The following is a 143709-nucleotide window of genomic DNA, read 5'->3' as shown; positions in this document are numbered from 1 at the left end:
GAGTTGGTTTGTATCAGCTGCAAATGTTGCCACCTCACTGTTTACCCCTTTTTCCAGATCACTTAGGAGTATGTTGAACAGAACGGTCCCAGTACAGACCCCAGGGGGACACCACTATTTACCTCTCTCCATTCTGAAAACTGACCACTTAGACCCTTTCTTTCTTGCCGTTGAACCAGTTACCTAGCCCAGAGAGGACCTTCCATCTTATCCCATTTTGCTTCAGAGCCTTTGGGGTGGGACCTTGTCAAAGGTTTTCTGAAAATCTAAGTATACTATATCCACGGGATCACCTTTATCCACATGCTTGTAGACTCCCTCAAAGAATTCTAGTAGATTTGTGAGGCATGATTTCCCTTTACTGAAACCACGTTCTCTCTTCCCCAACAGATTGTGTTTATCTCTGTGTCTAATAATTGTGCTCTTTATTATAATTTCACCCAATTTGCCTGGTACTGAAGTTAGCATTAGTGGCCTGTAATTGCGGGGAGCGTCTCTGGAGCGTTTTTTATGCATTGGTGTCATATTAGCTCTCCTCCAGGCATCTGGTATGGAAGCTGATTTAAAGGACAGGTTACATACCACAGTTAGTTAGTACGGCAATTTCACATTTGAGTCTCTTCAGAACTCTTGGGTGGATACTATCTAGTTCCGGTGACTTAGTGCTGTTTAATTTATCAATTTGTTCCAAAACCTCCTTATAGAGTAGTCAAGTCATGATCACTGGCCCCAGAGCAACCACGGCCATCCAGTCCAGTGATCAGTTCATCATTATCCACCACAAGGAGGCCCACAATAGAGTCACCCCTAGTTGGGTACAAAACTTTGTATTAGAAAAGTATCTATAATTTTTCAAAATCTCCAAGGACGATTTACTCCTGGCTACGTGAGACCTCCCCCGTCTGTCTCCCAATAGGAAGTCCCCCGGGCTAACCTAATTTCTTCCCACAAGTCACAGACAGGTGCAAAAGGAGAAACATTTCCTGCTCTCTGGTTTGGATTCAGTGAACTGTGCCAGCCCCCCACCGGTTCATGTGCTGGGCTGTGTTAGTTAGCAGATTGATCCCTGTCCATTCGAGGTCCTGGGGTTCTCAATAAAGTAAACCAGGTAATGATGTGTCTAATGCAGGGGTTCTCAAACTTCACTGCACTCCGACCCCCTTCTGACAACAAAAATTACTACACAAGCCCAGGAGGGGGGACCGAAGCCTGAGCCCTCTCGAACCCCAGGTGCGGGGGGAAAGCCAAAGCCCGAGTCCCCCCACCCTGCGTGGGGAGGCCAAAATCGAAGCCCAAGGGCTTCAGCCCCAGACAAGGGGCTTGCAACCTGAGCTTGACTGCCTAGGGCTGAGGCCCTCAGGCTTTGGCTTCGGCCTCAGTCAGTGGGGCTTGGGCTTTAACTTTGGCCCCAGGCCCCAGCAAGTCTAAGCCAGCCCCGGTGACCCCATTAAAATGGGGTCGCAACTCACTTTGGGGTCCTGACCCACAGCTTGAGAACCGCCTCCCTGCTCACCACTTTTTGTACCCTCTCTCCCCTACCTCAATGGGCTGTAACCAGCGACAGGAACATTCCAGTCATACGCATCGTCCCCCCGGGTTTCCCCATTTCCCCTCCCCAGGGAGAATTTCCAACTCCTCTTCCTTATTGCCCACATTCCGCTGCCAAGAGCAGTGTTGCTTCCTTTCACGAGTGATATCCTGCAGGGCACATACACCACAGCACAGCATTCCCCTGCGTCCACACTGGTGTTCCTGGCTTACAGAGAACCCATCCTGCAGTGAGAGACTCCATCTCCCGTGTCCCTTTCTTCCCTCCGTTGCAAGGTGCTGGGGGAGAAAGAGAACATGTCCCGAGGGCTGAGGCCCCATGGGATTGCGGGCGTTGCAGCATGCTCTCCAGGAACCCTCAAGCCTCTGCAGCATCAGAACAGCAGCGCCTGGATTGGAGCAAGGGAAAGGCCTGTTTTCCACAGAATCCTTCCCTCAGGCCTGGAGCATTTAGAGCAGAAATCCCTGGGGGAGTTAATGTTGCTCTAAAAAGAGCTGCCCAGGGGGGTGCAGCTTCTTGACACCACCACACAAAGGGATCTGTTTGTTGAGCTGCATAAAGCCCTGCACTGATTTTCGGAGAGGATTCCCCCGAGCAGTTGGGGGAGGCAGGACCTTATTCCTTACCTCTCGTGGCAGGGCCCTGGGAGAGCTTGTAGGAAGCCAGAGGCAGGTTTCTAGAGGGTTAATTCAGAAATTCCCTGTGGAGCCTAGGGGCTGCGGCCTACGGCAGGAAGGAGCCAGGTGGTGGTTGGAGAGACTCTAGGAGGAATGCTATGGGATGGCGCTCTGATCGCGTCTTCACTCGGCTTCTTCCCACCCCCACCTTTGGGGTAAGTGCATCACCTTCTCCTTCCTGCCTGTGGGCTGGAAACCAGAGATGGCAGGAGAGAGGTTGCCCACTCAGCCCATGCACAGGAGGATCCATTGCAGCTCACGTCCTCCTGCTTGTCCCAGCCCAGAGGAATGCCTGACACCGAGCCTGGACTCTGGGACTGCATTAGTCGCCAACAGGGGAGTGTGGTAGGAGAGGACACAACATGTCTACACAGAACTTTTTCTGGACTGCTGCGGTGCGGGGAGAGAGGCCAGATTCCATCTGGCTCTTTAGGACTCTGAGGAAGCTCTGGGATCTGGACAGAGGTCTCTGGAGCCTCGGAATGTGCAGGTTTGGAGACACGTGGCTCCTACCTAGTCCAGAGTAACCTGCCATGTTCCCCCACAAGAGCCATATGATCAGGCAACACTGCCTCTATTACCTTGGCCACATGTATTGTGTGCTTTTTCTGGTGGCTCGTCCAGAAAAGGAGGACAAGAGCTCACTACTGCTACCATCTGAGGGAGTTGCTGGGTTGAGATCAGCTGGTGGAAGGAGGCAATAGCCCAAGAATCTGGGACTTCAAGCCCCTAGAGTGACCTCTTACCTTTATAGACCCCCCCCCCCATCATACACAGCTATTTTAAAGTTTAGCGTGATAGTAAAGAGACCCCTTGTCAACCCTTCACCACCCAAGAGAAAGCCGGCAGCATTTGTCATTAACGATTTATTTCTCGTCTCCCGGCTCCCAAACTGCTTCTCCTCCCTACTGCCGCCAGCCACCTTCACGTTCTCCCTCTTCTCTCCCCGGCTCTGCTCACTTGATTGCAGCAGCTCAGCGAATGGTCCAGCTTTACTCTTTCACTTCCATTCTTCTTCACTTCTTTGGGTGGCTGCATTTGCCATTGAGCAGGCTGATGGAAATACCTGAGTGCTCTGTCTAGGCCAGGGGTCTGAAACACGCGGCCTGCGGGGCTATTTCTCTAGGGAAGCGGCTCCGGGCCAGAGCCCAATACCGTCCTGCACCCCAACCCCCTGCCACACCTCACACTCCCTCCTGCACCCCACCCCCCAACCCCCTGCCACACCTCACACTCCCTCCTGCACCCCACACCCCAACCCCCTGCCACACCTCGCACTCCCTCCTGCACCCCACCCCCCAACCTCCTGCCCTGAGCCTCCTGCCTGCACCTCAACCCCCTGCTGCACCCCAACTTCCTGCCCTCAGCCCCCTGCCGCATCCCACATCCTTCCTGCACCCCAACTTCCTATCCTGAGCCCCCTTCTGCACCCCAACGTCCTGCCCTCAGCCCCCTGCTGCATCCCACATCCTTCCTGCACCCCAACTCCCTGCCCTGAGCCCCCTGCTGCATCCCCCACCCCTTCTACACACTAACCTGCCCTGAGCCCCCTGTCTGAACCCCAACCCTCTGCCACACCTCACACTCCCTCCTGCACCCCAACTCCCTATCCTGAGCCCCCTGCTGCACCCCAACCCCCTGCCCAGAGCCCCCTACTGCACCCTGCACCCCGACCCCCTGCCTCACCTCTCCAACTCCCTGCCCTGAGCCCCCTGCACCTCAACTCCCGCCCTGAGCCCCCGCCACACCCCTCCTGCCCCCTCTGGGGGCAGGGCCGGGGACAGCGAGGGGGGGTGTCAGCGATGCGGCCCTCGGGCCAATGAACTAGTCCTCAGGTGGCCCTCATGGTCATTTGAGTTTGAGACCCCTGGTCTAGGCTCACAGGCCCAGCAGCTAAAGCCAAGCCCCACTGAGAGTGGGGAAGGAACCCTGACATGCGCTGACCTTAGAACCTAACCCCCGCGTAAGATGTGACTCCACTGGATTCATTTTTGATAGTTTAGCGATGCTCCAGGGGGAGGGGAGGTGCGAGGGGCTGGCCTCTCCAATTGCCTCTCAGTTAGGGCTCAGTCTAGAATCAGCTTGGCTAGGCCCCAGGCTGTGCAGCCCAGGGGAAAGCACCCTGTTACAGGCCTGCTCTGCCCACTCCGACTGTTCGTGGCCTGGGGTCCTTGCTCCCCATTTCAGACCTGGTTTCCAGAGGGACTGAGGACACACAGGCCCCACTGCCTGGAACTGGAGTTTGCTCGTTCTGGTGACTCTGACATTCAGAGGCTGACAGGTGTGGTGAGGGGGCTGGAGAAACCCCACTGCTGCGGGAAGTGGAGCTGGAGACCGGAGATGCCAGGTGATCAAGACTACCCGATGCTCTCTTCATGCCCCGGGGCTGGAGTCTCCTGCCAGAAATGCTCTCAGGAGTCCAGGTTCGAGGACGTCTCTGGAGAGCCCCTTCCTAGGAACAAAACTAGGGTGGTAGGATGATGGCGAAGGCTCTGTCCCAGAACTGGGAGCCAGGGACCGGGGAAGCTCCCAGACAGGCTATGCATCGGGGATGCCATTTCTCCCCCAAGAGACCCACACGCCCCAAGGAGTAAATGGCTCTTACCTCCATGAGGGACTGGGGTCTTCCATCTAAGCCTCTTTGAGAGCCAGCATTGCTTGCTTGGATGGGACGAGGTGACCTGTCTCCACTGCTCCCGGACGTGGCTCAGCTACAGGATGCGCCCGTCTGGGAGGCTGTGCCAGATCCCAGGGCCTGGAAGACAGCTGGGAAGGAGGCTCCTATTCCTGTCACACCTAGAGACCCCATAGAAGGGCCAAGGGGAGAATAAAGGGCAGGAGATGAAGCTAGCCCTGAGCCTCTGTCCCACCCCCACCTCCTCAAAAGTGGAGCTTTCCGAGTTCCAGTGGGGCTGTGGCCCTGACACAAGGGTCTTTCTGCACCACATGGGGCAGGGAGAGCTCTGCATGGGCACCGCGGGAATGGGAGGGGGGTAGACCAAGGAAAGGGGGGAGGGGAGTGGGTGCGTGGGAAAGAGGTCCTGCCCCATATGAAGGAATTTGGGGGGCAGAGGGAAGAACCCTGCTCCACAGAGAGGGGAGAGAGTTTCTGTGAGTGCCAGGGGGCTCCATTTCCCCTTCCACTAGCTCTCCTTCTCGCTCTCCCACTCAGAGGGAGGCCACTCCGGCTGGCCCAGTCTGGTCCGGACCAGAGTCTGCAGGGTAGCAGTGGGCCCACAATAGGGATGGGTGGTTTTGACGGGGTTGGGACTCACCACCATGGCGCCTCCCGCTGGTCACTCCGGGAATTAGCTCAGTCCATGGGGAACGCCCTCTGCTGGCAGCGTCCCATCTGTCTCTTGTCCTCCGTTGGCATCTGGACCCGCGTTGCTCACCGCTTGACTGTGTCCTTCAGGCCACTGCCCCTCCAGCAGTGCCCACTAGTCCATCCTCACCCCATTCCAGGGGGCAGGGGTTAGCAACAGTCCTTGCACCTGCCTCGGTGGCCAACCGCAACCCCCAAAGTCTAGCCCCTTGTCTCAAGGGCTGGTTACAATTTGTCTCGGCCATCGGATGGCCAGGTGCAGTACTGCCCACCCCGAGGTGCTGGTCTCCTGCTCTGGAGACAGCCCTTCCCCCATGAAGTTCTGGGACAGACTACCTGCTGCTCTCCTGGGCAGCCATTATATTGGCTCTCAGTAGGCCCTTCCCTGATTGGCTGCTGGCTTGCACAGCCATTCTGGCCTACTCTAGCCCCCTCTCACATGGGGGTGGAGCAGCCGCCCCACCTCAGCGATCAGCTGTCCCAACCAGGCTGCGGGGCCGGCTCCAGGCCCCAGCGGAGGAAGCACATGCCTGGGGCGGCATTCCGTCCATTCTTGGGGCAGCACAGGCCGGGCGACTTTTTTGTTTTTGGCACTTCGGCAATTCGGGCGGCGGCAGTCCGAGCGTTGTTGTCGTCGTTTTTTCTGCTTCGGCAGTTCGGGTGGCAGCAGTCCAAGTGGTTGGGGGTTTTTTGGTTTTCTTTTTGCTCGCTTTGGCAGTCCGAGCGTTGTTTTTTTGGGGTTTTTTTGCTTGGGGCGGCAAAAATGGTAGAGCCGCCGCTGCTGGGCTGAGGTCGCTCAAGTGGTCAGCCCCTCAACACAGTGTATCGGGGGTGGCTCAGGCCTGGGCGGGGCCCAAACACCCCACAAACAACCAAACTTCCAGGGCGGGCCCTGGCCTGGGTGGAACCCTGGCAGCCAGCAAACAGACAGACTTGATAGGGCTGGCTCTAGCCTGGGCGGGGCCCCGGTGGCCAGCCAACAAAGAGTTCCTGTCCTGGGCTACAGCCTCCTTGCACTGTGTAGGGGGTCAGCCACCCGGGGTGGGGTGGCAGGGGGACGCGGTCCCACCCTCCTCCCCCGCGTCCCAGCCCAAGGCGCTGGCAGGGGCAGGATTGGTTGCCCCTGCGTCGGCGGGGATCCAGCCGCAACACGCCGACTGAGTCGCGCCGGGCTCTGCAGCCAGCAGCTCCCGGGCTGCCCCTGGGCTACTTCCTGCCTCCCCGGGGTTTGGTACCTCTGGCCTCCAGGCCTCTTCCGGCTCCTTGGGGTAAACCGCAGTGGGTACTCCGGGCCAGTCCTCGTCCATGCCTGCGCTTAGGGTTAGGGTTAGGGGCCCCTGGAGAACAGGCCAAGTGTCCTCCTCTGTTGCAGGCTGTCCCCCAACTGTGGTGCAGGGCCGGCCTTTTATATTTCCGGCCCCACGCCCCGGTCCTTACGGCGAGGGGGGCGGGGCGCTATAGGCTCCGCCCTCCAAGGGGCGTGTAGGGGATCCCTCGCTCTCCTGCTCGGAGGGAGGCCACTCAGTCTCAAGGGAGTCCACCAGAGGCCCCGGTGGCCGGGAAACAAACAGTCCAACAGGCGAGGGAGGTGGGGCGATATAGTCTCCGCCCTCCAAGGGGCGTGTAGAGGTGCCCTCGCTCTCCTGCTCGGAGGGAGGCCACTCAGTCTCACTACACTCCCCGTTTAGAGGGAGCGGGAGTTGCTGGTGGCCTTGGAGGCAGAACTCCTGCAGCGCCTCCGGCACTTGGCGCAAGTGCCGGATGATGTAAAGTTGGTTCGTTATGTTGGCCGTGATGTCCTCCTGCTGCAAGGGAACGAGACTCAGAGACTGTCAGAGACTCAGAGGCCCCGCGGAATCAGGGGGAATTAAGGGCACCTGGGACCAGCAGCATTTCCACCCAGCACCCGCGCACCTCTGAGGGATGGAGTCCCCCTCCTGACCCCCAGAATGGAGTCTTTCTAGGGACCTCCAGTGCCAACCCCCCTCCTTGTAGGGGGAGCTCCTGACACCTCCCGCCCAGTGCCCCTGACATCTGTTCCACCGCCAATCCACAGCTCAAGTTCTCCGACCATTCTCCTCCACCCCCACCCAGGTTGGGCAGGGAGGGGGCTTTAGCGGGCGGGGGGGCAGAGGGATTCTGGCAGCAGTGAAGTGGGATGTTGGGAGCTTGAGACCTTTCCCCAAGTCATCCCAGCCACTGAGGCTGAAGCCACAGGATGGCAGCCCTGGTGAATGGGGCAGATTAGCAACCCCTGCTGACTGAATCCTCCCGTTCCCTCTAGAGCGAGTCCAGCCCTGCCGGCAGCAGGACGAGCTTCCCCCGCCCATGTGCCTCAGAACTGCCCGGTCAGTTGTCATCACCCCTCAGTCCTTGGCCTCCCAGGCTGCCAGTGACGGGAACAACTCTGGGTGGTGGCGCGGGTGACAGGAGAGGCTCGCAGAGGGCACGTAGAGGACTCTGCTGCCCTTCCCAAGAACAGAAGTCCGTGCTGAGGCAATGCTTGTCATTCATTAGCCTTGCTAAAGAGCTGGGCTGGAACTGCTCCGGGGACAAGCTGGTTCCCTCCTGCTCATGGAGGTGAATTCATCTCCCTTCCCAGGAGCAGCTGCTCTCACTCTCATTCCCCACCAGTCGCCTTGCTGCCAGGCCGGCGAATGGCCAGCGGATGGGAATGAGGCCTGGGCCCCGCCCCAATCTCCTGAGTCTAATGCAGCTGCTCACCTTGTTCCCCATCAGCTGCTGGGCTTGCCCCAGGAGGGAGTAAGTGAGGAGCAGCCCAGCCTGGCTGACACGCAGCAGGGGGTCGTGCATGGCCAGCACTGCTGTCTGCAGAAAGAATCTTCTCTGCCCCTCGCAGAAGAATTTGCCAAAGACCTGAAACCAAGCAGATGTGAGGCTTCAGCAGATTGCCCAGAACCAGGCTCCAAATCCTGGCCTAGAACGGCCACTCCGTCGCGTGGCTCCAGGAGGCAGCCACCTGCCCTGCAGAGCTGTGCCATGCCCTGGCAGAGTGTCCTTACCTCCCCGACCCTGGCTGTGTTCTTGTAGCCCAGGAGCCTGCTGTCCTGGTGCCAGTCCCAGCACCAAAGGTCTTCGACCTCATGGATGTTCAGGTCTGGGAAAGAGAGAGACACACACACCTTTGTCATTCTGCTTGCAGGGCTTGTGTCCTTCCAATCCCATTGGTGGCTGCACAGTGGGCAGAGCCCAACAGAACTGCGGGGGTGGTGGAGAACACAGAAAGAGATCGAGAGAGACTTATCCGCCAGCCGGGGTCACTCGGAGAGAAATTGGCTGGGGTCCCAGTCTCACTCGTCTAGCGGGTGCCAGTTCCCAGCCGGGTTCCTTACCCCTCTGGCGCAGCAGGAGCTGGTAGAGCCGGTAAACCCCCTCCCTGGCCTGCTGGCTGACGTCCTGGTCTGGGTCACTGATGGACAGAGCCAGCTGTGCCACGTGGTGGCCCATCTTGGGGAATTCGGCTGAGTTCTAATGGAAGGGAGAGGGAGAGGGGACTCCATCAGCATTTTCCTGTCAGCTCCCAGTCCCCGCCTGGGCCAGGACTCTCCTTCCCCTCAGCCCCTCTGCAGGAGATGCTAGAGGATAGGAGCTAGAGCTGGATCCTTAATTCTCTCTGCCCGCAAGGGAGCCCGGAGAACAGGGATGCGGGCAGGGCCCTCCATGAGGATTTGCTTCCCCAGCTGCTCCAGGATGACAAGAAGGCAAGAACCTGGAGCATGCTCCCCTTACAAGCGAGAGTTGCCACTTAACCAGGACAAGAAGAACTTGACTCAAGCCAGGCTCATTCTCTGCTCTGACTCTGCCTCCCCAAGAGGACCACTCCTAGCCCACAGCCCCTGCAGCAGCAGATCCTCCAGCCCGTTGGAGCCAGCCCCTCTACGCCTGGAGTCAGGAAGCTGGGCTCAGAGGCCACTTACGTCAAAGTCAGGGAGGGTGATGACGGACGTGAGCAGGGCCGCGCTGCTCCTGATGGCCCTGGCTCTCTCTTGTGGCACCCTGGACATGGTCCAGTAGTTAATGTGCTGTGGGGAAAGGAGGCAGCTCAGGATTGATGGGGGGGTGCATGTGTTGTGCTAATGGCCCCTCTCCATCCCCAGGGGGCTGAGACATTGCATGCGGTGGGGGTGGAATATCAGATTCATTGACCGCAGAGCTTTAGAAGGGGACTCTTGCCCCCAGGACGATGCTTGTATCCTGCAGGTCACAGCTTGTCATTGTCTCTCTAGATTGGGACAATGCTCGGTGTCGGGGCTGGTCCCATCCTCCCTGAACTCCTGATTCCTGAGCAGCTCCCCAGGAAGGAGACAGACCCCTCCCCCCTCCCTGGTTCTCAAGTCCTTGGCTGGGTGAAGGGACTGAGTGTGAGCACAATCCCCCCAGGAATCTCGGGGCCCGTCAGAGACAAGGGCTGATTCTCTGGGGCCCTCCTGTTTCTCTAGGAATGAGGCTGTGGCTCTTCTCTGAGGACCATCTTCTGGATCTCCCAAGCGGGGTTCAGACTCTCACTCCCCAAGCCAGCCAGCGGCCCTGTGCTTAGTGCTCGACACAACCAGGCAGAGCTCTGGGTGAAGTCCCACCTCCTTCCTCTGTCCTTCAAGGAGGAAGGGCCTGACCCTGCATTGCACTGACTGCCCTGACCAAGGACGGCCACTGGGGGCCCAGCTAGGAGGACAGACTGGAAAATGGATCTAAGAGTGAAGGTCAAATTGCCCCCACCCCTCTCATCGGGCTCACCTCCAAGATGTAGTGGAGCTTGTCAATGTCTGGGGTCTTTGCCAGCAGGTTCTCCAGCATGGCGTCCAGAAGGTCTGCTATGAGCCTATGCAGATCCTGCAAAGCAAGGGAGAACCATGGGTCAGACTTAGGGAAACTGGGGCTACACCTGCCACAGGATGGGAAGAGGGATCTCTGGGAAGCACTGGTGAGACCCCCAAACACATATCCTGGCCTCTCTCATTCACATCCCACTGCAGGCAATTAGCAAGGATTCAGGCAGGATGACAGCTGGTTCTTCAATCCATGATTTAGCTGATCTACCTGGACTTGGGTGGTGTCCTTCTCCATGCCCAGGGTGAAGACTGCGTGCAGGGTGGCTTGGAGGAGGTGGGTCTCCAGCTCCGGCTCCAGGGCAGGTGTCATGGTGCTGGCAAGAGAGAGGAGCCGGTATTAGACTGTGCAGTGCGGGGGTGGGACTGGCACCGACACGGACGTGAAACTGCAGGGAAATAGGCAGAGGCTGGCGAGAATGGAAACTGAGGCACTGAGCCAGGGAATGATAAGGCCAAGGTTTCCCAGACCGACAGTGGCAGGGCAGGAATAGCGCCTGTTCCCTGGACCCTGCTGCCCCTCCTGTATCTGATCCTGGGAGTCAGCCTCTCCCCAAAGCCATTGCAATGTTACTGGAGTGAAAAGAACAGAGCACCCAGGTGAGGGAGTGACCCTTCCCCGCACCTCTGCCAGAGGAGCCCCCCTGGCTTGGGAGGTGACCTGGGAGTGGGAGGGGCAGTGACTCCCAGCCATGGGCCTGAGCAGCACCGGGGTTAGGGGAACCGGGCAAGAGGGTCTCGGTACCTGAGGTTGGCCACAGCAAAGAGGGAGTTGGCCAGGACGGCGCCGGGTGGAGAGTCAGGAGGAAGCTCCTCAATGAGCTCCTGTGAGACCCAGAGGAGACAAAGGAGCATGTGAGATTTGGGCCTCACTGACACTTCCCAAGGAGGAGATTACACAGCCAGCAGGATCCCCCCAGCTGCCTCCCGCTCCTCCGATTCCTGCCCACTAGTTCTCCCGTCTCTTCTCCCCAATCTTCAGCCCCAGCAATCCCTTCCCTCAGCTGCCCTCCAGCACCAGCCATCCCCCAACCATCGACCCGGGGAGACCCCTGCCCCTCCCATGCCTCTGTCCTCCCTCCAGCTGCCGGGCGCCGTGTCTCACTCACCACAATCCTCTCCACCACAGCCGCCTTCGAGCAGTGTGGCTCCAATGTGTCCTCCCCTCTCTCCTGGGCAGCGAGGCACGCGGGGTAGATGGCGTGCAGGAACTCGAGCTGCTGCACCTCGTCCTGCGCCCACCAGGAGTGGGGTTAGGGGAGAGAGAGCCAGTTAGCCAGGGACCTCCCTGCCCCAGCCACACCAGCTGCAGGACTTAGGCCTGAATGGGGGATAGTGGGGACCCGCCTATTGTCCAAATCACCCACGACTCCTCCACAATCAGGGTCAGGAACTGGGACAGTGCCTGTGGGGGGAGGAGACCCCAGCTGGTGTGTGACAAACACCCCCATCTTGGGGGTCCCAGATCATGGAGGAGAAAGGTCCCCATTAGGGCCAAGACCTTCTGCAGGGGGTCGGGATGCTGGGAAGGAGCAGGACAATCTCAGTTCCAGCACAGCTGGGGAACGTTTGTACCTTTTCTCGGCCATGGAGCTGCTCTCGGATGTTCATGAGAGCAGCCTCCTCTGTTACCAAGTCTACCCCTTCTTCTTCCTCCTCCTCGTCCTCGGAGTCCCTGGCGGACGCTGCACCAGGGAGAGAAGGGGACAGGGTGATGCCTGCTGCCACTCGGGGGAAGGACAGGGGCATGGTGGGACAATGTGTCCCCTTCAAACCTCCGCGACATAGGGCAGATTGGGCCCCACACTCCCCCCTCTCAGTGATGTCGTCAGCCCCCAACTCCTTCAGGAGCCCATAGCAAAGAGACCCCCCCCCCACTGTCCTGGACTCCCTTGGAGGTGCCTCCCCCCCCCCCTGCAAAATGGAGCACCAAGGACCAAAGTGGCAGCATCTAGTGTCGGTGGGGTTCACATGGCTCAGGCCAGACACCTGGGCTGGAGACCCACCCCCATAGCACTGCTCGAGGGCCTGGGCCCAGGGTGTTCACAGCCCCCTCCTCACCCCTCCCTGAACCCAGCCTGGCTCCTCACCTGGAAGAAAGCAGAAGCGTCCATCGGCCAGGGTGCTGTCCGAGTCGCAGGCGCTGCTGCTGTCGGATGGGGAGCGGCCCGAGCTGCTGGGGCTGGCAGAGGGATCCTCCACCTCCTGCCCTGGGGAGGCTGGAAGGTCCTCACTGACCGAGCAGGGCGATGCCCCCTCTTGGAAGTTGGGGCTGGGCTCCTGGGGCCGCTGCTGCCCACACAACCACAAGCCCCAGAGCCACCCTGCCCGGTTCCGCCCCTGGGCTGGGTCCTGCCTGCCCAGCCGCAGCCTGGCCCAGCTCCATTTTGGCCTGGGAGGTGATGCTCCCACCTCGGCGCCTGCGCTGGGAGTGGGTTTCCTCCGCCAGAAGGCTGGGCACTTCCACCTCCTGGCGCGGCCGGGAGCTCCTTCCCCGCCAGCGGGGACGGAGGGGCCGCTCCGCTCCTGGGGAAGATGGTGGCTGCTTCCCTCAGGCTCTGGGGCCACCTGCAGAGCCTTCTTCCTGAACATCCTCAGGAGCCTGGCCATCCTGGAACCCAGCGGGGAGCAGGCGTGAGTCTGGGGTCAAGGCAGCCTCTCACTAACCAGCCTGTTTGCTCCCTCCCCATCCCTGCCCCAGCCAGAGCAGCTCCTGCTCCCCCACGGGGGTGCAGGGAGGGCAAGCTACACACACTGGCAGGAGTTCATTGCATGATCTGCTCCCCCTCAACGCTCCCCCTCATCATCCCTGGGGCTGCAAGAACCGGGGAGTCTCGTCCTTTTCGAGCACTGGGGTCAGTCACAAAGACCACTGGTCACTTTGACAAGCAGCTCCCTCCTGCCACCCCCGCCCAGGCTAGAGAAGGAACAGAACCCAGGCAGGGCCGGCTTTAGGCCGATTCGCCCGATTCCCCGGAATCGGGCCCCGCGCCTAAGAGGGCCCTGCGCACTCACCCCGGCGGCAGTCGTCTTCGGGGGCCCCGCGCCCCTGGCCAGAGCGCCGGCCGGAGCGCAGCAGCCCCGTAGCCCCGCAACCCAGGCTGGAGCATGGCAGCCCTGTGACCCCGTGACCCCGGCCGGAGCGCGGCAGCTCCGCAGCCCCACGACCCAGGCTGGACCGTGACAGCCCCGCGACCCCGGCCAGACCTCCAGACGGAGCGCGGCAAGCCCGGCGGGGCCCGCTCCCCCAGCCGGCAATCCAAAGTGCCTCCCCAGGAATCGGGCCCCGCACTTGCTAAAGCCAGCCCTGAACCCAGGAGTCCGGACTTCTTCCGGGAAACCATTCCCCACTTCAAAGTCCCTAGGCATAGCAAGGCCAGGGCCCCCTCAGTTCCCATTGATTTCCATGCTCAGCAGCTCACCGGGTCTGGCCCAGCTCAGAGACTCTCAGCCTGGGGAACAGTCTCCCACAAGGGAAGGGCTGGGAGCCCCATTGCTGGGACCTGGCCAAACACACTAGAGATGGCTCTGGAGAAGCCCCTCCCTGGTCTGAGTGCGAGGGGTTCCTGGGGGCTGTTTGCAAATCCAATCTCCTTTGGGAGAGATTCTCTCCCCCTCTTTCTGCCTCTCCCCGGACAGACAGGGGACGCCACCGAGGAACCCTAATGCCACTCACTTGCTCTGGTGATGGAGCGATGGATGGAGGATGTTCAGGGTCGTCCCTCGCCCTTCTCCTCACTCTCCAAGCCCAAGGCAGGCTGGAGAGGGGGGTGGTGACCTGAGGAGTTACCCTGCCCAGCAAGCAGGCAGGGTGATGGCACGGGGCGATCGGCTGGCTGGGAAAACAAGAGTCTGTCTTATTGCCAAGGGACAGAGAAACTCGGCCAGCAGCAGGGGGTGCCGGACACCGCCCTAGTGCGGGGGTGACAGCGCGTCCGGGATCCCGACATCCCAGCACTTTACACACCTTCCTGGAGCCTCCCAACCCGCCTGGGCTGTCGGGACTGCGACCCCAACCCCACTGATGAGAACCAGGCCTGGGGCGGGGAAGCTACTGGCTCAGGGTCACACCAAGTGTCAAAAGAATGGATGGGACCCAGCAGGCCTTCTTTCCAGGCCCCTTCGCTAACCACTGCTGCACACTCCCTCCCACAGCTGGCAATTACAAGCAGGCCCTCACGTCCGCTCCCCCTGCTTTGAGAGGGAGTGTGCTCCGCTGGAGTGACTGGACCAGGGGATTGGGAGTCAGGACTCCTGAGTTCCATTGCTGGGTTTCCTGTTGGTTCCACTGCTGGGTGTTTTCCTTTCCCTGTGGGACTTTGAGCAAATTGCTCCCCCCTCTCTGGCTCTGTCCCCAGCAGTCAAATGGGGATTTCATACTTTCCCACTATTGGAAAGTGCTGGGAGAAGCCCCCAGCAAAAGCTGCTCTGACAGCGCTAAGCAGCATCTGCCCATTGAAGGTGGGAGCGCACTGCCCAGGAGGAGGAGTGTTTGGCTCTGGGGTTTCACTTCAGCCCAGTCTATAGAGAGGGGCCCAGCCATGGAGTTTGGCTCAAGAAGACCAAGTCTCCAATTTGTTAAGGGCGTTTTGAATTCCAATCCTGTGCTCCAAAGTGCTTGGTGTCATTTGCAAATTGTAGAAGCATGCTCTCCACTCCATTTTCCAAATCCTTCAGGAAAATATTGAATACTACCGGCCCCCGGACTGATCCCTGCCGGACCCAGTAGGTACACCCTCTCCGTTGGACAGCCAGACATGGAGAAGGGCTCTTGGAGTCTGGGCTTTCAACCAGCTCTGCACTCCCATTCCACTGATTACATCTAGACCACATTTCCCTCGTTCGCTTGTGAGAATGTCCCATGGGACTGTGTCAAAAGCCTTAGAAACACCAAGAGAGATCACATCTACTGGTTACCCACCTCCACTAGGCCCGGAACCCTGCCAAAGAAGGAGCTAGGATTGGTTTGGAATGATTTGTTCTTGACAAGTCCATGCTCACTAGTCCTAAGAACCAAATTATCCTGTAGGTGCTGACAAAGGGATTGTTTAATGATGTATTCCAGTCTCTCTCCAGCTATGGAAGTGAGGCTGGCTAGTCTGTAAGTCCCAGGGTTCTCTTTGTTCCCCTTTTACAGATAGGTCCTGTCTTGTTAATGGATGGGAAGAGGTTCTTTTTCAGGGATCGCAGACGAGAACTGGGGCACAGCATCTGGTTTGTTAAGGCCACAAAAATGGAGGCAGGAACCTCTTCTCTCCTGCTGGCAAAGAACCCCAGGTACCTAAAAGACAGGGCCTCACATCCCTGAATGGGCTTTTAAAAAGACAATGCTTAAAACATTTGGCCCCGACCATTTCTTGTTTCCGCAGACTAGATATTTTAGCAAACTTTAGAATTCCTTGGTGCTAAACACTGAGAAATTCCCCTTTCTCCTTCACAGAGGGCTTTAACGCCCCTTATCTCACTTAGGCTCACGACCGCCCAGAGTTCGAGACTTGTCCCTGTTCGCATTGGACAGATGGGGAGGAGCCTGAGCTACAGAGAAGGGAAGGGACCTATCCAAGGGCCTAGACAGCAAGGCGGTGGCAGAGCCAGAAAGAGAAGCCACCAGTCCTGACTCCTGTTCTAATGGACAACAAACCCCCCAGAGGCACGGCAGAGGGGAAAGTAAGCCGGTCCGGTCTGGTACAGCGTACCGGCAAGAGCCAGTACGCCGTGCCGGACTGGACCGGCTTCTGCGGCGGTGATTTAAAGGGCCCAGGGCTCCAGCCGCTGCGGGGAGCCCCGGGCCCTTTAAAGCACCGCCGGAGCTCCGGCAGCCGGGCTCGGATGGGGATTTAAAGGGCCCGGAGCTTTGGCCGCTGCGGGGAGCCCCGGGCCCTTTAAAGCGCCGCCGGAGCTCCGGCAGCCGGGCTCGGACGGGGATTGAAATGGCCGGAGCTCCTGCTGTTGTGGGGCGCCCTGGGCCCTTTAAAGCGCCGCCGGAGCTCCGGCAGCCGGGCTCCCGCGGTTCTTTAAGGGGCCGGAGCTCCTGCTGCTGCGGGGAGCCCCGGGCCCTTTAAAGCGCCGCCGGAGCTCCGGCAGCCGGGCTTGGGCGGGGATTTAAAGGGTCCGGAGCTCCGGCAGCCGGGCTCCCGCGGTGATTTAAAGGGCCGGTGCTCCTGCCACTGCGGTGAACCCCGGGCCCTTTAAAGCGCTGCCGGAGCCCCGGGCCCTTTAATTCTCCCCTGAGCACCGGGGCTCCCAGCCGCCTCTGCAGCTGGTAGCTCCGGGGTGATTTAAAGGCCCTGGGGCTCCCAGCCGCAGCTGGAGCCCCAGGGCTTTTAAATCTTGAAAGGCCCCGCCTCTTCCGGTTGAGGCCACACCCCCGCCCAGGACTCCGGCGTAACAGTAAATCCTTTAAGTTCCTTTCACCCCTGGGCAGGGATAGAGCCCAGGAATCGAGATGGTGGGGAAATTTCATTGAAACCGTTTCTGTCAGAAAATCCCATTCAGACTAAACCAGTTTGTTTCTTGAATTCCTAACAAGTGGGATGAAAGTTCTTTGCAAAAATATTTTGTTGCAAAACAAAAGCATCTCCTGTTTGTCACAGTGTGTTAAATTGTCTCGTCGCACACCAAGAGGAGACACTTAGATCTCGAAAATGAGATAAGATGCCTCAGTCTGAGCTAAGTAGTTGCTGCTCTTATCAATTTCAAAATAAAAAAATACAACTAAAATAGACTATTTCAACTATTTCACAATCTGATCTGAGTAAACGTGCTAGGACACCTCATATTATGCACTCCTCCTAGTGACACTCTCCAATGGATCCCCATCCTCCACCCACTGTGAGGTAGGTAGGAGCGGATCATTATTATCCCTACTTGAAAGAGGGAGAAGCTAAGGCTGAGAAAGGAGAATTGACTTGTCTTAGGTCACACAGCCAGTCAGTGGCAGAGTTGGGACTAGGACCCAAGAGCCCTGATTTTCAAACTAACCATCGGATCTTGAATTTCATACATTGAATGACCTGAATAAAGGGCTCTCAGATGAGTTCCAGACCAACAACAGTGCTCAGTAATTATTCAGCAAGTATTTGAGGAGAACTGCAATGTTAGAGAGAATCATGAGCTGCTCAGAGACAATTAATGCAGAGAAGCAGCAAAATTCATCAAACCTAGAACTGCTTATGACTCATTTACTTGGTCTTAAAAGAGAACAAGGACCTGAGTCTCCTCCCTGTCAATAACCCCCTGCTCAGCCAGTCAGGGTAGAGGCTGAGGACGGGAGGCTGAGGGTTCTCACCAGAGAGCCCAAAGGATGGCCCAGGTCACTGGTGGGGATCAGTGGCATAGCCAGGTTCTAAGAGGAGGAGGAGCAAACATTAAAAAGGCGCCCCCCCTTGGCTCCTCCTCTGGCCACGCCCCCCTTGGCTACTCCTGCGGCCACTCCGCGCCCCCCCCCCTTGGCTGGCTCCTCCGGCCGTGCCGCGCCGCGCCCCCCCCCCATGGCTCCTCCGGCCGTGCCGTTCCGCCCCCGCGACCCCCATGACTCCTCCGGCTGTGCCGCCCCCCCCATGGCTCCTCCGGCCATGCCGTGCCACCCCCGCGGCCCCCCATCAGGGCCGGCTCCAGGCACCAGGCAACCAAGCACATGCTTGGGGCGGCACCTGGTAAGGGGCGGCCAACCTTGGGGTGGCGGGGGGCAGCGCGGCGTGGCACGGCATTCCGCGGGGGGGCGGGTGCGCTCCGGTGCCACGGTGCTCGGCGGGGGGGCGGCGCGGGGCGCGGCGCTCGGGGGGGGGGTTCGAGCGGTGCGGCGCTCGGCGGTGGGGGGCTCGGGGGCCGGCGCTTTTTTTTTGCTGCTTGGGGCAGCAAAAAAGTTAGAGCCGGCCCTGCCCCCCATGGCTCCTCCGGCCGTGCCATTCCGCCCCCGCGGCCCCCCCATGGCTCCTCCGGCCGTGCTGCCCCCCCCATGGCTCCTCCGGCCGTGCTGCCCCCCCTTTGCGTGCAGGAGGTCAGCGCCAGCCAGGCAGGCCAAGCTTCAGAGCGGAGTGTGGGCCCCTCCTGCTGGCGCCATGGTAACCCCTAACTAAGGCGCCGCTTTTGGAAAATGTGCTGAGGGGAAGTGGCTGCTTCCCGTGCACCCCCCCTAGCTACACTACTGGTGGGGATCACTGCCGGGTCACTACTTCAGCCCCACATTTTTGGGTGGACCTCCCACAGTGGGAGCTGCAGAGCACTCCCCCGCGACACACAAACACACACCCCCTGGTGTTGGGAGGGGAACAGGGAAAGGACAAAAGAAGCAAGAGAAGAAAAGAAAGGAGGGAGGGATGGAGGAAAAGGTGAAACCAAAAGGACAAACCCCAATGTCCCCAGTGATTCTAAGGGACAAAATCCCAGGTGCGGAATCAAATTCTGCCTCCTTAAGCTGGTGTTTTCCATGCCTAGAATTCAACTGTCAGCAGATGGATCAGACTGAAGAGGTTTCCAACCTGGAGGAGGCTCTTACCTTCTAAACAGGGACGTCTGCTTTCTAGTACAATCACGGAAAGGGAAGGAGAAAACTCGACAGAGGTTCCTCCTGCCGCTCACGTACGTGAACCCGAATATTCTCTCAGTCCTCAAAGAGAGACCTCGAGACAGAGACTTGCTGAAGCAAAGCCACAGGAGTCTCTGAGGTTTCCCGGGCCACTCGCCTCTGTCCTGCCTGGCTGATGTCAGCATCTCTCTGTGAGGTCACCACCTTTGACCAATAGTTTGAGGTCCTGCAAAAGGCCTTTGTGATGTCACTGCCACGCCCCTCCCTTGCTGTGCTAATATCCTGCCCCTGGCCAGGCACTTTGGAGGTTTGAGCTACTCCCTGTGGATCACCCCACTCAAGGAGTGTTCATTTTAGGAAGCAAGCCGACTAGACGGTAAAACCTCAGACGCTGCTCCCAATGCTACACTCAGTTTTTCAGAAATTAGTAGACTTGATGGCCACAAGAGACCATGAGAGCATCTAATCTGACCCCCTGCATGTCACAGGCCTCCTGTATGACACAATAGCTACTTTGGGGGCAAACACATTCCAGAAAGGCATCTAGTCTTCATGAAATGACAGCAAGAGATGGAGAATCCACCACTTTCCTTGGTAGCTTGTTCCTGTGGTGAATCATTCTCGCTGTTGAATATTTGTGCTTTATTTGTCATATGAATTTGTCTCTTTTCACTTTCCAGCCACTGGGTCTTGTTCTGCCTTTCTCTGCTCGATTAAAGAGCCCTTTAATACCCAATCTTTTCTCTCCATTAAGGCACTTCAACACTTCAATGAAGTCACCTTTCGATCTTCTTTTGATAAGCTAAAGAGGTTGAGCTCTTTCAATCGCTCACTAGAAGGCATTTTTCTCCAGCCCTCAGAACATTTGGTGGCTCTTTGCTGCCCCAGCTCCAATTTCACAACATCTTTTTCAAAGGTGGACACCAAAACTGGATGCAGTATTCCAATATCAGTCTCACTGATGCCGTGTCACCTCCTGTGATGCTATTGACATAATCTGTAACTGTATAGATCGCCGTTGCGACCACTGTTATATATTTGCAGCCAATATTGTATAAAGGTTGTCGTGGAAGGGGTCTATGGAGAGGTTCTGATTGGCTGATTATAATTATGCTATCTGTATATGTGTATCAGTTTTGTAGTTGACGTTATGAATATTGGCTCTATACTGTCTGTATTTCAAACTTGTGCTATGCTTCCGGGGAACACCCCAGACAAGTTGGTGTTAGTTCTGCCTAGCCTGCTTGATGGCCCACTAAGGACCATGAGCTATACAATTGACCCATTGAGAGAAGGTAGATACACCTTGTGACTCAGCAAGGCATGCAGGGACCTGCCTATGGACAGAACTCTAAGGTTTTTCTATGCCACATGCTGGATAGAGTGTCCTTGGGACAAAGAAAGCAAAGACCACACGGCAAGAGACTATAAAAGGCTGATGCCTTGTCTCCATCTTGTCTTCAATCCTGCTTCATACCTCTGGAGGGACTTTGCAAAAAAAGGAAGCTCTATACAAAGGACTGAATGACCCATCCCAGCTGTGGATGTACTCCAAAGACTTGATTTGAACCTGCAGTTTATTCTATCACTGCTACAAGCCTGGACCGAGAACTTTGCCATTACTGTATGCAGGGCTGGCTTTAGGAAGTGCGGGGCCCAATTTGAACATTTTAGGCGGGGTCCCGACAGGGATGACTAAAAAAAAAGATGTAAAAAACCCCCTTTCATTTCTTCCATGTATTATTTACTTTCCATAACTATATAAATAAAATCAAAATTATATATTACATATATTCCTTGCTGGAGGCAGGGCAGGGGCTGGTGGGGGCAGGGGGTGCGGGGCTGGCTGCAGGCAGGGGCTGATGCGGGCAGGGCAGGGGGTGCGGGGCTGGAGGCAGGGCAGGGGGTGCAGGCAGGGGCTGGCTGGAGACAGGGGCTGGTGGGGGCAGGGGGTGCGGGGCTGGCTGCAGGCAGGGGCTGGTGCGGGGCTGGAGGCAGGGCAGGAGGTTCGGGGCTGGCTGCAGGCAGGGGCTGGTGGGGGCAGGGGGTGAGGGGCTGGCTGCAGGCAGGGGCTGATACGGGCAGGGCAGGGGGTGCGGGGCTGGAGGCAGGGCAGGGGGTGCAGGCAGGGGCTGGCTGGAGACAGGGGCTGGTGGGAGCAGGGGGTGCGGGGCTGGAGGCAGGGCAGGGGGTGCAGCAGGGGCTGGCTCCAGGCAGGGCAGGGCAGGGCCCCCCCTGCTTCTACCACCCTGGCCCTTTAAATAGGTGCCGGAGCCCTGGGGAAGCTGCGGGGCTCTCGCGGCTATTTAGAGGACCGAGGCAGCAGAGGTAGCTGGAGCCCCGGCACTTTAAATAGCCCCCGGAGCCCCCTGCTACCCCAGGGCTCTGGGCCAACCACTAGACCCCCCGCATAAGCGCCATAGCTCTCCCCTCTCCTCCACTGGGTACATAAAACTACACGTCCCAGAATCCCTTGCCTCCCCGTCCCACCTCCTGAAGGGTCAGCCAATGGGCCGGAGCCGTTGGCTGATTGGCAGGTGCGCGCGCCAGTGGGGGCGAGCCCGTGCACGGCGCGTGGTGGCAGCAGGCGATGGCGGCGCCGGGCTGGGAGCGGGCGCTGCGGCTCTCTCTGTATGCGCTGCACGCGGAGAGCTCGCGGGAGCGGGACCCCGGGGACCGGGCCATGTGCGACCTGAGCCCCTCCGTCAGCTGCTCCAAGGTCTTCACCTCCAGGTGCGCGGGGGGGACTGGCCCCATTGCAACTCCCCTCCCCATGGCATGACTCCCTCTCCCCCCATTGCAACCACCGGCCCCATGGCATGACTCCCCCTCCCCCCTCTGCAACTCCCCCTGCTTCCCACTGCATGACTCCCCCTCCCCCCACTGCAACCCCTAGTCCCCACTGCAACCCCCCGCCCCATGGGATGACTCTTCCTCCCCCCATTGCAACTCCCCGCCCCATGGCATGACTCCCCCTCCCCCCATTGCATCCCCCTCCCCCATGGGATGACTCCCCCTCCCCCCATTGCAACCCCCCGCCCCATGGCATGACTCCCCCTCGCTCCTCTGCAACCACCTGCTTCCCATTGCAGGCCCCAGCCCCATTGCATGACTCCCCCTGCCCCCATTGCAACCCCCCGCCCCATGGCATGACTCCCCCTGCCCCCATTGCAACCCCCCGCCCCATGGCATGACTCCCCCTGCCCCCGTTGCAACCACCGGCCCCATGGCATGACTCCCCCTTCCCCACCACCGGCCCCATGGCATGACTCCCCCTCCCCCCTCTGCAACCCCCACTGCTTCCCACTGCATGAATCCCCCTCCACCCACTGCAACCCCTGGTCCCCACTGCAACCCCCGGCCCCATGGCATGACTCCCCTCCCCCCACTGCAGCCCCTGGCCCCATGGCATGACTTCCCCTCTTGCCCCACTGCAACCCCAGCTCCTTCAGCAACACCCTGCATGACCCGTGTTTCCTATTGCAGCCCCAGCCCCATTGCATGAACCTTCCCTGCTGCAACACCCCTGTGCTATAGCCCCCTTTCTTCAGCCTCCCTGCGCAGTGACATCCGTGCTCCTGTCCTCCCTGTGCACTATCCCCCAACTGCCCCAGCCCCCCGTGCAATAGCTCTGCTGCCCCAATCCCATGCGCTGTGTTCCACCCTGCTGCCCCCTGTGCTGTGCCCACCCCACTATGCCATGCTGCAGCCCTGTGTGCCTATCCCATGGGGCATACCCCAGCCTCCTAGGCCCTATGTGCTTTCCCACTCCATGGGAGAGCCCTGTGCTTGTGCACTCTCTGCTTAGTCCTTTCCTGCTGCCTCAGCCTTGCTGATGACCTGGCATCAGTGTTTCCAGGCTGTCCCCTTTGTGCTGTGTGTTGCCAGCTCCCCCAGTTTGTTTGGTAGATCCAGAGAGACCCTGAGATCATCTGGTCTGACCTGGAGAGCGCAGGCCAGTCAGTTTCACCCAGTTCCCTCTGTGTTGAGTGGGATCAGGCAGAGAACAGGCAAAACTGAGGGGGCCCCAAATGCCTGAGGCCCTCGCGGTGCCAGGGAACGGATTAGCTGAGATGTGCCCAGGTGATCCACGCTGCAGAGGGAGGTGAAGTCTGCCCCAGGGTCCCTGCCAATCTGAGCTGGGGGAATTCCTCTTCCCAAATCTGGCAACCCTCAGTGAACCGGACCCACCAGCCAAGTGGCTACAACGTGGTTTCGCAGGAGCTCAGAGCTCTTGCTCAGCTCTCAGAGGCAAGGTTTGTCGTCTTGGCCCTGGTTTGTACAGCGCCTGGCGCTGTGGGCTGTTGATCCTTCTTTAGTGCTTCTAGGAGCGACTGTAAAGATACCGAGACTGGGGAGTTTTTAAAAAATATAGGGAAATGTGGTTATAAAATGGCAAACATTTGGCAAAGGAATTGGGGGGGGGGCACTTACAACTACTTTTCAGTTGGAGGACAGCGGAGCACTTGAAACTACTTTTCATTTCATTTGGAGGCCCTTGAAACTTCTTTTAAAAATGTTTTTGAAGGGTCTGGAGTGAATTGCTGTCCTTTTTAGTAGAGGGGGGAAATGTTCCGAGGGGCGGAAGGAAAGAACCAGGGTTTAGTTTACTCAGTCTTCTGCACACAGCCAGATCGAACGCAGGGATGGGGCAGAGGTGACGGACGCTTTATCACTGGCAGAGAGAGGTGGAAGGGGAATGACCCTGGCCTGTCAACAGAACCATTGGGGACTGGGCCAAGTAGTGAGGCACTGGATTGGGCCCCAGGAGATCTTGGTTTTGTTCTCAGCTCCGCCTCAGATGCTGCATCTGGGCCTCAGTTTCCCCATCTATAAAATGGGGAGAACTCTCCTTTGTCTGTTTAGACTGTCAGCTCTGCGGGGCAGGGACTGTCTCTCACTGTGTGTCTGCCCAGCATCTGGAACAATGGCAGGCCCTAATCTTGGTCGGGGAGGGGGGGTCTGTGCAGCACCTGGAGCAGTGGGGGATCTGGGTTTGGCTGGGGGGGTCCATGCAGTGTCTGGCATGACGGGGGTCCCAGTCTCAGTCAGGGAAGGGCAGGTCGGGTCCATGCAGTACGGGGCACGCGGGCGGCACTGATTTCACTTGAGGAGGGCGGGGGAGGTTTGCCCAGCATGACGGGGGCCCTGATCTCGGTGAAAAACACACACGCGGGAATCTGGGGCGCGGGTGAAACACCAGTTCTGATACCGTCAGGACTCGTGTTTGGCTGTGGACGGACCCGATTGCGTGCACCTCAGACTCACACACGTTCATTCTGCCTGTGCTCCCCCCTCCCCTCGCAGTGGAAAACCCCCTGAAACATCTGGCAGCAGGATAAACAGCTGGCTTCCCTCCTGTGAGGGGGGGTGGGGAAGAGGGGAGCTTTTATCAATGAAAGCGTTTCCTAGGCTACCAGTCCCGCCTGCCGCGCTGTGATGGGCGGAGGCCGTTGTCAGTCATTGCCAGGGTGTTCTATTTCTGCCACCGTTGTAGCGGCTCCGTAGCGGCTGGCAATTGCTGGGCCCACGGGAGCTGCAATGTAACCCGGTTCTGGTCCCTATTAGGGCCCCAGGGGCTGTTCCACTCAGCTGAGCCAGCCCAGCGGGGGGGGGGGGGGGGGGCTGGGGCTGAGAGCCCAGACTCCTGGGTTCTATCCCTGGCCTTGGGAGGGGAGTGGTGGTTAGAGCAGCGGGGCCTGGGAGTCAGGACTTCTGGGTTCTATCTCCAGCCTTGGGAGGGGAGTGGGGTCTAGTGGTTAGAGCAGAGTCCACATTGTGGAAGACGAGAGCCACTGTCTGTACGCAGAAGCCAATTCTAGTTCTCATCTATATCTTTTTCTCTTTATGAATAAACCTTTAGATTTTAGTGTGGGGCAGGAGCGGTGACTGCGGGCGGGGGGGTGAAGGGCTGTGCTGGTGGAAGGTCCTGCCGAAAAAGGGAAGGGTCTGAAGGGGGCAGGCTCAGGCTCAGGGTGAAAGGGGGCACTAGGACCCTGAGGCGGCAGTTGATCCAGGTAGGCAGCATGGATCTGCACAGGAGAAGCAGAGACGCTCTGCTCCGGGGCCCCGGGGAGGTGCGTGGGAGCAGCAAGGGGAAGGCGCGTGGGGGCGGCAGGTGAGGCCGGGGGGGAGACCCGGCCCCAAATATTGGTGGAGCCGGGCCCCTGGGCTCCAGCAGGGAATATAACTCGCCGTCCCGCTCTCCTCATCAGCCGTTACCACTCGGCAGTATTTTGTCACCCGCCAATCTTAGCAGCAGTGATTCTACGTTATCTCCCAATTCACTGATCAAAACTATGTTTAAAAATGAGTCCTTGAGAGCGTCTTCAGACGCTTAGTCCCCAGGACCTGCTCCCCACAGCACAGGGAGAAAAGGCCGTCCAGCCCTGCTGGTACCCGGGAGAGAAGCACTGAAGGAAGCAGGATCTCTCCCTCAGCAACTACCTGAAGGTCCCTCGCCCCGAGGGAAGGGAGGACCTGCTCCTGTTGCACCAGAGTGTGGTGTTCTGTCCCAGCTAGTGGCGCTGAGACCACCTAGAGAGAGAATTAAAGGAGTCAGCTCCATAGCCTTAGCTAATAGCCAGTTGGCTTTTAGCTCCTGCTGGAGAGGCTCATGCACTAAGCCCCCAGGTTCGATCCTGCCCGCTGACGACCGGGGTCTCTCGGTGTTCTAAGTGAGGGGTTGTGACTTTATTGACATGAACTGTGACCGTATCGCTCCTTGCTGCAGCCAAGGTTCTAGAGTTGCACCAAATCTTGTACGAAGGAGGTCATGTGAGGTGTCTATGGAAAGGTTGTAATTTGCTGGGTATGATGATGCTGTCTGTACGTGTGTATCACTTTTGTATTTGAAGTTATGAGTATTGGCTATGCGCTTGTATCGCAATGTGTTTGGTTCTAAGTAGCATTCGTGAAACATTTGGTCAGTTTCTTGAGAAAGGAATTTTCTGATGAAGTGCCCAATCAAGAATCACTTAACTCACAATGGAGCTTGGGAGACTCCAATCCACCTATGAGAAGCCTTCCTGGGAACGTTCAAGGTAGCATGTGAGCAATGGCTGCTCTACCTGTAAAGAACGGACTCAGGCATGGACATGTGACTTGCCCATGTGACTCCAAACTCCACCTTGCTGCTGTGCTTTTCCACAGTAAGAACAAAGGGGTCCTTCCACACGGCAGAGGATAGAAAAGGCCCTGGAAACCCCTCCATTTGGGAGGAACTTTGCTACAAACTGAAGCTCTGACAATGGACTGAATGACCCATCCAAATCTCTAGATGTACTCCAGAGACTTGATTTGTGCCTGCAGTTTATTCCATCACTGCTACAAGCCTGAACCAAGAACTTTGCCATTTCTGTATGTAATTGATTCCTTTAACAATTTTAACTCTCCTCTATCTTTCTTTCTTTTTATGAATAAACCTTTAGATTTTAGATGCTAAAGGATTGGCAACAGTGTGATTTGTGGGTAAGATCTGACTTGTCTATTGACCTGGATGTGGGGCTTGGTCCTTTGGGGTCCTTTGAGAGAATCTTTTTTCTTTTACTGGGGTCTTGGTTTTCATAACCGTTCATCCCCATAAGGAGTGGTGCTGGTGGTGATACAAGGGAACTGGAATCTCTGAAGGAATTGCTTGCATGACGTCCGATTAGCCAGTGGGGTAAAACCAAAGTCCTCTCTGCATGGCTGGTGTGGCGTGCTTTAATAGTAAAGGACACCCAGCCTTGGGCTGTGACTGCCCTGCTCCAAGCAATTGGTCCGGAATTGATACTCTCGGTAGGGTCCCGCCAGAGGCCGCATCGTTACAGGGGTCGTCCGGGATTACAACTGGGAACTCAGGACGCGCTTCCTCAGCTAGGGGAAGTATGTAACCACACACCTTCTGGGTGTGGTGGTGTGTCCCAGCTAGTGGCACCAAGACCACTTAGAGGGAGAGATAAAACGAGGCTTCTCTACAGCCATAGCTAACAGCCAGGTGGCTTTTAGCTCATGCTGTAGAGGCTCATGCACATAATTGATTGGATCTCGATTTTAAAACGGTTCCCACATTTGCAGACGGAGAAATGTCACCTCATATGGAAGCTGTTCCATACCCCTAATCATTTTGGTTGCCCTTTTCTGTACCTTTTCCAATTCCAATTCCAATTCTTTTTGAGATGGGGGACCAGCTCCAGTATTCAAGCTGTGGGCATACCATGGATTTCTAGAGAGGCAATATTACATTTCTGTCTTGCTATCTATCCCTTTCCTAATGACTTCCCAACATTTTGTTCGCTTTTTTGACTGCCGATGCACATTGAGTGGACGTTTTCAGAGAACTATCCACAATGACTCCAAGATCTTTCTTAGGTTGTAAGAGCTCATTTAGACCCCATCATTTTAGATGTAGAGTTGGGATCATGTTTTCCAATGTGCATTACTTTGCATTTATCAACGTTGAATTTCATCTGCCTTTTTGTTGCCCAGTCACTCAGTTTGGTGAGATCCCTTTGTCACACTTTGCACTCTCTTTTGGACTTAACTAACTTGAGTTGGTTTGTATCAGCTGCAAATGTTGCCACCTCACTGTTTACCCCTTTTTCCAGATCACTTAGGAGTATGTTGAACAGAACGGTCCCAGTACAGACCCCAGGGGGACACCACTATTTACCTCTCTCCATTCTGAAAACTGACCACTTAGACCCTTTCTTTCTTGCCGTTGAACCAGTTACCTAGCCCAGAGAGGACCTTCCATCTTATCCCATTTTGCTTCAGAGCCTTTGGGGTGGGACCTTGTCAAAGGTTTTCTGAAAATCTAAGTATACTATATCCACGGGATCACCTTTATCCACATGCTTGTAGACTCCCTCAAAGAATTCTAGTAGATTTGTGAGGCATGATTTCCCTTTACTGAAACCACGTTCTCTCTTCCCCAACAGATTGTGTTTATCTCTGTGTCTAATAATTGTGCTCTTTATTATAATTTCACCCAATTTGCCTGGTACTGAAGTTAGCATTAGTGGCCTGTAATTGCGGGGAGCGTCTCTGGAGCGTTTTTTATGCATTGGTGTCATATTAGCTCTCCTCCAGGCATCTGGTATGGAAGCTGATTTAAAGGACAGGTTACATACCACAGTTAGTTAGTACGGCAATTTCACATTTGAGTCTCTTCAGAACTCTTGGGTGGATACTATCTAGTTCCGGTGACTTAGTGCTGTTTAATTTATCAATTTGTTCCAAAACCTCCTTATAGAGTAGTCAAGTCATGATCACTGGCCCCAGAGCAACCACGGCCATCCAGTCCAGTGATCAGTTCATCATTATCCACCACAAGGAGGCCCACAATAGAGTCACCCCTAGTTGGGTACAAAACTTTGTATTAGAAAAGTATCTATAAGTTTTCAAAATCTCCAAGGACGATTTACTCCTGGCTACGTGAGACCTCCCCCGTCTGTCTCCCAATAGGAAGTCCCCCGGGCTAACCTAATTTCTTCCCACAAGTCACAGACAGGTGCAAAAGGAGAAACATTTCCTGCTCTCTGGTTTGGATTCAGTGAACTGTGCCAGCCCCCCACCGGTTCATGTGCTGGGCTGTGTTAGTTAGCAGATTGATCCCTGTCCATTCGAGGTCCTGGGGTTCTCAATAAAGTAAACCAGGTAATGATGTGTCTAATGCAGGGGTTCTCAAACTTCACTGCACTCCGACCCCCTTCTGACAACAAAAATTACTACACAAGCCCAGGAGGGGGGACCGAAGCCTGAGCCCTCTCGAACCCCAGGTGCGGGGGGAAAGCCAAAGCCCGAGTCCCCCCACCCTGCGTGGGGAGGCCAAAATCGAAGCCCAAGGGCTTCAGCCCCAGACAAGGGGCTTGCAACCTGAGCTTGACTGCCTAGGGCTGAGGCCCTCAGGCTTTGGCTTCGGCCTCAGTCAGTGGGGCTTGGGCTTTAACTTTGGCCCCAGGCCCCAGCAAGTCTAAGCCAGCCCCGGTGACCCCATTAAAATGGGGTCGCAACTCACTTTGGGGTCCTGACCCACAGCTTGAGAACCGCCTCCCTGCTCACCACTTTTTGTACCCTCTCTCCCCTACCTCAATGGGCTGTAACCAGCGACAGGAACATTCCAGTCATACGCATCGTCCCCCCGGGTTTCCCCATTTCCCCTCCCCAGGGAGAATTTCCAACTCCTCTTCCTTATTGCCCACATTCCGCTGCCAAGAGCAGTGTTGCTTCCTTTCACGAGTGATATCCTGCAGGGCACATACACCACAGCACAGCATTCCCCTGCGTCCACACTGGTGTTCCTGGCTTACAGAGAACCCATCCTGCAGTGAGAGACTCCATCTCCCGTGTCCCTTTCTTCCCTCCGTTGCAAGGTGCTGGGGGAGAAAGAGAACATGTCCCGAGGGCTGAGGCCCCATGGGATTGCGGGCGTTGCAGCATGCTCTCCAGGAACCCTCAAGCCTCTGCAGCATCAGAACAGCAGCGCCTGGATTGGAGCAAGGGAAAGGCCTGTTTTCCACAGAATCCTTCCCTCAGGCCTGGAGCATTTAGAGCAGAAATCCCTGGGGGAGTTAATGTTGCTCTAAAAAGAGCTGCCCAGGGGGGTGCAGCTTCTTGACACCACCACACAAAGGGATCTGTTTGTTGAGCTGCATAAAGCCCTGCACTGATTTTCGGAGAGGATTCCCCCGAGCAGTTGGGGGAGGCAGGACCTTATTCCTTACCTCTCGTGGCAGGGCCCTGGGAGAGCTTGTAGGAAGCCAGAGGCAGGTTTCTAGAGGGTTAATTCAGAAATTCCCTGTGGAGCCTAGGGGCTGCGGCCTACGGCAGGAAGGAGCCAGGTGGTGGTTGGAGAGACTCTAGGAGGAATGCTATGGGATGGCGCTCTGATCGCGTCTTCACTCGGCTTCTTCCCACCCCCACCTTTGGGGTAAGTGCATCACCTTCTCCTTCCTGCCTGTGGGCTGGAAACCAGAGATGGCAGGAGAGAGGTTGCCCACTCAGCCCATGCACAGGAGGATCCATTGCAGCTCACGTCCTCCTGCTTGTCCCAGCCCAGAGGAATGCCTGACACCGAGCCTGGACTCTGGGACTGCATTAGTCGCCAACAGGGGAGTGTGGTAGGAGAGGACACAACATGTCTACACAGAACTTTTTCTGGACTGCTGCGGTGCGGGGAGAGAGGCCAGATTCCATCTGGCTCTTTAGGACTCTGAGGAAGCTCTGGGATCTGGACAGAGGTCTCTGGAGCCTCGGAATGTGCAGGTTTGGAGACACGTGGCTCCTACCTAGTCCAGAGTAACCTGCCATGTTCCCCCACAAGAGCCATATGATCAGGCAACACTGCCTCTATTACCTTGGCCACATGTATTGTGTGCTTTTTCTGGTGGCTCGTCCAGAAAAGGAGGACAAGAGCTCACTACTGCTACCATCTGAGGGAGTTGCTGGGTTGAGATCAGCTGGTGGAAGGAGGCAATAGCCCAAGAATCTGGGACTTCAAGCCCCTAGAGTGACCTCTTACCTTTATAGACCCCCCCCCCCCCATCATACACAGCTATTTTAAAGTTTAGCGTGATAGTAAAGAGACCCCTTGTCAACCCTTCACCACCCAAGAGAAAGCCGGCAGCATTTGTCATTAACGATTTATTTCTCGTCTCCCGGCTCCCAAACTGCTTCTCCTCCCTACTGCCGCCAGCCACCTTCACGTTCTCCCTCTTCTCTCCCCGGCTCTGCTCACTTGATTGCAGCAGCTCAGCGAATGGTCTAGCTTTACTCTTTCACTTCCATTCTTCTTCACTTCTTTGGGTGGCTGCATTTGCCATTGAGCAGGCTGATGGAAATACCTGAGTGCTCTGTCTAGGCCAGGGGTCTGAAACACGCGGCCTGCGGGGCTATTTCTCTAGGGAAGCGGCTCCGGGCCAGAGCCCAATACCGTCCTGCACCCCAACCCCCTGCCACACCTCACACTCCCTCCTGCACCCCACCCCCCAACCCCCTGCCACACCTCACACTCCCTCCTGCACCCCACACCCCAACCCCCTGCCACACCTCGCACTCCCTCCTGCACCCCACCCCCCAACCTCCTGCCCTGAGCCTCCTGCCTGCACCTCAACCCCCTGCTGCACCCCAACTTCCTGCCCTCAGCCCCCTGCCGCATCCCACATCCTTCCTGCACCCCAACTTCCTATCCTGAGCCCCCTTCTGCACCCCAACGTCCTGCCCTCAGCCCCCTGCTGCATCCCACATCCTTCCTGCACCCCAACTCCCTGCCCTGAGCCCCCTGCTGCATCCCCCACCCCTTCTACACACTAACCTGCCCTGAGCCCCCTGTCTGAACCCCAACCCTCTGCCACACCTCACACTCCCTCCTGCACCCTGCACCCCAACTCCCTATCCTGAGCCCCCTGCTGCACCCCAACCCCCTGCCCAGAGCCCCCTACTGCACCCTGCACCCCGACCCCCTGCCTCACCTCTCCAACTCCCTGCCCTGAGCCCCCTGCACCTCAACTCCCGCCCTGAGCCCCCGCCACACCCCTCCTGCCCCCTCTGGGGGCAGGGCCGGGGACAGCGAGGGGGGGTGTCAGCGATGCGGCCCTCGGGCCAATGAACTAGTCCTCAGGTGGCCCTCATGGTCATTTGAGTTTGAGACCCCTGGTCTAGGCTCACAGGCCCAGCAGCTAAAGCCAAGCCCCACTGAGAGTGGGGAAGGAACCCTGACATGCGCTGACCTTAGAACCTAACCCCCGCGTAAGATGTGACTCCACTGGATTCATTTTTGATAGTTTAGCGATGCTCCAGGGGGAGGGGAGGTGCGAGGGGCTGGCCTCTCCAATTGCCTCTCAGTTAGGGCTCAGTCTAGAATCAGCTTGGCTAGGCCCCAGGCTGTGCAGCCCAGGGGAAAGCACCCTGTTACAGGCCTGCTCTGCCCACTCCGACTGTTCGTGGCCTGGGGTCCTTGCTCCCCATTTCAGACCTGGTTTCCAGAGGGACTGAGGACACACAGGCCCCACTGCCTGGAACTGGAGTTTGCTCGTTCTGGTGACTCTGACATTCAGAGGCTGACAGGTGTGGTGAGGGGGCTGGAGAAACCCCACTGCTGCGGGAAGTGGAGCTGGAGACCGGAGATGCCAGGTGATCAAGACTACCCGATGCTCTCTTCATGCCCCGGGGCTGGAGTCTCCTGCCAGAAATGCTCTCAGGAGTCCAGGTTCGAGGACGTCTCTGGAGAGCCCCTTCCTAGGAACAAAACTAGGGTGGTAGGATGATGGCTAAGGCTCTGTCCCAGAACTGGGAGCCAGGGACCGGGGAAGCTCCCAGACAGGCTATGCATCGGGGATGCCATTTCTCCCCCAAGAGACCCACACGCCCCAAGGAGTAAATGGCTCTTACCTCCATGAGGGACTGGGGTCTTCCATCTAAGCCTCTTTGAGAGCCAGCATTGCTTGCTTGGATGGGACGAGGTGACCTGTCTCCACTGCTCCCGGACGTGGCTCAGCTACAGGATGCGCCCGTCTGGGAGGCTGTGCCAGATCCCAGGGCCTGGAAGACAGCTGGGAAGGAGGCTCCTATTCCTGTCACACCTAGAGACCCCATAGAAGGGCCAAGGGGAGAATAAAGGGCAGGAGATGAAGCTAGCCCTGAGCCTCTGTCCCACCCCCACCTCCTCAAAAGTGGAGCTTTCCGAGTTCCAGTGGGGCTGTGGCCCTGACACAAGGGTCTTTCTGCACCACATGGGGCAGGGAGAGCTCTGCATGGGCACCGCGGGAATGGGATGGGGGTAGACCAAGGAAAGGGGGGAGGGGAGTGGGTGCGTGGGAAAGAGGTCCTGCCCCATATGAAGGAATTTGGGGGGCAGAGGGAAGAACCCTGCTCCACAGAGAGGGGAGAGAGTTTCTGTGAGTGCCAGGGGGCTCCATTTCCCCTTCCACTAGCTCTCCTTCTCGCTCTCCCACTCAGAGGGAGGCCACTCCGGCTGGCCCAGTCTGGTCCGGACCAGAGTCTGCAGGGTAGCAGTGGGCCCACAATAGGGATGGGCGGTTTTGACGGGGTTGGGACTCACCACCATGGCGCCTCCCGCTGGTCACTCCGGGAATTAGCTCAGTCCATGGGGAACGCCCTCTGCTGGCAGCGTCCCATCTGTCTCTTGTCCTCCGTTGGCATCTGGACCCGCGTTGCTCACCGCTTGACTGTGTCCTTCAGGCCACTGCCCCTCCAGCAGTGCCCACTAGTCCATCCTCACCCCATTCCAGGGGGCGGGGGTTAGCAACAGTCCTTGCACCTGCCTCGGTGGCCAACCGCAACCCCCAAAGTCTAGCCCCTTGTCTCAAGGGCTGGTTACAATTTGTCTCGGCCATCGGATGGCCAGGTGCAGTACTGCCCACCCCGAGGTGCTGGTCTCCTGCTCTGGAGACAGCCCTTCCCCCATGAAGTTCTGGGACAGACTACCTGCTGCTCTCCTGGGCAGCCATTATATTGGCTCTCAGTAGGCCCTTCCCTGATTGGCTGCTGGCTTGCACAGCCATTCTGGCCTACTCTAGCCCCCTCTCACATGGGGGTGGAGCAGCCGCCCCACCTCAGCGATCAGCTGTCCCAACCAGGCTGCGGGGCCAGCTCCAGGCCCCAGCGGAGGAAGCACATGCCTGGGGCGGCATTCCGTCCATTCTTGGGGCAGCACAGGCCGGGCGACTTTTTTGTTTTTGGCACTTCGGCAATTCGGGCGGCGGCAGTCCGAGCGTTGTTGTCGTCGTTTTTTCTGCTTCGGCAGTTCGGGTGGCAGCAGTCCAAGTGGTTGGGGGGTTTTTGGTTTTCTTTTTGCTCGCTTTGGCAGTCCGAGCGTTGTTTTTTTGGGTTTTTTTTGCTTGGGGCGGCAAAAATGGTAGAGCCGCCGCTGCTGGGCTGAGGTCGCTCAAGTGGTCAGCCCCTCAACACAGTGTATCGGGGGTGGCTCAGGCCTGGGCGGGGCCCAAGCACCCCACAAACAACCAAACTTCCAGGGCGGGCCCTGGCCTGGGTGGAACCCTGGCAGCCAGCAAACAGACAGACTTGATAGGGCTGGCTCTAGCCTGGGCGGGGCCCCGGTGGCCAGCCAACAAAGAGTTCCTGTCCTGGGCTACAGCCTCCTTGCACTGTGTAGGGGGTCAGCCACCCGGGGTGGGGTGGCAGGGGGACGCGGTCCCACCCTCCTCCCCCGGGTCCCAGCCCAAGGCGCTGGCAGGGGCAGGATTGGTTGCCCCTGCGTCGGCGGGGATCCAGCCGCAACACGCCGACTGAGTCGCGCCGGGCTCTGCAGCCAGCAGCTCCCGGGCTGCCCCTGGGCTACTTCCTGCCTCCCCGGGGTTTGGTACCTCTGGCCTCCAGGCCTCTTCCGGCTCCTTGGGGTAAACCGCAGTGGGTACTCCGGGCCAGTCCTCGTCCATGCCTGCGCTTAGGGTTAGGGTTAGGGGCCCCTGGAGAACAGGCCAAGTGTCCTCCTCTGTTGCAGGCTGTCCCCCAACTGTGGTGCAGGGCCGGCCTTTTATATTTCCGGCCCCACGCCCCGGTCCTTACGGCGAGGGGGGCGGGGCGCTATAGGCTCCGCCCTCCAAGGGGCGTGTAGGGGATCCCTCGCTCTCCTGCTCGGAGGGAGGCCACTCAGTCTCAAGGGAGTCCACCAGAGGCCCCGGTGGCCGGGAAACAAACAGTCCAACAGGCGAGGGAGGTGGGGCGATATAGTCTCCGCCCTCCAAGGGGCGTGTAGAGGTGCCCTCGCTCTCCTGCTCGGAGGGAGGCCACTCAGTCTCACTACACTCCCCGTTTAGAGGGAGCGGGAGTTGCTGGTGTCCTTGGAGGCAGAACTCCTGCAGCGCCTCCGGCACTTGGCGCAAGTGCCGGATGATGTAAAGTTGGTTCGTTATGTTGGCCGTGACGTCCTCCTGCTGCAAGGGAACGAGACTCAGAGACTGTCAGAGACTCAGAGGCCCCGCGGAATCAGGGGGAATTAAGGGCACCTGGGACCAGCAGCATTTCCACCCAGCACCCGCGCACCTCTGAGGGATGGAGTCCCCCTCCTGACCCCCAGAATGGAGTCTTTCTAGGGACCTCCAGTGCCAACCCCCCTCCTTGTAGGGGGAGCTCCTGACACCTCCCGCCCAGTGCCCCTGACATCTGTTCCACCGCCAATCCACAGCTCAAGTTCTCCGACCATTCTCCTCCACCCCCACCCAGGTTGGGCAGGGAGGGGGCTTTAGCGGGCGGGGGGGCAGAGGGATTCTGGCAGCAGTGAAGTGGGATGTTGGGAGCTTGAGACCTTTCCCCAAGTCATCCCAGCCACTGAGGCTGAAGCCACAGGATGGCAGCCCTGGTGAATGGGGCAGATTAGCAACCCCTGCTGACTGAATCCTCCCGTTCCCTCTAGAGCGAGTCCAGCCCTGCCGGCAGCAGGACGAGCTTCCCCCGCCCATGTGCCTCAGAACTGCCCGGTCAGTTGTCATCACCCCTCAGTCCTTGGCCTCCCAGGCTGCCAGTGACGGGAACAACTCTGGGTGGTGGCGCGGGTGACAGGAGAGGCTCGCAGAGGGCACGTAGAGGACTCTGCTGCCCTTCCCAAGAACAGAAGTCCGTGCTGAGGCAATGCTTGTCATTCATTAGCCTTGCTAAAGAGCTGGGCTGGAACTGCTCCGGGGACAAGCTGGTTCCCTCCTGCTCATGGAGGTGAATTCATCTCCCTTCCCAGGAGCAGCTGCTCTCACTCTCATTCCCCACCAGTCGCCTTGCTGCCAGGCCGGCGAATGGCCAGAGGATGGGAATGAGGCCTGGGCCCCGCCCCAATCTCCTGAGTCTAATGCAGCTGCTCACCTTGTTCCCCATCAGCTGCTGGGCTTGCCCCAGGAGGGAGTAAGTGAGGAGCAGCCCAGCCTGGCTGACACGCAGCAGGGGGTCGTGCATGGCCAGCACTGCTGTCTGCAGGAAGAATCTTCTCTGCCCCTCGCAGAAGAATTTGCCAAAGACCTGAAACCAAGCAGATGTGAGGCTTCAGCAGATTGCCCAGAACCAGGCTCCAAATCCTGGCCTAGAACGGCCACTCCGTCGCGTGGCTCCAGGAGGCAGCCACCTGCCCTGCAGAGCTGTGCCATGCCCTGGCAGAGTGTCCTTACCTCCCCGACCCTGGCTGTGTTCTTGTAGCCCAGGAGCCTGCTGTCCTGGTGCCAGTCCCAGCACCAAAGGTCTTCGACCTCATGGATGTTCAGGTCTGGGAAAGAGAGAGACACACACACCTTTGTCATTCTGCTTGCAGGGCTTGTGTCCTTCCAATCCCATTGGTGGCTGCACAGTGGGCAGAGCCCAACAGAACTGCGGGGGTGGTGGAGAACACAGAAAGAGATCGAGAGAGACTTATCCGCCAGCCGGGGTCACTCGGAGAGAAATTGGCTGGGGTCCCAGTCTCACTCGTCTAGCGGGTGCCAGTTCCCAGCCGGGTTCCTTACCCTTCTGGCGCAGCAGGAGCTGGTAGAGCCGGTAAACCCCCTCCCTGGCCTGCTGGCTGACGTCCTGGTCTGGGTCACTGATGGACAGAGCCAGCTGTGCCACGTGGTGGCCCATCTTGGGGAATTCGGCTGAGTTCTAATGGAAGGGAGAGGGAGAGGGGACTCCATCAGCATTTTCCTGTCAGCTCCCAGTCCCCGCCTGGGCCAGGACTCTCCTTCCCCTCAGCCCCTCTGCAGGAGATGCTAGAGGATAGGAGCTAGAGCTGGATCCTTAATTCTCTCTGCCCGCAAGGGAGCCCGGAGAACAGGGATGCGGGCAGGGCCCTCCATGAGGATTTGCTTCCCCAGCTGCTCCAGGATGACAAGAAGGCAAGAACCTGGAGCATGCTCCCCTTACAAGCGAGAGTTGCCACTTAACCAGGACAAGAAGAACTTGACTCAAGCCAGGCTCATTCTCTGCTCTGACTCTGCCTCCCCAAGAGGACCACTCCTAGCCCACAGCCCCTGCAGCAGCAGATCCTCCAGCCCGTTGGAGCCAGCCCCTCTACGCCTGGAGTCAGGAAGCTGGGCTCAGAGGCCACTTACGTCAAAGTCAGGGAGGGTGATGACGGACGTGAGCAGGGCCGCGCTGCTCCTGATGGCCCTGGCTCTCTCTTGTGGCACCCTGGACACGGTCCAGTAGTTAATGTGCTGTGGGGAAAGGAGGCAGCTCAGGATTGATGGGGGGGTGCATGTGTTGTGCTAATGGCCCCTCTCCATCCCCAGGGGGCTGAGACATTGCATGCGGTGGGGGTGGAATATCAGATTCATTGACCGCAGAGCTTTAGAAGGGGACTCTTGCCCCCAGGACGATGCTTGTATCCTGCAGGTCACAGCTTGTCATTGTCTCTCTAGATTGGGACAATGCTCGGTGTCGGGGCTGGTCCCATCCTCCCTGAACTCCTGATTCCTGAGCAGCTCCCCAGGAAGGAGACAGACCCCTCCCCCCTCCCTGGTTCTCAAGTCCTTGGCTGGGTGAAGGGACTGAGTGTGAGCACAATCCCCCCAGGAATCTCGGGGCCCGTCAGAGACAAGGGCTGATTCTCTGGGGCCCTCCTGTTTCTCTAGGAATGAGGCTGTGGCTTTTCTCTGAGGACCATCTTCTGGATCTCCCAGGCGGGGTTCAGACTCTCACTCCCCAAGCCAGCCAGCGGCCCTGTGCTTAGTGCTCGACACAACCAGGCAGAGCTCTGGGTGAAGTCCCACCTCCTTCCTCTGTCCTTCAAGGAGGAAGGGCCTGACCCTGCATTGCACTGACTGCCCTGACCAAGGACGGCCACTGGGGGCCCAGCTAGGAGGACAGACTGGAAAATGGATCTAAGAGTGAAGGTCAAATTGCCCCCACCCCTCTCATCGGGCTCACCTCCAAGATGTAGTGGAGCTTGTCAATGTCTGGGGTCTTTGCCAGCAGGTTCTCCAGCATGGTGTCCAGAAGGTCTGCTATGAGCCTATGCAGATCCTGCAAAGCAAGGGAGAACCATGGGTCAGACTTAGGGAAACTGGGGCTACACCTGCCACAGGATGGGAAGAGGGATCTCTGGGAAGCACTGGTGAGACCCCCAAACACATATCCTGGCCTCTCTCATTCACATCCCACTGCAGGCAATTAGCAAGGATTCAGGCAGGATGACAGCTGGTTCTTCAATCCATGATTTAGCTGATCTACCTGGACTTGGGTGGTGTCCTTCTCCGTGCCCAGGGTGAAGACTGCGTGCAGGGTGGCTTGGAGGAGGTGGGTCTCCAGCTCCGGCTCCAGGGCAGGTGTCATGGTGCTGGCAAGAGAGAGGAGCCGGTATTAGACTGTGCAGTGCGGGGGTGGGACTGGCACCGACACGGACGTGAAACTGCAGGGAAATAGGCAGAGGCTGGCGAGAATGGAAACTGAGGCACTGAGCCAGGGAATGATAAGGCCAAGGTTTCCCAGACCGACAGTGGCAGGGCAGGAATAGCGCCTGTTCCCTGGACCCTGCTGCCCCTCCTGTATCTGATCCTGGGAGTCAGCCTCTCCCCAAAGCCATTGCAATGTTACTGGAGTGAAAAGAACAGAGCACCCAGGTGAGGGAGTGACCCTTCCCCGCACCTCTGCCAGAGGAGCCCCCCTGGCTTGGGAGGTGACCTGGGAGTGGGAGGGGCAGTGACTCCCAGCCATGGGCCTGAGCAGCACCGGGGTTAGGGGAACCGGGCAAGAGGGTCTCGGTACCTGAGGTTGGCCACAGCAAAGAGGGAGTTGGCCAGGACGGCGCCGGGTGGAGAGTCAGGAGGAAGCTCCTCAATGAGCTCCTGTGAGACCCAAAGGAGACAAAGGAGCATGTGAGATTTGGGCCTCACTGACACTTCCCAAGGAGGAGATTACACAGCCAGCAGGATCCCCCCAGCTGCCTCCCGCTCCTCCGATTCCTGCCCACTAGTTCTCCCGTCTCTTCTCCCCAATCTTCAGCCCCAGCAATCCCTTCCCTCAGCTGCCCTCCAGCACCAGCCATCCCCCAACCATCGACCCGGGGAGACCCCTGCCCCTCCCATGCCTCTGTCCTCCCTCCAGCTGCCGGGCGCCGTGTCTCACTCACCACAATCCTCTCCACCACAGCCGCCTTCGAGCAGTGTGGCTCCAATGTGTCCTCCCCTCTCTCCTGGGCAGCGAGGCACGCGGGGTAGATGGCGTGCAGGAACTCGAGCTGCTGCACCTCGTCCTGCGCCCACCAGGAGTGGGGTTAGGGGAGAGAGAGCCAGTTAGCCAGGGACCTCCCTGCCCCAGCCACACCAGCTGCAGGACTTAGGCCTGAATGGGGGATAGTGGGGACCCGCCTATTGTCCAAATCACCCACGACTCCTCCACAATCAGGGTCAGGAACTGGGACAGTGCCTGTGGGGGGAGGAGACCCCAGCTGGTGTGTGACAAACACCCCCATCTTGGGGGTCCCAGATCATGGAGGAGAAAGGTCCCCATTAGGGCCAAGACCTTCTGCAGGGGGTCGGGATGCTGGGAAGGAGCAGGACAATCTCAGTTCCAGCACAGCTGGGGAACGTTTGTACCTTTTCTCGGCCATGGAGCTGCTCTCGGATGTTCATGAGAGCAGCCTCCTCTGTTACCAAGTCTACCCCTTCTTCTTCCTCCTCCTCGTCCTCGGAGTCCCTGGCGGACGCTGCACCAGGGAGAGAAGGGGACAGGGTGACGCCTGCTGCCACTCGGGGGAAGGACAGGGGCATGGTGGGACAATGTGTCCCCTTCAAACCTCCGCGACATAGGGCAGATTGGGCCCCACACTCCCCCCTCTCAGTGATGTCGTCAGCCCCCAACTCCTTCAGGAGCCCATAGCAAAGAGACCCCCCCCCCACTGTCCTGGACTCCCTTGGAGGTGCCTCCCCCCCCCCTGCAAAATGGAGCACCAAGGACCAAAGTGGCAGCATCTAGTGTCGGTGGGGTTCACATGGCTCAGGCCAGACACCTGGGCTGGAGACCCACCCCCATAGCACTGCTCGAGGGCCTGGGCCCAGGGTGTTCACAGCCCCCTCCTCACCCCTCCCTGAACCCAGCCTGGCTCCTCACCTGGAAGAAAGCAGAAGCGTCCATCGGCCAGGGTGCTGTCCGAGTCGCAGGTGCTGCTGCTGTCGGATGGGGAGCGGCCCGAGCTGCTGGGGCTGGCAGAGGGATCCTCCACCTCCTGCCCTGGGGAGGCTGGAAGGTCCTCACTGACCGAGCAGGGCGATGCCCCCTCTTGGAAGTTGGGGCTGGGCTCCTGGGGCCGCTGCTGCCCACACAACCACAAGCCCCAGAGCCACCCTGCCCGGTTCCGCCCCTGGGCTGGGTCCTGCCTGCCCAGCCGCAGCCTGGCCCAGCTCCATTTTGGCCTGGGAGGTGATGCTCCCACCTCGGCGCCTGCGCTGGGAGTGGGTTTCCTCCGCCAGAAGGCTGGGCACTTCCACCTCCTGGCGCGGCCGGGAGCTCCTTCCCCGCCAGCGGGGACGGAGGGGCCGCTCCGCTCCTGGGGAAGATGGTGGCTGCTTCCCTCAGGCTCTGGGGCCACCTGCAGAGCCTTCTTCCTGAACATCCTCAGGAGCCTGGCCATCCTGGAACCCAGCGGGGAGCAGGCGTGAGTCTGGGGTCAAGGCAGCCTCTCACTAACCAGCCTGTTTGCTCCCTCCCCATCCCTGCCCCAGCCAGAGCAGCTCCTGCTCCCCCACGGGGGTGCAGGGAGGGCAAGCTACACACACTGGCAGGAGTTCATTGCATGATCTGCTCCCCCTCGTCATCCCTGGGGCTGCAAGAACCGGGGAGTCTCGTCCTTTTCGAGCACTGGGGTCAGTCACAAAGACCACTGGTCACTTTGGACAAGCAGCTCCCTCCTGCCACCCCCGCCCAGGCTAGAGAAGGAACAGAACCCAGGCAGGGCCGGCTTTAGGCCAATTCGCCCGATTCCCCGGAATCGGGCCCCGCGCCTAAGAGGGCCCTGCGCACTCACCCCGGCGGCAGTCGTCTTCGGGGGCCCCGCGCCCCTGGCCAGAGCGCCGGCCGGAGCGCGGCAGCCCCGTAGCCCCTCAACCCAGGCTGGAGCACGGCAGCCCTGTGACCCCGTGACCCCGGCCGGAGCGCGGCAGCTCCGCAGCCCCACGACCCAGGCTGGACCGTGACAGCCCCGCGACCCCGGCCAGACCTCCAGACGGAGCGCGGCAAGCCCGGCGGGGCCCGCTCCCCCAGCCGGCAATCCAAAGTGCCTCCCCAGGAATCGGGCCCCGCACTTGCTAAAGCCAGCCCTGAACCCAGGAGTCCGGACTTCTTCCGGGAAACCATTCCCCACTTCAAAGTCCCTAGGCATAGCAAGGCCAGGGCCCCCTCAGTTCCCATTGATTTCCATGCTCAGCAGCTCACCGGGTCTGGCCCAGCTCAGAGACTCTCAGCCTGGGGAACAGTCTCCCACAAGGGAAGGGCTGGGAGCCCCATTGCTGGGACCTGGCCAAACACACTAGAGATGGCTCTGGAGAAGCCCCTCCCTGGTCTGAGTGCGAGGGGTTCCTGGGGGCTGTTTGCAAATCCAATCTCCTTTGGGAGAGATTCTCTCCCCCTCTTTCTGCCTCTCCCCGGACAGACAGGGGACGCCACCGAGGAACCCTAATGCCACTCACTTGCTCTGGTGATGGAGCGATGGATGGAGGATGTTCAGGGTCGTCCCTCGCCCTTCTCCTCACTCTCCAAGCCCAAGGCAGGCTGGAGAGGGGGGTGGTGACCTGAGGAGTTACCCTGCCCAGCAAGCAGGCAGGGTGATGGCACGGGGCGATCGGCTGGCTGGGAAAACAAGAGTCTGTCTTATTGCCAAGGGACAGAGAAACTCGGCCAGCAGCAGGGGGTGCCGGACACCGCCCTAGTGCGGGGGTGACAGCGCGTCCGGGATCCCGACATCCCAGCACTTTACACACCTTCCTGGAGCCTCCCAACCCGCCTGGGCTGTCGGGACTGCGACCCCAACCCCACTGATGAGAACCAGGCCTGGGGCGGGGAAGCTACTGGCTCAGGGTCACACCAAGTGTCAGAAGAATGGATGGGACCCAGCAGGCCTTCTTTCCAGGCCCCTTCGCTAACCACTGCTGCACACTCCCTCCCACAGCTGGCAATTACAAGCAGGCCCTCACGTCCGCTCCCCCTGCTTTGAGAGGGAGTGTGCTCCGCTGGAGTGACTGGACCAGGGGATTGGGAGTCAGGACTCCTGAGTTCCATTGTTGGGTTTCCTGTTGGTTCCACTGCTGGGTGTTTTCCTTTCCCTGTGGGACTTTGAGCAAATTGCTCCCCCCTCTCTGGCTCTGTCCCCAGCAGTCAAATGGGGATTTCATACTTTCCCACTATTGGAAAGTGCTGGGAGAAGCCCCCAGCAAAAGCTGCTCTGACAGCGCTAAGCAGCATCTGCCCATTGAAGGTGGGAGCGCACTGCCCAGGAGGAGGAGTGTTTGGCTCTGGGGTTTCACTTCAGCCCAGTCTATAGAGAGGGGCCCAGCCATGGAGTTTGGCTCAAGAAGACCAAGTCTCCAATTTGTTAAGGGCGTTTTGAATTCCAATCCTGTGCTCCAAAGTGCTTGGTGTCATTTGCAAATTGTAGAAGCATGCTCTCCACTCCATTTTCCAAATCCTTCAGGAAAATATTGAATACTACCGGCCCCCGGACTGATCCCTGCCGGACCCAGTAGGTACACCCTCTCCGTTGGACAGCCAGACATGGAGAAGGGCTCTTGGAGTCTGGGCTTTCAACCAGCTCTGCACTCCCATTCCACTGATTACATCTAGACCACATTTCCCTCGTTCGCTTGTGAGAATGTCCCATGGGACTGTGTCAAAAGCCTTAGAAACACCAAGAGAGATCACATCTACTGGTTACCCACCTCCACTAGGCCCGGAACCCTGCCAAAGAAGGAGCTAGGATTGGTTTGGAATGATTTGTTCTTGACAAGTCCATGCTCACTAGTCCTAAGAACCAAATTATCCTGTAGGTGCTGACAAAGGGATTGTTTAATGATGTATTCCAGTCTCTCTCCAGCTATGGAAGTGAGGCTGGCTAGTCTGTAAGTCCCAGGGTTCTCTTTGTTCCCCTTTTACAGATAGGTCCTGTCTTGTTAATGGATGGGAAGAGGTTCTTTTTCAGGGATCGCAGACGAGAACTGGGGCACAGCATCTGGTTTGTTAAGGCCACAAAAATGGAGGCAGGAACCTCTTCTCTCCTGCTGGCAAAGAACCCCAGGTACCTAAAAGACAGGGCCTCACATCCCTGAATGGGCTTTTAAAAAGACAATGCTTAAAACATTTGGCCCCGACCATTTCTTGTTTCCGCAGACTAGATATTTTAGCAAACTTTAGAATTCCTTGGTGCTAAACACTGAGAAATTCCCCTTTCTCCTTCACAGAGGGCTTTAACGCCCCTTATCTCACTTAGGCTCACGACCGCCCAGAGTTCGAGACTTGTCCCTGTTCGCATTGGACAGATGGGGAGGAGCCTGAGCTACAGAGAAGGGAAGGGACCTATCCAAGGGCCTAGACAGCAAGGCGGTGGCAGAGCCAGAAAGAGAAGCCACCAGTCCTGACTCCTGTTCTAATGGACAACAAACCCCCCAGAGGCACGGCAGAGGGGAAAGTAAGCCGGTCCGGTCTGGTACAGCGTACCGGCAAGAGCCAGTACGCCGTGCCGGACTGGACCGGCTTCTGCGGCGGTGATTTAAAGGGCCCAGGGCTCCAGCCGCTGTGGGGAGCCCTGGGCCCTTTAAAGCACTGCCGGAGCTCCGGCAGCCGGGCTCGGATGGGGATTTAAAGGGCCCGGAGCTTTGGCCGCTGCGGGGAGCCCCGGGCCCTTTAAAGCGCCGCCGGAGCTCCGGCAGCCGGGCTCGGACGGGGATTGAAATGGCCGGAGCTCCTGCTGTTGTGGGGCGCCCTGGGCCCTTTAAAGCGCCGCCGGAGCTCCGGCAGCCGGGCTCCCACGGTTCTTTAAGGGGCCGGAGCTCCTGCTGCTGCGGGGAGCCCCGGGCCCTTTAAAGCGCCGCCGGAGCTCCGGCAGCTGGGCTTGGGCGGGGATTTAAAGGGTCCGGAGCTACGGCAGCCGGGCTCCCGCGGTGATTTAAAGGGCCGGTGCTCCTGCCACTGCGGTGAACCCCGGGCCCTTTAAAGCGCTGCCGGAGCCCCGGGCCCTTTAATTCTCCCCTGAGCACCGGGGCTCCCAGCCGCCTCTGCAGCTGGTAGCTCCGGGGTGATTTAAAGGCCCTGGGGCTCCCAGCCACAGCTGGAGCCCCAGGGCTTTTAAATCTTGAAAGGCCCCGCCTCTTCCGGTTGAGGCCACACCCCCGCCCAGGACTCCGGCGTAACGGTAAATCCTTTAAGTTCCTTTCACCCCTGGGCAGGGATAGAGCCCAGGAATCGAGATGGTGGGGAAATTTCATTGAAACCGTTTCTGTCAGAAAATCCCATTCAGACTAAACCAGTTTGTTTCTTGAATTCCTAACAAGTGGGATGAAAGTTCTTTGCAAAAATATTTTGTTGCAAAACAAAAGCATCTCCTGTTTGTCACAGTGTGTTAAATTGTCTCGTCGCACACCAAGAGGAGACACTTAGATCTCGAAAATGAGATAAGATGCCTCAGTCTGAGCTAAGTAGTTGCTGCTCTTATCAATTTCAAAATAAAAAAATACAACTAAAATAGACTATTTCAACTATTTCACAATCTGATCTGAGTAAACGTGCTAGGACACCTCATATTATGCACTCCTCCTAGTGACACTCTCCAATGGATCCCCATCCTCCACCCACTGTGAGGTAGGTAGGAGCGGATCATTATTATCCCTACTTGAAAGAGGGAGAAGCTAAGGCTGAGAAAGGAGAATTGACTTGTCTTAGGTCACACAGCCAGTCAGTGGCAGAGTTGGGACTAGGACCCAAGAGCCCTGATTTTCAAACTAACCATCGGATCTTGAATTTCTTACATTGAATGACCTGAATAAAGGGCTCTCAGATGAGTTCCAGACCAACAACAGTGCTCAGTAATTATTCAGCAAGTATTTGAGGAGAACTGCAATGTTAGAGAGAATCATGAGCTGCTCAGAGACAATTAATGCAGAGAAGCAGCAAAATTCATCAAACCTAGAACTGCTTATGACTCATTTACTTGGTCTTAAAAGAGAACAAGGACCTGAGTCTCCTCCCTGTCAATAACCCCCTGCTCAGCCAGTCAGGGTAGAGGCTGAGGACGGGAGGCTGAGGGTTCTCACCAGAGAGCCCAAAGGATGGCCCAGGTCACTGGTGGGGATCAGTGGCATAGCCAGGTTCTAAGAGGAGGAGGAGCAAACATTAAAAAGGCGCCCCCCCTTGGCTCCTCCTCTGGCCACGCCCCCCTTGGCTACTCCTGCGGCCACTCCGCGCCCCCCCCCTTGGCTGGCTCCTCCGGCCGTGCCGCGCCGCGCCTCCCCCCGCATGGCTCCTCCGGCCGTGCCGTTCCGCCCCCGCGACCCCCATGACTCCTCCGGCTGTGCCGCCCCCCCCATGGCTCCTCCGGCCATGCCGTGCCACCCCCGCGGCCCCCCATCAGGGCCGGCTCCAGGCACCAGGCAACCAAGCACATGCTTGGGGCGGCACCTGGTAAGGGGCGGCCAACCTTGGGGTGGCGGGGGGGCAGCGCGGCGTGGCACGGCATTCCGCGGGGGGGCGGGTGCGCTCCGGTGCCACGGTGCTCGGCGGGGGGGCGGCGCGGGGCGCGGCGCTCGGGGGGGGGTTCCAGCGGTGCGGCGCTCGGCGGTGGGGGGCTCGGGGGCCGGCGCTTTTTTTTGCTGCTTGGGGCAGCAAAAAAGTTAGAGCCGGCCCTGCCCCCCATGGCTCCTCCGGCCGTGCCATTCCGCCCCCGCGGCCCCCCCATGGCTCCTCCGGCCGTGCTGCCCCCCCCCATGGCTCCCCCGGCCGTGCTGCCCCCCCTTTGCGTGCAGGAGGTCAGCGCCAGCCAGGCAGGCCAAGCTTCAGAGCGGAGTGTGGGCCCCTCCTGCTGGCGCCATGGTAACCCCTAACTAAGGCGCCGCTTTTGGAAAATGTGCTGAGGGGAAGTGGCTGCTTCCCGTGCACCCCCCCGAGCTACGCTACTGGTGGGGATCACTGCCGGGTCACTACTTCAGCCCCACATTTTTGGGTGGACCTCCCACAGTGGGAGCTGCAGAGCACTCCCCCGCGACACACAAACACACACCCCCTGGTGTTGGGAGGGGAACAGGGAAAGGACAAAAGAAGCAAGAGAAGAAAAGAAAGGAGGGAGGGATGGAGGAAAAGGTGAAACCAAAAGGACAAACCCCAATGTCCCCAGTGATTCTAAGGGACAAAATCCCAGGTGCGGAATCAAATTCTGCCTCCTTAAGCTGGTGTTTTCCATGCCTAGAATTCAACTGTCACCAGATGGATCAGACTGAAGAGGTTTCCAACCTGGAGGAGGCTCTTACCTTCTAAACAGGGACGTCTGCTTTCTAGTACAATCACGAAAGGGGAAGGAGAAAACTCGACAGAGGTTCCTCCTGCCGCTCACGTACGTGAACCCGAATGTTCTCTCAGTCCTCAAAGAGAGACCTCGAGACAGAGACTTGCTGAAGCAAAGCCACAGGAGTCTCTGAGGTTTCCCGGGCCACTCGCCTCTGTCCTGCCTGGCTGATGTCAGCATCTCTCTGTGAGGTCACCACCTTTGACCAATAGTTTGAGGTCCTGCAAAAGGCCTTTGTGATGTCACTGCCACGCCCGCTACATAAATATCCTGCCCCTGGCCAGGCACTTTGGAGGTTTGAGCTACTCCCTGTGGATCACCCCACTCAAGGAGTGTTCATTTTAGGAAGCAAGCCGACTAGACGGTAAAACCTCAGACGCTGCTCCCAATACTACACTCAGTTTTTCAGAAATTAGTAGACTTGATGGCCACAAGAGACCATGAGAGCATCTAATCTGACCCCCTGCATGTCACAGGCCTCCTGTATGACACAATAGCTACTTTGGGGGCAAACACATTCCAGAAAGGCATCTAGTCTTCATGAAATGACATCAAGAGATGGAGAATCCACCACTTTCCTTGGTAGCTTGTTCCTGTGGTGAATCATTCTCGCTGTTGAATATTTGTGCTTTATTTGTCATATGAATTTGTCTGTTTTCACTTTCCAGCCACTGGATCTTGTTCTGCCTTTCTCTGCTCGATTAAAGAGCCCTTTAATACCCAATCTTTTCTCTCCATTAAGGCACTTCAACACTTCAATGAAGTCACCTTTCGATCTTCTTTTGATAAGCTAAAGAGGTTGAGCTCTTTCAATCGCTCACTAGAAGGCATTTTTCTCCAGCCCTCAGAACATTTGGTGGCTCTTTGCTGCCCCAGCTCCAATTTCACAACATCTTTTTCAAAGGTGGACACCAAAACTGGATGCAGTATTCCAATATCAGTCTCACTGATGCCGTGTCACCTCCTGTGATGCTATTAACATAATCTGTAACTGTATAGATCGCGGTTGCGACCACTGTTATATATTTGCAGCCAATATTGTATAAAGGTTGTTGTGGAAGGGGTCTATGGAGAGGTTCTATATTGGCTGATTATAATTATGCTATCTGTATATGTGTAAGAGTTTTGTAGTTGACGTTATGAATATTGGCTCTATACTGTCTGTATTTCAAACTTGTACTATGCTTCCGGGGAACACCCCAGACAAGTTGGTGTTAGTTCTGCCTAGCCTGCTTGATGGCCCACTAAGGACCATGAGCTATACAATTGACCCATTGAGAGAAGGTAGATACACCTTGTGACTCAGCAAGGCATGCAGGGACCTGCCTATGGACAGAACTCTAAGGTTTTTCTATGCCACATGCTGGATAGAGTGTCCTTGGGACAAAGAAAGCAAAGACCACACGGCAAGAGACTATAAAAGGCCGATGCCTTGTCTCCATCTTGTCTTCAATCCTGCTTCATACCTCTGGAGGGACTTTGCAAAAAAAGGAAGCTCTATACAAAGGACTGAATGACCCATCCCAGCTGTGGATGTACTCCAGAGACTTGATTTGAACCTGCAGTTTATTCTATCACTGCTACAAGCCTGGACCGAGAACTTTGCCATTACTGTATGCAGGGCTGGCTTTAGGAAGTGCGGGGCCCAATTTGAACATTTTAGGCGGGGTCCCGACAGGGATGACTAAAAAAAAACGACGTAAAAAAACCCCTTTCATTTCTTCCATGTATTATTTACTTTCCATAACTATATAAATAAAATCAAAATGATATATTACATATATTCCTTGCTGGAGGCAGGGCAGGGGCAGGGCAGGGGCTGACTGGAGGTAGGGGGTGCGGGGCTGGCTGCAGGCAGGGGCTGGTGCAGGCAGGGCAGGGGGTTCGGGCCTGGCTGCAGGCAGGGGCCGGCTGGAGACAGGGACTGGTGGGGGCAGGGGGTGTGGGGCTGGCTGGAGGCAGGGGCTGGTGCGGGCAGGGCAGGGGGTGCGGGGCTGGAGGCAGGGCAGGGGGTGCAGCAGGGGCTGGCTGCAGCTAGGGCAGGGCCCCACCTGATTCTACCACCCTGGCCCTTTAAATAGGTGCTGGGGAAGCTGCGGGGCTCTCGCGGCTATTTAGAGGACCGAGGCAGCAGATGTAGCTGGAGCCCCGGCACTTTAAATAGCCCCCGGAGCCAGGGCCGGCTCTTGGATTTTTCCCGCCCAAAGCAAAAACAATTTTGGCCGCCACTCCCCCCCGTTTTTTAATTACCCCACCCCCGGCCCCGCCTCAACTCTGCCCCTTCCCCAAATCCCCACCCCTGCCTCCTCCCCCCAGGCTCTCAAGCCTAGGAGGGAGGGAGGGAGGGGGAGAAGCGGTGCCCGAAACAGCTGTTTCGCGCGCCGCGGCCGCTCGGGATCTCCCCCTCCCTCCCAGGCAGCAGCAGCGGAGGTGAGCTAGGGCGGCCGCGGCACATTTTTAGGGGCAGCATTCTGGCGCCGGCCATGCCGCCCCTAAAAATGTGCCGCCCCAAGCACCAGCGGTGCGGCTCCGGGTCGGACTCAAGGCCGGCAACCCCGGCCCGAGCGCGGCTCGATTCCTGGGGGCGGGGCTTGCAGCAAGCCCCGCCCCCAGGAATCGGGCCCCGCTCTTGCTAAAGCCGGCCCTGGGTAGCCGAGCTAAAAAAAGCAGTAATAAATATTTCTGCAGAACTACAAAAAACAGCTAATGCATCAATGTAGTATGTCTGTGCAAGTGTGTGTGCATGTGTGTGAGACAGAGAGGTTGTATGAGAGAATGCTTGTGCGAGTGTGTCCTGTGTGTGGCTGTATGTGAGAATGTCTGTGTGCATGTTACCAGTCTGAAAGTGTCTGACCTGAACAACATGGAAAATCACATGGGAATGACTGAGTTACCGGATTGTCTCCCCAGAGAATGCTTCCCCATCTGCTAGTGTTGTGGGACAAGGGAGCTATTTTTGATATAAAACCACCCGATCCAGGGAATTGGGGAAGGCGAAAAGGTGAAAATGTCTATAATTTTCCAGGTGTTTCTTCCTTAAATTACTGATCCCTCTTCTCTTCTCTCCCCTTTATTCTGTTCACATCGCTTCCGTTCCGGTCCATTCCACTGTGTTCTCTTCTGTTCCATTCTATTCCTATTGCCTCTCGCCTACTCTGTTCTACTTTCCTTTCTTCTCTTCTGTGCTCATATCCTCTGTTCTATTCTAACTTCTGCTTGTCTCCTCTCTTGGGTCCTTGTGCCCTGCCCCAAGGTGACGGGCTGCCTGTGCTCACCTAGCACTGTGCTCCAGCGCGCACAGGTACACAGCCGAGTCTTCCAGGCGGCTGCTGTTCAGGTACAAGAAGCTGCTTTTGGTTTTGGTGTCCAGGCTCATGGTGAAATTCTCTCGGGTGTCTCTGCCGCTAGAGGACAGGAGCGCCAGGAACCGCGGCTGCCCCCCCCCCCCCCCGGGGCTGGCGGTACCAATGCACGCTGGACTCGGTGCCCGTGTAGGAGCAGTTGAGCTGGATGGGTTCTCCTTCATGGGCAGCGGCCTGGGACCGCTCCTGGGTCACCGTGTATTGGCCCAACGCACCTGGGGGGAGGAGGTTGGTTTTAGTCCAGTTTTCTTGCTCAGCAGTGACAGGAAAATACATGCACCTCTGTGCAGACAAAGGAGAAAACAAGCGAACGAAAATCCTCCCTTTCCTCTTGCTGTTTGTCTGTCCATCTACTCTTCCCACTGCGCTGCCTGCCTGTCCATCTCCCCATCCTTCCTTCTTCGCTGTCTGTCCATCTGTCCATCCTTCCCTCTGCACTGTCTGTCCATCCATCTACTCTTCCCTCTGTGCTGTCTCTCCACATGTCTCTTTCTCACACTCTGCACCATCTGTCCATCCTCCCCTCTGCACTGTCCGTCTGTCTACCCACAGGCGCCCATCCCCGTGCTATCGGAGCGCCTTTCTTTCAGAAAAGCCATTCCCCAGTAGCCTGGAAATCCCAACCCGTGGCGCCCTGCTCAGAGCGGAGCCTCGAATACCTGGAGCCAGCACCAGCAGCAAAGCGGCCAGGCTCATTGTCAGGGACTCAGCTGCAGAATGAAGTGGCTGCAGATGAACCTGGATGAGGTGACGCTGTGACACCGCTCAGCCTCCAGGGGCGGCCTTCAGGTTGGAAGGAACTCGGTACATTTACCCTGTGCAAGTGGGTGGGGGAGGGAAAGGGTTTTCCTTCTGAGTGAACTGGGCCTGATCCTCCACTGGTGCAGATTAATTGGGTTCCATCAGAGTCATTGGGCCTGTTCCCCACCCGGAGCAAACTGGCCATAGTTCCACTGGAGACCATGGGCAGAGCCAGAGCTGATGTAAATCAGTGGGGCCGCATTTAAATCCGGGCAGCTGGTCCGGTTTCTACCAGTTAAGGCTCTGTCCCTATAATTCATGGGTTTCCCTCTCTGTTGTGCTCTCCGGGGTTAAGCAATATTTATGTAGCGGGCGCCCAGCGACATCAAGGAACCAAAAAGATGGTTATAAGCCACTGGCCGAAGAGGGTAACAAGGCGAAGCGCCAGCCTGTTTCGCTATCAGGCACAGAAAATTGTATCAGGAATTAAAAAAAAAAAAAAGATGAGGGGAAGCGGATGAAAACAGGATTTCAGTGAAACGCGGATTGATGCAGCTGAAGGGGGTTGGAGTGGAAGAGCCGCTAGGGGGCAGCAGAGGGTAAGGGATATGGGGACGCAGCCTGGTTTTACCCTCAGGTGTATCCCGCCCGAGAATGGCTTGGCCGATCCGTGGGCCCTGGTGTCCCATCTCCAGAACAGGCTGGTACCGCACTGTGATTATTCCAGCAAGCGCCTGCGGGCCTCCCTAGGCAGCGTGACAGGTGCTTTAAAAACAAACAGCCACAAAGGCTCCCTGCCCCTAAGGGATTACCTGCGCAGCAGGGAAAGGCAGACAAGGGGATGGGAGGGAAACATGCACAGAGAGTAGAAAGGACTTGCCCAAGTCCATATAGCAGCTCAGTGGCAGAGACGGGTAGTCACCCTTAGACTGTAGGTTCTTTAGGGAAGAGACTGGGCTGGCGGGCTGTACTTCTACACCCCCTAGGGCAGGGGTAGGGTTTAGGGTTATGGTGAGGGTGAACTGTCAGATTGTATCATTCGCATTTTGGTTACAGTCTTGGGTAAGGGTTAAGTATGGGGTTAGGTTTACGGTTCAATGGGAATTGAGTGTCTAGTTTCCTGAGACCTCTTTGAAATCCCAGCCCAGTTCCCTAGGAGAAATATCCAAATGCTGAGAATAAAACACGTCTCCATAGTATCTTCTGTCTATACCGACCAAGTTTCAAACTCCCAGCTACTGCCGCTGCCTCAGAGAAATATAAATGTCATCTCTGTAACGGCAGCTACAACTGTGGAAACTTCATTAGAAACCGACGAAGAAGGAGAGGGGGGAGTTTGGGGGAACTCACCGCAGATCCAGGAAACACAGTGGGTTCAGGTCAGACTCCAGCTGAGATATTGGTGTTCTTAAGGGGAGAGGGATGGGCTTGTGGACAAGTGTCTGCTCTGGGATTCAGAGACCAGCTCTGCCACAGACTGTGTGTATGTGACGATGTGTAATCCTCCATGCCTCAGTTTCCCTAGCCCTAACCCTAGGGTTTTTTCTAACTCATGTAGGGACTGTTGAGATTTCTTGACGCACCCAGGTATCAGTGGGGTGGGGCATGAATATGTTTACCGGCAATAATGTCTGGGACTATCACAGCAAATGTAATGGGATGAGGCACCCAACTCCATTTACCTCCTTTGAAATGCCCAGCCAGAACTCCTGAAAGAATGATTTTAAATCATTTTCGTCTTTCCTCTGCTGCCTTTGCCGACAGCCTGAGTGAAACCGAAGACACAGCGCGTGGAAGGGTTTCCAATGACAACCTGTGTTTATATTTTCAACCAGCAGATGGCGGTGCTTTGCCATGATTTTACCACGTACCACATGATTTTAGAGTTCACGATTCTCACATACATTCTTGGGGAAAGTGTTTTGCAATTAAATCGTTTCCAAACAAATCGACCCAAAATGCAAATGTCTCTGAAACAGGAGTATTGATGTGACCCCTGACGAATTGGTAACTGCAGCTTTACCCCACCACTCAAAACCGGGTATTTCTAACTATTTCCCCAGTATTTTAACTCGCGTATTTTACCCCCATTTCACCACAAATGAGCAATTTAACAGTATATTGTCCATGCGTAAAGGAATGTTTTCATTCGCATTTAATCTCAATTTGTATTTTCAACAATAGTTCACTTCATCTACATTTGTACTCACCTTTAACATTTATTTTACTACTACTGATTTCCCCCCCCCCCCCCCCCACTCTACACTGATACAGGACATCTCGTCAGCTAAGAAAATAGGTATTCATAATTTCCTAATTAAAGCTCATGCCCATTATATTATCCAAGGATTGTGTTTATCTCTTTAAATAAACATGTAACTGTTATGGGGAGTTGTATCTTTAAGCAGCATCAGCACTCAGTCTGTTTCAAGACCTTGCTGCCCGTTTTAATGCCTGTACCATCCTCTGCAGCAGGGCTGCGAGGGTTTTTGTACAGCTCTGCTATGTGGCTCTGTCACGGTGCCAGGCCTTGGCTACACTTGCGACTTACAGCGCTGTAAAGCCGCCCCCAGCGCTGTAACTCACTCCCCGTCCACACTGGCAAGGCATTTGCAGCGCTGTATCTCCGTGGTTGCAGCGCTGCATGTACTCCACCTCCCTGAGAGGAATAGCGAGTATTGCGCTGCCGCTGCAGCGCTGCGGTGCCAGTGTGGCCACCCAATGCGCTGTGACTGGCCTCCAGAAGTATTCGGCAGTATCCCACAATGCCTGTTCAAGCCACTCTGGTCATCAGTTCAAACTCTACTGCCCTGGCCTCAGGTAACCAACCATGTGACTGACCCTTTACATTCCCCGGGAATTTTAAAAATCCCCTTCCTGTTTGCTCAGCCTGGCGTGGCGTGGAGTGCTATCAGCGAATCTTTCCAGGTGTCCATGCCTCCACGCGCCAAGCGAGCCCCAGCATGGAGCAATGGCGAGTTGCTGGACCTCATCAGTGTTTGGGGGGAGGAAGCTGTCCAGTCCCAGCTGCGCTCCAGCCGTAGGAATTACGATACCTTCGGGAAGGTATCAAAGGACACGATGGAAAGGGGCCATGACCGGGACGCCCTGCAGTGCAGGATTAAAGTGAAGGAGCTGCGGAGTGCCTACCGCAAAGCCCGCGACGCAAATAGCTGCTCGGGTGCTCCCCCCGTGACCTGCAGATTCTACAAAGAGCTGGATGCGATACTTGGGGTTAACCCCACCTCCACTCCGAGCACCACCATGGACACTTCAGAGCTGGTGGGGGGGGGGGAGGAGGAAGAGGAGGAGGAGGAGGAGAAGGAGGAAAATGAGAGTGATGGTGGTGGGCCGGATGGAGACACCCCGGAATCCCTGGAGCCATGCAGCCAGGAGCTCTTCTCGAGCCAGGAGGAAGGTAGCCAGTCGCAGCGGCCGGTACTTGGTGGAGGACAAACAGAAGAGCAGGTTCCCGGTAAGCGGGTTTTTTTTGGGAAGGAATTTTTTCGGTGCGGGCTCGGGAGAGGAGGGTTAGGCATGCATGCCTAGATGCGGAATAGTGCATTGATGTGGTTTATCACATCGCGGTAATCGGCCTTGGTAATCTCCTCGAATGTCTCATCCAGAACGTGTGCAATGCGCTTGCGCAGGTTTATCGGGAGAGCCACCGTGGTCCTTGTCCCAGCCAGGCTAACGTGTCCGCGCCATTGTGCCGCGAGGGGCGGGGGGACCATTGCTGCACACAGGCAAGCTGCATATGGGCCAGGGCGGAAGCCGCATTGCAGTAGAATACCCTCCCTTGCTTCCCAGGTCACCCTCAGCAGCGAGATATCGTCCAGGACAAACTCCTGTGGAAAATGTTGGGACAGTGTTCAGTGTAGGTGCCCCCTGAAGCTGTTGGCTCTCCCCAAGGTACAGAAACCCAGAGGACAGTGCAGCCCTGAAACAATCAGTCCCCCTTACTCACCATTTTGAGGCTCCCGTGGGATATGTGTGCTCTGTTTTGGAGGGGAAAATTATGCTATTGTGTAGACCATGTGTGTTTTCTACTCCTTAAGTGCGGGGGGAATCATTACTCTGTCTGGTATAAACAATGCTGCCTCTGTTAAATGTTGCATTTTGCCTATACAGCTGCATCAACCTTGAGACCTCAGCCGTCCCTTTTATCGCCTGCTCAGAGACTGCAAAGACTCAGGAAGAGACCGCAAAAAAGCAAAGAAGACATGCTGCAAGAAGTGATGCGGCAATCTATTAAAGAGAATGAGAAAGCACAGAACTGGAGGGAGAGAGAAAGCAGGATCTGCCAGGAAAACGCAGCGCACCGGCGGCAAAGCACCGCGCACAGGCAGCAAAGCACTGATAGGGTCATAAGCATCCTGGAGCACCAAGCAGACGCTATCCAGGAGCTGGTAGCCATGCAGAAAGAGGAGCAGTACCGCAAACGCCACCCCCCCCTACAGCCCTTGTCCCAAAACTCTTTCCGTTGTGCCCCACTGTCACCTCCAACCCACTTTCCCCAACTTCCATGTTCTTCACGCCACCCGCTGCCTCCAACACCAGTATCTTCACCACCCAGCCCTGAAAACCACGACCCTTACCCTCTGCACTCAACCCCCATCACCATGCAGTATAGCTGTCCTGAAGTGCAGCACTCACTGCACAGCACACCAGACAGGACAGACGCGAATCTGTGATTGTACTGTTCCCCACTCCACCACCCTGTTTCTTTTCAATAAATAATTTTTTTTTCTTTTCAATAAATGGATTTTTTGGCTTTGAAAACATTCTTTATTTTTGCATAAAGTAAAAGACTCCTTAGCCCAGAAAATAAACAGGCACTGCAAGTCTGCTTGTCTGCTTAGCAAACACGGATTCCCAAAGATTGGAACTACTGCACTTCACTCCCGTGCAGGGCACCAGATATCACTGCTGGTTTTCAGCCTCAAATTGCTCCCTTAAGGCCTCCCTAATCCTTGGTGCCCTGTGCTGGGCCCCTGTAATAGCCCTGCTCTCTGGCTGTGCAAATTCAGCCTCCAGGTGTTGAACCTCAGAGGTCCATGCCTGAGTGAAGCTTTCACCCTTCCCTTTACAAATATTATGGAGGGCACAGCACGCGGATATAACCGCGGGGATGCTGTTTTCGGCCAAGTCCAGTTTCCCATACAGAGATCGCCAGCGGGCCTTTAAACGGCCAAAGGCACACTCCACAGTCATTCAGCACCGGCTCAGCCTGTAGTTGAACCGTTCCTTGCTGCTGTCAAGGCTCCCTGTATAGGGTTTCATGAGCCACGGCATTAACGGGTAAGCGGGATCTCCAAGGATCACAATGGGCATTTCAACTTCCCCTACCGTGATCTTCCCCCCTGGAAAAAAGTCCCGGCCTGCATCTTCCTGAACAGCCAAGTGTTCCGAAAGATGCGTGCATCGTGCACCTTTCCGGGCCAGCCTGTGTTAATGTCAATGAAACGCCCACGGTGATCCACAAGCGCCTGGAGAACTATAGAGAAATACCCCTTCCGATTAACGTACTCAGATCCTAGGTGGGGTGGTGCCAGAATAGGAATGTGTGCCCCATCTATCGCCCCTCCACAGTTAGGGAACCTCATTTGTGCAAAGCCATCCACTATTTCCTGCACGTTACCCAGAGTCACGGTTCTTCTGAGTAGGATGCGATTAATGGACTTGCAAACTTACATCAACACGATTCCAACGGTTGACTTTCCCACTCCAAACTGGTTTCCGACCGACTGGTAGCTGTCTGGAGTTGCCAGCTTCCAGATTGCAATAGCCACCCGCTTCTCCACTGGCAGGGCAGCTCTCAATCTCGTGTCCTTGCGCCGCAGGGTGGGGGCGAGCTCCTCACACAGTCCCATGAAAGTGGCTTTTCTCATCCGAAAGTTCTGCAGCCACTGCTCGTCATCCCAGACTTCCATGACGATGTGATCCCACCACTTGGTGCTTGTTTCCCGAGCCCAAAAGTGGCGTTCCACAGTGCTGAGCATGTCCGTGAATGCCACAAGCAATTTCGTGTCGTACGCGTTACGCGGCTCGATAGCATCGTCGGACTCCTCACTCTCACTGTCACTTTGGATCTTAAGGAATAGTTCGACAACCAAACGTGACGTGCTGGCGAGACTCGTCAGCATACGCCTCAGCAGTTCGGGCTCCATTTCCCGCAGACAGATCGCGCTGCACAGAAACCGTTGAAAGATGGCCCCAAAGCTGGACGGAAACAAAGGGATTTCTGGGATGCGAAGCGATGCATCACGGGGTGTTGGGACAGGACCCAGAATGCCCCGCACCCACGCCCCCTTCCCACAACCCACGGCGCCAGAATGGGAAAAGGTGCTCTGTGGGATAGCTGCCCATAATGCACCGCTCCCAATAGCGCTGCAATTGCCGCAAATGTGGCCACGACAGTGCGCTGGGCAGCTGTCAGTGTGGACAGACACCAACGCTTTCCCTACTCAGCTGCACAAAGTCAGGTTTAACTCACAGCGCTGTACATCTGCAAGTGTAGCCAAGGCCTCAGACCTTTGCCAAAGTATTAAATCGCACTAGTTGCCTCGGTTGATAATTAGGCGCACAGAGACCTTTGTAGATTTGGCCCTAAGTGTTTTATTAATTTATTTTTTCTTCTCTGATCACCCTTGCTTCCCACCCTCCACACCCCGCCCGGAAACACCCCCCCCCACACACACACACAGACACACACCGGAGTGAGATACTTATTGCACGGGGGCCGCCCCTGGCTGTCACACTGTGTCGCTCAGAGCACAATAATACACTGCTGTGTCTGCCAGCCTCGCCCTGCGCAGGGACAATGTGCTGGATTTTCTGTCTTGACGGATGTGCAAAGCTCCCTCTGGGTCGATGCTGTTAACGATTCCCTGGTATCCCGAGACTATATACTGGGGTCCTCGGTTCGGGAGCTGCCGGTACCAAACTATAGTTTCAGTGACGACGGAACCGTGAGAGCAGGTGAGGTTCAGTTCGGCTCCCTCCGAGTCTTCTGCGGAGCGCGGCTGCCGGATCTCGGCTCTGCCCGGGGCGCCTAGGAGAGAAAACGCAGCAGAGAATTAATTTAGTGGTTTTTATGTCGCCAAACCCCATCCTTTCCCTGTGCCTGTCAGGGGTGGTTAGAAGAGCGCAGTAGGGAGAACGCGGAAGGGGAGAGAGAGATCGGAAAATGTGTGATCTTCCTGACCTGAAACAAAAACCAGCACAAGCGCCGAGCCCAGCATTGGTACCATGGTCACAGGGGAATCTCGGTGTCTCTGCTCCTCCCCGGGATCAGCCCCTGGTCTCGCTGCCTTGCCCTGCGCAAACGGGCGAGAGGGAAGCGTTGCCCGTTTCCTAGAGCGGGGAGGAGTAAATAACAGGCCAAGATGCTGCTGTCGGACGGAGCTGGAGGTGTGAGGGACTGAGGGGGAGGGGGAGTATCCGCATCAACACCTTTCTCCCTCTCTGTCTCTCTCTGTGCATTGCTGGGTAACTGCCTTTCATCTGAGCCTCCAAAACTGCCTCACTGCGTCTGTCTAAGCAGGCGGCGGGCGCGGGCTCAGGACGGGGACAGGGGAACCCGACTGCATGAATATCCCGGCGAAGCCGCAGACCCCGGTGTCATTATGTCTAAATAGGGACGACTTTTGCTTGTACTGCAGCGACCCCTAGCGGGAGACGGCCCGAGTTCCCAGCAAGGGAAACCGTCTCCATCACATTCCCCAAGGGAGTTCGTCTCTGCAGAATTCGCTGGCGACTTGCGAAAGGGAGGAAGTTATCAGGCTGCGCAGTGAAACCTTACAAATTAATTCCGAATTCGCGCTACGTGGTGGGAAATGATTAAATCACATTCTGCTTTACTAGCCAATCGGTGTGTAAATCATCTTTTCCAGTATGTGTGGCAACCCCGCAAGACAAGGATGGTGTTGATAGATGGATGGAGAGATAGATAGATGGGTGCATATGGGGATGGATAGATAGATAAGAACATAAGAACGGCCACACTGGGTCAGACCAAAGGTCCATCTATTCTGTCTTCCGATAGTGGCCAATGCCAGGTGCTTCAGAGGGAATGAACAGAACAGGGCAATTATGGAGTGATCCATCCTCTGTCATTCAGTCCCTGGCAAACAGAGGCTAGGGTCACTATCCCTGCCCATCCTGGCTAATAGCCATTGATGGACCTATCCTCCATGAACTTATCTAGTTCTTTATTGACCCCTGTTATAGTCTTGGCCTTCACAACGTCCTCTGGCAAAGGTTGACTGTGCATTGTGTGAAGAAATATTTCTTGTGTTTGACTTATCTGCTGCCTATTAATTAATAAATAGATAGATAAATAGATAGATAGATGGGTGCATTGGGAAGTGAGAGAGAGAGATGGAGGCATATGGTGATAGATAGTTGGATAGATAGATAACGTATCTATCCATCTAGATAATGTGCTTGCCGATGGCTTGGAAGGGTTTATTTACTTCCATGGTTTACCCTCCCCTTTACTGTTCTTCTTCATTCCCTCTTAAGGGGGACTTTCTTAGAAATTTTCCAAAGTATCACATCTCAGTAGTCGCACGTGTAAATAGTTAGGCGCATAGAGACGTTTCTGTAAATTTGGCCCTAAATATTTTATTCCTCTCTTTTTGTTCTCCCTGGTCGCCCCTTTCCCCCGCACCCATGGAAGTGTTCCTCACCTTCTGCTCACACCACTCCCCCACACACACTCAGCCCCGGAGTAGGGGTGGGATATTTATTGCCCGGGGGCCACTCCTGGCTATCACACCGTGTCGCTCCGAGCACAGAAATACACTGCAGCATCTGCCAGCCTCACTCGGCACAGGGCCAGAGTGCCAGACGCTTTGTCAGCGGAGATGTACAGAGCTCCCTTCAGCTCTGGGCTATTAACAGTTTCCTTGTATCCAGTAACTGCAAACTGGGGTCCCGGGTTCGGGAGCTGCCGGTACCAGACTGTGCTGTCACTCGCCTTGGCGGCGCAGTGGGAGCAGGTCAGGTTCAGTTTGTCTCCCTCCAAAACTTCTGTGGAGCCCAGCTGCTGGATCTCGGCTCTGCCCGGGTCCACTAGGAGAGAAAACCAGCAAGAGAATTGATTCAGTGGGCGTGAAACTTCCGGGGGACCCTAGGGGTAAATCCCCTTTCACCAGCCCCCATCCAGTGACTGCCCCTGGTGTTTAGAAAGGTGGTGGGGGGTGGGAGGGGACTAGGGGAGAATGCAGGGGGAAAAGGAGAGAGAGGTGTGGCAGGATTCATAGAGAAGAGGAGTGTCTGATAGCGAGGGTGTGTATTTGTGAGATGGAGGGTGGGGTAGAGGAGAGGGGGTGTCAGGGTGAGATGGAGGATGGGGGTAGAGCAGAAGGGGTGTCAGGGTGAGATGGAGGGTGGGGTAGAAGAGAGGGGGTGTCAGGGTGAGATGGAGGGTGGGGGTAGAGGAGAGAGGGGGTGTCAGGGTGAGATGGAGGGTGGGGTAGAAGAGAGGGGGTGTCAGGGTGAGATGGAGGGTGGGGGTAGAGGACAGGGGAGGTGTCAGGGTGAGATGGAGGGTGGGGTAGAGGAGAAGGAATGTCAGGGTGAGATGGAGTTTGGTAGAGGATGGGGGTGTCAGGGTGAGATGGAGGGTGGGGTAGAGGAGAGGGGGTGTCAGGGTGAGATGGAGGGTGGGGTAGAAGAAAGGGGGTGTCAGGGTGAGATGGAGGGTGGGGGTAGAGGAGAGAGGGGGTGTCAGGGTGAGATGGAGGGTGGGGTAGAGGAGAGGGGGGGTGTCAGGGTGAGATGGAGGGTGGGGTAGAGGAGAGGGGGGGTGTCAGGGTGAGATGGAGGGTGGGATAGAGGAGAAGGAATGTCAGGGTGAGATGGAGTTTGGTAGAGGATGGGGGTGTCAGGGTGAGATGCAGGGTGGGGGAGAGGATAGGGGGTGTCAGGGTGAGATGTAGGATGGGGGTACAGCAGAAGGGGTGTCAGGGTGAGATGGAGGGTGGGGGAGAGGAGAGGGGGTGTCAGGGTGAGATGCAGGGTGGGGGAGAGGAGAGGCGGTGTCAGGCTGAGATGGAGGGTGGGGTAGTGGAGAGGGGGTGTCAGGGTGAGATGCAGGGTGGGGGAGAGGAGAGGGGGTGTCAGGATGAGATGGAGGGTGGGGTAGTGGAGAGGGGGTGTCAGGGTGAGATGGAGGGTGGGGGTAGAGGAGAGAGGGGGGTGTCAGGGTGAGATGGAGGGTGGGGTAGAAGAGAGGGGGGTGTCAGGGTGAGATGGAGGGTGGGGTAGAGGAGAGGGGGGTGTCAGGGTGAGATGGAGGGTGGGGTAGAGGAGAGGGGGGGGTGTCAGGGTGAGATGGAGGGTGGGGGTAGAGGAGAGGGGAGGTGTCAGGGTGAGATGGAGGGTGGGGTAGAAGAGAGGGGGTGTCAGGGTGAGATGGAGGGTGGGGTAGAAGAGAGGGGGTGTCAGGGTGAGATGGAGGGTGGGGGTAGAGGAGAGGGGGGGTGTCAGGGTGAGATGGAGGGTGGGGTAGAGGAGAAGGAATGTCAGGGTGAGATGGAGTTTGGTAGAGGATGGGGGTGTCAGGGTGAGATGGAGGGTGGGGTAGAGGAGAGGGGGTGTCAGGGTGAGATGGAGGATGGGAGTAGAGCAGAAGGGGTGTCAGGATGAGATGGAGGGTGGGGGAGAGGAGAGGGGGTGTCAGGGTGAGATGGAGGGTGGGGTAGAAGAGAGGGGGTGTCAGGGTGAGATGGAGGGTGGGGGTAGAGGAGAGAGGGGGTGTCAGGGTGAGATGGAGGGTGGGGTAGAGGAGAGGGGGGGTGTCAGGGTGAGATGGAGGGTGGGGTAGAGGAGAGGGGGGGTGTCAGGGTGAGATGGAGGGTGGGGTAGAGGAGAAGGAATGTCAGGGTGAGATGGAGTTTGGTAGAGGATGGGGGTGTCAGGGTGAGATGCAGGGTGGGGGAGAGGATAGGGGGTGTCAGGGTGAGATGTAGGATGGGGGTAGAGCAGAAGGGGTGTCAGGGTGAGATGGAGGGTGGGGGAGAGGAGAGGGGGTGTCAGGGTGAGATGCAGGGTGGGGGAGAGGAGAGGCGGTGTCAGGCTGAGATGGAGGGTGGGGTAGCGGAGAGGGGGTGTCAGGGTGAGATGCAGGGTGGGGGAGAGGAGAGGGGGTGTCAGGATGAGATGGAGGGTGGGGTAGTGGAGAGGGGGTGTCAGGGTGAGATGGAGGGTGGGGGTAGAGGAGAGAGGGGGGTGTCAGGGTGAGATGGAGGGTGGGGTAGAAGAGAGGGGGGTGTCAGGGTGAGATGGAGGGTGGGGTAGAGGAGAGGGGGGGTGTCAGGGTGAGATGGAGGGTGGGGGTAGAGGAGAGGGGAGGTATCAGGGTGAGATGGAGGGTGGGGTAGAAGAGAGGGGGGTGTCAGGGTGAGATGGAGTTTGGTAGAGGATGGGGGTGTCAGGGTGAGATGCAGGGTGGGGGAGAGGATAGGGGGTGTCAGGGTGAGATGGAGGATGGGGGTAGAGCAGAAGGGGTGTCAGGGTGAGATGGAGGGTGGGGGAGAGGAGAGGGGGTGTCAGGGTGAGATGGAGGGTGGGGTAGAAGAGAGGGGGTGTCAGGGTGAGATGGAGGGTGGGGGTAGAGGAGAGAGGGGGGTTTCAGGGTGAGATGGAGGGTGGGGTAGAAGAGAGGGGGTGTCAGGGTGAGATGGAGGGTGGGGGTAGAGGAGAGGGGGGGTGTCAGGGTGAGATGGAGGGTGGGGTAGAAGAGAAGGGGTGTCAGGGTGAGATGCAGGGTGGGGGAGAGGAGAGGCGGTGTCAGGATGAGATGGAGGGTGGGGTAGTGGAGAGGGGGTGTCAGGGTGTGATGCAGGGTGGGGGAGAGGAGAGGGGGTGTCAGGGTGAGATGGAGGGTGGGGTAGAGGAGAGGGGGGTGTCAGGGTGAGATGGAGGGTGGGGTAGAGGAGAGGGGGGGTGTCAGGGTGAGATGGAGGGTGGGGTAGAGGAGAAGGAATGTCAGGGTGAGATGGAGTTTGGTAGAGGATGGGGGTGTCAGGGTGAGATGCAGGGTGGGGGAGAGGATAGGGGGTGTCAGGGTGAGATGTAGGATGGGGGTAAAGCAGAAGGGGTGTCAGGATGAGATGGAGGGTGGGGGAGAGGAGAGGGGGTGTCAGGGTGAGATGCAGGTTGGGGGAGAGGAGAGGCGGTGTCAGCTGAGATGGAGGGTGGGGTAGTGGAGAGGGGGTGTCAGGGTGAGATGCAGGGTGGGGGAGAGGAGAGGGGGTGTCAGGATGAGATGGAGGGTGGGGTAGTGGAGAGGGGGTGTCAGGGTGAGATGGAGGGTGGGGGTAGAGGAGAGAGGGGGGTGTCAGGGTGAGATGGAGGGTGGGGTAGAGGAGAGGGGGGTGTCAGGGTGAGATGGAGGGTGGGGTAGAGGAGAGGGGGGTGTCAGGGTGAGATGGAGGGTGGGGGTAGAGGAGAGGGGAGGTGTCAGGGTGAGATGGAGGGTGGGGTAGAAGAGAGGGGGCTGTCAGGGTGAGATGGAGTTTGGTAGAGGATGGGGGTGTCAGGGTGAGATGCAGGGTGGGGGAGAGGATAGGGGGTGTCAGGGTGAGATGGAGGATGGGAGTAGAGCAGAAGGGGTGTCAGGGTGAGATGGAGGGTGGGGGAGAGGAGAGGGGGTGTCAGGGTGAGATGGAGGGTGGGGTAGAGGAGAGGGGGGTGTCAGGGTGAGATGGAGGGTGGGGTAGAGGAGAGGGGGGTGTCAGGGTGAGATGGAGGGTGGGGGTAGAGGAGAGGGGAGGTGTCAGGGTGAGATGGAGGGTGGGGTAGAAGAGAGGGGGCTGTCAGGGTGAGATGGAGTTTGGTAGAGGATGGGGGTGTCAGGGTGAGATGCAGGGTGGGGGAGAGGATAGGGGGTGTCAGGGTGAGATGGAGGATGGGAGTAGAGCAGAAGGGGTGTCAGGGTGAGATGGAGGGTGGGGGAGAGGAGAGGGGGTGTCAGGGTGAGATGGAGGGTGGGGTAGAAGAGAGGGGGGTGTCAGGGTGAGATGGAGTTTGGTAGAGGATGGGGGTGTCAGGGTGAGATGCAGGGTGGGGGAGAGGATAGGGGGTGTCAGGGTGAGATGGAGGATGGGAGTAGAGCAGAAGGGGTGTCAGGGTGAGATGGAGGGTGGGGGAGAGGAGAGGGGGTGTCAGGGTGAGATGGAGGGTGGGGTAGAAGAGAGGGGGTGTCAGGGTGAGATGGAGGGTGGGGGTAGAGGAGAGAGGGGGGTTTCAGGGTGAGATGGAGGGTGGGGTAGAAGAGAGGGGGTGTCAGGGTGAGATGGAGGGTGGGGGTAGAGGAGAGGGGGGGTGTCAGGTTGAGATGGAGGGTGGGGGAGAGGAGAGGGGGTGTCAGGGTGAGATGCAGGGTGGGGGAGAGGAGAGGGGGTGTCAGAGTGAGATGCAGGGTGGGGGAGAGGAGAGGCGGTGTCAGGATGAGATGGAGGGTGGGGTAGTGGAGAGGGGGTGTCAGGGTGAGATGCAGGGTGGGGGAGAGGAGAGGGGGTGTCAGGGTGAGATGCAGGGTGGGGGAGAGGAGAGGGGGTGTCAGGGTGAGATGGAGGGGGTAGAATTTGATAATGAGGATTAATAATAACATGTCAGAAGAAGGATTTTGGTTGGGTGGGTGGGTGATGGGGCTGGACAGAAGAAAGTCACTCTAAGTTGTTTCAGAGTAGCAGCCGTGTTAGTCTGTATCCGCAAAAATAACAGGAGTACTTGTGGCACCTTAGAGACTAACAAATTTATTAGAGCATAAGCTTTCGTGGGCTACAACCCACTTCTTTGGATGCATCCAAAGAAGTGGGTTGTAGCCCACGAAAGCTTATGCTCTAATAAATTTGTTACTCTCTAAGGTGCCACAAGTACTCCTGTTACTCTAAGTTGTGTTATTTTTATGATGGAAAGGCGCTTGCTGAGAGCCATTAACAGAATGAGAGGGTGAAACTGGGCCCTCACTCACAGCTGTGTAGTAGCTCCAGAGTCACTCCGGTGCAGTTATGGAGCTACTCTAGAATCACATCAGTGCCGGTGGAACTAAATACTTGGGGAATTGGAGTACAATTTTCAACAGTGCCTTCATGACTTAAAGGCTAAGTACCATTTTTCAAAGCGATTTTGGACCAGATTTTTAAAGGCGTCCTTATAAATGGGGGCAAACCTTGTTATGGGCTGAGCTAAAACATTGTTTGAGCTGATGTGTGAACGTGCCCTTCACTTAAGAGGGTTGTGAGAAACATTTAAGGGACCACACCTAAAACAAAGCCTAATAGAGTCTGCCCAGTTGGGGTGGGGCGGTTCCAGTGGGTATTGTAAACAGATGAGGGCTCAGGGGGTCATTTGCTATGGGACAAGAGGGACCGTTGTCCCCAGAACCTTGGCTTGCCTCCTCGCAGACTTTCCCTGGGTGCTCCACTTCCTCCCCACTTCCCCAGTTGTTGCAGGATATAATAGAATCACATTGAATTTTCTGTGCTCACACAGCTCCCCCCCCACACACACACACCCCGATTTTTCTGAAATGATGCCGCGGGGGGGGGGGGTGGGAGACAGATCACAGAGAAACTGAAAACAGACAGGAACAGAGAGGACACCGAAAGCCAAGCAGCAGCCTGTGTTCTGTGCACAGCGGGTCCCTGAGGAAAGTGAGTGCGAGAGCTTCGGAACCTGGTGTTGGCTGAAGCAAAAGAAGCTGTTTCCTGCTATTTTATTCCTTCTGCGTTGAGAGCTACAGAACTTTGCACGTTCTTTGTAAATCAGTAAAACCACAGCAAATAAATATCTATTACTGTCAGGGTTCCCTCCCCTCTCTGAACTTTAGGGTACAGATGTGAGGACCCGTATGAAGACCCCCTAAGCTTATTTCCACCAGCTTAGGTTAAAAACTTCCCAAGGCACAATTTCTCTCTGAGGCCTTGTGTCAAGGCTGTATCCCCACTTTGAACTTTAGGGTACAAATGTAGGGGCCTGCATGAGGACTTCTAAGCTTAACTATCAGCTTAATTCTGGTCCGCTGCCACCATTCCCTACCCTGGGAAGCTTTTAGAAACTCTCTCACCAATTCCCTGGTGAATACAGATCCAAACTCCTTGGATCTTAAACAAGGAGAAATTGACCCTCCCCCCCTCCTTCCTTTCACCAACTCCTGGTGAATACAGATCCAAACCCCCTTTGGATCTTAAAACAAGGAGAAATCAATCAGGTTCTTAAAAAGAAGGCTTTTAATTAAAGAAAAAGGTAAAAATCATCTCTGTAAAATCAGTATGGAAAATAACTTTACAGGGTAATCAAACTTAAAGAGCTCAGAGGACCCCCCTCTGTCTTAGGTTCAAAGTGTAGCAAACAAAGATAAACACTCTAGTAAAAGGTACATTTACAAGTTGAGAAACAAAGTAAATCTAAGACGCCTTGCCTGGCTTTTACTTACAATTTTGAAATAAGAGAGACTTGTTTAGAAAGATGGGGAGAACCTGGATTGATGTCTGGTCCCTCTCAGTCCCAAGAGCGAACCACCCCTTAAAACAAAGAGCACACACAAAAGCCTTTCCCCCCCACAAGATTTGAAAGTATCTTGTCCCCTTATTGGTCCTCTGGGTCAGGTGTCAGCCAGGTTACCCGAGCTTCTTAACCCTTTACAGGTAAAAGGATTTTGGAGTCTCTGACCAGGAGGGATTTTAGTACTGTACACAGGAGAGCTGTTACCCTTCCCTTTATAGTTATGACACGCCCCCCAAATCACAGATAGTGTTGGACGTTCGGTTCCACACTGGCTGTGATTTTTTCCTGGAGTTCTAGGAGAAAACAGAGTTAACAAGACACATGTACCTTTAGACATACTACTGATTATATAAAAACTAACAATATGTTTCATTACAAGAACAATTGTTAACCAGTTAACTCTGGGAAACTTTCCCGGGAGAGTGCATCAGCCACTTTGTTAGAAGCTCCCGAAATGTGTTGTATTTCAAAATCAAAATCTTGGAGACCTAAACTCCACCGAAGAAGTTTTTTGTTATTTCCCTTGGCGGTATGAAGCCACTGTAGCGCAGCATGGTCTGTTTGTAGTTGGAAACGCCGTCCCCAAACATATGGGCGTAGCTTTTCCAGCGCGTACACAATGGCGTAGCATTCCTTTTCGCTGATTGACCAGTGGCTTTCCCTCTCAGACAGTTTCTTGCTGAGAAACACGACAGGATGGAATTCTTGATCCGGTCCTTCCTGCATTAAAACTGCTCCCACGCCTCGCTCGGACGCATCTGTGGTTACTAGGAACGGTTTGTCAAAGTCTGGGGCCCTTAGCACAGGGTCAGACATGAGTGTTGCCTTAAGCTGGTTAAAGGCCTTTTGACACTTATCAGTCCACTGAACTGCATTTGGCTGTTTCTTTCTGGTTAGGTCTGCCAGCGGGGCGGCGATTTGACTGTAGTGTGGTACAAATCGCCTATAATATCCGGCCAAGCCTAAGAAGGATTGGACCTGTTTCTTTGACTTTGGAACCGGCCACTTTTGGATAGCATCCACTTTGGCCTGCAGGGGATTTATAGTTCCTTGACCCACCTGGTGCCCCAGGTACGTCACTCTGTTTTGGCCTATTTGACACTTTTTAGCCTTAACAGTTAGTCCTGCCTGCCGGATGCGCTCGAAGACTTTTTTCAGGTGCTCCAGGTGTTCTGTCCATGAATCAGAAAAATTGGCCACATCATCGAGGTAGGCAACTGCAGATTCTCCCAATCCCGCTAGGAGACCATCTACAAGTCTTTGGAAGGTGGCGGGTGCATTTCGCAACCCGAAAGGGAGTACATTGAATTCATACACCCCTGCCTGGGTGACGAAGGCGGACCTTTCCTTAGCGGGTTCATCTAGTGGTACTTGCCAGTACCCCTTGGTTAAGTCTAAAGTAGAGATGAATTGGGCATGTCCCAATTTCTCCAATAGCTCATCTGTGCGTGGCATTGGATAGTTGTCAGGACGAGTTACAGCATTTAGTTTACGGTAGTCCACGCAAAAGTGTATTTCCCCATCTGGTTTGGGAACTAGAACCACTGGAGATGCCCATGCACTGGTAGAGGGGCGGATTATACCCATCTGTAGCATGTCCTGGATCTCCCTTTGTATAGCAGTTTGGGCATGAGGTGACTCCCGGTAGGGTGGGGTTCTAATTGGGTGAGCATTACCTGTGTCAATGGAGTGGTATGCCCGTTCGGTCCGTCCTGGAGTGGCTGAGAAAATCGGTGCAAAGCTTGTGCACAGCTCCTTGATCTGCTGTCGCTGCAGACGTCCAAGGGTCGTGGAGAGGTTCACCTCTTCCACGCCACCATTCCTTTTTCCTTCGTAGTAGACACCTTCAGGCCACTCCGCGTCATCTGTTTCCTGGGCTGTAAACTGGCAAACGTTTAATTCTCTGGAATAAAAGGGCTTAAGAGAATTAACATGGTATACCTTAGGCCTTATGTTGGAGGTGGGGGAGGCTATGAGATAGTTAACAGCTCCTAGGCGCTCCTGGACCGTGAATGGTCCTTCCCACGACGCTTCCATTTTATGGGCCAGGAGCGCCTTTAAGATCATGACTTGGTCTCCTACTTTGAAGGACCGTTCTCTGGAATGTTTATCATACCAGGCCTTTTGCTCTTTCTGAGCATCCTTTAGGTTTTCTTTAGCAAGGGCTAAAGAGTGTCGGAGGGTGTTTTGTAGGTTGCTTACAAAGTCTAGAATGTTAGTTCCTGGAGAAGGCGTAAACCCCTCCCATTGCTGCTTCACCAACTGTAATGGCCCCTTAACCTCGCGGCCATACACAAGTTCAAATGGTGAAAACCCTAAACTGGGATGTGGTACAGCCCTGTAGGCAAAAAGCAACTGCTGCAACACTAGGTCCCAATCACTGGAGTGTTCATTTACGAATTTACGTATCATGGCCCCCAAAGTTCCATTAAACCTCTCCACCAGACCATTGGTTTGATGGTGATGAGGGGTGGCAACCAAGTGATTCACCCCATGAGTTTCCCACAGGTTTTTCATGTTCCCTGCCAGGAAATTAGTTCCCGAATCTGTAAGTATGTCGGAGGGCCATCCTATCCTGGCAAAAATGTCTGCTAATGCCTGGCACACACTGGTAGCCCTGGTGTTGCTTAAGGGTACAGCTTCCGGCCATCGGGTAGCAAAATCCATGAAAGTCAGTACGTACTGCTTTCCTCTGGGTGTCTTCTTTGGGAAAGGACCCAGAATATCCACAGCTACTCGCTGAAATGGGACCTCAATTATGGGTAGTGGCTGGAGAGGGTCTTTAACCTGGTCTTGGGGCTTTCCCACTCGTTGGCACACCTCACAAGACCGGACATAATTAGCAACGTCCTTGCCCATTCCCTCCCAGTGGAAGGACTTCCCCAACCGGTCTTTGGTTCTGTTCACCCCAGAATGGCCACTGGGATGATCATGGGCTAAGCTCAAGAGCTTTACCCGATACTTAGTGGGAACTACCAACTGTCTTTGAGGATGCCAGTCTTCCTGGTGCCCACCAGAAAGAGTCTCCTTGTATAAAAGTCCTTGTTCTACAACAAACCGGGATCGGTTAGAAGAGCTGAGAGGCAGTGGGGTGCTCCGTGCCGCCGCCCAAGCTTTCTGAAGGCTGTCATCTGCTTCCTGCTCGGCCTGGAACTGTTCCCTTGATGCTGGAGACATCAGTTCCTCCTTGGACTGTGGACTGGGGCTTGGTCTCTCTGGAAGCGATGCAGGTGCACTTCTCAGAGTTATTGAATCAGGTTGTCGACGGACTCGGACAGTTTCCTTTAATTCTATCAAATTAATTCTCCTATTTTCCCTGCTTTCTACCTCTCCCCCAGCTATTCTTTTGTCTTCTTGCTTTTCTCTGTAGTGTCCCATATGCAGCATGTTTGTGAAAAAACAAGGAGAAGATTCTGCTCTCATTTGCACTACGGTAAATTAACCTAGAGTACAACCTATGCATCTACCTATCTAGGGATTTCAATGGAAACAGTGGCATTTGGGTGCCTACCTCCATTAGGCTCCCTTAAAAATATTGCCGCTGAGTTCTTATAAGACTCCCATCATTATAGGAACAGAGCATTTAATGTCATGACACTCTGCATTCACAGTGGATCAAAAATCAAGAGAAATAGAATGTGTGCAGAACGTACGGGTCTCTGAGCTGGTGTACCTCACATGCCCAGACAGCTGAGAGAAAGTTAAAGGTTTTGCAACTTCTAGACTCCTTTGCATTCCTCTCTGAATTTGTCCTTATGTGCCAGACTCATCTCTTCATTGCACTAGTGTAAATCTACATTTATTCCTTCGACTTCACTTGTGTAACAGAGAGAAGATTTGTCTCTGTGTCTTGACTAGTGCTAAAGAAAGAAGTTACCTGATTCTGAGCTCAAGGAGTCATTTGATGAAACTGAAATCTGCAAATGTGAAAATCATAAAAGCAAACACTTTTCTTTATACACAACGACAACAACAACAAAACTATGGGACTCACTGCACACAACATTAAAGCCAAGAGCATGGTATGATGCAAAACACATGGATATTTATGGATATTTTCAAGATTCACATTTAAAATAGTTAAAATTAAAAAAAATGGAAGGGATATAGGCCAGATTTTGAAATGTATGGAGCTTTGTAAAGATAAAGATTGGTGAGATTTTCAAAAGCAGCTGAGTAGGTTAGGTACCTAATTCACTAAGGCACTTTATAAATCCCACTAGGTGCCTACCTGCATCTGTAGACACCTAAATACGTTTGAAAATTGGGCTCAAAACCCCCCCACAGATGCTACTGACAAACATCCCCTATGGCAGATAACTCTATAACTACCTAATCTGTGACTTCTCCCAACTTCCTCTTAGGCTTCTATCACTAGATACCCTCTAATATAGGAAACAGGACTAGATCAATCTGACATTTTATCCCAATCCCTATGCCCCTTTGCTACCTTACCTCAGAGCAAACCAGACTCAGCTGTATTTAAGTCATCCATGTAAGTGAAATGTGAGTGAGGTCAGTAGCATTTTAGAAAATGGGTGACATGAAAGTTACCTGGGCAATTCACTCTGTTGAAAAGTGGGAAGTGCATGACGGTTGGAGCGCCCTCTCCTCTGAAGATGTAGCAGTCAGAGGGGTTATCTGGCTCTTGGAGCAATTTCTCGTCTATCTCAGGAAATGGGATGCAGTTTTCTTTACAGTATTTGGCAGTTTGCTTGAGGGCCTGTAAGTGAGGGAATCATGATTATTTTATTTAAAAGAACTGCTGTCCACAAGACCAGATAGCTCAAAACAGATAACTCAAAACCAAACTTTCTCTCTGAGTCCTCTACTAATTGACTAAGCAGAAAACCTCCAGTGGAAACCATACCCTCTACTCTTGGGATAGGAAGAATGTTTGTGTAACAACACATGACCGTCTATAAAGAGCTGGGATTTCCAAAGAAGCTTAAAGGAGCAAGAATTTACTTCCATGGAAAAGTCAATATGGGTTGGCTTAACTCACTTAATTGCCTTTAAATATCTCAGCCCACAGCCATAAGCATAGATCAAACATGGCACATTGAGTCCAGTACACAAGAACAGAGCTAGAAGGTTCATAGCAGCCCATAACTGTTCAATAGGGATAGATCTGAGTGGTTCAGTAGGACCCGAAGGAGAGCGCCATGTAAGCTCAAAAGCTTGTCTCTCGCACCAACGCTAGTAGGTCCAGTAAAAGAAATTACCTCACCCACCTTGGTTCAATAGGAGACATTTTCCTCTATGGGTCAACATTCATCCCCCGTACTCGACACATGAAAGCTCAAGGCTACCAAAGGTTCATCTTTCAGTTAAGGTGAAAAAAAGATGTCCTTCCTTGAGATCACTATGGGGTACTTTTTCTAAGGCACACATGGGAATTTGTTGTCCAACTTCCATTGATTAAGGCACCAAACTGTCCATTGTGCATTTGAAAATCTCCTGCAGAGATCCATTGGGCCCTGGGACATCTCACAAAAGTATTAGTGTTGACTCAAGTTGGCTGACCAACTTGCTACTTGGATGGTAGGATTCTTTCCACTAAACATTCCCCCAGCAGAGTAGAAGGGGATGGGATTCTTTGCTCCCTTCCTATCCTGAACTGTTTTCCAGAAATAAAGTAAAGAAAATACTGCTTGGTTGTTTTTTAAAGATTGTAAATTTCTTTGTTGGATTCTTATCTCTTGGGGTCAGGGACAATGTATTTTTCTGTGTTCAAATATCACCTGGAACAATGGGCCCTTTATTACTAATTTGATTGACTGTAAAAATGTAACAATGATAGGAGTTACCTTAAATGGTTCAAAAGGGCCATAGTCAAAGGAGAGGATCAGTTTCACTTTCCTTTCCGGGCGGAGAACCAGAGGGAAAGCACAGTTTATGGCTATTCCAACATCTACCAAGGAGATGACTTTATCCTTCACCAGCTCAGTAGAGTCAAGAGCAGCTAAAGGAATGTATCCAAAGATAAAATTATCATACTGAGAGATTAGAATCTGCACCTTGCCAGTGGCAGGATTAATAAATAATATTCACTGCAGCTGTGCTTTGGTAAAGTGTATGTATCTTGTGCCCTTATAAAGTAGAGCCACCCCTTCCCCACCCCTCACCTTCTGCTTCCCTTAGTGCCCATTGTACAATATAGTTCTATTATACTTGATCCTTCCATCCACTGGCCATTATACAGTACAACCACCACTTTCTCCTTCCTGCCATTTACGGGGCATCATTATAGGCTGCAGTGGGGTGATCACCTGCTCCGGCCGTAAAAGGCTTAAAATAGCCCAGGAAAGGGCTGTGGCTGGGGAAGGCTGAATGGAGAAGCAGCCTCAGCTATGGCCACGCCCCAATCAGGGCCCAGCTGGCCCTTATAAGAGGGCAGTGGGCCAGGAGCAGACAGTCTCTAGAGGGAGAATGGCCTGGCTGCTTGGAGGCTGAAGAGGGTACCTGAGTGGAGCAGGGCTGGGGAATAGGGCAAGGGAGCTGGGCAGCTCCCACCTGGAAAAGCCCCAGGCTGCGGCCTTGTCAAAGGCCAGAAAGGTATTAGGGTGCATGGGTGCATCCCAGGGTAGGCAGAGGTAGCCGGTCCAAACCCCCCTTGCCTATTATGAGTGGCTTTTACACTGCAGTCTGCCCCAGTGAGCAGGGGCTAGATGGTGACTGGCAGTAGCCCAAGACTGAGGTGAGGTGGGGATAGTGGGTTGGGGTTCCCCTGGGTGGGGAGACCCAGAGAGCGGGTGAACTGCCAGGGGGCAGCGCCCGAACAGAAGGGGCTCCGGTTCCGGGAGGGACACTGGGACCAGCAGCAGCGAGGCACCAGCCTGCAGAGGGCGCTCCAGGTCAAAAGAGCTAATTCCCAGGATGACCTACAGGAGGTGCCACAGGGGTGAGTCTCGCCCCTATTTCATAGGCACTTCTGTAAGCAACACCTATCGTTTAGGTTGCCTAACACTTCCCATTACCCTGTTTTCAATTTTCTTATGAGTTCAGGGGAAGGGGGGGAATAGTATATAGCCATGCAATTAAAGCTCTATTATAATGCCTATGCAGAAGACAGCTTTACTGCAATTTCATGGGGAAGCTTAATTCTGACCTGTCCTAACATTTGAGTGCTTGACTTTACAATTTTAACATAATATTTAGAACATAATACTTAAGCTTGGAAGTATTAGATTTTATTGGTTAGTAAACATGGATTTCACTCTCTATATCAAGGGTCGGCAACCTCTCGCACGCGGCTCGCCAGGGTAAGCACCCCGGCGGGCCAGGCCAGTTTGTTTACCTGCCGCATCGGCAGGTTCGGCCGATCGTGTCTCCCACTGGCCGCGGTTCGCCACTCCAGGCCAATGGGGGCAGCGGGAAGCGGCGACCAGCACATCCCTCGGCCCACGCCGCTTCCCGATGCCCCCATTGGCCTGGAGCGGCGAACTGCAGCCAGTGGGAACCGCGATTGGCTGAACCTGCTGATGCGGCAGGTAAACAAACTGGCCCAGCCCACCAGGGTACTTACCCTAGTGAGCTGCGTGCCAGAGATTGCCGACCCCTGCTTTATATAAACCAATAAAAAATTGTTTCCACTGATAATCACTATTTACTGGTGAGCAAAATAAGAAAAATGCTTCTTGAGAATTTAAATTACAGTAGTTATAAAATAGACTAGTGAATGAATATTAAAAACCGGTATGATTCGTTGATTTAAGGATATTAAGTTTGTATATTTTGACATATGATGTTGACAATTCGTGTTTTAATGTTTTTTAAAGGTTTAAATTTTTTAATCTCTGTGTCTACTGTCATTAAATATTTGTTTGATTCTCCTCTTAATTTTCATCAGCTGCTAGGATTTAAATTGATAAGAATAAAAAAAATGCTTAAAATCTATATTTTCATACAACTGAAGATTGAAATACAAAAAACAAATGCTTAAAATAAGCATTGACACTGTCTGTCAAAATTTAAAAATAAAAATTTAATTCTTCCAACCTGAAAAATAATGTATAGGAAGACAACCCTTTCTCATGTTTCTGTGTGATGTATTTACTGTCAAAACGGGACATCCACACCACAGAGTCAGTAACCCATATTTTACTTACAACATTTGTAAAGAAAGTTATTATTCACTCCCCATTTCCAGGTCAAGAGACCACGAGTGGTTTTTTGCCACATTCTAGCGAAATCCACCACTGAGCCTGTGAGAGGGCACAAACCAGAATTCAAATATCAGATCTAAATATATAAATATATTCAGGCACATCTGAAAATCAGCAGAGATGTTCTTATCTCTTATTTGCTAGTGCAGACAAGAAGCTGTGGGGAAAAATACCAGCGTGTCTTGTATATAGAGCAAAAATTAAAAAGCAAAGCTGATTGTGAGGAAATAAAGGTCATTCTTTACTGAGACAGACAGAAGCTGTGGTATTCTCAGAATCCTGGATTCCCCCATTGTGCCACATAATGACCCACACACACTTGTCTGGATTGAGATGTGTCAGCTGTCAAGTTCTCCCCTGCACAGAACACCTGATGGCAGTATAAATCATTTCCTATATTTCACTATGTAAGATATGTGGCTCAGTTCCTTTAGCTGCTGATTTGAGCTGTGCAAATAGCAGATTTTTTGGTTCCACTGTCGAACAAACAATTACAATTTAAAAATCCCAAATGAATATTTTTAAAAAAATATTCAGTAAAAAGAGAAAGTAAACAAAAAAAATCATTTTAGGTAGAATTAAATGTTTGGCTTTACTCAGAATGAAATTTTTTTTTTTTGAGTTCTAAAAGTTGTTTTAAGTGAAATTGAACCAATTTTTTTTTAATTGTTTTAAACCGAAAAATCAAAACATTTCACTTTGAAAATTTCAGTATGAAATGTTTGGTTTTTTTCTGATTTATTTTTGTTATAAAATAAACAGTTCTGAAAATTTGACACAAATTCATGAAATATTATGGCTAACCCAAATGTGCATTTTTCAGGAAAGAAAATTGAGCTGAAAAATTTCACCCCCTTCTAGTGCTGAGTTCCCTCGCCTCCCATTAGAATTGCTTTGAGCTGAGGAAACACAACCTTCAATTGTTAAACACCCAAAATGGTCAAAATCCAAACATGGCCCGCTTATAATAATAATTTTGAGTCAATCTAAACATTTTGGACAACACAAAATGGCTTTTAGATGCCTAAGTGCTTTTGAAAATACCACTAGGCACCTAAATATCTTTGAAAATCTGGTGCTTTGTGACTTAGGAGCAAAGTCCCACTGAAAGTCAACAGGGCTTATTCTCTGACCTCCCGTTCATGCCTTTTGAAAACACCTTCATTGATATTGATGAAGGGGCTCAGAAACTTCCATAAAGGGTATGACAGAAATCCCTACACATAAACAGGGCTAGTCCACAACAGCTCTGTGCTGAGCAGACATTTGTCAAAAAATGAGAACATGAGAATTATTATTCATGAGGAAGGGTGAACAAGAGCCGAGGGATTTTTTTAACTGAACAGTTCATTGGGCCTGAGTCTCTCCTCACAAAGATGCCAATATCTCCTCATGCAGCTGGTGTACAAGAGGAGATTCAAACTCAATCCACAGGGGATTAAAATGACTTACCTCCTCCGCCTTTAATATTTTCAGTAATTGACTTGTTCTTAGTATCTGAAAAATATATTTGGGTTATCGGTCACTGCACACTATCATTGACAATAATGCAATCACCTAGGCAAGAATCCAGATAAAGATAATGAAACTATAGTCACCAGTTTTGATTTTTAAAGAGTCTAAGGGAGTTAGGTGCTCAAATATCCTTTAATCCCAATGGGATATGGGTACCTAATTCTCTTAGTATCCTTTGAAAACCCAGTCACTGTGAATGCTATTCACTAAAGTCTCACCCTGACCGAGGCAAGTTGAAGGGACAAAGGAATGCTTGTCTCTTATTCTCTAGATCCACTTTGTGCTCATTGAGAGCTCTTTGGAAATAACTTGTGAAAATCATACCCATCAGTTCTGGGAACATTCCCTACTTCCATGGCAAAGCTTTCTGATGTAGATGGATCTCGAAAAAAAAATACACTGAACTTTGACCCTTGTGGAGGGAGGTCTCATTTCAGTTTCAAGAGTCTCCACGTTTGTTTGCTTTGTCTCCTCTACTACTCTGGCTCTACTAGGAAGCCAAACTAGGACTAATTTAGCCCTGGCTACTTACATAGAATCGTAGAAATGTAGGAAAGGAAGGGGCCTTGATAGGTCATCTAGTCCAGTTCTGTGCACTGAGGCAGGACAAAGTATTATCTACACCATCCCTGACAGGTGTTTGTCTAATCTGTTTTTTAAAACTTCCTGTGTCAGAGATTTCACAACCTCCCTAGGGAATTTATTCCTGTGCTTCACTACCCTGACAAGAAGTTTTTCCTAATATCTAGCCTAAATCTCTCTTGCTGCAATGTAATTGCATTGCTTCTTGTCCTGTCCTCAGTGGTTAAGGGGAACAATTTATCACCCACCTCTTGATAACAATCTTTTACGAATTGAAAACTGTTGTCATGACCCCCTCAGTCTTCCCTTCTCCAGACTAAATAAAGTGAATGTTTTCAATCTTTCCTCACAGGTCCTGTTTTCTAGATCTTTAATTATGTGCGTTGCTCTCCCCTGGACTTTCTCCATTTGTCCATATCTTTCCTGAAGTTTGCTGCCCAGAACCGGACACAGTGCTCCATCTGAGGCCTTATCAGTGCTGAGTAGAATGGAAATATTACTTCTTGTACCTTGCTTATAGCACTCCTGCCATGTGCTCTGTGATTGCACATAATATGTGTGCAAAGAAAGCTCTTGCTAAATATTTTGGGAGTACAATGAAAATTCCTTCTCCGTGCAGAGAAGGAGTCTCTTTTTATTTCCAGTAACTCACAATTACTCAGTGGTAGCCGCCACACAGGACAGGGAATCTCTACAAAACATTGGACTTTAAAGCTCTGGGAGTGGGCTGTGAATATTTGGTCCGAAGACCCATGAGGAACTGTGTTCATACAGATTTAGATGTGTCACCTAGAGATGATGAGGGTGAGAATTATTGTTTGCTCTGAAAGACTAGAAGACATGACCCCCAGAGATCTTGGCAAAATGCAGTAAGCTCATTTACTTCCCTCATTTACTGATGGGTAAATCTATAGTAACTCCAATCACTTCCTCTTCCCAACGTATGCCACTGTTGCAGAGAATAGCATATGACTACAGAATGCCAAAGTCCTATAAGCTGCAGTATTCATTAGACAGATTGGTAAAGATATATATATGTATGTAGGTAGGTTTAAAGCCAGAAAGGACCATTAGGTCATCTAGTCTGATCTATTGTATAGCATGGGCCACACAATTTCATCCAGTTACCTTCACCAAGCCTGTCAACTTGTGTTTAACTAAAGCATCTCTTCCAGAAAGGCATCCAATCAGATTCCACCACTTCCCTTGGGAGTTTGTTCCAATGGTTAATCACCCTCATCAATAATATGTGTGCCTTATCTCTCACTTTGATTTGTCCGACTTTAACTTCCCGCCATTGCTTCTTTTTATGCCCTTCCCCTGCTAGATTTGAGAGTATGCCTGTATTTTCTCACTGTGAAGGTATTTAAACACCATAAATCTAATCACCTCTTGGACTTCTTTTTCATATATTAAACAGACTGAGCTCCTTAAATTTCTCAATGTATAAGACTTGGCATCATTTTTGTGACACATCTCTGCATTCAGCTTCAATATCTCAATGTCCCATTTTCAAATATGGACACCAGAATTAGACACAGTATTCAAGTATCAATTCCAGGCAATGGATTGGGAATCAATTCAAGGCAGTTCTACTCCTGGCTTTGCCAAAAGTTTTCTAGGTGATATTTGAGAAGTCACATAGGCTGGGATTTGTAAGGGATTAAACACTCATATCCCACTGAATATCAATTTTAACTTGTTGAGATTCCTTTGAATTTCCCCACTTTATTTCTCATTGAACCTCAGTTCCCCATCCTAAATTTTTGAAAGCTTCTCAGATACTTTGGTAGTGACCATCAAAGAGTTGCCTATATTATTTAAGAAACAGGAGCTTCCCAGGAGGCTTTGGTCCTGAGCACACACTCAGAAAACAGAGAACATGAGAATTACTCATGAGACTATGTAATGAACAATCTGGATATGATTATCTTCTCAAGCAGGAGTAGATCAGAAGCAATTCCACCGCTGTCAATGCAGTGGTGCTAGTCTGAATATGTGTTAGCAATCACTTTACTTGTAAGGGATTTCCTGATCCGGCTTGTAGGCTATGGGGCTCTAAGGGAGACATGTGATCTAGGTTTTTAAGCAGTCATTCTGAATAAAGCCAGCCTAGATCAAGGTGGGGAGAGTTTTGCCTCTCTGTCTTAGGGGGCAGCCTGCTTTTTCTCTCTATATTTTTATTTACTGAGTATTAAGGTTCTGGATTTTTTTAAAAAATAAAGTAATATTACACTGCAACCTTCTAGCAAGAGTATTTAAGGTTTTTATCCAACTTCTTTGTTTGAATGCTATGAACATAAAAGCAGTTACAGCTATAGGGTCAGAGCGAGAGATCCAGGATTATATACACCTACCTGGTGAAAAGCCTCCTGGTGAAGCTCCTGCTGGCTCACTCTGCAATGAGCCTTCCATATCACCTGAAAATGTCATAAGGATTGCCAGTCATTTCACACAGCCACAGACAATAACACAAATATCTAAGGGCTGGTTTAAACTGAAAACTTAGGTCAATTTAGCTACTTCATTCAAAAGTGTGAAAAATTCACACCCCTGAGAGACGTAGTAAAGCTGACCTAAGTCCCAGTATAGATACAGGTAGTTTGATGGAAGAATTAGCCTAGCTACCTCCTCTCAAGGGGGTAGACTAACTACAATGATGGAAAAACCCCTTCCATCACTGCAGGAAGTATTGAAAAACAGCACTATGGTGACACAACTGCAGTGCCATAGCTGTGCCATTGTAACAGCTGTAGTAGTATAGACAAGGCCTAAGAAACAACACACAGATAACAATGAAGATATTCTCCAATAGCCCAAGGACAAAGTTGTTAGTTTAAATACCTCGGGATAGATTCTTCCCTCTCCTTCCCTACCTCTAGTCTGGAATGTCTCCACATTTTGCCAGGTTTTTTTTCCTTTTCATCTTATCAAAAAATTATCCCTTCCTGTGTATCCACATGGCTACAATCAGTGTCCAGACTTTATTATTTCCCTTCTGAACTACTACAGCCTCTTCCCCTATTGCCTCACAAAAACATTCATTAATTCCCCTCTGGTCGGTCCAAATTCTACCTCTAATATCATCTTCCCCGTTGTCTGGCAATATGGTCACATCAGCTCACTTTTGGAAAGTTTTCTGTCAAAACTATTTTTAGCTGCAAAATAAGGGTGTGAGAAGTTTGGGTTGTTACCGACATTATTATGAAAATCCCCCAAATTTCAATGAAAACAGAAATTTTATATATTTAAAATAATTCCATTTAATCAAAAAGCTATTCTCTCTCTCTCTCTCTCTCTCTCTCTCTCTCTCTCTCATACACACATGCGCACACACATATGACATGGTCTAGTTTGTTGATTAGCACTATAATGAATTCCATAAATAAAAATGTATAGATTTACAAACTATGGTTGCAGATGCAGAGGCTGCAATACTCATTGAAGGCTGGGTATCACAGAGGAGAAAGCCAAGAGATGGAGTTGTGAGTGTGACCGTGAAAAGGAAGCACAGAGATTGAGCTGCTTGGGCACAGAGCTCTTTGAGTGGCAGACATGGGGATTTCTGAGCAAGGAAACTGCTGGTTTTATTGTTCCTACTATGTTCAGGGAGACATGATTTACTGTACATTTTTTTTTGTAAATAAAGATTAGACCAAATGTACCTGACTTGTATAATCTATTCCTCCCCCAATAACATGGCTCTGAAGGCCCCAACTATTGGCTAATGACTTAGAACAAAACAGGCAGCCATAGATAGATAGATAGATACACTTACCAGCTTCAGGTTCAATGGTGGGTGCTGGAAACCCCTTGACTATTCCTTCCGGACAACCTGAAAATGCCATTAGGATTATCAGTCATTTCATATACCCATGGACAATCACATAATCAGCGAGGAAGCAACATTCAGGTTACAAAGATCACAGTCAAGATTTTCAAGTTTCATAAGGAACAAAATTTGTAGAAAGTAGAGGAAATCCAATTTTTTTTTTACCTGAAATAGTTTTTCAACCAAAAACAAAAGTTGGGGGTTGAATTTTTTCATTGTTTTCATGAATGACTCGAATAAGAAAACTGATTTTTTTCCCAATAAATTTGTTTTGGTTTTGATAAAAAAAATCATTTTTTAGAAAATTGTTAATGAAATATTTTTGATTTCTGGTATTTCAGTGAACAACCAGTGTTTTCCCCCCGGGGGAGGGGAAGGGAATGGCCCTTTATAGACATCAGCACTAGACACATCTGGTAAGTAATTCCACTTCTATCATTGGAATGACCATGGACTACAATGACCTACTTTCTTTAGATGGTGAATGTGATTCCTTTTCTCCCTTAAAGAAGCCAAAGAATATATCTGGAAAAAAAACCCCTCAATTAGGCAAAACAGTTATTTCACAATACATTGACAATAATTCAGTCCTTTAGAACACAAATTTTAGGCCACAATGATTTAGGAGAAAAAAATATATTGATGAAATTATACCACATCCATTTCTGTCTACTCTCCACCAATCTTGTCACTAAATCTCTATCTTGTCATTATCCCATGTTGAACACTCGCTCAGTGTGCTGCTGTGTCCCCTCTAGAGGTGCCTGGGACACTTACAGAAGTTGATGTCACTTCTATTTGTGATTGAACTAAAGGGGGACAAAGTGACACTTGGAGTGGGCATGGCTTATATATCCCTTTCTGTCTGCCCATATGACTCAAACCATCATCTAGACCTATTACTTCCCATTTGACATATTGACTTATTAAGGGTTTTTTAAATTTATAAAACTAGAGCTGATATAAATGTTTTGACCAACATTTTTTCCTGTCTGAAAATGTGGCTTCATCAAAGTTGAAAACTTCCATTAAATATCAGTTTTGATCTCCTTTTGTTTTTAAAAAAAATTCCAGTAGGAAACTATAAAAGGAAACAAACAAAGAAAAAACAATGTAAGATGACACTTTATTTCATTTTTTAGAAGCCAAAAAAATATCATTTTTCTATTTTTGGTGTTTGAATTTTCACTGCATTTTACAATCTCTCTTTTCCTTTTGTATTTCTCGTCCTCTTTTTTTTTAACTCACTGGGGGAAGTAGCAGGTGGAGAAATATAAAAAGATGGGAGAAAAGTGGAGTAAATCCCAATTTTTCACACTTATTTTACTATTTTCCAAGTAGAAAAAGTTGGGCATTTTTTCCCACTGAAAATTGTGGGTTTCTGATTTCCTCTAATAAAAATTAAAAACAGCCAGTCTAAGAACCTTTGATAGAACCTAAAATAGAATAAATAACTAAATAAAAAAAGTCTGCAGAAATTGAAACACCATCACCTTCAGCAGCACACACAAAGAGATGCAGTTTGCAGTGTGCTGTAAAAGTCCTTACACCTAGGTTATTTTAGAGCAGTGCAGGAAGCTTGTTCTGGAGTTGATAAAGAAGACTCCACTCTAGAGAGTCCCATCCAGCACAAAGTTGAGGACCTGAGCTCTGACTCCAGTGTGCTATGAGGACAGAAACTGGCATACCTTTTATGACTTTTTCATTTTCTGTTTTGCTGCCAATGGCACTTCCCCACAAACCTGAAAACAAGAAGGAAAAGAGTATAAAAGGATTTGACTCTGTTTACTTACACAGGTTCTACTTAGGGTTGATCAAGGTATTTTGGTTTTTATTGCTTTTGCGCTGAACATTTTTATTGTGAGGAGGTTATCTTTTCCTTTCTTTTCTGAAAAGGCAAACATTTTCCACTGAACATTTTCACAGTAATAAAAAAAATATTATCACATTTTCCAGAGCAGGGGGAGAGAAATTCCCACCATTACTAGTTCCATGTTAAGAATCTATTCTGCTATGTAAGGAGGTCTCTAGTTTGGGTCAAGAAATAGAACCATGGAAACACATGCCAAAGATCATAAAGTCTTGCAGTCATAGACCTTGAGGCAGAAGGGACCATGAGATCATCAAATCTGACCTCCTGCAAACCACATCCCACAAACACTACCGAAGACCCACTAAATCCATCAACCATAATTAAACTAAAGTATCACAATCCTCAGAAGACTAAACTATTACCACCACTTGTAGGAGTGTGGTAATTAAGGTTATTCATTAATTAGATTCCTCACCAATATCCAATGGACTGTCCTCCAGATGGCCCAAAATGTAGCAAAGGGTCAAATTCTGATCTCAATTACACTAGAGTAAACCACAAGAATCTCTGTTCAAGTCAATGAAGTTACTCTGAGGTATAACAGAGTACAAATTGGCCCATATCCTCTAGAGAGCAAGAAAAAATTACTGCTGGGATTTACACAGGAGCTTAAGGTAGTTAGATGCCCAATTCCCAATGAAATTGAGATTTGGGAACCTAACTCCTTTTAAAATTCCTAAAATGTAAGCTTGTTGGTTAAGGCTGGGTTTTCAAAGGAGCATAAAAGGCCAAGCAACACAAACATTGGTTATCAACTCAGGCTATATCTACACTATAGACCTTAGAGAGACACAGCTGTACTGCTGCTGCCATGTCGCTGTAAGGTCTCCTGTGTAGCTGCTCTATGCCGATGGGACAGCTCTCTCCCGTCAGCATAAACCATGCCCAAAAAGCAGCGGTAGCTACGTCGGCGGGAGAGCATAAGTATAATGGGATTTAAAGAAGATTTGGATACGTTCATGGAGGATAGATCCATCAATGGCTATTAGTCATGATGGGTAGGGATGCAATCCCATACTCTGGGTGTCCCTAGCCTCTGATTGCCAGAAGCTGGGTGGGGAAAATAGGAAGACAAATCACTCAATGATTGACTGTTCTGTTCATTCTCTCTGAACCACCTGGCATTGGCCACTGTCGAAAGACTGGATACTAGGCTAGATGGACCTACTAGGCCAGATGGACCTTTGGTCTGACCCATTCTGACTGTTCTTATTGAAATGAAATAGTTCGACTCACCTGAACCAAAACTGTTTTTTTTTATTTTTGTTTTGTGAAAAAAATGTAATTTTAATTTTTTGTTCTTTTTCAGGAAAGGAATTTCTTTTGACAACTCAAAATTTTTTATGGCTTATGAAAACTGTTTTTTACCCCGCTCAACTATCTACATAAAAGCTCTCTAATATATGTAAATATTTCTCCATTTTAGAATTCCATGGTTTACTTCCGATATCTATGCATCTAACCACCCTCAGTTGTCTCCATCTGCTAAGAAACAGGGGCATGATCACATTAGTGAAATTTTGTTTTGTTCTGAATTGGAATGAAAACAAAACAAAATGAAAAATTCCCTGCAAAAAGAAGTGTTCAAGACAATTTTAGTTTGGTCAATCAAAAAAGTTTCATTGTGATTTTGACTTTTTATTTCATGTTAATTTATTTTTTATAAAATTAATTTTGAAGCAAAATGTCTTCTTGAAACTAAAAACTGAAAGGCTTCATTTTGGTATTTTCTAAATGATTTTCTTGGGGTCATTGTGATTTTGACTTTTTATTTCATGTTAATTTATTTTTTGTAAAATTAATTTTGAAGCAAAATGTCTTCTTGAAACTAAAAACTGAAAGGCTTCAGTTCAGAAACAGGGGCATGATCACATTAGTGAAATTTTGTTTTGTTCTGAATTGGAATGAAAACAAAACAAAATGAAAAATTCCCTGCAAAAAGAAGTGTTCAAGACAATTTTAGTTTGGTCAATCAAAAAAGTTTCATTGTGATTTTGACTTTTTATTTCATGTTAATTTATTTTTTGTAAAATTAATTTTGAAGCAAAATGTCTTCTTGAAACTAAAAACGGAAAGGCTTCATTTTGGTATTTTTCTAAATGATTTTCTTGGGGTCATTGTGATTTTGACTTTTTATTTCATGTTAATTTATTTTTTGTAAAATTAATTTTGAAGCAAAATGTCTTCTTGAAACTAAAAACTGAAAGGCTTCATTTTGGTATTTTTCTAAATGATTTTCTTGGGGTCAAAACTGACCTATACTCATGGAAAGTTTTTACTTTGTTGGATCATTTTTGATCAGCTCAAGTTATAGCTAAAAGTGAATGGAGCGATTGCTGGTGAGTTTCTTGTGAAATTATTCTTTCATGCTCCAGGAATTTTATTGTGTTATTAATGATGTTAGCTTCAAGATGCATAATTTTATATTGTTAAATCTAAATAAGTAAATAAGATAATAAATAAAGTGTGCCTCCACCTAAAAAGATATACTAAACTAGGACAAAGGGGAAAAGAAAACAATAGTGAGTTTGAATTTTTCTCAAAAAAAAAAAAGATTTTGCATGAAGAAAAATTCCCAGCAGTAGTAGATGTTACCTGGATTTTCCATGTTTTGTGAAATTTTCTGCCATAGTTTTACTGATATTTTAAGAAATTTTTTAAGGTTTTGTTTCACTTACTCTTTTCTTACTGAAAATCAAGATTTTTGCTAAAGAAAATCAAATTAAAATATGTTTTTGATAAAATTTCTAGGGGAAACAAAGGAAACAAATATTACAGAAAATGTCATGCAATGTGAAAAAGGGGCCCATTAATAATCCTGCTGAACAAAAAAGATTTAAATGTTTTGAATTTTTTTCACAATTTGTTTTTTCATTTTCAATCACCTCTAAAGACAACCTTTACATCTCTGCTGCCTCGGGGAGTTGCATGTAGATGAAATAAATGACAGGCTTCTTTACACTGATATTACCTGTAGATTTGGTTGTTTGTTTTTACCTGGAGAGTATTCAGTTACTTTGGAAAAACTTTGCTCATCCACTGCTGCATAGATGGGGTAGGGGTTATTTCCATTCTCAGAAGCACTCTGCTGCTCAGACAAGTGTCCCTTGTCCAGCTGTAAAGACAAGTTTTTATAGGTTCAGACAAACACACTCCTAATTTAAAACTATGATTGTAACATTGCCTATAGTCCCTGCCCTGACAGCTCAGTCCAAGCCTGAGCTCAGGGAGACAACACATATCCACATGCTGAGATGATAGCTAGACAGATATGGAGTTGACCCTCAGTCACCCAGGGGTATACATGAAGTAACTCAAGTAACGCTGCAGAATTCAGTGGAGCCACTCAGCATTCATTTATTTATGAGACCAACCTTCCTCAATGACTAAGTGGTCAAGCCATTAGCCTAAGACTTAATCCCCACTTCCCCTGCGGACTCCCTGAGGGTATGTCTACACTCTACACTAAGCCCGGCATCTGACTCAGGTGTGAGCCCAAGACCCTTTTCTGTGCACACACAAATCAGTCTGACTTGGCTCAGCATGGACTCAGGACCCAAGGTCTTAGGTCCTTAATAGAGGGTTGGGTCAGAGCCAGTGTCCCACAGCGACTCAGGTCCAAGCCCTCTTGTTTTGCTGTGTGGACTCAAATCAAGCCGCAGTCTCGAGTCAGAAGGTTGGGTAGTACAATAGGACCACATTAGCATGGCTGTGACACCTAGGTCCAGCAGCTGTAGGTACATCTGCACTGCAAAGCGAAACCCACAGCATCAAGTCTTAGAGCCTGGGGTCAATTGACTTGGGTCACAGGGCTTGGGTGGTGGAGCTAAACACAGCAGTATAGACATTCTCCTGTGGGCTGGAGCCCAGGGTCCGAGACCCGCCCCCATCACCAGGTTTCAGAGCCCAGCTCTAGCCCAAGCTCCAGCCCCGACCTATGTTACTATTTTTAACCCAGAAGCCTGAGCCCCACGAGTCCAAGTCAATTGATCCAGGCCCTGAGACTCAGCATTGCAGGTTATTCTTTGCCCAGGTTTACACTGCAGTGTGGACACTCCAGCCCAGGCTTGGAAATGTCAGGTACACCAGACCCAGATTTACAATGCAGTGTAGACATACCGTATGTGGTCTTGAGCAAATCAAGCAGGGCCAGTTTTTTAAAGGTATTTAGGCACCCTGGGGGATTTTCAGAAGCATGTAGGCACCTAAATCCCATTGAAATCAATGGGTGCTAGGTGCCTGCGTGCTCATCCCACAAGGTGATACCTTTAAAATCTGGCCTTTGGGTGCTCGGTGCCTCAGTTTCCTCTCTGTACACTTCCCCACTTCAAAGAGATGTTGTGAGGCTAAACACAGTAAAAGATCACAAAGCACCCTGGTACTTTGGTGAGTGGGGCCAGACAAGGACCTTAGAAAGTTACAAAAGGAAAAGTTTTTCACCCACCTCATGTAACATTCCATAGACCACAGTGTAGGCCCAGAACTCAGTCAGGGAGTAATTTTCATCTTTAGCTGCCTCGAGAAGCATTTTTGTTGCCTTTGGGACACTCCAGGTGTATTTGGAAAGTCTAGCACACATACTTTCCTCCAAGGCCTGCAATTTCTCTGTCCAGTCCCCATTTTTGTAGAGAGACGACATACACCTATTACAGAGACAAAACACAGATGGTAAGGAGAACAGGATATGGGCTATTTTCCCCAGCCAGTTCAATATCTGCATAGTTATTTATTAGAATATTCTCACTCATCGTTCCATCATTGCAATGCATTTGTAACCCGCAAGGATCACATGGCTGGCTGGATAGATGCTGTTGAAAGCCACAGCATCAGCAGAGATAAAATCCAAATCCCCCAGGTCCTTACCAGGCTGAGCAAATGGAGAATCACCATTAGCAATACACCCTGACACCGAGTTTGAACAGCTCTGGTTACATTCAGGACATTTGTAACATCCACAGATTTGCCCAGCCCATCATGACTCTGCCGCCCTAACATTGACTTCGGTAGGACTATTTGTGCAAAAAGGTTGGAAGGGGAACGATGGTTCAGTGCTTAGGGCACTTGTCTAGAACTTGGGAAATGCGGGTTCTGCTCCCTGCTCTCCCAGAGATTGTAGCCCTGGTTCTCCATAGGAAAAGGGGGATACAGGCACTTTCCTACCTCACAGGGGTGTTCTGAAAATAAATGCTGTGGTGCTCAGATACTATGTTAATGTGGGGCAGATAAGTAACTACGATAATTAGGAAGTCACCCACTGGTATCAGTCTCCTTTTGAATTGCATCAACAACAGAGTGCCTAACTCCCTTAGGCTCCTGTGTCAATTGCTACGCACTGTGAATAAGGCTATCAGTATGTGGCCCTGTTAGATTAGCTGGATGTTCTGAAGGACACAGTCTCCTTTTCCATTGAGAAACTAACTTTCCACCCTATCCTACAACCTTGCAACCATTGTTGTCTCTTTTCCACCTGGATATCCCCATCTTGTGTTACACCCTGTCACTTATTCCAGTTTACCGAACCCCAGTTATGTCCACTTCTCACTATTCCCATGGCCCAAACCATTGTACACACTCTGTCCCTCTTTAACGACAACTAACATAACAGTCTCTTGACTGGAGAGAAAGGAACAACAGAAGGTAATAGGCACCGTTCTGCTATCCTGCTTTCAGCACTAATGCCAACAACAAGTGTGCCAAAGATCACAAGTCAGGTCACAGAAGATCCTGAGTTTGGCTTAAAAATCATGAGATTTATTTTAAAATAGTACTCCTGTTCTTTTTGCGGATACAGACTAACACGGCTGCTACTCTGAAACCTTTAAAAACATAGGTTCTTTTTACTTGCCTTCTGGCATTTGAGCTGGTAGGGTTCACACTTCCAAGCTTTTCTCCACAACCATCAGAGCTAGACACTTATGCTTCATAATATAATTAAAGCCTGTTTTACACTAGACTGTTTGGCCAGCATAACTGTTGCTCAAGGGGTGTGAAAAATCCACACTCTGGCGTGGCATAGTTAAGCTGATTTATGTTCTATGTAGGCAATGCAAGGTCAATGGAAGAATATTTCTGCTGGCTTAGCTACTGCCTCTCAAGTGTCTGGATTACCTACGTTGACGAGAGAACTCCTCCCACTGGTGTAGCTAGTGTCTACACTGAAGCATTACAGTGGCGTAACTGCAGTGGCTGTAGCGTTTTAAGGGTAAATAAGCCGTATAACTCACAAAAGACTCATGACTGAAGGATTTTGGCCTTTAAGGGAAATACCAGCTATCAAACGATTCACAATGACACTGCAAGATCTATAAATATTAAATTAGAAGTATAGGGCTTGGCCCCTATTATTTTTGCTCATGTAGAAATCTTAGGAGGGTCAGACCTAAAAGGCATGTCCACACAGCAATGTAAGCCCAGGATTAGTAGAACTCAGGTTAGCAGGCTCTGGGTTTGCTAACCTAGGACTTGAGCATCTACACTCATTTGTAACCTCAGGTTTGGAATTCTTGAACTCTGGGTCCCAATCTGGGGCTCCAGAGTCTACACTGCATTATGCAGGACCATATTCTGCCAGCCATATCCCAGACTTTCTAGAGCCCTCCCAAAATGTGGCTCCATTAGCCCTTTGTTTGTGGTGCAGTGTGGAAAAACTTGACTGTCAATAGGAAAAAGGAAGTCATCCCGTGGGACATCTTTGGTTGACTCCCAGGGCATGAGTCCAGTGGGACTGTGTCTACACTGCAAAGCAATAGATCTTGAACCCTGGGTCCTGGCCTGACTCAGGTTCAGACCCTCTACCTTCATGGAGTCCTGGGACCCTGGGTCTATGCTCTGGGTTTGCATGATTTGTGTGTAGATGGAAGAGGTATTGAGTTTTAGCCTGAGTTTGAACCTTGGACTTACATTGCAATGTATGCAGGCCAAGGCCTTTCTGCAGTAAGAAGCAAAAGCCATAGGACAATAGCCACCAGGAGCTAAGAAGCAGGGAGTAACGTCCCATCTAATTTGCATCAAAACAATATAATATCAGGCTGTTAAGAAGGCACTCCTGTCCTAATAGTACCCACCATCACCAGATAAAGAAACAGATTTTAGGATGTTTATAGACAACTTTGTTTGATAGTATTCTATTTGCAAAGAATCCACTTATCAACAGTTGTGATGGTTAAATCTATAGTTCTATTGATTTGCCATTATGGCCCCTACTTCTCTATTGCTTGTATGGTCCCTGTATAATTATTTTATTGTTTCTGTCCATTGCATAAATAATTTCTGCAAGATTTAAATCAGCTAAGGTGTTGGAGTATGATTGGTTAAAGAATTGTTTCATAATGGGCTAGGATTGGTGAAAAATACTGTTTAGTTTAAAATGATTGATTAAGGTATAGCTAAGTAGAATTCAGTTTTAACTATATAAACTCGAGTCCAAAGGGAAGTTCTTTGGATCCTCACTCCAAGACACAGCTCAAGATCAGAGCTGCCAGACCTCAGCACCTGGCAAAAATACCATGCAGAAGCTGGAGCCCTGGAAGATCTTATCTTGATTGGCCATCCTTATTAGGAGTAGTGAGAATTGTATATGTAGCATGTGTATTCTGTTTTGGTAACTGTTAATAAATAGAGGTTAAGGATATTACTGTGTAAGGTTCTTTTACTCATAAAAGAGCCCATGAACCCCCAGCAGGTTACATCCTGGGCCCAGGACTGGTAAGGGTGACTAAATTAACTGGGTTGTGCCTTGAGCCCATGGTAGGGTAAAGGTGGAGTGCCCTAGATTGTGCTGGTAACGTGTATTCTCACCTCCTCAGGAAATGGACAGACAGTGTTTTCCTATTGGTGATGAAGTACTCAGCATGTCTTTTGTTAATAATAACAATAGCAATAATTTCCCCTGGCTGTCAGTTCTATAGAAGGGCACAACTTCATTCACTCTTGACATACGCCTACCAAGTTGAACCTGAGACCCCACACAAGTACATGATGGTGTCCAAGAGACCATGCTTTTGTAGCTCCTGCAGGGTTCCATGAAGGGCGATCATGGCTCGAAGACCTCCACCAGCTCCCAGGATGGCGATATTGGGCACATCATCCTGAGGAAAGGAAAAGAGATGACAACGTATAAACTGGGATTACTGAGGAACCGTCATTGCTCGTCTAAGTTACTTTCATGGTATCTGCAGTCAAACAACTGCCATTCCCACCTAGGATATCCCCCATCATGTAATTTAAAAGAATATCTTGTAGGACCCAATTCTGCAAGCATTCACCCATGTAAGTGTCTTTATTTACACGTGTTGAAATGAGACAACTCCCATGAGTAACTTTACTCACAAGCTTTCCTGATTGCAGTAATGAGGCCTGATTTTACCTCTTCATCTAAAGAATAACTCCAATAGCTGCTATAATATATGACATTTGTATTAATTATGTAATCCATGTAGCATTAATACTGTTAATTATCAGAACTGCTGGAAAATATTTCATCAGGGTTTTTGTTTTGTTTTGTTTTGTTTTGTGGGGGGATTTTGATGATAAAAACACCTTTTTGTTTAAAAGGAATTTTTTTACTGATATTTTTAGGGGTTTCCCCAAAACCTGGAAAAAATCATTGTTTAAGAATCAAAACTGATATATATATACACATATACAGAGAGAGAGAGAGAGAGAGAGAGAGAGAGAGAGAGAGAGACCTCAATACCACTATATATGTGGTTTTAGGAACAGAAAAAATCAGGTTTGAAGTTTTAAAAGAAATTGTGAAAAAATTCAACATAAATGAAAAAAAATGTATTCTTCATTTTTCAGAACCTGTTCTTTCCATCATTTATATTTAAACATGTATTTAAGTTCATCCCAAATCAGCAAAGCACTTAACCATGCACTTAATTTTAGCCATTCACTTATGTCCCATTGGATTCAGTTTGTTTTATTCTAAAAGCTTTGAAAAAACCCAGAAAACAAAAAAAACTTTTTGATGAGCACATTTTCACCAGCTCTGCATAAGTAATCATTACCATTGTCAATGTTCTGTATGTTCCTCTATAATTCTATAAGACATTTATAGACTCCTACCAGATTACAGGGAGTCCCAAGGCTATCCAGGCATTTCTTCACCCGCACCTTTCTGTTACTTGTTCCTAATTTTTCCCCTTCTGAGAGTTCACGGGAAATTCGGATTTTACTTTCACCCTGGGGAAAAAAACGTCAAGAGAATGTATCATCTCTCAAAAATCTGTCAGGGATGGACAATGTACAGAGATCCAGACAATCCATTAAAGCGTATTCAAGGTGGAACCCAAAGCCTGTTTGGAAAGATTTCACACATCTCTCCTACACTGGAACAACAGGGGGAAAATCTCTGTGAAGAGAAAGAGAGATAAAGTGGGTGAGAAGGTATCTTTTATTGGACCAACTTCTGTTGAGGAGCGAGACAAGTTTTCAAGCTCCACAGAGCTCTTCTTCAGATCTGGGAACAGCACTCAGAGTGTCACAACTAAATACAAGGTGGAACAGCTTGTTAAGCATAAGGAGTTAACACATGTTGAAAGCAATCATTCAAAATCTAATATCCTAGGATCAACACGGTTACAACTACAATGAAAACAGCTGAGAAACTCATGGACACCTCCCAACACTTGATCTCTCCTCAGCCAACCCAGAGTGAGCTGAGCTGCTTCCTTTTATATGCTCCCTTCATTGGAAGCATGCCAGCAAGGGTGAGGGGGTGGAGCCTCTTGGGCCCAAAGCAGTTCCTTAACTCCTGCATCGCCGGTGCAGGGTTGATACACCCCATCCCAGAGGGTAAATAGGAAATAAGTATTTGTCAAGATTAACCCTACTGTTCAGAGTTTAAGATGTATTTTAGGTGCCACCAAATACAGCAAGATTGGGCCCGAGTCTGTATTACATAGCTACTATGAAGCAATGTGGTATTGTCATTGAGTAAATGGAACACATGAACTTCAGAAAAAATTGCACAAAAAAAGCTGGAGATGAAATTGCTTGGTTACCCTTCATATTATAATTAGTTAATAAATGGTTAATAGATGTTATAAGCTCATTGCAGACAGGAGCAGTGTGCATTATAGACACATTATAGATGAGCACATCAGTAAAAGCTATTATGGTTGCTTATACCCTATGACTAAAACAACCTGTTGAGCTGCCTATAATAAGTGATTAGCCATTTATTAATAATCTATTGATCATTTATGAACTCTTTATAAACTGTTTGTGAATTGTGACAGACCCAGACCAGTGGGGTACAGGAGTCTGGTAGAGGGCAAATATACTGGTCACTGGATGAATAGTTTTCTGTTCCCTGAGTGACCAGAGCAGGGGCTGCACTAGAGTAATCAGGAACCTGCTAGAACCAGTTAAGGCAGGAAGGCTAATTAGGACACCTGGAGCCAATTAAGAAGAAGCTGTTAGAATCAATTAAGGCAGGCTAATCAGGGCACCTGGGTTTTAAAAAGGAGCTCACTTCAGTTTGTGGTGGGAGTGTGAGGAGCTGGGAGCAAGAGGCGCAAGGAGCTGAGAGTGAGAGGGTGTGCTGCTGGAGGACTGAGGAGCACAAGCGTTATCAGACACCAGGAGGAAGGTCCTGTGGTGAGAATAAGGAAGGTGTTTGGAGGAGGCCAAGGGGAAGTAGCCCAGGGAGTTGTCGCTGTCATGCAGCTGTTACAGGAGGCACTATAGACAGCTGCAGTCCACAGGGCCCTGGGCTGGAACCCGGAGTAGAGGGCGGGCCCGGGTTCCCCCCAAACCTCCCAATTGACCTGGACTGTGGGTTCTTCCAGAGGGGAAGGCCTCTGGGCTGTTCCCCAACCCACATGGTGAATCTCTGAGGCAAGAAAATCTGCCAATAAGTGCAGGACCCACCAAGATAGAGGAGGAACTTTGTCACACTGGTGTCAGGAGTGGTATCTTGGGGTGCACAGCGCGGCAGAAGAAGGAGGGTGATTTAAAAACAAAAACAAAAAAACCCCCAAACAAACAAAAAGGGAGAGAGTTTATTTTTTTTCACCACAATGGATGACATAGTGCGGGCACTGATACAAGCTACGGCGGCACAGGAGGAGGCTACCCATGTCCAGGCAGCTGCCCAACAGGAGGCTGTGCGGCTGCAGCAAGAGACTAATCGCCTGCTGATGGACCAGGCTGCTCAAGACCGAGCTCCGAGCTATGTTGCGGGAACTGGTAAACCAGGTAAAGTCCCTTACAGAGCTGAATCGCGGCCATGATGGGACGCGGCTCATACGGGCCAGCCATTGGCTGCAGAAAATGACACGGGAGGATGATGTAGAGGCATACCTTCTGGCCTTTGAGAGGAGAGCCCTATGGGAGGCCTGGCCTCGAGATCAGTGGTCTGGCATCTTTGCCTCATTCCTGGGTGGGGAGGCCCAGAAGGCCTACCATGATCTGCCTGAAGAGGCTGCGGCAGACTACCCCCAGCTGAAAGCAGAGATCCTGGCCAGATCTGGGGTAACGACAGCAGTGCGGGCCCAGCAGTATCACGGTTGGAGGTACCAGGAAGACAAAACCCCACGGTCCCAATTGTATGACCTCATCCATCTCTCACGAAAGTGGTTGCAAACAGAGTCCCGGAGTCCGGAAGAGATACTAGCGGTTCTGGTCATCGACCGATACATGAGGGGACTACCACCAGACCTTCGTGCCTGGGTAAGCCAGAACGAACCCTCCACCTATGACGAGGTTGTCGCCCTGGTAGAGAGGCGAAGGACAGCGAGGGAGCTGACCCGACCAGTTAAGGAAGAGGCACCCGGGTTAAACTAGCAGCACCAAGCCCTAAAGTTCAGGTGACTGGGCCACCAGGAGGGCCCAGGTGGAAAAAGAGAGAGGCTGAAGGCCCATCAGAGGCCACAAAGAGTCGGAGCACTGAGGGAGAAGAGGATCATGGTGCTAGACTGCCCAAACCAAGAGACCGGGGAACGCCTAGGGCTCCATATAGATGTTATGCCTGCGGGGAGTGGGGACACATAGCTGCACAGTGTCCCAATGCTGAGGAGCCTATGTAGTGTAACCTGGGGAACTGGGCAGATCCATGCTCCCTAATCCACCTTGTGGGGGTCTCACTAACCCCACATATGTATACCAGACCAGTGAAACTAAATGGGTTAGGGACCACGGCACTGGTTGATTCGGGGAGTGCTATCACGCTTATCTCAGGGAAGCTCATGAAGCGTAGTCAGCTGCTGCAGGCTAAACGGTACGGGGATAACAAGTGTCCATGGGACAGTTAGTTACTACCCCACCATCCCAGTAAAAATCGAGATCCAAGGGAACACTACTGAGGTAACAGCAGGTGTAGTCCCTAAACTCCCATACCCGGTGCTCATACGGAGGGACTTCACAGGGTTTGGAAACTTACTCCCAGTAGGGGGATTGGAGAAAGATGGGGACCCTAAAATTGGTGAGGCATCCACAGCAGACTGTCAACCCCCAATCTTCTCTGAAATATCCCCAGATTTGTTCTCCCCTCCCAGACAGGGTAGAAAGACAAAAAGGGAAAGAAGGGCAGCTAAGGCCTTGGGAACCCGAATACTGACCCAAAGCCAGAGGGTCGCTCTTGTAGGTAGGTGGACCCACGCAGCTGAAAAGGAGGCCACGCAGGAGGGAGAAGCACCTGAGTCTGACCCCCACCCTAATGCTTCTGAACCAGTAGAGGCAACAGAGACTGGGCCCCTAGATCTTGGGCAGATTAGCCCTGGGAGAGGAAATTTTGGACGGGACCAGGCAGAAGACCCAAGGTATGACAACATTAGGAAGGAGGTGACTGAAATAGATGGGGTCCCCGTGGAAGGGAAAACCCAGGTACCAGGACCCTACTTCATAATGAAGAAGGATCTCTTATACCGGGTTGCACCAGTACAGGAGCAGAAGGTACAGCAGATCCTAGTGCCTCAAAAACACCAGAACACTGTATTAAGTCTTGCTCATAGTCATATTTTTGGGGGGCATTTGGGGATAGAGAAGACCCTGGCACGAGTCCTACGATGGTTCTTCTGGCCCGGAGTACATGAAGAAGTGTGGAGGTACTGTGCCTCCTGCCCGGAGTGTCAGCTGCACAGTTCCCATCCCCACTTGAGGGCACCTTTAGTACCCCTTCCCATCATAGAGGTCCCCTTCGAGCGAATAGCCATGGACCTAAGTGGGACCCCTGGAGAAGACAGCTCGGGGCCACCAATATATACTTGTTGTTTTGGACTATGCTACTCCCTACCCAGAAGCCGTCCCCCTGCGTAACACGGCCTCTAAAACTATAGCCAAAGAGCTGGTGGGGATCTTTGCCCTAATGGGGCTACCGAAGGAGATATTAACTGACCAAGGAAACCCATTTATGTCGAAGCTAATGAAGGACCTCTGTACGCTGCTCCATATACATACCCTGAGAACTTCGGTCTACCATCCGCAGACTGATGGGTTGGTAGAAAGGTTTAACCGAACCCTCAAGGCTATGATAAGGAAGGTGGTAAGTCAGGACGGGAAGGATTGGGACACCCTACTACCCTACCTTATGTTCGCTATCCGGGAGGTACCTCAGGCCTCAACTGGGTTTTCCCCCTTCGAGTTATTATACGGGTGTCACCCCCGTGGCATACTAGATATCGCCAAAGAGATCTGGGAAGAGGAACCCAATGAGGGGAGAAATATAATAGAGCATGTAATGCAGATGCGAGACCGGATAGCCCGGTTTACCCCTATTGTACGGGAACATTTGGAGAAGGCACAGGAGGCCCAGGGAACCCATTACAATCACCAGGCAAAAGTGTGACAGTTCCAACCAGGGGATCGGGTTATGGTGTTGGTACCCATGGCAGAAAGCAAGCTTCTGGCCCAATGGCAGGGGCCCTATGACGTGGTTGAACCCATGGGGGAAGTAACCTACAAGGTGCGGCAGCCAGGATGCAGAAAACAAGAACAGATTTATCACGTTAACCTTCTGAAACCCTGGCATGCACAAGAGGCATGCACAACGGTCCAAAAAGACCTAACCCAGGAAAACAAGCCTTCCAAACAGGTGAGAGTGTCTCCCGATTTAACACCAGACCAGAAGAATGAGGTGTCTGAAATGATCTTCCGGAACCAAGATGTGTTCTCGACAAAACCGGGTCGAACAACTGAGACATATCCCCACATCGTCACGAACCCTGGGGCCAGAGTAACAATGAGGCCCTATCGGGTGCCAGCTGCAAAGAGGGAGGAAATAAAAGCAGAAGTAAAAAAAATGCTGGAGTTGGGTTCATCGAAGAATTCCACAGTCAGTGGTCCGGCCCAATCGTGCTGGTGCCCAAACCTGATGGCACCACAAGATTTTGCAATGACTTCCGGCGACTAAACGAAGTATCCCAGTTCGACGCGTACCCCATACCTCGCATAGATGAGCTAGTGGACTGTCTGGGTAATGCCCGGTACTTGACTACCCTAGACTTGACAAAGGGGTACTGGCAGATTCCCCTTGCAGAAGACGTGAAGGAAAAGACTGCGTTCTCTACACCAGAGGGTCTTTTTCAATATACTGTCCTCCCTTTTGGACTACATGGGGCCCCAGCTACCTTCCAGCGCCTCATGGACAAGCTATTACACCCGCATAACAGTTATGCTGCTGCCTACTCGGACGATGTGGTCATTCATACCCCAGACTGGGAAACCCACCTGGAGAAGGTGGAGGCAGTCCTCGATACCTTCAGGCGAGCTGGCCTTACAGCAAACCCTGCCAAGTGCGCTGTAGGGTTTACAGAGGCCAAATATCTTGGCTACATTGTGGGAAAAGGTCTGGTAAAACCCCAAGTGAACAAGTTAGAGGCCATCCAAAATTGGCCCCAACCAAGTCGCAAGAAACAAGTCCGGGCATTCCTAGGTGTGGTGGGGTATTACCGACGATTTATCCCCCACTTTGCCACAAGGGCAAGCCCCCTTACAGACCTAGTGAAAGCCCATGGACCTGATCTGGTGAGATGGTCTGACGCAGCAGAGGAAGCATTCACAGACCTACGGACTGTCCTCTGCAGTAACCCCGTACTGATAGCCCCTGATTTCACCAAGGAGTTTATCCTGCAGACAGATGCATCGGAAGTAGGGTTGGGGGCCGTTCTATCACAGATGGTCGGGGAGGAGGAACACGCAATTCTATACCTCAGTCGGAAACTCCTTCCAAGGGAACAAAAATATGCAGTGGTGGAGAGAGAATGTCTTGCTGTAAAATGGGCCATGGAAACATTGCGCTACTACCTGATTGGGCGCAGATTTGTACTCGTGACCGACCATGCCCCTCTTCAATGGATGCAGCGGAACAAGGAGAAGAACACAAGGGTGACCAGATGGTTCTTATCCCTCCAACCTTTCCAGTTCCATGTGCAACACAGAGCAGGGAGCCGTCATGGCAACGCCGATGGCTTGTCACGTGTGCACTGTCTGGCGTCCCAAGCTGCCCAACCCCTTGGCATTGAGCAGGGGGGAGGGATATGTGACAGACCCAGACCAGTGGGGTAAAGAAGTCTGGTAGAGGACAAATATACTAGTCACTGGATGAGTAGATTTCTGTTCCCTGAGTGACCAGAGCAGGAACCTGCTAGAACCAGTTAAGGCAGGAAGGCTAATTAGGACACCTGGAGCCAATTAAGAAGAAGCTGCTAGAATCAATTAAGGCAGGCTAATCAGGGCACCTGGGTTTTAAAAAGAAGCTCACTTCAGTTTGTGGTGCGAGTGTGAGGAGCTGGGAGCAAGAGGCACAAGGAGCTGAGAGTGAGAGGATGTGCTGCTGGAGGACTGAGGAGTACAAGCATTATCAGACACCAGGAGGAAGGTCCTGCGGTGAGAATAAGGAAGGTGTTTGGAGGAGGCCAAGGGGAAGTAGCCCAGGGAGTTGTCGCTGTCATGCAGCTGTTACAGGAGGCACTATAGACAGCTGCAGTCCACAGGGCCCTGGGCTGGAACCCGGAGTAGAGGGCGGGCCCGGGTTCCCCCCAAACCTCCCAATTGACCTGGACTGTGGGTTCTTCCAGAGGGGAAGGCCTCTGGGCTGTTCCCCAACCCACATGGTGAATCTCTGAGGCAAGAAAATCCGCCAATAAGCGCAGGACCCACCAAGATAGAGGAGGAACTTTGTCACAGAATGTACCTTTAATATGAAGTGTTATGAAGCATTTCAGCATTTCCAAGTAACAATAGTTAGTGAAACTGCAAAATGTAAGAGGAATGGTATACCTTGTGTTTATGAAATATTTCCATTCTTGCTTTCCTGTTTCTCTGTGAGATGCCCTGTGATTTCAAATTCCTCCGTCAGTGAAAAAGGAAAACTCCACCTCTTTCAGGACTTCCAAAAGCTCAGGCCAACATCTAATTTATTCTTCCTTGCCTTAAAGTATACAAGAGAAAATGAACATTTAATATAGTGACATAGGAAGTGCTGAAGTACTGGATCAGACTCTAGGTCCATCTAGCTCTGACTGCTACCATGGACCTTGGTAAGTACCAGATGTATTTCAGAGTATTTCAGAGTGTGTGGGGATAGATAGACCGGGGGGAGGGGGGAGAGAAGTCTTTTATTTTATTTAAAGTTATTTTTGTAATGTGGTAATGGCTCTAGTGGCTACATTTTCAAGCTTAACAGAGTGAAAGTCACCTCTGCTACTTGCTTGAGATTTAGAGTCTCTAGGAACACATAAATACCAAGGGTAGTGACAACACAGACATTCACAAGTACAAGGTCTAGTCTCTTTTACAAGTTTTGTTAAAGTTACAAGTAAAGCTATGACTACCCAAGCATATAGAAATTCTATACAGACTTATGCACAAGTTACAAATATAGTTATACTCACAGTCTTAACAATAGTGTTGGGGTCTGGTGGGTGTCTCATGGATTGATCATCAGTAGAGGGTTGATTCGTGCTGGAATTTCCCAGAGGGGCTGAATTTTCCCACTGTGGCACCCTCTTTTTTCTAATGTGAGTCTGTCTATACCTACATTCTGTGTATATCCATAAAAGTGTCAACCTTCTTTTTCCTTATTGGTCTGATGACCCCTAGAAACTTAAGGGACCCTGATTTCTATAGGTTGTGTAGGTTCTCTTTATTCTCATTTGCATTGACACACAGCCTGTATCCTGTGGTTAAGGCATGTCGGAAACAGATAAAATTAATCTTCCAGATAATTTTTTGCAACATTACCACTTGGTTCCTCTTTCCCCATAATCTTAGGGCATCGGGTTATTCTTCAGTAACTTACTTATATCAGCATTTCTTAGCTCCAATGCCTAAAATAGCTAAGCTAAAATCTTGTAGGCCTGAGCCTACAGGCCTTGTGTTTCAACCCTACTTACTTAGATACCTAATACATAATTATCCCTTCTAACTACTAATCAATCTTATACTTCTATAATCCTACAATTTAACTCTATTTAGCATACAATGATAATATATGATATAATATGTTAGTTAATTATAACATCAGGCAATAAATGAACAATAAACTAAAATAATTGTCTACAATAGAAAATAGACAGATAGAAGATAGAGAGATAGAAAAGAGAGAGAGAGAGAGAGATCCTGGGATGTAGAAGGCAGCCAATTTTTTTTTCAGACACCCAACTACTTTTGAATTTCAATCGGATTTGGGCACCCAACTCTCATGGTTCTGCAGAAAATTCTAGCCATATTAGTAATTTATTGCCCTCTTGCTACAAAAGAACATAGAATGTCTACATTCACACACCTTCAATTCATTTAAAGTTAATTATAAAGAAATATAAATAAACACATAGATAGAAGATATAGATGATACAAGATAGATAAATAGAAGCCAGACAGATAGAAGAGAGACAGCAGAAAATAGATAGATAGATAGATAGATAGATAGATAGATAGATAGATAGATAGATAGATAGATTGTTCATCCTGTGATTTTCAAGCCAACCTAATGTATCTAATAATCCCTACTACAGTGTCATCTAAAATTCCCTTATTGTAAATTAAAGAGCACCTAGACCACAAGAGTGCACAGGTTAAATGATTCTAAGCGGTGCACTTTGCCACAGAAGGCCAGGCCATAACAAATCACAGACAGCAGTTCTTAACTTTCATGAAATACTATAATTAAAATCTAGCAGGCTTACTCTGTCCTTTGGCTTTGCCGTATTATTTGCTTGTTGCTGTCTGCTGCTTACAGCTTTTGCTTCTTCCTCGTCAGCTCTGGCCAGTCAGCTCTGCTCCTCTGTCTGCGGTCGGGTCTCTCGGCAACTTCTTTCTAAGAGCTCTTCTGGCCAGCACCTGCTTGTCTTCTGCCTGTCGATGGTCTGCCTTTTATACTGTCCTAGCCTTCAGTTCTTTTATACAATCTATTCTTAAACTTAGAAAACACATGCTCACTGTCAGGCATTAACTCATCCTTGGATGCTGCCAACATTTCCCACATGCTCACTCCAGTTGTTTACTTAAGAGCTATGACCTTCCCTAATGAGCTGTTTGTCAAAGCGCTAGCTTGGAACCCCTTGGCTTTTTGTTAATGACCTTTAATAACCCTTAGAACCTTCTACTTGGCCTACTCCATCTCGAAACTCTTTGTGGCTGTGCCTCATTTTACGCTCAGCTCTGGTTATGTGACCTATATTGTTCAATGGTAAGTGACTGCAGCTGTCAATGGGAGCTGTGGAGACGGCACTTGGTGTAGGGGCAACATGTGGAGGGAGGGTCATATCACCGCTTCCAGGGAGCGACACGATGAGCTGGGTAGGGAGCCTGCCAGCCGCACCAATCACCCCATCCACAACCACCGGGGTTCCCAGGCTTTTCCCATCCAAGCAGCCGTGTTGCCCTATGGACTGCCACCCCCCACAAGATTTAGTCTGGGGTACATAGTAGAAGCCATGGACAGGTCACGGTCTGTGAATTTTTTTTTTACTGCCTGTGACCTGTTCAAGACTTTTACTAAGAAAATCTGTGACTAAAATGTAGCCTTATTGTTGATCCACTCTCTAAATAGGTGGATAAATTCCCCTTAAGGCAAATGCTGCTTTAGCCACAACAACGATCTTAGTGGAACTAGTCTTCTCTCGCTGGAGACTCCACACTTGGGCAGAGCCAGACAAAGGAACACATTTTACTGGGCAAGTCTTCCAAATGGGTTTGCAGTTCTTGGGAGTGCAAAAAAATTGCACATTCCAAATAGGCCTAAATCATCAGGGATGGTAGAGTGAACAAATTGCACCATCAAACAAATGCTGCAGAACTCGGTAGATTCCAACGGAATGCAATGGGGACACTCTAATTCCACTCATTTTAATGACACTCAGGGCAAATCCAACTCCCTCCACAGGCCATACAACCATTGAGGTAATGACTGGGCCAACCATGTGAATGCTGCAGCATCTCTTGAGGCATGCCAGTGGCACACAGTTAGAGGGAGTCAAACTGGAGACCTATCTGCAATCATTAAAGAAACATTTAATCAGATTCACTTGCCGGTAGCTCTTAAATTGGGAAAATCCAAACAAAAGACAAAAGGCTACTTTGATAAAGGCGAAAGAGAGAACACTTGGAAAATTGGAGATCAGATGATGCTCCTATCATATGTTGTACCAGAATGCAATTTATGTAACCAATGAACTGGGCCACACTATATTATGGATAAACTCAGTTCCTCTCTATATTCAGAATTAGGATCACAAAAGAGAAAAGAAAGGTGAATACATTCTATCATGCTAATCACTTAAGATTGTACCATAAAAGAAATATATTTCCACAGGCAGAGGAACCAGAAACGTTGACTGCAAAAGAGGAAGTGGAGGATTAGAAACAGACAGCCTAGTAGCAGGAAAAGAAAAAAAAATGCATGTCATAACAACACTGATGCTGCATTACTGCTGTAACGCTGCACTTCAAACCAGACAACCACAGACTGTTCCAGTAAAACAAGAACTGCCAAGGCAAATGAGGATTATGTTGGGACAAGCCTCAAACTTGCCTCTTGAGGCTCAGGATCCAAAGATAACAGTGATCTGGGTGCGAGAATGAATACGCCAAGATAGAATTATAGAAGATAAGGGTTGGAAGAGACCTCAGGAGGTCATCTACTCCAACCCCTTGCTCAAAACAGGACCAACACTAACTAAATCATCCCAGCCAGGACTTTGTCAAGCCTCTAAAGATGGAGATTCCACAACCTCCCTAGGTAACCCATTCCAGTGCTTCACCACCCTCCTACTGAAATAGTGTTTCCTAATATCTAACCTAGACCTCCACCACTGCAACTTGAGACCATTGCTCCTTGTTCTGTCATCTGCCACTACTCAGAACAGCCGAGCTCCATCCTCAAGGACTAAAAGGGATTACACCACACCTTTCAACTGAAATTTTCTTTGAATGGGATATCAATCAGCACAAGAACAATTTATAACTAAGACTTGGGATAAAATACTGTTTACCGCATGGACTAATGGTACAACTTTAAAAAATACATAAGGTGCAAAGTCATTTCTCAAGTCTGTATAGATAGCAGTACATCTAGCATTGAAAGATGAGCAAAAGTTTATATTGTGGAAGGATTTTCCATTGGAGGTCCAGAAATTTGGAGGAAGGCAAATTTAGTTGGTCAAACACTTATTTTAAAATAGAGGTACAGGCAATACTAGTGAAAAAGGACTATGGGTCGCTGAACCCTGAGCAATGTCCAGTTCTACAAGAAGGCCTTGTTAGTGTTCTTACTGCCATGTCTATACCAGGGGTACTAATTAAACAAGTGCAATTTATGCATATCACTGATGTGTGAAATGTATCTAATTGGCAAATGAATAAATTCAGTTATTGTAAGGATACTAAAGTTGGATTTTTCTTTTCAGTACTCCTAGTACTCCTTATAAGTAAGCTTACTTTTTATGAGCAACAAGTACAAAATATTGCTTATTTAAGTATCAATATAAAAAACAACCTTTCTGTTCCCAGAAGAAAATGAGGGCTTAATGCTTTTGGAATTTGAACAATATTACAGGTTTATTTGGTACAGGAATGTCAATATGAGATAAGGTGGTTGTTGAAAAAATCAAGAGACATATCCATTATGTGGTTGAGGAAGAAACTAATCAAGTAATTGACCCAATGTTGAAAGAAATGTATGATTTAGCAACTCAAGAACGATTTACATGCATGAAATAACCAAATTGTTTAATAAAACTCAAAATCAGATGAATCAATTGATAAAATACAATATAATAATGATTAGGAAAAAATAACTATTTTGGAAAAGAAATCATTTGTTCAGCTTATGGTGAATATGTAATAAACACTATTGATAATACCTTATAATTCTTGAAATTAAGAAAAGTACATGAATTAATTAAAGGTAAATAGATTTTAAATCAGTATTCAAAACCACAGAGAAGTAAAAGTCAAATGTCAAAAAAAAATCATTCGGTTCAATTAAAAACTTGGAATCTGGGATACCACATCAAAATCATAACATGTTATTTAAAGAAAACCTGTGATATTTCAAAATCCTTATATGTCTCGTTCAAATTATCATTACCCATGTTTGATCCAAATAAGGATGTATTTAATCAATTAGTATCAGAGGGGTAGCCGTGTTAGTCTGGATCTGTAAAAAGTGACAAAGAGTCCTGTGGCACCTTATAGACTAACAGAAGCATTGGAGCATAAGCTTTCGTGGGTGAATACCCACTTCGTCAGACGCATGTCAACACGAAGTGGGTATTCACCCACGAGAGCTTATGCTCCAATATTTCTGTTAGTCTATAAGGTGCCACAGGACTCTTTGTCGCTTTAATCAATTGGCTGCTGTCCATTCCATGGGTCACCTAAAAGACAACATCTACAGAGAATGAATGAAAGTACTTCCGCTGGCGATATATCATCACAATGCCCAAACATAGAAAGTCCACAGATGACTTGTTGCTCTCAATAGGGGCTTCAGTGGATCTGCAGGTGCAATGTGTTTGAGGTAACACTTCCCCGATGTAGCCAGCTGGAAAGGCACCAAATGAATCTACTGTAAGTCAACACAACTCTGGAATCATGTCCAGTTGCAACTAACCAAATGGAGATCTCATATGTAACGGGAGACATATGACAGAGAGGAACAGTATTGTGGAGCATCAAATCATTATTATGGTCAATTTAGATGTGTGGTCATAAATCCAAATTTTTGTTTTAAGCCACAAGTACCTACAATTTTTAGGCACACAACAATAATTCCCAGTACTGGTTTTTGAAAATGAAATGGTTATTCTTAGCAACCTGGATTATCAAAATCTTATCAAACAAAGTACTCCAGTGTTTCATGCATTTATACCACCATTAATTTTACAGCTAAAACATTTGTTAGAAGAAATTCACATTAAATTGAAATTAGTGATGACAGGAATAAGGCAGACAAGCACATACAATTTGGAGGGTAGCAGCTCAAATGGAGTATTCACCACTCCTATAGGGATGGAAATTGGATGGAAGAAATGGATTGTTATCCATAGTATCCTCACTGCGGGTATTATTTTTACGTTATCTTATACAGAAAAAAGTAGAACCATAAATAAATAAAGGGTCAAGCCCAGTCTTGTTCAGTCCAACCTATTTCCATGGTCCTTTTATCTACAGGGAACTCACCAGTATCAAGTAGAACTGCTGTAAGAGACTAAACAATTTATGAGGATATGTATTGCATAACCCCACATCAAGTTCCAAACTCTCCATATGCAGCTGCACCAATGTCCAGGGAAACAATAGAGCCACCACTTAACATGATCCATAGAGAAATAACTAATCCCTAATAAGTATAAAACAATAAAGTTACACATAGATTTAAGTCACATATATGTTTTATTATTATACAAATTACATTTGCTGTTTATCATTAGGTAATATGTGCGTGACAGGGTTCTTATTATGCTTCATTTGTTTCATAATAACCACCCTGTCAAAGGGGAAGCTGTAGCCAATGAGTTCATTTTAATATTCGTTTACGGGGTGTTGTGAGATGCTATAATCAACTCATATGCTATGTGATATATAACCATTGTATGCTAAATACATTTAAGTTATTTGATTATAGAAGGATACGATTGATAAGTATTTAGAAGTGATAAGTATGCATTAGGTATCTAGGTAAAGCACGGCTGAAATGCAAGGCCCACAGGCTGAGACCTGTAAGATTTTAGCTTAGCTATACTAGGCCATAGGCTTAAGAAATGCTGGACATAAGTAAATAACCAAAGAGTGACATTTTCCACCCATCAGTCCCTTTTGGGGTCCTTAAAAAAAAAGGTTTTGGAGAGAAATGCAAGAGCAAAAAGTGCTGACTGAAATGGGGGGGGGGGGGAGGGGAGAATTGAGTGTCACCATCATGGCGGCCACCCTGACAATCTCCTGGGACTTTAGGATGCACTGTGACATTGCTGGGCCTTTGTCATCATGAACCTGAGAGAAGTCTTGATGAAACCAGGCCAGAAAGAGGGCTCCAGATAACATTGCACCTCTGTCAGCTCTGGCTGAATCCCTACCACCACCTGGGATGTGACAATTTGCAACTCCCCTTTCCCCCTCTACATCCTTTTTCCTTCCCTGCCTTATTTCTTGTCTTTCCTATCTCTCTTCTTCTCCAAGAATCTGGCTTAGCCAGCCCAGGCTGTATATTTTGCAACACTGCTGTGAGCCTATGACCAGAAAGAGGCAGCTAAAAGCAGTGACCTAAACAGTACAACCTGGTACAAGTTTGCCCTGTCTGAAAGTGTTTCTACAGCAGTAATATTGCAAGCGAGCGTCAACACCACAGAGAGAAGCTGCATTTTCTCCGTTTGCTGTTTTTCTCTCTCCCCTTTTGTGTGTATTTGTCATGTTTGGTTTCTAGGAAATGGAATCACACTTTAAAAACAGCAGCCATGACAGTCCCAGCCCACCTCAACTAAACTTATTCTTTTTTCCCAAAAAGAATAGTTATTACCATCTTCAGTAGCATCTAAAAGAATGTCAGACAAGCAGTTTTACTTCTAAAGTCTCTTTATAGCTAAAAGGAAAGGGAACAACGGATGTTGTTAGCATGAAAGCCTTATTTAATACTTTACATTTAAAATACTTGAACTGGTTTTCCTTCTTTTCCAAATCTTTAATAAAGGGTTAAGGGAATGTTTAATGGTGAGTTTGCCATGATGCTAAGCAGGTTGAGGTCTCTGTGTACCAAGCCTTGAACCTTTTAAAAACTGTTTAATATTGGTTATTTACAGGGTTATGTTAACATCTTTGACTCTTTGGGCCCATATATTCCAACTAAATTAATATAACATCCCCTCCTATTGTCTGTCTATTCGCTGCCTGTGGCACACAATGATGTCGAGGGTTGTGATACTTCAGTCGGATTTTGGTTGTTTGGTTTCATGTGCCGGTGCTGAGTGATGGCCTGTGATATGCATGTGATCAGATAAGATGATGCGGTGGTCTCTTTTGGCCTTAAACTGTATGACTCTTGTAGGATAATTATGAAATTAAAGAATTAGAGTTAGTGTAAGCTTGGTTAAAGAAATGTGGTGTAAAGAGAGGCCCTGACTAGCCAGTAGAAGGAAGGCCTTGAAAATAATACGTTGTAAGGCCAGAAGGAATGAAATAGTGAGGATTTCTGGTTCAAAGAATAACTAATGAAATAAAGGGCAGTTTCTAAAAAGAAGGCCTCTGACAGATTGGCGTGGATGCAAATTATTTTAAATAACACAAAAAGAATTGGTCTTAAAATGAGCCAGCATGTCCCTTCCCACTCCACATACTAATCTTATCTCAAACATCAGGGCCTACATGAACCCTAGTGTAAAGGAAAGCAAGAAGAAGGGGAGGAGATAGGAAGGAAAGGTCTTGGAAAGAAAGGAGGTGTCATAACTATAAAGGGAAGGGTAACAGCTCTCCTGTGTACAGTACTATAAAATCCCTCCTGGCCAGAGACTCCAAAATCCTTTTACCTGTAAAGGGTTAAGAAGCTCAGGTAACCTGGCTGACACCTGACCAAAAGGACCAATAAGGGGACAAGATACTTTCAAATATTGGGGGGGGGGGAAGGCTTTTGTTTGTGCTCTTTGTTTTGGGGGTTGTTCGCTCTTGGGACTAAGAGGGACCAGACATCAATCCAGGCTCTCCACATCTTTCTGAACAAGTCTCTCATATTTCAAACTTGTAAGTAAACAGCCAGGCAAGGCGTGTTAGTTTACCTTTGTTTTCTCAACTTGTAAATGTACCTTTTACTAGGGTGTTTACTTCTGTTTGCTGTAACTTTGAACCTAAGGCTAGAGGGGGGTCCTCTGGGCTCTTTAAGTTTGATTACCCTGTAAAGTTATTTCCCATCCTGATTTTACAGAGATGATTTTTACCTTTTTCTTTAATTAAAAGCCTTCTTTTTAAGAACCTGATTGATTTTCCTTGTTTTTAGATCCAAGGGGGTTGGATCTTGATCCACCAGGAGTTGGTGGAAGGGAGGAGGGGGGATGGTTAATTTCTCCTTGTTTTAAGATCCAAGGGGTTTGGATCTGTATTCACCAGGGAATTGGTGAAGAGTCTCTCAAGGCTACCCAGGGAAGGGAATTAGCATCGAGAGTGATGGCAGCGGACCAGATCTAAGCTGGTAGTTAAGCTTAGAAGTTTTCATGCAGGCCCCACATTTGTACCCTAAAGTTCAGAGTGGGGAAGCAGCCTTGACAGGAGGTTGTAAATCTTATCTCTCTTAAGACTGTAAATAAGGGTGCTTTGTCTCAAGTTGTTTTTTAGCTGAAGTCAGAATTACATCCCTTTTTTGTTAAAAGGTATAAAAAGTCAACTCTTAAAGGCTTCTTGCTACTACCCTCCCAAACACATTGGAACTGACCAATACGGGTCTAAGCACCCCTGGCTTTAGCCCCTTTGTAAGTACCTTGATCAAATGCTTATAAATATTGTTTCAGAGTAGCAGCCGTGTTAGTCTGTATCCGCAAAAATAACAGGTACTTGTGGCACCTTAGAGACTAACAAATTTATTAGAGCATAAGCTTTCGTGGGCTACAACCCACTTCTTCGGATGCATATTTTATAAATATTGTGTTACTGTTTGGGAGTAGTGACTGCTTATTTTTAGGTGGGTGCGCATGTTTAGAACAATTGTTAAATTAATATAACATCCCCTCCTATTGTCTGCCTATTTGCTGCCTGTGGCACACAATAATGTTGAGGGTTGTGATACTTTAGTCGGATTTTGGTTGTTTGGTTTCGTGTGCCGGTGCTGAGTGATGGCCTGTGATATGCATGTGATCAGAAAAGATGAATCCTTATTGAGGTTGAAGGAAAAAACCATCCCGATGTGTAGAAAGAATAGTAAATATTGCAGGCGACCAGCTTGGCTAAACAGTGAAATCCTTGCTCATCTTAAACGCAGAAAAGAAGCTTACAAGAAGTGGAAGATTGGACAAATGACCAGGGAGGAGTATAAAAATATTGCTCAGGCATGCAGGAGTGAAATCAGGAAGGCCAAATCACACTTGGAGTTGCAGCTAGCAAGAGATGTTAAGAGTAACAAGAAGGGGTTCTTCAGGTATGTTAGCAACAAGAAGAAAGTCAAGGAAAGTGTGGGCCCCTTACTGAATGAGGGAGGCAACCTAGTGACAGAGGATGTGGAAAAAGCTAATGTACTCAATGATTTTTTTGCCTCTCTCTTCACAAACAAGGTCAGCTCCCAGACTGCTGCACTGGGCAGCACAGTATGGGGAGAAGGTGACCAGCCCTCTGTGGAAAAAGAAGTGCTTCGGGACTATTTAGAAAAACTGGATGAGCACAAGTCCATGGGGCCGGATGCTCTGCATCCGAGGGTGCTAAAGGAGTTGGCGGATGAGATTGCAGAGCCATTGGCCATTATCTTTGAAAACTCATGGCGATTGGAGGAGGTCCCAGATGACTGGAAAAAGGCTAATGTATTGCCCATCTTTTAAAAAGGGAAGAAGGAGGATCCGGGGAACTACAGGCCAGTCAGCCTCACCTCAATCCCTGGAAAAATCATGGAGCAGGTCCTCAAGGAATCAATTCTGAAACACTTAGAGGAGAGGAAAGTGATCAGGAACAGTCAGCATGGATTCACCAAGGGCAAGTCATGCCTGACTAACCTAATTGCCTTCTATGAGGAGATAACGGGCTCTGTGGATGAGGGGAAAGCAGTGGACGTGTTATTCCTTGACTTTAGCAAAACTTTTGATACTGTCTCCCACAGTATTCTTGCCAGCAAGTTAAAGAAGTATGGACTGGATGAATGGACTGTAAGGTGGATAGAAAGCTGGCTAGATCGTTGGGCTCAACGCGTAGTGATCAATGGCTCCATGTCTACTTGGCAGCTGGTTTCAAGCGGAGTGCCCCAAGGGTCAGTCCTGGGGCTGGTTTTGTTTAATATCTTTATTAATGATCTGGAGGATGGTGTGGACTGCACTCTCAGCAAGTTTGCAGATGACACTAAACTAGGAGGCGTGGTAGATACACTGGCGGGTAGGGATCAGATACAGAGGGACTTAGACAAATTAGAGGATTGGGCCAAAAAAAAGCTTATGAGGTTCAACAAGGACAAGTGCAGAGTCCTGCACTTAGGATGGAAGAATCCCGTTCACTGTTACAGACTAGGGACCGAGTGGCTAGGCAGCAGTTCTGCAGAAAAGGACCTAGGGGTTACAGTGGACAAGAAGCTGAATATGAGTCAACAGTGTGCCCTTGTTGCCAAGAAGGCTAACGGCAATTTGGGCTGTATAAGTAGGGGCATTTCCAGCAGACCAAGGGACGTGATCGTTCCCCTCTATTCGACATTGGTGAGGCCTCACCTGGAGTACTGTGTCCAGTTTTGGACCCCACACTACAAGAAGGATGTGGAAAAATTGGAGAGTCCAGCGGAGGGCAACAAAAATGATTAGGGGGCTGGAGCACATTACTTATGAGGAGAGACTGAGGGAACTGGGATTGTTTAGTCTGCAGAAGAAAAGAATGAGGGGGGATTTGATAGCTGCTTTCAACTACCTGAAAGGGGGTTCCAAAGAGGATGGATCTAGACTGTTCTCAGTGGTAGCAGATGACAGAACAAGGAGTAATGGTCTCAAGTTGCAGTGGGGGAGGTTTAGGTTGGATATTAGGAAAAAACTTTTTCACTGGGAGGGTGGTGAAGCACTGGAATGCTTTACCTAGGGAGGTGGTGGAATCTCCTTCCTTGGAGGTTTTTAAGGCCCAGCTTGACAAAGCCCTGGCTGGGATGATTTAGTTGGGATTAGGTCCTGCTTTGAGCAGGGGGTTGGACTAGATGACCTCCTGAGGTCCCTTCCAACCCTGATACTCTATGATTCTATGATTCTATGTGGTGGTCTCTTCTGGCCTTAAACTGTATGACTCTTGTATGATAAATATGAAATTAAAGTATTAGAGTTAGTGTAAGCTTGGTTAAAGAAATATTTGTTGTAAAGAGAGGCCCTGACTAGCCAGTAGAAGGAAGGCCTTGAAAATAATACGTTGTAAGGCCAGAAGGAATGAAATAGTGAGGATTTCTGGTTCAAAGAATAACTAATGAAATAAAGGGCAGTTTCTAAAAAGAAGGCCTCTGACAGATTGGCGTGGATGCAAATTATTTTAAATAACACAAAAAGAATTGGTCTTAAAATGAGCCAACATGTCCCTTCCCCCTCCACATACCAATCTTATCTCAAACATCAGGGCCTACATGAACCCTAGTGTAAAGGAAAGCAAGAAGAAGTCGAGGAGATAGGAAGGAAAGGTCTTGGAAAGAAAGGAGGTTTTAAATCTTCTCTCTCTTAAGACTGGAAATAAGGGTGCTTTGTCTCAAGTTGTTTTTTAGCTGAAGTCAGAATTACATCCCTTGTTTGTTAAAAGGTATAAAAAGTCAACTCTTAAAGGCTTCTTGCTACTACCCTCACAAACACATTGGAGCTGACCAATATGGGTCAAATGCTTATAAATATTTTTTTACTGTTTGGGGGTAGTGACTGCTTATTTTTAGGTGGGTGCGCATGTTTAGAACAATTGTGTAAAATACCATTTGGCCTTTGGATTTAATAAAGGAATTGATGGATAAATTGGTGTCTTGTGGTTTCCCATATGAATAATAACAGATTGAAATATTAAGAATTCCAACAAGTCTGTGTCATATATCCTAAAAATGTTGCCATGCATTCAGGATAATAAATAGCAAGCAATTTGATTTTATCCTCTTGTGGTGATCCACTCTAACTAATGGATGGGATAAAGAAATTAATGCCTAATTTCAAGTGAAATTCAGTGTGAGTGATGATAAATTCCCTTAGACGTCTTTGGAAATCCAACCCAGTATGTGTAATGCATGGGAAATGTGTAATGTTCAAAATATTGTACTGACTTAATTATAGGTGGAGCCCCAGCATGCGCGGAGTGGGGCAAGCCCAGGACCCCACTCCCCAGCTGGAGCTCGAGGGCCGAATTAAAATGTCTGAAGGGTCGGATGTGGCCCCCGAGCCATGATTTGCCCACCCCTGCTCTAGAATCATTGTCAAAGTCTAGAAGTTTATTAATTACGAAAGAATCATAGGATCATAGAATATTAGGGTTGGAAGAGACCTCAGGAGGTCATCTAGTCCAATCCCCTGCTCAAAGCAGGACCAACACCCACTAAATCATCCCAGCCAGGGCTTTGTCAATCCAGGCCTTAAAAACCTCTAAGGATGGTGAAGAAGCACCTCTGTAAAATTAGAATGGAAGATAATCTCACAGGGCAATCAGATTAAAACCACAGAGGATTTCTCTCTGGGCAAAACCCACCCACACACACACACAAAACTAGTTTATCATTTTTCTATCCCCTCTATGTATCAAATGTCCTATAGTGTGATAAGAGCTAGGGCATATGGCTTTTACCACAGATCTTACGTGCTTGTGCTTTTGCAGGCTATTTCTAGGCTGGAGGCACTGTGTGCAAATGATGTGATTTTATAGGCTTTATTGATTGAACATGAATTGTGCATCAGGAGACAAAGGCATCTGGCATCACACAGAACAGAGACAGATTGAGCAATAGCTATCCCATAGCTATCCCATAGTTCCCGCAGTCTCCCCCGCCCATTGGAATTCTGGGTTAAGATCCCAGTGCCTGATGGGGCAAAAAACATTGTCGCAGGTGGTTCTGGGTACAGCCTCACCCCTCCCTCTATGAAAGCAACGGCAGACAACCGTTTCGCGCCTTTTTTCCTGGGTGAACACAGCAGACGCCATACCACGGCAAGCATGGAGCCCGCTCAGCTCAAGACAGCAGTCATGAACATTGTAAACACCTCTCGCATTATCATGCAGTTTATGCTGAACCAGGACCAGAAAAACGAGGCAAGGAGGAGGCGGCGATGGCAGCGCGGCGACGAGAGTGATGAGGACATGGACATGGACACAGAATTCTCTCAAACCGCGGGTCCCGGCGCTTTGGAGATCATGTTGTTGATGGGGCAGGTTCTATCCATGGAACGTCGATTCTGGGCCTGGGAAACAAGCACAGACTGGTGGGACTGCATAGTGTTCCAGGTGTGGGACGATTCCCAGTGGCTGCAAAACTTTCACATGCGTAAGGGCATTTTCATGGAACTTTGTGACTTGTTTTCCCCTGCCCTGAAGCGCCAGAATACCAGGATGAGAGCAGCCCTCACAGTTGAGAAGCAGGTGGCGATAGCCCTGTGGAAGCTTGCAATGCCAGATAGCTACCGGTCAGTCAGGAATCAATTTGCAGTGGGCAAATCTACTGTGGGGGCTGCTGTCATGCAAGTAGCCAAAGCAATCATTGAGCTGCTGCTATGAAAGGTAGTGACTCTGGGAAATGTGCAGGTCATAGTGGATGGCTTTGCTGCAATGGGATTCCCTAACTGTGGTGGGGCGATAGATGGAACCCATATTCCTATCTTGGCACCGGAGCACCAGGGTACCCACTACATAAACCGCAAGGGGTACTTTTCAATGGTGCTGCAAGCACTGGTGGATCACAGGGGACGTTTCACCAACATCAACATGGGCTGGCCGGGAAGGGTTCATGACGCTCGCGTCTTCAGGAACACTACTCTGTTTAAACAGCTGCAGCAAGGGACTTACTTCCCGGACCAGAAAATAACCGTCGGGGATGTTGAAATGCCTATAGTTATCCTTGGGGACCCAGCCTACCCCTTAATGCCATGGCTCATGAAGCCATACACAGGCAGCCTGGACAGCTGTTCAACTACAGGCTGAGCAAGTGCAGAATGGTGGTAGAATGTGCATTTGGACATTTAAAAGGTAGCTGGCGCACGTTACTGACTCGCTCAGACCTCAGCCAAACCAATATCCCCATTGTTATTGCTGCTTGCTGTGTGCTCCACAATCTCTGTGAGAGTAAGGGGGAGACCTTTATGGCGGGGTGGGAGGCTGAGGCAAATCGCCTGGCTGCTGATTATGTACAGCCAGACACTAGGGCGATTAGAAGAGCACACCAGGAAGCGCGGCGCATCAGAGAAGCTTTGAAAACCACTTTCATGACTGGCAAGGCTACCGTGTGAAAGTTCTGTTTGTTTCTCCTTGATGAAAACCCGCCCCCTTTATTGACTCATTCTCTGTAGGCAACCCACCCTCCCCCTTCGATCACAGCTTGCTTTCAAAGGAAATAATGTCACTATCATTTAAAAATCATGTATTCTTTATTAATTGATTATAAAAAGAGGGAGAGAACTGACAAGGTAGCCCGGGTGGGGTTTGGGAGGAGGATCGGAGGGAAGGAAAAGGCCACTAAAAAAAGGTTAAAATAATGACAGCCTTTTGCTTGGGCTGTCCACTGGGGTGGAATGGGAGGGTGCACGGAGCCTCCCCCCCCCAGCGTTCTTACACGTCTGGGTGAGGAGGCTATGGAACATGGGGAAGGGGGTTATACATGGGCTGTAGCACCAGTCTGTGATCCTGCTGCCATTCCTGAAGCTCCACCAGATGCCAGAGCATGTTTGTTTGCTCACGCAGCAGCCCCAGTGTTGCATCCTGCCTCCTCTGATCTTCCTGCCGCCACCTCTCATCTCGAGCGTCTCTCCTCTCCTCCTGTTGGTCCCTCATGTCCTCACGTTGGTCCCTCCTGTCCTCACGTTCACTGGCATCTTTCCTATACTTTGAAACCATGTCCTTCCACTCATTCAGATTGCGGGTGGATTCCATGATTTCCGCAAACATCTCGTCTCGCGTCCTCTTTTTCCGACGCCTTATCTGAGATAGCCTTCGGGATTGAGGAGGGAGGCTTGAAAAATTTGCAGCTGCTGGAGGGAGGGAAAAAATGAGAGAATTTTTAAAAAAGATACACTTTACAGAACAATGCTTATACTCTTTCACGGTGAACAACACTATTCACATTACATAGCACATGTGATTTCTGTGCAAGGTCGCATTTTGCCTCTTAATATTGAGTGCCTGTGGCTTTGCTGCTAGAGATCACAGACGCAGGTCCCGGCAACAAAATTCGGCTTGCATGCAGCCATGGTAAGGCATTGTCTTTCAGCTTCTGCGCCCTCCTTTCCCACATACCAAGCAAAGCCCGTTGAGTGCTGCGGTTTTCCTGTTAACCTTCAGCAGCAGAAAACAAACTAACCCCCCCCCCATCCAATTCTCTGGGATGATCGCTTTATCCCTCCCCCCACCGCGTGGCTGGTATCAGGGAAGATCCCTGCTAGCCACACGTGAAAAGCTCAGCACCAACCCCCCCCCCCCGCGCTTGGCTTACTACAGGGAAGGATTTCTTTTCAGCCACAGGCAAACAGCCCAGTAGGAACGGCCACCTCTGTCCCCTTAATTAAATTCCCGTATTTCAACCAGGTTACCATGAGCGATATCACTCTCCTGAGGATTACACAGCGAGATAAATAACGGATGTTGCTTGAATGCCAGCAAACACCAGGACCATACGCTGCCAGGCTTTGTTATGCAATGATACCAGATTACTTGCTACTAGCATGGCATGGTCAAGTGTCCTACCATGGCGGACGGAATAAGGCTGCACTGCCCAGAAACCTTCTGCAAAGGCTTTTGGAGTACCTCCAGGAGAGCTTCATGGAGATGTCCCTGGAGGATTTCCGCTCCATCCCCAGACATGTTAACAGACTTTTCCAGTAGCTGTACTGGCTGCGAATGCATCCCAAGTCCTCAGGGCAAATTAATCATTAAAAAACTCTTGCTTTTAAACCATGTTTTATATTTTAAAAGGTAAACTCACCTGAGGTCCTTTCCATGGGGTCATGGTCTTGGGTACTGGCTTGGGAGGCTTGGGAGGGTACTTCACTCAGGCTGAGAAAAAGATCCTGACTGTTGGGGAGAATGGAGTGCTGTGTGCTCTCCGCAAGCTCGTCCTCCTCCTCCTCCTCGTCCTCCTCCTCCTCCTCCTCTTCCCCATCTGCAGAATCCTCAGGTGTGGCTGATAAGGTTACCCCCGCCTCAGAATCCACGGTCAGAGGTGGGGTAGTGGTGGCTGCCCCCCCTAGAATTGCATGCAGCTCAGCGTAGAAGTGGCATGTCTGCGGCTCTGACCCGGAGCAACCATTTTCCTCCTTTGTTTTCTGATAGGCTTGTCTGAGCTCCTTGACTTTCATGCAGCACTGCTCTGAGTCCCTATTGTGGCCTCTCTCCATCATGCCCTTGGAGATTTTTTCAAAAGTTTTGGCATTTCGTCTTTTCGAACGAAGTTCTGCTAGCACTGAATACTTTCCCCATTTAGCGATCAGATCCAGTACCTCCCGTACGGTCCATGCTGGTGCTCTTTTTCAATTATCGGCCTGCATGGTTACCTGTGCTGATGAGCTCTCTGTGGTCACCTGTGCTCTCCTGTGCTGGGCAAACAGGAAATAAAATTCAAATGTTCGCGGGGCTTTTCCTGTCTACCTGCCCAGTGCATCCAAGTTCAGATTGCTGTCCAGAGCGGTCACAATGGTGTATTGTGGGATAGCTCCCGGAGGTCAATACCATTGAATTGCGGCCACACTAACCCTAATTTGAAATGACAATATCGATTTTGGTGCTACTCCACTCGTCGGGGAGGAGTACAGAAATTGATTTTAAGAGCCCTTTATTTTGAAATAAATGGCTTCGTTGTGTGGACGGGTGCAGGGTTAATTCGATGTAACGCTGCTAAATTCGAATTAAACTCATAGTGTAGACCAGGCCTAAGTTTCTAATGCTGGATACCCTCTAACATAGGACACTGGACTAGATCGATCTCATGTTTTATCTCAATCCCTGTGCCCTTTTGCTATCTTACCCCAGAGCAAACCAGACTCAGCTGTATTTAAGTCACCCGGGCAAGTGAAATGAGAGTGAGGTCAGGAGTCTTTAAGAATGTTGGCATGAAATTAAAGTTACCCAGGCAATTCACTGTGTTAAAAAGTGAGAAATGCTTGATGGTAGGTGCACCCTCTCCTCTGAAGATGTAGCAGTCGGAGGGGTTATCTGGCTTTTGGAGCAATTTCTCATCTATCTCAGGAAATGGGATGCAGTTTTCTTTTCAGAATTTGGCAGCTTTCTTGAGTGTCTAAGAATGAGGGAGAATCATGATTATTTTATTTAAAAGAACTGCTGTCCACAGAAAATTAAATACTCAAGACCAGGTAGCTCAAAACACAAAAAAATCTAACTTTCTCTTTGAGTCCGCTAATAAATTATCTAAGCAGAAAAACTCCAGTGGAAACCATATCCTCTGCTCTTGGGATAGGAAGAATAATTGTGTAGCAACCCATGCCTATCTACATAGGCACCCCATCGCTGTGACTTCCAAAGAAGCTTAAAGGAGCATGAATTTACCTCCCTGGAAAAGTCAGTATGAGCTGGGCACTTAATTCACTTAAGCGCCTTTAAAAATCTCAGCCCACAGCATAACCATGGATCAAACATAGCACATTGAGTCCAATACTCCAGCTCAGAGCTAGAAGGTTCAAAGCAGCCCATAGCTGTTCAACAGGGATAGATCTGAGTGGTTCAGTAGGACCCGAAGGAGAGCTCTGCGTAAGCTCAAAAGCTTGTCTCTTGCACCAATAGTCGGTCCTATAACCACCTTGGTTCAGTAGGAGACATTTTCCTCTATGAGTCAATATTCACCCTGCTACTTTGACACATCAAAGTTTCATCTTTCAGTTAAAGCGTAAAACAGATTTCTTTCACTGTGATCACTATGGGGTGGATTTTCTAAGTCACACATGGACATTTGTTGCCCAACTTCCATTGATAAAGGCACCAAACTGTCCATTGTGTATTTGAAAATCTCCTCCTGCAGAGATCCATTGGGCCTGTGGACACCTTACAAAAGGATTAGGGTTGACTTAAGTGTGTTGACCAACTTCCTATTAAACATTTTCCCAGCAGGTTAGAAGGGTCTGGGATTCTTTGCGCCCTTCTTGTCCTGATCTGTTCTCCAGCAATGAAGTAAAGAAAATAATGTTTGTTTTTAAAGGTTCTAAATTCCTTTGTTGGACTCATATCTCTTGGGGTCAGGGACAATGTGTTTTTCTGTCTTCAAACATGACTTGGCACAATGGGCTCTCAGTCCTAACTGGAGCAACTGTAAAAATGGGTCAATGATAGACATTACGTCAAATGGTTTTGCATGGTTATATTGAAAGGAGAGGATCAGTTGCACTTTCCTGTCTGGGCAGAGAACCAAGGGGTAAGCACAGTTTATGGCTATTCCAGCATCAACCAAGAAGATGACTTTATCCTTATTCAGTTTAGTGGAGTCAAAAGCAGCTAAAGGAATGTATTCATAAATAGAGTTCTAGTTAGAATCTGCACCTGACCAGTGGCACATGGACAAGATTAATAAACATTATTCACTGCAACTGTGCTTTGGTAAAGAGGCTGTATCCTGTGCCCGTTACACAATATAGCTGCCCCTTCCCCACTGCTGCTCCTAATGATGATTATACTGTATAGTTCACCCCATCTTATTCTTGATCCATCCAACCACAACTTTCTCATTCCTGGCTTCTGCTCTCATCTATGGGCCATAATTGTAGGCACAACTGGAATCAATACCTATAATTAAGGTTGCCTGACACTTCCCATTACCCTGTTTTCAATTTTCTTATGAGTCTTTTGGAGAAGAAATGAGTAATCATGTAATTAAAGCTATATCATAATGCCTATGAAGAAGGCATCTTTATGACAGTTTCATGGGGAAGCTTAATTCGGATCTGTCCTGACCTTTAAGTGCTTGCCTTTGCAATTGTAACATAGTATTTAGTCCATAATACTTTGGCTTGGAAGTATTATATTTTTATTGGTCAGTAAACAGGGATTTCACTCTATATAGACAAACCAATGAAAAACTATTTCCACTGATAATCAAAGGTCACTGATGAGCAAAATAAGAAAAATGCTTCTTGAGAAATTAAAGTCAAAATTCAGTGACTTAGCCTTTTGAATTAGGGTAGTTATAAAATAGACTAGTGAATGAATATTAAAAACAGTTATGATTTGTTGTTTTAAGGATATTTAATTTGTATATTTTGACGTGATGTTGATAATTTGTGTTTTAATGGTTTCTAAAGTTTAACTTTTTGACTCTCAGTGTCTGCTGTCATGAAACAATCATTTGATTCTCCCCTAAGTGTTCAGATTTAAATCAAAAGAAATAAAAAAATGCTTAAAATGATAATTTCATTCAACTGTGAAATTTTAAATTAAAAACAAATCTTTAAAATGCTTAAAATAAGCATTGATATTGTCTGTCAAAATTAAAAAATTGAATTCTTCCATCCTAAAAATACTGTATAGGAAGTATACCTTTCCCATAAGTTTCTGTGTGATGTATTTGTTGGCAAAACAAAACCTTAGGAAAAGGAGACATGGACAGCACAGACTCACTAACCTGTATTTTACTTACCGCATTCATAAAGAAAGTTACTGTTGGTTCCCCACTTCCAGTTCAAGAGATATTGAGTGGGTTTTTTTGCCACATCCTAGCTAATTCCACTGCCAAGCCTGTTAGAGGGCACAACTCAGAATTAAAATATCAGATCTAAATACTTAAATATGTTCAAGAACTTCTGAAAATGAGCAGAGTTTCTCTTATCTCTTATTTGCTAATGCAGACAAGGAGCTGTGGGGAAAATCCCAGCGTGTCTTGTAAATGGAGCAAAAACTGCAAAGCAAAGTTGATTCTGAGGAAAGTAAAGGGAACTCTTTACTTGAGTCAGACAGAAGCTGTGGTACTTTCAGCATCCTGGATTCCCCCACTATGCCACAGAATGATCCATACATGGTTCTCTGGATTGAGATGTGTCAGCTGCCAAGTTCTCTCCTGCACAGAACAAATGATGGAAGTCATAAATCATTTCCTACATTCCACCATGTGAGCTATGTGGCCCAGTTCTTTTAGCTGCTGAATAGAGCTGTGTGAATAACTGATTTTTTGGTTCCATGGCCAAACAAAAAATTATAAATTAAAAAAATCCCCAAATGATTTTTTTAAAATTTTCAGTGAACAGAAAAATTAAAAAAAATAGGTAGAATTAAATGTTTGGTTTGACTCACAATGAAACATTGCATTTTATTTTGAGTTTTTATTTTTTTAAGTGAAATTGAACTAAATTTCTAAATTAAAAGTTATTTTAAACCAAAATATTAAAACTTTTCATTTTGAAAATTTCTGTATGAAATGTTTTGGTTTTTTCCCCCTAATTTGTTTTTGTTGTAAATAAATTGTTTTTGTTTCAGCAAATTCAACACATATTCATGAAATGTTGTGGCTGAGCCAATCTACATTTTTCAAGAATAAAAAAATCCTCTGAAAAATTTCACCCACTTCTAGTGCTGAGTTCCCTTCACTCACATTGGAATTGGATTGAACTGAGGAAACAGAGCTTTCCATTGTTATCAGTAATTATCACAGATGTTTGGAAATTTTGAGGACTCTCCCACATATACCACTCAATACTTACTGGAATTACTGAGAAGTGAATTGAAACAGAGCTGTTGCTAAAGGTCAGCTGTGTTCGCTTAGAGGAAGAAGACTCCTAAATAGAGCTGGGCAAACTTTTTACAGCAAATTTTGGTTTTTTTCCCCCATTGAAAAATGTATTTTTCATGGCCCCAAATTATTTGCTGAATTCAGATTGAATTTGGCAAATAGTTTTTCTTGGGGAAAAAATGTAAAGAGATGAAATATTTTATTTTGTCCATTTCAAAATGTTTCATTGAGATTGTATGATTTTGAAAAAGTCAAAATATTTCATTTCAATCCATTGATCTGAAACGGCATTTCATTTTTAAGTCTGGCCAGTTTCAACACACACACACACACACACACACACACACAGCTGTGGAAGTAGAGCAAGGCCTGACAGGGATTTGAAGGGGATTTCAATGCAAACAGTCCCTTCTGTGAGCAAGAGTCAGGCTAGCTGTAACCCTAATAATGTGAGACTTGTAGAAGCGAGGATTGTGTGAGGCGAATGGGAAAGAACTGTGTGAGAAGTTGTTGCGACCTTGTGTTAGATATGGAATGTAGACTATAGTCTAAATAGAAGTGAGAAAAATAAGATATCAGGATGACCTATGTATAAACAAAATGCAGCTGTTGCTTATTATTGTATGTAACAAAAGGTATAAATGCTTGCTGTGATTGTTTACCAGTAGAGAGACCTGTTTAGCTCTCTCCCTCCATGCAATTGCTAGAGATAATAAAGTATCTGACTTTGCTGCACCCAACCAAAGAGTGAGAACTCTGTTTTTCTCTGACAGAGCAAAAACACCTGAAATGGTCAAAATCAAAATAAACCTGACCCCCAAATAGTCATTTTGAGACAGTCTAAACAATTTGGTCAATACAAAATGCCTAAATGCTTTTGAAAATACCACTAGGTACCTAGATACAAATCTGGTGCTAAGAGATTTAGGTACATAAATCCCACTGCAAGTCAACAGGGATTGTTCTCTGACCTCCTTTAAATGCCCTTTGAAAACATATACATCTGTCATGGTGCCTCAGATCCACATCTGTAAGTCAGGAATAATCACATTGCCCCAGCTGAAATGGACATTCTGAAAACACATTAATCAATATTGGTGAAGGGGCTCAGAAACTTTCATAAAGGGTACGACAGAAAACCCTGAACATATATAGAGCTAGTCCCGAATGGCTTTGTCCAGAGCAGACATTTGTCAAAAAAGGACAACATAAGAATTATTATTTGTGAGGCAGGGTGAACCAGAGCTGAAGGATTTGTTTACTTCTGAAGTACATTGGGCCAAAGTCTCTTCTCACAAAGATGCCAATAACTCCTTATGAAGCCAGTGTGCAAGAGGAGATTCAAACTCAATGCATGGGGGATTAAAATGACTTACCTACTCTGCCTTTAATGTTTTCAGTAATTGACTTGTTCTTAGTATCTGAAAAATATATTTGGATTATCAGTCACTGTCACTGTCACTCTCATGGACAATAATGCAATCACCTAGGACACAACATTCAGGATACAATGATTAAGGCCAAGTTAACATTTCCTGCAGGTTGTAAGTATCGTAAGAAAGTAAAGATGTGGTAAAAATGTACAATCTAATATACAGTAGATTCCATTCCTCTACTAGGCTGCGTCAATGTCTTGCCAATTTCTTCCTCACAATATATCTACAGTGTATCCCTTCTAAATTTACCATTTGCCTAAAAGCCTTTTCCCAGTCTCCACCATCTCTCTTCGCAGTCACTGTGAGCTTCTCTAGAGCTTCCCTAATGCACAGAGAGTGTCTGCACCCAATACACTCCAATCCATCCACATTTCAGTTGCTAAAATGACCTTCCTTTGCTTGTGGTTCTGTTTCGTAATTGCCCTCCTTGAATCTCTCCATTGCAGCTGCCTCGCAAATTACAGAAACAAAAATTCTCTTCCTTTTTTTCAATGCCCCTCACAAATTCATCATTGACTACTTGGACAGGATTAGGGAATCCAGAAGCAGAAATCTCACTTGGTACATGGCTGCTGTAGCACAAAGACACCATAACCTTTTCCAGTCCAGACAATGATAATGAAACTATACTCACCAGCTTGGATTTTCAAAGGGAGTTAGGTGCTCAAATCTCATTTAATCCCAATGGAATTTGGATACCTAATTCTGTTAGCGGCCTTTGAAAACCCTGCCACTATGAACCCTATTCACTAAGGACCTGATAGAGGCAAGTTGAAGGAACAGGGGAATGCTTGCCTCTTGTTGTCCAGAGCCACTTTGTGCTCATTGAGAGCTGTTTGGAAATAACTTGTGAAAATCATACTCATCCATTCTGGGAACATTCCCTTATGCCTTGGCAGAGCTTTCTGAGATAGATGGGTCTGGAAAAAAAGGAAATACATAGAACTTTGGTCCTTGTACAGGGAGGTCTCATTTCAGTTTCTCCTCCTCTATTACCCTCCTCCTGTATTACCCTCACTCTACTGGAAAGTCAAACTTAGCCCTGGCTACTTACATATAATCATAGAAATGTAGGACAGAAAGGGGTCTCAATAGGTCATCTAGTCCAGTTCCATGCATTGAGGCAGGACAAAGTATTATCTAGGCAAGGGGTGGGCAAACTATGGTGTGCAGGCCGGATCCGTCCTGCCAGCCATTTTAATCTAGCCTTCAAGCGCCCGCTGGGGAGCGGGGTCTGGGGATTGCTCTGCTGTGGTGCTCCAGCCGAGGAGCAGAGTAGGGGGCTGCTCCATGTGGCTCCCAGAATCAGCGGTAGCCAGGTCCTACGCGTAGGAGCAGTCAGGGGGCTCCACTCTGCATGCTGCCCCCACCCCAAGCGCAGCCCCTGCAGCTCCCATTGGCCGGGAACTACAGCCAATGGGAGCTGCAGGGGCAGTGCCTGCAGACGGACCGTGTGCAGAGCCGCCTGGCCGTGCCTCCACGTAGAAGCCGGGAAAGGGACATGCCACTGCTTCCAGGAGCCGCTTGAGTCTGCACCCCTGAGCCTCTCCTCATGCCCCAACACTCTGGCCCAGCCCTGATCCCCATCCCACCCGGCAAACACCTCGGTCTCAGCCCGGATCACCTTCTTACACCCCAAACTCCTCATCCCCAGCCACACCCCAGAGACCGCACCCCCAGTCGGAGCCCTCACCACCCCGAATCCCACGCTCCTGTCCCAGCCCTGATCCCCCTCCCACCCTCCGCATCCCTTGGTTCCACTCTGGAGCACTCTCCTACACTCCAAACTCCTCATCCCCAGCCCCACCCCAGAGCCCGCACCCCCCAGAGTCCTCACCCCCCACACTTCACCACCTGCCCCACCCCAGAGCCCCGTCCCGCACCCTGAACTCCTCATTTCTGGCCCCACCCAAGAGCCCGCACCCCCAACCAAAGCCCTCACCTCCTCCAGCACCCCAACCCCAATTTTGTGAGCATTTATGGCCCACCATACAATTTCTATTCCCAGATGTGGCCCTCAGTTCAAAAAGTTTGCCGACCCCTGTTCTAGATCAGTGGCTTTCAAAGTTCAGGTTGTGACCCAGTACTGGGTTGTGGAATGCAAGGCACTGGGTTGCCTTGCTCAGTACCCAGGGACCCTGGCAGCTGGTCAGTAAAAACGAGTAGTAAAACTAATAGTCCCTACCCAGAAGCAGCCAGCAGCAGGTCCGGCTCGTAGGCAGGGGGGCTACAGGGCTCCATCCACTGCACCCACCCTGAGCACTGGCTCCACACTCCCATTGGCCAGTTCCTGGCCAATGGGAGCTGGGTGTGGTGGTGCCTGCCAGCAAGAGCCACGTGGAGCTGCTTGCATGCCTCCGCCTGGGATCCAGATCTGCTGACCACTTCCGGGGTGCAGCATGTTCTGCGGTGCCAGGGCAGGCAGGAAGCCTGCCTATGCACCCCAGCTGCGCCACCAACCAGGAGCCACCCGAGCTAAGTCCATGCCCCTGTCCCAGCCCTGAGCGCCCCCCAAACCTGGAGCCCCCTCCTGCACCCCAAACCCCTCATCCTGAGCCCAACCCCAGAGCCTGCACCCCAAGCCCAGAGCCCTGATCCCCTCCCACACCTCACCCCCCTGCCCCAGCCCAGAGCCCCCTCCCACACCCTGAATCCCTCATTTCTGGCCTCACCCTGCAGCCCTCACCCCTGCACCCCAAGCCTCTGCCCCAATCCTGAGCCCCCTCCCACATCCCAAATCCCTCATCCCCAGTTCTGTTGGGTCACGGACATCAACAATTTTCTTCAACTGGGTTGCCAGAAATTTTTTTGAAAACCACTGATCTAGGCCATCCCTGACAGGTGTTTATCTAACCTGTTCTTAGAAACTTCCAGTGACAGAGATTCCACAATCTCTCTGGGGAATTTCTTCCGGGGCTTAACTACCCTGGCAGTTAGGAAGTTTTTTCCTTATGACTAACCTAAATCTCCCTTGCTGCAATTTAAGAACAATACTTCTTGTCCTGTCCTCAGTGATTAAGGTGAACAATTTATCACCTTAGAGACTAACAAATTTATTAGAGCATAAGCTTTCGTGGGCTACAACCCACTTCTTCGGATGCATATAGAGTGAAACATATATTGAGGAGATATATATACACACATACAGAGAGCATGAACAGGTGGGAACAGGACTCCCACCTGTTCATGCTCTCTGTATGTGTGTATATATATCTCCTCAATATATGTTTCACTCTATATGCATCCGAAGAAGTGGGTTGTAGCCCACGAAAGCTTATGCTCTAATAAATTTGTTAGTCTCTAAGGTGCCACAAGTACTCCTGTTATTTTTGAGGATACAGACTAACACGGCTGCTACTCTGAAATTTATCACCCTCCTCTTTATAACAACCTTTTATGCACATTAAAACAGTTGTCCTGACAACCATCAGTCCTATCTTCTCCAGACTAAATAAAGTGAACTTTTTCAATCTTCCCTCCTAAATCCTGTTTTCTAGCTATTGTATCATTTGTGATGCTTTTCTCTGGACTTTCTCCATTTGTACATATATTTTCTGAAGTTTGCTGCCCAGAACTGGACACAGTACTCCAGCGGAGGACTTATTAGTGCTGAGTAGAGCGGAAGTATTATTCCTTCTCTCTTGCTTACCACACTCCTGCCATGTGCTTTGTGAGTGCATATAAGCTGTGTGCAAAGAAAGTTCTTCCTAAATGTTTTAGAAGTAGTGTCCCAGACAATGACAATTCCACCTCCCTACAGAGAAGGAGTTTGTGTTTATTTCCAGGAACTCACAATTACTGAGTGGTGGCTGCCACACAGTACAGGAAATCTCTACAAAACCGCATTGGACTTTAAAGCTGTGGGAGTGTGCTGTGATATTTGGTCCTAGGACCCATCAGGAACTGTGTTAATAGAGATTTAGATGTGTCACCTAGAGATAATATGGGTGAGAATTAGTGTTTGCTCTGCAGGACTGAAAGAGATGACATCCAGAGAACTGCGCAAAATGCAATAAGCTAAATTATTTGCTCCTTTACTGATGGGTAAATCTATAGTAACTACAATGACTTCCTCTTCCCAATGTATGCCACTGTCACAGAGAAGAGCATATGACTATAGAATGCCAAAGCCTATAAGCTTTGTGCCTCTATAGACAGATTCATAAAGATATACACCTCTACCCCGATATAACGCGACCCGATATAACACGAATTCTGATATAACGCAGTAAAGCAGTGCTCCGGGGGGGCGGGGCTGCGCACTCCGGTGGAGCAAAGCAAGTTCAATATAACGTGGTTTCACCTATAACGTGGTAAGATTTTTTGGCTCCTGAGGACAGCGTTATATCGAGGTAGAGGTGTATATGTTTTAAAGCCAGAAGGGAACATTAATCATCTAGTCTGATCTACTGTATAGCATGAGTCACACAATTTCATCCAGTTACTCTTCACTGAGCCCAGTAACTTGGGTTTGACTAAAGCATCTCTTCCAGAAAGGCATCCAATCAGACTCTGAAGACATAAAGAAATGGAGAATCCACCATTTCCCTTGGGAGTTTGTTCCAATGGTTAATCATCCTCATCCTTAATCCTAACTGCCTTATTTCTCATTTTGATTAGTTTGACTTTAACTTCCACCCACTGTTTCTTTTTATGCCCTTCCCCTGTTAGATTAAAGACCATGCCTGCATTTCCTTACTGTGAAGGTACTTAAACACCATAATCTAATCACCTCTTGGACTTCTTTTTCATACATTAAAAAGACTGAGCTCCTTAAATTTCTCACTGTAAAAGATGTGGAATAAATTTTTGTGACATTTCTTTGCATCCATCTCCAATGTCTCAATGTCCTATTTGCAAATCTGGACACAGTATTCAAGTGTCAATATCAGGCAGTGGATTGGGAATCAACTCAAGTCAATTCTACTCCTGGATTTACCAAAGCCTTTCTATGTGACATATGGGAAATCACTGGGATCAATAAGGCTTTTAACACTCATATAACATTGAATTTCAGTTTTAACTTAGAATAGAATCATAGAATATCAGGGTTGGAAGGGACCTCAGGAGGTCATCTTGTCCAACCCCCTGCTCAAAGCAGGATCTAGTCCCCAACTAAATCATCCCAGCCAGGGCTTTGTCAAGCCTGACATTAAAAACCTCTAAGAAAGAAGATTCCACCACCTCCCTAGGTAACCCATTCCAGTGCTTCACCACCCTCCTAGTGAAAATGTTTTTCCTAATATCCAACCTAAACCACCCCCCACTGCAACTTTAGACCATTGCTCCTTGTTCTATCATCTGGTACCACTGAGAACAGTCTAGATCCATCCTCTTTGGAACCCCTTTTCAAGTAGTTGAAAGTAGCTATCAAATCCCCCCTCATTCTTTTCTTCTGCAGACTAAATAATCCCAGCTCCCTCAGCCTCTCCTCATAAGCCATGTGCTCCAGTCCCCTAGTCATTTTTGTTGCCCTCCGTTGGACTCTTTCCAATTTTTCCACATCCTTCGTGTAGTGTGGGGCCCAAAACTGGACACAGTACTCCAGATGAGGCCTCACTAATGCCGAATAGAGGGGAATGATAACATCCCTCGATCTGCTGGCAAAGCTCCAGTTTATACAGCCCCAAATGCAATTAGCCTTCTTGGCAACAAGGGCACACTGTTGACTCATATCCAGCTTCTCGTCCACCATAACCCCTATGTTCTTTTCTGTAGAACTGCTGCCTAGCCACTCAGTCCTAGTCTGTAGCAGTGCATGGGATTCTTCCTTCCTAGGTGCATGACTCTGCACTTGTCCTTGTTGAAGCTCATCAGATTTCTTTTGGCCCAATCCTCTAATTTGTCTAGATCCTTCTGTATCCTATCCCTACCGTACAGCGTACCTACCACTCCTCCCAGTTTAGTGTCATCTGCAAACTTGCTGAGGGTGCCATCCTCCAGATCATTAATGAAGATATTGAACAAAACCAGCCCCAGGACCTAGCATAGACACCCCTAGGTTGATGGAAAAATGCTTCCATCAGCCTAGTTACCACCTCTTGAGGGGGTAGATGAACTACAATGATGGAAAAAAACCCTCCATCACTGTAGGAAATATTGACAATGAGTCATTACGGTGACACAGATGCAGCGCTATTGCTGTGCCACTGTAGCATCTGTAGTAGTGTAGACAAGCCCTGAGAAACAACACTCAGATTACAATGAATATATTCTCCAGAAACCCAAGGACAAAAACATTAGCTGAAATATTGAAGGATAAAATCTTCTTCTCCTTCCTTTAATCTGGGATGTCTCCATATTTTGCATTTTCTTTTCCTTTCAATGTATCAAAAAATATCTTTTTCTGTGTGTCCACATGGCTAAAATCAGTGTCTAAAGTATATAATTTCCCCTCTCAACTACTGCATCTTCTTCCTCTCTTGCTTCCATAATACATTCATGAATCCCACCCCTGGTCGGTCCAAAGTTCGACACCTAATATCATCTTCCTCGGTCTCTGGCAATATGACGACATCAGCACTAGGGCTGTTGGAAAGTTTTCTGACAAAACTGTTTTAGCTGCAAAAGAAGGGTTTGGGGAGTTTGGGTTGTCAGGGATTATTTTATGAAAATCCCAAAAATTTCAATGAAAACAGAAATTTTATATTTTTTAATTAATTCCATTCCATTTTATCAAAAGCTATTTTTTACACACACACACACACACACACACACACACACACACACACACACACACACACACACACACACGCGAACAAATGACCCGGTCTGCTTGGTTGATTAGCACAAATAAATAAAAAAATATATATTTGCAAAATGGCTTCTTCTTGAGACATCATGTTTCAAACAGAGAATATGAGTATTAATATTTATTGTAATGGATAACCAATACTCAGAACACAATTAGCCAAATCCAGGTACAAATCAGAACCAACACTACTGTTGTGAAGAGAGTTACAGGTTTCCAGGAATATTTTGCTCTACTGAAATATAATAATGACTGCCATCAGAGATGTCTTTGATCTGAAGACAACCACAGGCCTCTTCCATGCTAATGGGTCTGCCATGCATCCTTCAAACTCATCACAAGGCTCACATAAATAAGACTAGTTGGGAAATGGTTTTCCCATTACACAAGATTTTTGGAGATTTCCAAAATTTTCCTGTCTTCAATTGAGGAAAATAGTCAAAATCTCAAAATGTTTTGTAAATCGACATACCTCACCCCAAAAATCAGTTCAGATCAACTGAAACATTTCATTTTAATAATTTTGAACTTTTAAACATTTTCCTTAATATAAATTAAGTTCAAATTCAAAATGAAAATTTATTTTATTCTGAAAAAAATAATTAAATTTGTCAACACAGGATTTTTTGTGAATTTTGAAAGTATTTTTTTTCCAATTTATTTTTTAGTTGGGGTGTTAATCAACATTAACCCTTTCTGATGGACAATTTGAGTTTTGCCCAAGTGGGACAAAAATGTTTTCAGGGGGAATTTTTTTTTCAAAAATTTCCCAATAAGCTCTACAATTACACCCTTTTTATGAAAAAAATGCAAGCAATGATAGTATTTCCTGTGGTAAGAGTTAAGCCATGCATCCTGAGGGGTTTCCCTGATTGCAGATGCAGAGGCTACAATATTCATTGAAGGCTGGTCGTCTCAGAGGCAAAAAGCCAAGAGAATGAGTTGTGACTGTGACACTAATAGCAAGGAAAGAGACAGAGCTTCTTGGTCACAGAGCTCATTGGAGCGGCAGATTTTGGGATTTCTGAGCAAGGAGACTGCTGAGTTTTTTGTTTCTACTCTGTTCAGGGAGACAGGATTTAGTATACTTTTTTTGTAAATAAAGAAGATTAGATCAATTTCTCCTGACTTGTACAATCTATTCCTCCTCCTAACAAAATGACCCTGAATGCCCCAACTATTGGCTAACGACTCAGGACAAAACAGGCAACCATATGTATATACTTACCATCTTCAGGTTCAATGGTAGGTGCTAGAGAAGGGCAACACAAATTACTTACTGAATGGGGGCGGCAGCCTAGTGACAGATGCTATGGAAAAAGCTGAAGTACTCAATGGTTTCTTTGCCTTGGTCTTCACAGACAAGGTCATCTCCCAGACTGCTGCACTGGGAAGCACAGTATGGTGAGGAGGTGAACAGCCCTCAGTGGTGAAAGAACAGGTTAAGGACTATTTAACTGAAACTATTTAACAGAAAAGCTGGACATGCACAAGTCCATGGGGCTGGATGCAATGAATCAGAGGGTGCTGAGGGAGTTGGCTGATGTGTTTGCAGAGCCATTGGCCATTATCTTTAAAAACTCATGGTGATTGGGGGAGATCCCGGATGATTGGAAAAAGGCAAATATAGTGCCCATCTTTAAAAAAGGGAAGAAGGAGAATCCAGGGAACTGCAGACTGATCAGCCATACCTCTGTCCCCAGAAAAATCATGGAGCAGGTCCTCAAGGAATCCATTTTGAAGCACTTGGAGGAGAGGAAGGTGATCAGAAACAATCAACATGGATTCACCAAGGGCAAGTCACGCCTGACCAACCTGATTGCCTTCTATGATGAGATAACTGGCTCCGTGGATGAGGGGAAAGCAGTGGACATGTTTTTCCTTGACTTTAGCAAAGCTTTTGATACAGTCTCCCACAATATTCTTGCCAGCAAGTTAAATAAGTATGGATTGGATGAATGGACTATAAGGTGGACAGAAAGCTGGCTAGCTCATCAGGCTCAAAAGGTAGTGATGAATGGTTCGATGTCTCGTTGGCAGCCAGTATCAAGCGGAGTTCCCCAGAGGTCAATCTTGGGGCCAGTTTTATTCAGCATCTTCATTAATGATCTGGATGATGGGATGGATTGCACCCTCAGCAAGTTTGCAGGTGACACTAAGCTGGGGGGAGAGGTAGATATGCTGGAGGGTAGGGATAGGGTCCAGAGTGACCTAGACAAATTGGAGGATTGGGCCAAAATAAATCTGATGAGGTTCAACAAGGACAAGTGCAGAGTCGTGCACTTAGAATGGAAGCATCCCGTACACTGCTACAGGCTGGGGATGGACTGGCTAAGCGGCATTTCTTTAGAAAAGACCTGGGGATTACAGTGGATGAGAAACTGGATATGAGTCAACAGTGTGCCCTTGCTGCCAAGAAAGTTAATGGTATATTGGGCTGCATTAGTAGGAGCATTGCCAGCAGATCGGAGAAAGTGATTATTCCCCTCTAGTCGGCCCTGGTGAGGCCACATCTGGAGTATTGCATCCAGTTTTGGGCCCCCCACTACAGAAGTGATGTGGACAAATTGGAGAGAGTACAGAGGAGGGCAACAAAAATGATTAGGGCGCTAGGGCATATGACTTATGAGAAGAGGCTGAGGGTATTGGCCTGATTTAGTCTGCAGAAGAGAAGACTGAGGGGGGATTTGATAGCAGCCTTCAACTACTTGAAGGGGGTGTTCCAGAGAGGATGGTGCTAGGCTGTTCTCGGTGGTGGCAGGTGACAGAACAAGGAGCAATGGTCTCAAGTTGCAGTCGGGGAGCTCTAGGTTGGATATCAGGAAACACTATTTCACTAGGAGGGTGGGGAAGCACTGGAATGGGTTACCTAGGGAGGTGGTGGAATCTCCATCCTTAGAGGTTTTTAAGGCCCGGCTTGACAAAGCCCTGGCTGGGATGATTTAGTTGGGGTTGGTCCTGCTTTGAGCAGGGTGTTGGACTAGATGACCTCCTGAGGTCTCTTCCAACCCTAATATTCTGTGATTCTATGATGTGTAGATGGATTGAGAGCTGGTAGATTGTGCAGCTGGATGCTTTCCAGGCTGCTCTATACTACTTGGAAATATCACTTTATTTTATAATTACAATGTTTACTTTCTATATCTACCCATCTAAACAGCCTCAGTTATCTCCATCAGCTAAGAAGCAGAGGCATGAGCATTCACTTTGTAGATAACTCATGTTTTTCTCTTTTTTCTGCTTCTTTAGCTTCCCATTCTTGTATTCACTTCCAAAGTGTTCCATGGGTACGCTTGCTTCATTGCTGAAAAATAAAAGGAAAGAGTTTGAAAATGAAGCCCAGCAATAGTTTTGAGGTGGCAGATGCATCACTAGGAGATAGAGTATCAGGGGAATGGTTGCAGGAAGTATCCGTGGAATGTGAGCTTGCTTCAAACAATGTCTACATTAATAAAGTTTTGTGCCATCCATGTTGTCCCATCTTTACATCTGCCCTTGACTCCTATTCACACTCTGTATGAACGGTTTCAGAGTAGCAGCCGTGTTAGTCTGTATCCGCAAAAATAACAGGAGTACTTGTGGCACCTTAGAGACTAACAAATTTATTAGAGCATAAGCTTTCGTGGGCTACAACCCACTTCTTCGGATGCATATAGAGTGAACCATATATTGAGGAGATATATATACACACACATACAGCTATTGGTCCTCTCCTCCCAGGCTCCAGCTACAACCCCACACCACTGCATCTCAGTTCAGAGTTCTTATCACTAAAGCTGAGAAAATAATGTAATTTTTAATTCAGGGGCTGAACCAAAAACTCTGGAGAAATATCCAGTTTCATTCAAACTGAGAACAAACCTTCCTCAGTGGCTAAGTGGTCAAGCAATTAGCTTAGGACTTAATTCCCCACTTCCACTGCAGACTCCCTGAGGGTACATCTACACTGCACATTAAGCCTGGGTTCTGACTCAGATGTGAGCCCAAGACACACTTCTGTGCACACACAGATCAGTCTGACAAGGCTCAGTATGCATTCAGGATCCAGATCTTAGGAACTTAATAGTGTAGTGGGTCAGAACCCACAGTGATTTGGGTCCAAGCCCTGTCATTTTACAGTGTGGACACAAATCAAGCCACAGACCCAAGTCAGAAGGTTGGGTAGTGCAGTATGGGGTAGTGCAGAAGCTGGGTCCAGCATCTGTGGGTATGTCTGCACTGCAAACGAAACCCAGGGTATCAAGTGTTAGAGCCTGGGTCAAATGACTTGGGCTCATGGGGCTTGGTTGGTGGGTCTAAAAACAGCAGCGTAGAGATTCTCCTTTGAGCTGGATCCCAGGGTCCGAGATCCACCCCAGTCACCGGGATTCAGAGCCAACACTCCAGCCCAAGCAGAAACACCTACAGTGCTATTTTTAGCCCATAAGCTGGAGCCCCACTAACCCAAGTCAACTGCCCTGGTCTCTGAGATTCAGCACCACTGGCTTTTCTCTGCAGTGTAGACATACCCTTAAGACCAGGTTTACACTGCAGTGTGGACACTCCAGCCCAGGCTTGGAAATTCCAGGTACACCAGCCTAGGTCCCACAGACCCAGATTTACAGTGTAGGGTAAACATGGAATCATAGAATATTAGGGTTGGAAGGGACCTCAGGAAGTCATCTAGTTCAACCCCTTGCTCAAAGTAGGACCAATTCCCAGGCAGATTTTTACCCCAGTTCCCTAAATGGCCCCCTCAAGGATTGAGCTCACAACCCTCGGTTTAGCAGGCCAATACTTAAACCACCGAGCTATCCCTCCCTCCTATGTGGCCTTGAGCAAGTCAAGCAGGGCATTTTTAATGGGATTTAGGCACCTAGTGGTAATTTGAAAAGCATTTAGGCACCTATATCCCATTGAAATCAAGTGATAGGTGCCTACATGCTCATCCTACAAGGTGATTCCTTTAAAAATCTGGCCTTTGGGTGCTCAGTGCCTCAGTTTCCCCTCTGTACATTTCCCCACTTCACAGAGATGTTGTGAGGCTAAACACACTAAAAGATCATGAAGCGCCCTGATACTTTGGTGAGTGGGGCCAGACAAGGACCTTAGAAAGTTACAAAAGGGAAAGTTTTTCACCCACCTCATGTAACATTCCTTAGACAACGGTGTAGGCCCAGAACTCAGTCAGGGAGTAGTTTGGTTTTTTTTAGGTGCCTCGAGTAGCATTTTCATTGCCTTTGGGAGGCTTCAGGTGCATTTGGCAAGTGTAGCACACATATATTCCTCCAAGGCCTGCAAGAGAGACGACATACACCTATTACAGAGACAAAACACACATTGCAAGGAGAACAGGATATGGGCTACTTTCCCCAGCTCTTTCAATCTCTGCACAGTTATTTATTAGACTATTCTCATTCATCATTCCATCATTGTAATGCATTTGCAACCCGCAAGGATCACATGGCTGTCTGGCTGGCTGCTGTGGAAATCCACAGCATCAGCAGAGATAAAATATAAGACCCCCAGGTCCTTACCAGGTTAAGCAAATGGAGAATTTCCATTAGCAAGATGAAGGGTCCATGACATAGAATTTGAACAGCTCTGATTAAATCTGGGACATTTGTAACATCCACAGATCTGTCCAGCCCATTATGACTTATGCCATTATGCCTTAACACTGACTTCACTGGACTATTTGTGAAGAAAAGTTTGGAGGGGAACGGTGGTTCAGTGGTTAGGGTGCTAGCCTAAAACTCAAGAAATGTGGGTTCTGCTCTCCCACAGATTTTACTCCAGTCATTATTCTCCCTGAGCCCCAGTTCCCCATAGGAAAAGGCGGATACAGGCACTTCCCCTCCTCTCAGGGGTGTTGTGGAAATAAACACAGACGTGCTCAGATACTATTTTAATGGAGGGCAGATAAGTACCTACGATAATTAGAAAGTCGTCTATTGGTGTCAGTCTCCTGTTGAATTGCACCAATAATTGAGTTCCTAACTCCCTTAGGGTCCTGTGTATTGCTACTCACTGTAAGGCTATTGGTATGTGGCCCTGTTAGATCAGCTGAATGTTCTGAAGGACACAGTCTCCTTCTCCAATGAGAAACTACCTCTCCACTGTATTTTACAATAGTTCAAATATTGTTGTCTCTTTTCCACCTGGATATCCCCATCTTGTCTTATGCCCTGTCACTTGTTCATGTTTAATGACCTCCAGTTATGTCCATTTCTCACTATTCCCACGGCACAAACCATTGGACACACTCTACCCCTCTTTAATGACAACTAAAATAACAGTCTCTCGACTGGAGAAAAAGGGACAACAGAAGGTAGTAGGCACCGTTCTGCTATCCTGCTTTCAGCACTAATGACAACTACAAGTGTGCCAAAAATCACAAGTCAAGTCACAGAAAATCCCGAGTTTGGCTTAAAAATCATGCGATTTATTTTAAAAACTTGGGTTCTTTATATTGGAACTATCAGGCTTGGCCCCTATTATTTTTGCTAATGTAGAAATCTTACGAGGGTCAGCCCTAAAAGGCATGTACACACAGCAACGTTAGTATAAATCAGGTTAGCAGGCACTGGGTCTGTTAACCTGGGACTTGAGCATCTACAGTCATGTGTAACTCCAGGTTTGGAATTGCTTAAACTCCTGGTCACAATCTGGGGCTCTAGAGTCTACACTGTATTATGCAGGACCGAATTCAGCCACCCATATCCCAGTCTTTCTAGCACCCTCCCAAAATGTATCTGCATTAGCCCTTTGTTCTTGGTTCAATGTGGGAAAACTTCACTGTCTACCAAACTTGTCTGTCAAGAGGACAAAGGAAGTTGGCTTGTGGGACATCTTTGATTGACTCCCAGAGCATGACTCCAGTGGGACTGCAAAGCAATTAGTCCTGAATCCTGGTTCTCGCCTGACTCAAGCTGAGACCCTCCACCCTCATAGAGTCTGGGATCCTGGGTCTAACCTCTGGGTTAGCATGATTTGTGGGTAGATGGAAGAGGTATTGAGTTTGAACCTGAGTTTGAACCCTGGGCTTACACTGCAATGTATGCAGGCCAAGGCCTTTCTGCAGTAAGAAGCAACAGCCAGACGAGGACAGCAGCTACCAGGAGCTAAGAAGCAGGGAGTCACATCCCATCTAATTTGTATCAAAACAATATAATATTGGGCTGTTAAGAAGGCACTCCTGTCCTAATAGTACCCACCATTGCCAGATAAAGAAATAGATCTTCGGATGTTAATAGACAACTTTGTTTGATAGTATTCTGTTTGCAAAGAAAGCACTTATCAACAGTTGTGATGGTTAAATCTATAGTTCTATTGATTTGCCATTATGGCCCCTACTTCTCTATTGTTTGTATGGTCCCTGTGTAATTATTTTATTGTTTCTGTTCATTGCATAAATAATTTCTGCAAGATTTAAATCAGCTAAGGTGTTGGAGTATGATTGGTTAAAGAATTGTTTCAGAATGGGCTAGGATTGGTGAAAAATACTGTTTAGTTTACAATGATTGATTAAGGTATAGCTAAGTAGAATCCAGTTTTAACTATATAAACTCGGGTCCAAAGGGAAGTTCTTTGGATCCTCACTCCAAGACACAGCTCAAGATCAGAGCTGCCAGACCTCAGAACACTACTGCCCATACCATGCAGAAGCTGGAGCTCTGGAACTTCTAATCTTGACTAGTCATCAGGTAAAGTTCATTTGCCTTATCAGGAATGGTGAAAATTGTATGTGTAGCATGTGTATTCTGTTTTGGTAACTGTTAATAAATAGATGACATCATCACGTATGGCATCAGCTGGGAAGACCACTTTCAACACCTCTCTAAAGTTCTACACATGGTGACGGAGGCTGGACTCACAGCGAATCCAACAAAATGCCACCTTGGGCAGAACAAAGTAACATACCTAGGCTACACTGTTGGGGGAGGAGATCTACAACCCTTAGTTGGTAAGGAACAAGCGCTACAGGAATGGCCCATGACGACAACAAAGAGACAGGCCTGGAAATTTCTCGGCCTAGATGGATATTACCAGCGTTTTGTACTGGATTTAGCCATTCTGGCAGCCACCCTGACTGACTTGATGAGGAAATCACCACCCCAGAGGGTCCAGTGGTCTACAGAGTGTGAGGTGGCCTTTCAGGCATTAAAGAGAGGGCTGACCCGGGAGCTGGTCTTGGTCTATCCTGACTTCCAGAAACCCTTCATCCTGAAAACTGACACTTTAGAGGTAGGGATCGGTGTGGTACTGTCACAAGGAGACACCGGAGAGGAACATTCCATATTGTACCTGAGTCAAAAGGTGTTCCCCAGAGAGGCCTGTTACTCAACTATACAGAAAGAGGCACTAGCTATCAAGTGGGCCATATACTGTCTACAGTATTACCTGCCGGGGAAAACATTCCAGCTGATTACTGACAATGCACCACTGTGCTGGTTACACCACATGAAGAAAACTAATCCCTGAATAATGCGGAGGTACCTATTCCTACAACCTTATGATTTCCAGGTGATGCACCGCCCAGGAAAGGCACATGCCAACGCCAATTTCTTTTCTTGACTGGAGGGTGATGAAAGAGTCACTGAGGCCACACCAGATCCACTCTTGAAGAGTGAAGAGTTGAAATCGCTCCACATTGGACGGGGAAGGGTTAAACTTACATTGTGGGCTGAGGAAGCCACGCCCCCTCAAGTGTATTGGGCATGCTCCAAATGCACTAGTATAAAAGGGAGAAGCTCAGCTCTGCTGTGTCTGACCACTGGAGAGGAAGGATGCACTTTTCAGGCTCCAGCCGAGGATCAGCCAAAGCCCAAGGCCTTGGAAGCCGGAGATGCTGCAACCCAGGCAGATGCCAGGCTATCCATGGAGGGAGGCCACGCAGAGTCTGGAGTCGCTGGGAACAGCACAGACCAGGGACCCTGGAGGCAGCAGAGAAACCCAGACCACAGCAGCGGAAACCACAGTAGGAAGCAGCCCAGAGGAATTAGATAGTGGCCCGGTCAGTGAACTGGAACTTTGAGTCAGTGTGTTTCGGTTGGACCCCCACACTGACTCAGTGTCGCATGGTCTTGCCACTACTAGGGCCGTGGGCTGGGGCCTGGTAGAGCTGGAGGGCCTGGGCCCCCTTATCTGGGCTGCAACCCTCCCTTTTTTGTGTGTGGTGGTCCACTTCCCTGACTGAGTGCATCTGGCTGCTAGGACTTACTGTCCTGCAAACAGGGGCAAATTTATTGACTTTTCCCACTTGGCCTTACTGCCTTGCTAACTAGGGTGAATATATTGACTTTGGCCACTAAGACTTACTGCCCTGAGAACTGGGGCAGATCTATTGACTTTGGCCATTACGCCTTACTGCCCTGCTAAAAGGGGCAAATCCATTGACTCTAGACACTAGGCTTTACTGCCCTGCTAACTGGGGCAGATCTATTGACTGGGGATGCTAGGCCTTACTGACCTGCGGACTGGGGTGAATCTGTTGACTTTGGCCGCTAGGCCTTACTGCCCTGCTAACAAGAGCGGAGACATTGGTCTTGGCCAGTAGGCCCTACTGCCCTGCTGACTGGGGCAAACCTGTTGACAGAGACCACTAGGCCCTACTGCCTCGCTAATAGGGGCAAATCTATTGACTTTTACCACTAGGCCTTACTGCTCTGCTAACCGGGGTGAATCTATTGACTCTGGCTGCTAGGCCTTACTGCCTATCCATCATCAATAAGCTCCCCAATATTCTCCTAATAAGCTCCCCAAACTTTGGACTCTTCTGGACTGCATCACCAGCAGAGGATCAAGGAAAACTTTGTGGAGTTACTTGGTCGCTGCCCCTCCTCTCGGTGTACTCCAGCTGTTAACAGCTGAAGGCAAAGGAAACATCACAAGCACTTCTCAGCAGGATAGAATACTTATTTAAACTAAGGAGCAACTAAGGGAGGGACACCTTCCTAACAGAGAACTCTTCAGAGAGTCTTTGGAGGAGGTCAGGTGCCAGTTCAGGCAGTCACACTAATGGCCCTACAGACACCCATCAAGGCTTTTGTTGCCACCCATCAATCCCCTTTTGCGGGATTACATTGAAACCTACAGCGGGAGAGTCAGCAAAAAATGCTGAATAATCAAACCCTGACAGACTGCCCAGATCCTATATACTGCATGTAAAACTTTAGAGAGGAAATAGAGAAGGAAAATAGAGCAGTTGGTTCAGGCATGGCAAATCTTATCCCAGGAGAAAGGGATTAGAGAGAAGTTAAGAGAGCAGCTTGTTCAGAAACTGGAAATAAATTCACTGCTTATTTATCCGAGAGATGGCCTTGCAAAAGGACTGGCTTGCTGCAAGCAGCATTTACAAAGAGGTGGTTATGAGATTACAATGTGGAGAGTGTGACGGGTTCCCCCCGGGGTGCCACCTGGAATTGTGGTACCATTGAGCCCTCTGACCCACCAGCCTCGGCTCCCTCTCACACTGTGCTGCTGTGACAAGCTGCAAAGTCCTCCAGCCTGCACTTTCACCAGCAGTCACACAGGTAGGGACACACCAGCTGCAGTCACATGCAGGCTTTCTAACCACCAGCCTCCCAGCCTAGGACCCCAGAGCAGTACCGTCCTGCCCTGGACAAATCTGGCCACTGTATGGGTTTAATACCTGGGCCGCCTCTCCCTCAATGTGAACAGAACAACGCACACTTGTGGTAACAAAGCAGAGATTTTCCCCAGACACCTTAGTCAAACGCGCACTGGTTTGGATTAAAACATAAATAAATTCATTAACTACAAAATATTTTAAGTGATTATAAGTGATAGCAAACAGATCAAAGCAGATTACCTAGTAATTAAACAAAAACGCAAACTGAGCTTAAGATACTAGATAGGTAGGATATGAATTAGTAAATTCTCATCCTTAGTGGTAAAAAGGCTGGCAGATTTTAAGGCACAAGCTGCCTTTGCTTTGCAGCTTGGGTTTCCCAGGTTTTCATATACAGGCTAGAAATCCCTTTAGCCTGGGACCAGCACTTCCCCCAGTTCAGTCTTTGTTCCTCAGGTGTTTCCTGGTGTGTTGTTGTAGGGAGAGTGAGGTACCATCATGATGTCATTTCCCGTTTTTATATCTTCTTCCCACTTGCTGGAAAGCTCTTTGGCTGTAACCTGGGTCAAACAGTTCCCATTGTGTAGCGCTATCTCTGAGAGGTTTCTATTGTACCCAGTTCCTAGGGTAATCCTTGTGCTTCTGTGCATTTCCCCAGTAAGCCATTAACATTGTTTGGCCTTTTTATTGTTGTACCTGAAAAGCTGCATGTGGGTGTTTTCAACCTCAAAACATGTTTCAGTGACATATACAAAGCCCAACTTCATAACTTCACATACAACGATAGCATGTACAATCCAATGAGATATTAATGTATAGCAGATCAAGACTTTTAGAATGATGCCTCACAAGGCATACTTTGTGCAAAACATATCCTAAGTACATGACAGTGGTGAATAAGGGGGTGCCAGGGTATCACAGAGAGATCGAGCACCAATAGGTCAGGAATGTTTGTTTGGGTAAGAAGTGAAAATAGCAGAATTAGTTCAGAGAATCAAAGTACTGTTCCAGGAAGTAGGTATATTCAGGCAGTAGATATCAAAGGTGAGGCTGGACAGGAACCTCAAAAAATACCAGAGGTAGGAAATTAAGATGACGTATGTATAGAGATGCAGCTGTATTCTTGTATTATATTACGTTCTTAATATAATACAAGAAAATCCTACCTCACAGTGTTTAATTTGTAACGAAGGAGGTGCTGGGGTTCATAAGAACATAAGAACGGCCATACTGGGTCAGACCAAAGGTCCATCAAGCCCAGTATCCTGTCCTCTGACAGTGGCCAAGAGCAGGTGCCCCAAAAGGAATGAACAGACAGGTTATCATCAAGTGATCCATGCCCTGTCCCAGGTTCTGGCAAACAGAGGCTAGGGACACCATTTCTGCCCATCCTGGCTAATAGCAATTGTTGGACCTATCTTCCGTGAATCTATCTAGCTCCTATCAAGCACTTAGGTGCTGGGTTTGAAGCAATTTTTTTTCCATAACTGATGTGGAATGCCCTAGAGATGCCAGGGCTGTGAACTGCCAAGCATAGAGGTACCAGGCCTCAGCCCTGGCAAACCCTGGCACAAAGAATTGCCACTTCCTATATCCCAGTTCTGACACAGAGACACCCTTGGGACTGTCACCTGATGTGCTGAAACTACCTCTGAGCCCATTTTCCACTGCCAGCTTGGGACTCCAGAACCTGCCTTGTTGAGCCAGACATGCTAGTCTGCTGCAACACACAACCAGGTCTGGTCCATGCCCCCAAAACTGCAGACTTTAACCAAAAACTGCTCAGCAAGTCACCTATCTCCAGCACCCAGACACCTAGTTCCCAATGAGATCCAAATCCGTTTTACTCTGTATAAAGCTTATACAGATGTGATACAGGAGAGCCAGGGAGCAGTGAGAGAGTGGTAGAGGGGAAGTATATAAGCCCTAGGCTAATTAAGGCATGGTTCCCTGTAGACTAGGGAGGGTTGCTGCAGGTTAATTGGAGCACCTGTTGTCAATTAAGGCCCTGTTAGCAACCTAATAAAACCCCCTGCTTTAAGCAGTAAGGGGAGAAGGAGGAAGGAGAGAGGATTGGAGCTTGGAGGTGTGCTGTGAGACTTGGGAGATCAGAAAACCAGAGTAAGGGAGACCCTGCCCCAGCAGAGACTCCCTCCCCCAGCATTTAAGGACTGAAGGAACCCCACCTAAGGGGGTAGAGGGTAAGAACCCGCAGGGGTTGAGATGGGCAGGGGCTCAGAGTAAGGAACAAACCCAGTCCCCTCCCCCGCTTCCCTCCTTTACCACCTTCGTGGGCCACTAGCAGTGCCCTTGGTGCCCCAAGAGCAGGGGCAAGGGATGGCATCTTAGTCCCCCACCAAGAAAAGTGCAGGACCCACCATACTACATCGGCCATCTTGTCACACGTGGTGTCAGAGGTGGGATCTCCGCACCGTGAACATAATCCAGGATGGGTCACAACCACCCTGTCTCAAGATGGAGGATGTGGTCAAAGCACTGGTGCAAGATACTGCCGCCCAGCAGGAGGCTACCCGGATCCAGGCAGCTGCCCAACAGGAGGCCATGCAGCTGCAGCAAGAGACCAATCACCTGCTGATGACCCAGGCCACCCAAGATCAGGCCATGCTGCAGGAACTAGTGAACCAAGTGAAGGTGCTTACGGAGCTGAGCCGTGGGTATGATGGGACACGGACCATATGGTCCAGCTACTGTCTGCAGAAAATGACCTAGGAGGATGATGTGGAGGCATACCTCTGGGCCTTTGAGAGGACAGCCCTGAGGGAGGCCTGGCCCCAAGACCAGTGGTCAGGTATCCTCACCCCATTTTTGTGTGGGGAGGCCCAGAAGACATACTATGATATGACCGCAGAGGAGGCAGCAGATTACCCCCAACTGAAGGCGGAGATCCTAGCCAAGGCAGGGGTAACGATGACCTTGCAAACTGGAGGTTCCATGAATGGCAGTACTGTGAAGACAAGACACCGTGATCACAACTATTTGACCTAATCCACCTAGCCTGGAAGTGGTTATGCCCAGAGGCTCTCAGCTCGGAGAAAATGATGGAGCTCCTGGTGCTGGACCACTATACGAGGGGACTACCCTCGGGCTTCCAAGCCTGGGTAGGCCAGAATGATCCCTCCACCTATGACGAACTAGTCACCCTTGTAGAGAGACAATTGGCAGCCCATGAACTGTTTGAAACCCTGGGAGGTGAAACACAGCGTTTCAGGAAACCAGTCCCGACCCCGAGGCCCCGGATCATCGAGAAGTCCAGGAAAGCCATAGCTGGAAGAACAGGCACCAAGGAGCGGCCTGAGGCCCCAAAGGGACCTGGAAGTCCGGGGGGAGAGGGTTGGGGAAGCGAGTCAGAGTGCCCAAGACAGAGGGCAATCTCCAGAATGAGATATCGCTGTTATGAGTGTGGGGAGTTGGGGCATATAGAAGCCCAGTGCCCCAACAGGGAGGAGCCCATGAAATGTAATCTGGGGGATCTCGGTGACCAAAGTGACCTAATCAGCCTGGTGGGGGTCACGACGGCCTGACATGAGTACACCAGGCTGGTAAAGATGAATGGTATTCAGACCATAGCTTTGGTGGACTCTGGGAGTGCTGTCACATTCCTATCAGGGAAGTTAGTGGGGCAAGACCAACTGAGCCGGGCCAAGAGCACTGGAGTGACATGTGTCCACAGCACAGTAAATTTCTACCCCACAATTCCAATACGGATTGAGATCCAGGGAAATACTACCAAGATGACTGCAGGGGTGGTCCCCAAGCTCCCCTACCTGCTCTTAATTGGCAGGGACTTTCTGGGGTTCGAGAGCCTACTCCCCCCATCGAGTTAGGGGAGGGAAGTAAACCCTGAGCAGGGTTTGAGGTGCCCATGGATGACCTTACCATAATTTTTGCTGGGTTTTCCCCAGAGTTATTTTCACCCCCTGGGAAGTTCCAGGAATCCAGATGGGAAAGGAGGGCAGACAAAAGATTAGGAACCAGGATCTTGGCAGCAAACCAGAGAGCTGCCCTGGTTGGGAGGAGGCCCTGTGGAGACCCAGAGATGGCCCCCAGCACGAGTGGAAGCACCCCAAAAGAAGGAGGGGAGCCCAAGTCAATAGAATCAGGCCAGATTGGTCCCGCACGCAAATGTTTTGGGCAGGACCAAACCGATGACTCACTGTATGCATACGTGAGGGAGGAGGTAGTAGAGGTAAATGGTGTGCCAGTAGAAGGGAAAACCAAAGGCACAGGGCCATACTATATAATCAAGCAGGATCTGTTGTACCAGATAGTGCCAATATGGGGGGAAGTAGTAGAACAGCTCTTGGTGCGATGGAAGCACACAAGGGCCATATTAGAGTTAGCTCACAGTCATCTGTTTGGGGGACATTTAGGAGCAGACAAGACCCTGGATAGACTCCTAAGTAGGTTCTACTTTCTGGGGGTACGGGCAGATGTCCACTGCTATTGCACCTCCTGCCCAGAGTGCCAGCTGCATAGTCCCAGACCTCAGTTAAGGGCCCCGTTGGTACCCTTGCCTATAATTGAAGTTCCTTTTGAAAGGATAGCAATGGATTTGCTTGTTAGTTTCTGGGAAGTGTTAGTTTCTGCCTACTACTACTATATCTATGTGGGAAGTAATGGTATTTGTGAGGTATGACCCTGAGAGGACCAGCTGTGATTACTGGGCTCTGGAAGTGAGTGTAAGGGATTTGGGGGTTCAGGCGTGTTCTCATTGATCCTCCCGGATGAGGATAGGGGCCCAGGCAGAGACCAACACATCCATGAGGTGAATGCCTGGCTGCGTAGATGGTGTCGCCAGGAGAGCTTCAGCTTCCTCAGCCATGGGATGCTGTTCTGAGAAGAAGGGCTGCTGAGCAGAGTTGGGGTCCATCTACTGAAGGAAGGAAAAAGTATCTTTGGCTACAGTCTGGCTAAGCTAGTGAGGCTGGCTTTAAACTAAATTTGAAGGGGGCAGGAAACAAAATCCCAGAGGTAGT

General features: G+C 49.8%; 1 protein-coding gene across 1 annotated transcript; it reads right to left on the bottom strand.

Moving 5' to 3' along the window:
• Positions 1 to 57240: 57240 nt before the first annotated feature.
• Positions 57241 to 98225, bottom strand: LOC135886228 (cytosolic phospholipase A2 gamma-like). The gene is made up of 16 exons (XM_065414062.1): positions 98202 to 98225; positions 91047 to 91163; positions 89922 to 90064; positions 86422 to 86620; positions 84975 to 85092; positions 81793 to 81846; positions 80573 to 80629; positions 80051 to 80107; positions 78630 to 78692; positions 75628 to 75672; positions 74119 to 74214; positions 71818 to 71972; positions 70562 to 70730; positions 59316 to 59563; positions 57693 to 57804; positions 57241 to 57539 (listed from the first exon to the last, which is right to left on the bottom strand). Exons 1-16 carry the CDS (start codon positions 98223 to 98225, stop codon positions 57241 to 57243), a joined length of 1956 nt encoding a protein of 651 aa, XP_065270134.1.
• Between the last annotated feature and the right edge of the window lie 45484 nt (positions 98226 to 143709).

The sequence above is a fragment of the Emys orbicularis genome, chromosome 12 (genome assembly GCF_028017835.1).
Source record: "Emys orbicularis isolate rEmyOrb1 chromosome 12, rEmyOrb1.hap1, whole genome shotgun sequence".
Lineage (NCBI taxonomy): Eukaryota > Metazoa > Chordata > Testudines > Emydidae > Emys > Emys orbicularis.
This window is presented reverse-complemented; position numbering and strand designations above follow the sequence as displayed.

Excerpts from the sequence above, each read along its gene's own strand:
- LOC135886228 (XM_065414062.1), bottom strand. The coding sequence starts at position 98,225 with ATGGAAATATTTCATAAACACAAG. Across the intron at positions 91,164-98,201 it reads AAATATTTCATAAACACAAG|GGTGAAAGTAAAATCCGAAT; the intron begins GTATACCATTCC and ends TTTTTTCCCCAG. Across the intron at positions 80,630-81,792 it reads AAATGAAAAAGTCATAAAAG|ATATATTCTTTGGCTTCTTT; the intron begins GTATGCCAGTTT and ends TTTTTTTTCCAG.